This window comes from Podarcis melisellensis (genome assembly GCF_964234715.1).
Source record: "Podarcis melisellensis genome assembly, chromosome: 6".
NCBI classification, from domain to species: Eukaryota; Metazoa; Chordata; class Lepidosauria; order Squamata; family Lacertidae; genus Podarcis; species Podarcis melisellensis.
This window is the reverse complement of record NC_138538.1, coordinates 4,239,548-4,351,460: the sequence shown is the minus strand read 5'-3', so window position 1 is coordinate 4,351,460 and position 111,913 is coordinate 4,239,548. Positions and strand designations below refer to the sequence as shown.

Here is a 111,913-nt window from a genome sequence, read left to right as displayed (position 1 = left end):
CAGCCACAACAAGACCAAAGAACGCCCATTTTTAAAATCTCTCTAATAATAATAATAATAATAATAATAATAATAATAATAATAAAATATAATATAATAATAATAATAATAATAATAATAATAATAATAATAATAATAAACTTTATTTATACCCCGCCCTCCCCAGCCAAGACTGGGCTCAGGGCAGCTAACACCAAATATATAAACAATTGATTGAAATACAACTTAAAAAACAAGATTGAAACACAACATTAAAATGCAGCCTCATTTCAGTGGAAACTCAATCAAAAACTTTTGGGGGGACGAAAACGTCAAGTCTTCACCAAGGCCAACTATCCAGACTGGTCCTACGTGGGCCAGAAAAAAGCCAGGGAAGTCCCCAAATAGGAGTTCCATCACAGAAGGAGAAAGGAAAAAAGAAAGAGTGGCAAGATTGTCCAAAATCCTCTTGTTCTTGTTTTAAAAAATGTTTCCTATATTACAGCTGAGATAACTCAGTTGGGAGAGTTGAGATTTCAGAGTTTGGGGCTGGAGGCCCACATTGGGCAAATAGATTCCTGCATTTCAGGTTTTGGACTAGATGATTCTTGTGGTGTCTACAGTTCAATGATAATGACTGATTGGGGATCACTACCATCTCGCTTGCATCTGATTTGAAATTTCAATTCCGCTCCATATTATATTTCTGGCCTGCGGCGACCTCTAGTGGTGAGAGCTCTATTTGCCTGCTCGAGTTGGGGTTGACTTTCCAAATTGAGTTAATAATAATAATAATAATAATAATAATAATAATAATAATAATTTATTATTTGTACCCCGCCCATCTGGCTGGGTTTCCCCAGCCACTCTGGGCGGCTTCCATAGAAACCAAAAATACACTAAAATATCACAGATTAAAAACTTCCCTGAACAGGGCTGCCTTAAGATGTCTTCTGAATGTCAGGTAGTTATTTATCACTTTGACATCTGCTGGAAGGGCGTTCCACAGGGCGGTGGCCACAACCGAGAAGGCCCTCTGCCTGGTTCCCTGTAGCTTTGCTTCTCGCAGTGAGGGAACCGCCAGAAGGCCCTCGGCGATGGACCTCAGCGTCTGGGCAGAACGATGGGGGTGGAGACGCTCCTTCAGGTATACTGGGCCGAGGCCGTTTAGGGCTTTAAAGGTCAACACCAGCACTTTGAATTGTGCTCGGAAACGTACTGGGAGCCAATGTAGGTCTTTCAAGACCGGTGTTATGTTTAACTTGGATGATCCAGTGCCGGATTTACGTATAAGCTAAACAAGCTATAGCTTAGGCCACGTTCTCTTGGGGGTCCCCCCAAAAAAGTAAAGGGAAAAAAAGAATGTACATTTCCAAAATATAAGATACAAAACTACCAACATACAGCAACCGTGTTTTGTGTTGTGTAGGCTCCTTCCTATGATGTAAGTCATGGGCCCCACGTGCTAGCCTGGTCCCTAAAATATCACTGGTTTGCTCCTTTCTATATATAGGCTGTCTACATTCTGCATGGACTGGTTGCACGACAACATGTGCAAATGGCTTTAGATACCTATTAAAGGTAAAGGGACCCCTGACCATTAGTTCCAGTCGTGGCCAACTCTGGGATTGCGGCGCTCATCTCACTTTCTTGGCCGAGGGAGCTGGCGTACAGCCTCTGGGTCATGTGGCCAGCATGACTAAGCCGCTTCTGGCGAACCAGAGCAGCGCACGGAGACGCTGTTTACCTTCCCGCCAGAGCAGTACCTATTTATCTACTTGCACTTTGACGTGCTTTCAAACTGTTAGGTTGGCAGGAGCTGGGACCGAGCAACGGGAGCTCACCCCGTCGCGGGGATTTGAACTGCCGACCTTCTGATCGGCAAGCCCTAGGCTCTGTGGTTTAACCCACAGCGCCACCCGCATCCCAGATACCTATTAGGTCCATCAATTACCATCTAGCATATATTCAACACAAAAAATGACTATTTGTTGTTGACAAAGGATAGCTGGACATATAAGGAGCCCAATTACCTTCAATAGCTTAGGGCCTCATCAAACCTAAATCTGGCCCTGCTTGGATCTGTTCATTGTGAAAACATATTTCAGGGCGAGCAAATGAGCATGGCGGGGGAGTTAGAATCCTACATGTCGGGTTCAGTAAACAGCAGTACAATAGCTATGAATATAGGCATTAGGTGGAGGCAGGATCTACTGCAGGCATAGGCAAACTCGGCCCTCCAGATGTTTTGGGACTACAACTCCCATCATCCCTAGCTAACAGGACCAGTGGTCAGGGATGATGGGAGTTGTAGTCCCCAAAAATATTTGGAGGGTATGCAACAACAGCAGCAAGAATACTCATAGCGAAGTATTGGAAGACACAAGATTTACCCACCCGGGAAGAATGGCAGATGAAGTTGATGGACTATATGGAACTGGCGGAAATGACTGGCAGAATCCGAGACCAGGGAGAAGAGTCGGTGGAAGAAGACTGGAAAAAATTTAAAGATTATTTACAGAAATACTGTAAAATTAATGAATGTTAGGAAAATGTTGGAATGAAGTGATATGGCTTTAGCAGAAATGTTATAAGGAATTAAGTACAAATAGATTTTTAATGTATTAAAGGGGAAAATAAGGTTAGAATATGTTAAGATAAATTACAGGACAGAAAACAGAGGAAGATGGAAAGGAATTGCTGAAACAGTTAATTGAAGTGGAATACAAAAAGGGAGGTGTGAGGAGGTCCTGGAAACAAGTGAATGAAAGATAAGATGCTGAAGCTATTGGATGTGTTTTAAATTGTGTTTGTTTTGTGTTGTTAATTCAATGTTTTAGTGTTAGTGTAATGTAGTGTTTTTGTTTTTGTATTGTATTGTACTGTTTTGTTGAACTCTTTTTCTTTCTTTTATAGTCTTTAAACTGTTTTGTTGAAAAACGGCTCCTTCCTCTTTCTGTTCCCTATTAATACCATTTGCCCTAAGGTGGGTTTCAGCAATTAAAACACAACATTAAAAACAATTTTCTGGGAAATGATCTACAATGAATTGAAGAAAATGTTCAAGATAACTTTTAGTAAAAACCCCCCAAAACTAGAAGCTTTTCTCCTAGGGATAATAGATACAGAGATACCAAAAGACAATGATAAATAATAATAATAATAATAATAATAATAATAATAATAATAATAATAATAAAATAATTGTTTATGTATGCTACAACTGCAGCTAGAATGGTTTTTGCCCAGAGATGGAAAGAAGATGCAGTACAGTGGTACCTCGGGTTAAGAACTTAATTTGCTCCAGAGGTCCGTTCTTAACCTGACACTGTTCTTAACCAGTAGACCACTTTAGCTAATGGGGCCTCCTGCTGCCGCCGCGCCGCCAGAGCTTGATTTCTGTTCTCATCCTGAAGCAAAGTTCTTAACCCGAGGTACTATTTCTGGGTTAGTGGAGTCTGTAACCTGAAGTGTATGTAACCTGAAGCATATATAACCCGAGGTACCACCGTACTAACCAAGGAAGAGGGGCTGATTAAATTAATGGATTATGCTGAAATGGCAAGATTAACAGGTGTAATAAGAAACCAAGAAGAAGAAAACATTATCAAAATTTGTGGAATATTTGAAAAACTGTTGCATACAAATAAGTTCATTAGCAGGGTAAAACAGGGTAAAACAAGCAGTTAAACATATTATCAAGATACAGGTAGGTAGCCGTGTTGGTCTGCCATAGTCGGAACAAAATAAAAACATTCTTTCCCGGAGCACCTTAGAGACCAACTAAGTTTGTTATTGGTATGAGTTTTCATGTGCATGCGCACTTGGTATCCGAAGAAGTGTGCATGCACACAAAAGCTCATACCAATAACAAACTTAGTCGGTCTCTGAAATATACTCAGAGTCGCAAAGTGATTCCATGCTCTTTATTCAGCTCATAGTGGTGAGGAGGAATGAATGCAAGTCCCCTCAAAGTATCTGTTTTATATACATTATTTACACAATGGGCGGTGCTGCGGTGCTATGTGTGGCAGTCAGCTCAGCGGGATCCCATCCTCGTCGCCAGTGAAATATACTCAGAGTCGCAAAGTGATTCCATGCTCTTTATTCAGCTCATAGTGGTGAGGAGGAATGAATGCAAGTCCCCTCAAAGTATCTGCTTTACATACATTATTTACACAATGGGCTGCACATGATTGGCTAATTCCGGAATTCTACTGTAAGCCAATCAGGTTGTGGATTCACTTCTATCTGGAGCATGATTGGTTGGTTCCTGCCAACCAATCATACTGCTGCCTTGTTCTAGGACCAATCAGACTGCTGCCTTTTGGATCCTATTGTTCTAGGACCAATCGGACTGCTGCAGTTTGGATCCTATTCAACTCAGTACATGACAGTCTCTAAGGTGCTCCTGGAAGGAATTTTTTTAATACTATCAAGGGAAACTGAAAAGTAACTTAAAAATTGTTTAATGTGAAAATGCAGCATAAAACATTAAAATGATAAAGAAACCACAAAAGGTGGTGGAGGAGGAAGGCAAATATATGTGTGTATTGGAATTGTATGTGATTTGTGTGTTTGTGATTTGTATGTCTGTAAATTTTTGAACAATTGAAAAATAAAAAGAAACAAGAACATGTTACAGAATGCACCTCAATTAAACATCTGTTTCGTGGGCCACCTTGGGGGAAAACCCCCCAATTCAAAACAACTTGCAATCCCAGAAATAAGGTGGGAACTAAAAGTAAATATCTCAGGGGTCAAAACCCAGGATAAAGAGATCAGTTCTTACACTCCAATACCAAACTCTTGAGGTGCTTGTGTTAACCTGACCCATTAAAAACGTCCTCCTGTATTTCCTGTGGATTCTGACAGATGTTGTACAGAGGTTGAACGCAACTCAAAATACCTGAGAGAAAGTTCTTTATAAAAACTTAGTTTATTTCAAATTTTGAAAACTGTATTTACAAGATAACGAGATATAGCATGAGAGCGGAAAACAAAGAACGCAACAGTGGTAATTGTAATAAGTAAAAACGCATTTCGAAAGCTTTCCAAAGCTTCTTAAGGAGTTCGGCTTTTCTTCAAAAAATCTTATCTAAATGATCTCTCCATTCTTGTCCTGAAGGAGGTGGAGAAGTCAAGATAACTGAGAGGCTAAGGTGTCCAAAGTGTCCATCCCTCCCCAAGACTAGACTTTAATATTTATATGCTTGAACTCATATATATCAGCAATGATCTCTAATTTTTAAAATCTAATTCAAAATGTATTGGATTATCGCTCTTAAATAATGAACTGTCTGAATCCCAACTTTGTCATTTAAATGCCAACCTTTCCTAAATGACGACTTTCCATTGAGCTCAAAACAAAATGCTTTTTATTTTAGGTTTGTGTGTCTGCTGGTTACCTGTCGTAGAGCTCATTCGAAGTTTCAGAAAATATTCCCTCTTTGCGTTCATCTTGGTATATTCACCAACAACATTAACAATACTAACTTGACCAACATCATTCCCTCGATAGCCACTTTCCGAAGCCTTTCTTTGGTTTCCCAGGGATAAGAATAAAAGAAGGAGACATTTGAATGAACAAAGATCTCAAATACCATCAGATGGTAAAAGCAATTGAAGTCCTATAATATAAAAATGTAATTTTAAACTATCAATAAAGCTGGAGGAGGAAGGGGAGTTTGGCTGAAGTTTTCTGTTTGGGGTTTATTTTTCAGATACATAGTACAAATTAACATTACAGAGGCAAATGTGGAAGAATAAAAGCTGAACATTGACTATTGTACCACAACTGTATTATACAAAGCTAATTGCTGTATCATTTAAACTGTAGAATTGTCAAATACATCATTTCAGCAGCAAAAACAACAACAAAAAACCATTTAGGAAACACTTTGAAGTGGACGGGGTGAAAAAGACAAAGATGGGACTAGTGGTCAGCTACATAAAGCTTAATATGAGAGTGAATATAACTCCTTTCTTCTACTGAATCATTGACAACAACCCAATCACAAAACAAAGATGACTATTTACAAAGCTCATTTAATATTAAGCTAAATTGTGCATTAAGGAGAGGCTTCTGTGATCCCAATCGACCTATTTTTCACTAATATCCATGAAAAGGATACTACATTATTATTATTATTATTATTATTATTATTATTATTATTCTATTGTGTCCTTCCTCCCAAAGGATCCCAGGTGTCTGCTCTGACGTCTCTCGGACCAGGTACAAGGCAGAGAGACCAGAGTGTCACAATTGCCTCGGACTCTAAAGTCAACCAGAAATTATATCCGCACCAACCAGCCGACATCCCACGAATGGATTGCATGCAGTGGAAATGGGGATCATTCGTGGTATATAGACGGATCAGGCTCCCATTGATGTGCTTGTGTGCATCGATGGACATATGGAATCATGTGCTTCCTGGGTGAGAATTTGCCACCCCTGGACTCCAGGCCACCGTAGGAAGTGAAGTGCTTTGCTACATCAGAGGTGCAACAGAAAGAAAAATACTTCTTGTTTTATACTGTATTGGCCTGAATAGAAGCCTCACTCCACCTTCCCCCACCCAAATTCCGACCATGAAAAGTTAAAGTGTGGTATATATATGCAGCCAGGTGCACGGCACAAGCATTTCCCTTTTTTAAAGGGAAATTCCCTTATTCCGAATAGGATTCCTCACAAGAAAAGGGAAAAGTTGACAGCTGTGGTTCCCCGTCCCCTCCCCTCCCCCTGTCTAGTATGCAGCCAGGAGCTGCAAGGAATGGAGAAGCTTATATTCGGGTATATTTTTTCTCTCCTCCCTCCCTCCAATTTTAGAAGCGTGGCTTATACTGTATTCGGGTGCAGCTTATATTCGGGCCAATACGGTATATTGCAAGCGAAAAAATGGCCACTTCACTATCGGCAGAGTTGCTGCACGTCATGGAATGTTCACCAACATTATTTGCCAGGTAGCTGTCATGCTTTGGCCCTCAAGCAGGGCTTGTAGGGATAAATACAGGGCAGGTAGGAGGGGGAAATCTCAGCTTTCAAGGCTGGAGGGTTTGGGGTGTTGTGCCACCTTTTCTCCAGAGAAGCTGCTCCACAAGTAAATGGCAGACAGATGTCCTGAAGGTAGAGCACATCATTGCTGCACGCCGGGTAAAAGCTGCCCCCGTCACGTTCATGCCTTTTGCACAGTTGGCTCAAAATGTTTTGAAACAGAACTGCCAAGGCGAGGTGAGATTTTACTGAGCCTTTTGCAGGAGGGTTCGCTGGAGACTTGATTCCCCCTGCTGCCGAATAAGGGGAGGGGTCCTTTAGATTTTCCCATCTTGGGCTAGCCCTGCTGACTAGTTCAACGTGTAGAAAAGACCAGCTTATCCAGCCATCACTGAAGCAAGGGGTTGAAAATGGCCAGTTTGACTCTCACCCCCTTGACTATAGCAGAGATACCTCACAGTCCATTGCAAGGATGTTGCTACCCAGACTGTGCCAGCAGAGGGCAGCTTAGTCCATTCACGGCACCGAGGCTCCAAATTGTGGGGTCTCTGAGCCTATTTGTGTTTATGTGAAGCAAAAGAAGGGAACTCAGAGGTTCATCTTCAGAGCATGACTCTGTCCTATATAAATCAGGGATGGGGAAAACCTTTGGCAATCCAGATGTTTCTGAACTCCCAGCAATTTCTGCAGAACCAGTGTCCAACACTGGCAGGAACATGTGTGTCTTTACCCAAATAAAGTCTGAAGCATAATATAAATAAGATAAAGGCTGATCGCCGAAGAATGGATGCTTTTGAATTATGGTGCTGGAGGAGACTCTTGAGAGTCCCATGGACTGCAAGAAGATCAAACCGCTCCATTCTGAAGGAAATCAGCCCTGAGTGCTCACTGGAAGGACAGATCCTGAAGCTGAGACTCCAATGCTTTGGCCACCTCATGAGAAGAGAAGACTCCCTGGAAAAGACCCTGATGTTGGGAAAGATGGAGGGCACAAAGAGAAGGGGACGACAGAGGACGAGATGGTGGGACAGTGTTCTGGAAGCTACGAACATGAGTTTGACCAAACTGCGGGAGGCAGTGGAAAGCAGGAGGGCCTGGCGTGCTCTGGTCCAGGGGGTCACGAAGAGGCGGACACGACTAAACAACTAAACAACAACATAATATAACTCTGACCAGATTTTTCTGCATTTACCCAACAAGCTCACCCCTTGCCCCCAAACGAGCCGGATAGCGTGACCCACTTTTCACGGGCAGATTCAGCCTTTAACATACAGAATAGTTCTCCGTACATTTTCTTGGAAGTCCAAAAGCCCACAAAAGACAGCTTCCTGCGCCATCTGGGAGGGGAAAGAGAGAGCTGGTGCTGTTTGCATCCGACCGCAGCCATGAATTCCTAGCCGCAAGGGCCTCTTTCCCAGGGAGTCTCTCTGCACCTGCCACCTGTCCAAACCGGAAGGCAGTTCCTGTTACCTGTGCCAAGGTTGGCTCTCCCTGGCTCACAGAAACTGCAGCCCTGCCTGGCGTCTCTCCACTATGCTCCTTCAGGGCTGCCTGAAGGCCGGATCATCATCCTCGTGCCCTTGAGCGAGTAGCCTGGTCCCTGGAAGTAGTGCCATCGGATCCCATTCAGCTTCCGGATATTGTGCTTCGCCGGGTAGTAGATGCCGTTCAGATTCGAGAGTCCGCAGGCATCAAACCACCAACCTGAACGTGAATCAGGAGAAGCAAACCATAGATCAGTAGGTCCCAAAGTAGGTGCTACCACCCCCTGGCCGTGGTGGGATTCAGCTCCTAGGGGCTGAGGTCCCTTCGCCCCCCCATAAAATATTTGAGTGGGACACCCCCAAAAAGTGGATGGGCATTGCCATGTGTGTGGTACCACATCTTGTGATTATTTATGCAAGGCAGGGCTTACCTGCCACTCCCAATATTTTTTTTTCAAGTTGGCACCCCTGCTGGGGGGCACTAAGAGGCAAGTGGGGTGTCGCTGGAAGTGGAGATGACTATCCAGCTTCGAAAAGCTGGTATCGCTGGATCAAGCCCATCAGTTTTGTTGGAATAATTGAACTAAATAGTTTTAACTGGATTCTGAATAAATGTGCAATTAATTAATTAATTAGATTTTATTTATACCCCGCCCTCCCCAGCTGAAGCCGGGCTCAGAGCGGCTAACAAAAGTAAAAGTAAACACAGCATTCTAAAATCAATTCAGAATCAAATTAATGGCAACCATTGGGCTAGAGTTCTGTGAGGATTACCAAAGGAGGGGGTCAGGCTGTGCCTTGGTCAAAGGCCTGGTGGAACAGCTCCGTCTTGCAGGCCCTGCAGGAAGTTGTCAAGTCCCGCAGGGCCCTAGTCTCTTGTGACAGAGCATTCCACCAGATCGGGGCCACAGCCGAAAAGGCCCTGGCTCTGGTTGAGGCCAGCCTAACCTCCCTGTGGCCCAGGATCTCCTAGATATTTTTATTTGAAGACCATAATGTCCTCCATGGGACATACCAGGAGAGGTGGTCCCGTAGGCTACTGTTTTGAATTTTATTGTGTTATTGCCTTCCTCAGTGGCTCTTGCAAATCACTATTCATGCAAACCACGTTTTATAGGGGGGCACTGGGGATGAGTTTATAGAACCAAGGGAGCAGTGGCCTCCAAAAAGTTTGGGAAGCACTGCTGTCCAAATGCTTAAGCAGAAGACAAACATGTACAGAGTGCTTAAAAACTCAAACTGCTTTAAAATGCCAAAGCTCTAAGGCTTTTAGTGGAGCTTTAGTTTGAAGAGAAATTTACACTTTATGAAGCAATATGAGAATGGAAACGCAACCATCCTTAAAAAAATCTGCGCTTTCCCCAATTTTACAACATAGCTCTCTGGCCAAGCAATGTGTATAAAAATGGAGGAAAGTGTGTGTAAAATTGTATACATTAGCGAAAAAAACATGAAAAGGCATTCCATTAGGGGAAGCAGCTCTGCAAAAATGTGTATAGCAGGGGAAATTACATGCAAATGTTTATAGGATGAGAATTTTGCGCTGAAATGCTGGTGCCTTATATATGTGTGTATGCAAACTGATTTGGAAATGTGGAGTCTGGAAAAAGAGAAACTCAAGATTCAAAGCTCTTGGATTCTCACTTGACCCCTTGCTCTCTCCCCCCTTCCTTCCCAGTCAGGGAGCACAAAGGCCGACTCACCGCCAGAAAGCATCTGGGCGCACTTGCAGTTCCGGCAGTTGTCATTGTCAGCGTCTCGTGTGCTGAAGCCCGTCCCTTGGAGAGGCAAGCCGCTCTGCTGCCCAGCGCTGCCTTTGTAGCCTCTCAAGAAAAGCCTGTGGAACAGAAGGCATCATGATGAGAAAGAACATAATCCCCTACAAGTTGCAGCAGAGAGCAGGAAGGCAGAGGCTGGGACTCCAGGACGGCATTTCCTTGTGTGCAGGGCTGGGGATAGATATTTTTTGAAGGTGACCCAGAAACTGAAACTAATCCAGAATGCGGCAGCTAGACTGGTGACTGGGAGCGGCCGCCGAGACCATAAAACACCGTTCCTGAAAGACTTCATTGGCTCCCAGGACGTTTCCGAGCACAATTCAAAGTGTTGGTGCTGACCTTGAAAGCCCTAAACGGCTTCGGCCCAGTATATCTGAAGGAGCGTCTCCACCCCCATCGTTCTGCCTGGACACTGAGATAAAGCTCCGAGGCATTCTGGCGGTTCCCTCCCTGCGAGAAGCGAGGTTAAAGGGAACCAGGCAGAAGGCCTTCTTGGTAGTGGCGCCCACCCTGTGGAACACCCTCCCACCAGATGTCAAGGAAATAAACAACTATCTGATTTTTAGAAGACATCTGAAGGCAGCCCTGTCCTGTTTAGGGAAGTTTTTAATGTTTGATATTTTATTGTGCTTTTAATTCTGTTGGGAGCCGCCCAGAGTGGCTGGAGAAACCCAGTCAGATGGGTGGGGTATTAATAATAATAATAATAATAATAATAATAATAATAATAATAATAATAATAATAAAAATATATAGTAATAACAACCCCAGAGTCAGTCATGACTGGACCTAATGGTCAGATGTCCCTTTTCCATTTAAACTTGCTAAAATGTACCGGACAAGAACCAATGAGTGTTGGAAATGTAAAGAAAGGGAAGGGATCTTCTACCACAAGTGGTGCACTTGTAAAGAGGTAAAGGCTTTCTGGGAAAATGTATATAACACGTTAAAGAAAATATTTAAAAATAATTTTGTTAAAAAACCAGAAGCCTTTTTTATTGGGTGTAGTGGGCGAAGAGATACCAAGGGAAGATAAAAGGCTGTTTATGTACGCAACTGCGGCAAGAATTTTTTTAGCCCCCAAATGGAAACAACAAGAAGTACCAATGAAATAAGAGTGGCAGATGAAGATGATGGACTTTGCAGAACTGGCGAAACTGACAAGAAAAATCCGAAAGCAGCACAATTAAGTACAGTATTCCAAAAGGACTGGAGTAAATTTATACGATATCTGAAAGATTATTGTAAGCAATTAACATCACTATCAGAGATATCTGAAGACTTGTAATGAGAAGTCTTCTCCCTTTCTATATTTATTTAAAATTTGAGCTATTTTGTAATGAGTGTAATTGGAATTGGAAAATGTACAAAATGCAATGATATAAAGGCTAATTTTGAAAGCCATGAGGCAGGAGGGAAGGAAGTCGAGAGGCTCTAAAGAGCCAGGGAGGTAAAGTGGATAATGATGATGTGAATGTATATTATCAAATGGAGAATAAATAAAAATGAGAGAGAGAGAGAGAGAGAGAGATGATGATGATGTTTTTGGAAATCCACAAATACCTCAGCAGATCAAAAGCAGATGAAATGAGAAGTGTCCTTGCCTGGTGAGCAGAGGGCAAGGAGGACACCCTGAAAGAGCACCATGTTCTCTGAGAAACAGTTGCTCGCCAGAAACCCTTAGTCACATCCACAAATACCAGGAAGTTAAAGGAGGCTTGGCACACTCTGCTCTTGGATGGGCAGTTCCCAAGGAAAGCGGAGGTGAAGACACAAACAGAGCTGGAGATTTGCTAGGTGGCAAAGTTCTCTCACAGGAGGCCACCTGAGATGGGTTCAGATTCCCCATTAAACCCACAGGAGACGGTCCCTGCACCCAGGGCTGATGATTTGCTAAGTGGCTGACCTCCAGGGCAAAGCACTCTCAGAACAACTTGTCCAAGCCCCTTCGCCTTTATCAGAGTAGGTTCAAATCTCCTTCTAAGCTGGCCAGAACAAGCATTTTCATTCGGGTGACTTTGGCTGATTTGGTGCTTGAAGCACGTACGAAAAGCCCCCCGAGTGGAATCTCCATGGAGCTCAATGGTTTAGGAGGTGAGACCAGTTCTCTATCAGATTCCAGACAGGGATTAGCTCTAAAATGAAGGTGATCTCATAGCCTCCAAGCGTCCCAATTTTCCAGGGACAGTCCAGGAATTACAGAAGCCATCCTGGTTTCTGATTTGATCCCGGAATGTCCTGCTTTTCCTTTTTCCTCCCCTCCACGTCCCGGAAAACAATTAGAAGTGCTGTGTGTGTGTGTGTAGGTGCAAAAACAGACTCCTGTTTATCCTGGAAATAAAAGTCCTGCACTAAACGAAGGAGATGGTGAAGCTGGCATAAAAAGCCCATCCTATCATTTTAATAGGGACGCAGGTGGCGCTGTGGGTTAAACCACAGAGCCTAGGACTTGCTGATCAGAAGGTCGGCAGTTCAAATCCCCGCGACGGTGTGAGCTCCCGTCCCTGCCCCTGCCAACCTAGCAGTTCGAAAGCACGTCAAAGTACAAGTAGATAAATAGGTACCACTCCGGCGGGAAGGTAAACGGCATTTTCCTGCGCTGCTCTGGTTTGCCAGAAGCGGCTTAGTCATGCTGGCCACATGACCCGTAAGCTGTATACCGGCTCCCTCGGCCAATAAAGCGAGATGAGCGCCGCAACCCCAGAGTCAGCCACGACTGGACCTAATGGTCAGGGGTCCCTTTACCTTTACCTTTTATCATTTTGAAATACAATGTCACCAATCCACTTTAAATTCTTTCACTGCCATGCTTCTGCAGCCAGCCATTTATTAGAAAACACAGTGAGTGCTTATTCCTTTCTTGTAAATGGAGCCTTACACTGTTTACTCAGAAAGAAGTCCCACTGTATTCAGTGGAGTTTATTCCTATGTAACATGGTAAAAACTGGTCAGTCTTAAACACTCAGAACTAAGTCCCACTAAGTTGAATAGGATTCACTCTCTGGTATGTTCCTGACCATTCTCACAGTTTCTACAGCGGCTTTCAACCCACATAAAACCTGCAATAAAACATTAAAAAACGTCCCTATACAGTCATACCTAATGTTAAGTCTGCTTCATGTTACGTTTTTTTCAGGTTATGTCCTGCTGCGACCCGGAAGTACTGGAAAGGGTTACTTCCGGGTTTCACCGCTCGCGCATGCGCAGAAGCGCAAAATGGTGTCACGCACATGCACAGAAGCAGCGAATCACAACCCGCGCATGGGTTGCGCTCTTTTCATGTTGTGAATGGGCCTCTGGAACGGATCCCATTCGCAACCAGTAGTACCACTGTACAGGGCTGCCTTCAGATGGTTTAGGGGTTGCATAACTCCATACCCTCCAACATATCTCTGATAAAAATAGGGATGTCCTACCAAACTCTCCAGGGACGTGGGTGGCTCTGTGGGTTAAACCACAGAGCCTAGGACTTGCCGATCAAAAGATCAGCAGTTCGAATCCCCGCGATGGGGTGAGCTCCCGCTGCTCGGTCCCTGCTCCTGCCAACCTAGCTGTTTGAAAGTGCAAGTAGATAAATAGGTACCGCTCTGGCAGGAAGGTAAAGGGCATTTCCATGCACTGCTCTGGTTCGCCAGAAGCGGGTTAGTCATGCTGGCCACATGACTCGGAAGCTGGACGCCGGTTCCCTCGGCTAATAAAGTGAGATGAGCGCCGCAACCTCAGAGTCAGTCACGACTGGACCTAATGGTCAGGGGTCCCTTTACCTTTACCAAACTCTCCAACATTTCTCCAATGAAAATAGGAATGTCCTAAGAAAAAGTGGGACTTTTTGGGGTAAGATCAGAAAACCGGGATGGCTTCTGTAAATCCGGGACCGTCCCTGGAAAACAGGGACACTCGGAGGGTCTGAACTGTGGTGTGTGTGGTTCTCTCCCCCCCCCCCCATTTCACCCTCACAACAACCCTGTGAGGTAGATTAGGCTAAGAGATGGCGAATGGCCCAAGGTGAGCTCCATGGCTAAGTGGAGATTTGAACCCTGCCGATAAACACCTACCACGCTGTTTGCATACAGTTGGCAAAGACCGCATATTACCTATATCGCTGTCGCTCGCTTCCCAGCTGGAACTTTTCGTAGTGGGCGTAGGCGCGATTGCCTTCCCAGTCCAGGAGTTCGACCCTCAAAGAATAGGCTCCCTGGTTGGTCAGGAAGTGGATTGCCTCATTCCCCAGCCAGTATTCTCCTGCTGGATCCCCAAAGCCCTGGGAGAGGCAAAACACAAAGCACTAAGTGAGTTGCTCAATTAAGTTCTTCATATATCAGCTGAGAGGCTGTCCCTTCCTTGAATATTGAAATCAGCCGGTGAGGGCTGAAAGGAATGCGGTCGAAATGGGACCACAATGGGGAGAGAGAGAGAAGAAATGGGATCAGCATGGTCAGGAGAACTCCAAGGTCTGCAGATGCTATCAATAGGAGTATAGCATCTAGATCAAGGAAAGTAATAGTGCCACTGTATTCTGCTCTGGTCAGACCTCACCTGGAGTACTGTGTCCAGTTCTGGGCACCACAGTTCAAGAAGGACACTGACAAACTGGAACGTGTCCAGAGGAGGGCTACCAAAATGGTCAAAGGCCTGGAAACGATGCCTTATGAGGAACGGCTAAGGGAGCTGGGCATGTTTAGCCTGGAGAAGAGGAGGTTAAGGGGTGATATGATAGCCATGTTCAAATATATAAAAGGATGTCACATAGAGGAGGGAGAAAGGTTGTTTTCTGCTGCTCCAGAGAGGCGGACACGGAGCAATGGATCCAAACTACAAGAAAGAAGATTCCACCTAAACATTAGGAAGAACTTCCTGACAGTAAGAGCTGTTCAACAGTGAAATTTGCTGCCAAGGAGTGTGGTGGAGTCTCCTTCTTTGGAGGTCTTTAAGCAGAGGCTTGACAACCATATGTCAGGAGTGCTCTGATGGTGTTTCCTGCTTGGCAGGGGGTTGGACTCGATGGCCCTTGTGGTCTCTTCTAACTCTATGATTCTATGATGCACAAACATCATTTGCGGGGGGAAAATATTTAGGCAACCTTCCCCCAAAAAACTGACAAATGAAGAGCAACAGTGTGCTGAGTCTCTGGAAAAAGGGACAGAAAACTGGGAAGAGGAACAGAACGGAATGGAGTATTTTGCAAGAGGATCACAGCTGGCTGGCTGGAACCCTGACCAGGAGCACTCCACACCGCAATGTCTTGTAAAAATCAGATGACACATATTTTTCGAGGGGGGGGTCCATGGTAGGAAAGGTGAGATTAACTCTGTGGTCATTTCCAACACTATTGGTTGTATCCAATGTTAGTTCAGAGTAGACTCATTAATAGACATGAATGGTCCAAGTCCATTAATTTCACTAGGTCTACTCTGAGAGTAATTTAGTTGACTCCAAGCTTCTGATTCCCTCTTATTACTTTGTGTAACATGGAGAAGAAGAAGCTCCTGCTGTGTTATGTACTGACCGGCTTCAGATCAGCTGTCTCTCTCTCTCTCTTTTTTACGATTAAAGTAATTTATTCAGTAGAATGCACATTTGTCCCCTTCTTTGAATCCATCACTACTGAATAAATTTTTGGATGCTGAAACAGTGATTGGGGAGGGAGAGCAAAGTGGGTTGGTGACTTCACGCTGCCTGGCCAATCAGTGCTGTGCAGAACCCCGGTATATGGTTCCCCCCTGCTTGATTTGGGAGAGAAGATCGTGCAACTGATCAAACTGTGGCGAGCAAGTTTCCTCGGCATAAAATTATGCACATTGACCCATGGCCTCAGGAAGCCAGTGGGTCAGCAAAATAGGGGTCAGCAAAGCCGTGGGCTGCTATTGGCCCCATGGTGATTGCTATGTGGTCTCTGCTCTTTCTACTTTTGATCGAAAAGATCTGACGGAGTGAGGATGACAAGTCCAAGGCAAAATCAGACCTGTTTGTATTCTTTCCAGCTCTTTTGGAAGCTGACGCTGCCATTGACTCTGTATTGGATCACCGTCCAGCCGCCTCCGTCCATCTCCATATCGCAATAAGTCTGCAAAGGAAGAAAGCAGAGGATGCTCAGATGGAAGGAAGAAGAGGCAGAAACACAGCTGAGCCTATGGATATCAGAAGAATCTGATCTTTGCAGATGCCATAAGGACTTTTTAAAAATAAAAAATAAAATAAACAACGCTGGAAACTGTTGTGGAACTGTGGAGTACTGAACCTGGCTTGGAATGAACAATTTTCTTGTGCATAGTGCGGGTGGTGCTGTGGGTTAAGCCACAGAGCCATGGACTTGCTGATCGGAAGGTCGGCAGTTCGAATCCCCGCGACGGGGTGAGCTCCTGTTGCTCGGTCCCTGCTCCTGCGCTGCCCGTCAGTGTAGACAATACTGAACTATATAGGCCAATGGTCTATATAGAAGTTGTAAGGAAATTTCCTGTGTTCCAGAGCTCCTTCCAGGTCCTGCCAATTTTCCCCTTGAACCTATGAATGTTCCCCAGCCCAAAGCAAAATCTAGCCACCAGAACCAAGCACAGAAAGGCAATCCATTTGAATAAAATCTCCCTGCCCCTCTTTTGCTTAGCTGCCAATGTTTCTCAAACTTGGGTCTCCAGCTGCTTTTGGACTACAACTCCCATAATCCCTAGCTAGCTGGACCAGCGGTCAAGAATGATGGGATCTGTAGTCCAACAACAGCCGGAGACCCAAGTTTTGGAAACATTGGGCCTATGCAGAACCCGTTTCCAGACCAGGGTGTTTTCCAGACAGTCTTAGAGAGGGTCTGTTATGTACTGAAGTTCTCACCCTGGGCCAGCAAGGGGATACTGTAGATAGTTTTCACTCAGGTCCACAGATGCAAATAAGGGATTGAAAGTGACATGCAGTGATTGGATAGTTACAGAAAGTGGTTACTGTTGCGTTGTAGTGGAGCTCTATATAAGAAGGGTGGCTGAACCCTTCAGTTCAGTTCTGGCCTGTGAATAAACAAGAGCTGTTTGAAGAATCGCTGTTTCGTCTGATATGTTCACGCACAACTTAACAGGGTCAGATTCCTTTAGAAGCACCGACGGTAGGAGAACCAAGGTGCTTTTTTTTAGCTGTACAAATTGAACAATGATCCTTCTCCCTGCCTCCATTCATAGGCTCTTGTGGTTTCACTGACCTTCTTGGGTTCAGTCAGATTGTTGATATGGAGGGTGTAAACCCCACTGAGATTAACTCCAGATTGGCGGATATCTGCGCAGTCCTGGAACAGCCGGTCTTCTTTCTTTGGAGGAACTAGCAAGAGAAAGTCAAATGCTAAAGAGTTGGCCTCTCCAAATTAAATAAGCATTTTGGGGCATGGATACAGCAACAGTGAGCTCCCAGTCTCAAACAAATTTCCCTATTTAAATGTGAATAAAATTCCTATTTAAAATTTGCTTGGGGAAAACTGCGATTATATTTACTAACACCTGCCTTGTTCTTTCTTCATCAATCCAAGCTAAAGATGCAGTAAGACCAGAGTGGGGAATCTGTGAGTCTCCAGATGCAGCCAGCATGACCAATGGTTAGGGATGACGGGAGTTGTAGTTCAACAGCACCTGGAGGATCCTCATCCTTCCAGTAAGATTTTGGGCAGATCCACACCATGCATTTAACAAACACCTAATGCATATTTAAAGCACACAACTTCCCCCAAGGAGTTCTGTGAACCGTAGCTTATTAAGGGTGCTGTGAAGTGTTGCACTGTGCAGTGAAACTATAGTTCCCAGAATCCTTTGGGGGAAAGCCAGGTGCATTGGACGTCCATCAAAGGTATGTTGTGGATCTGACCTGAGTTTATTGCAGGTGGGGATGGGAAGACATGGTGTTAAAGCACTGAGATCGAAAAGTTGCTACAATAATAATAATAATAATAATAATAATAATAATAATAATAATAATAATAATTTATTTATACCCTGCCCATCTGGCTGGGCTTCCCCAGCCACTCTGGGCGGCTTCTAACAAAATATTGCTTTAATGTATAGAAAGCAACGTAGAATTTTAAGTTTTTCAAAAGCATCCCCCACGATGGAACACTTCCACTCTTTGCTGTAAGTTGCGCCAAATTGGCCTCGTGCGCTGTTCTCCTGCACACCTGAACTTTCAAACGACCCAGAGCATCGCTGGAGGTTTCCTCCCACCCCCTCTTCCCATTGGCTCGGCTGCTCTGATGTAAAGGAATGTTCACAAATCAAGCAGTCCAGAGGGGAAAGTCCTGATGATGGAACATTGGCAAAAAGGTGCGACTCTGCTAAGGAAAGGAAAGTTCATTTTGGAAGGGGAGACTAGGAAGGAGGAACAGGGAGAGAGGGTGCCGGCAGGTGGGACCTGTGTAAGCAGCCAGGAGAGTTCAGAAAAAGGCGTAAGAAGACTGCAAACTGTTGAGCTATCTCCGTCTGCGGTGGACCTCTGGCTAGTATGCACATCATCTGGAGCTCTGAAGCAGCAGGGGCTTGGAAGCTGCCTCATTTGAGATAAAGCGTGATTTATTCCGGTGGCTCTGAGCTCACCTTTGCCTTGGGAGACCAGCTGGACCAAATTCTGAACCGACTCCAAAAGCTGCAGCTGCTGTTGTTGGAGCAGACTGGTGTTGCCGCTGGCGGCGTGGAGAGACTTCTCCAAGACCTTGATGGTGTCGCTCTGGCGGATCACCAGCTGCTGCAGCTCCTCCTTCTCCGTCCGGATCCCTTCCAGTTCCATCAGGTGCTTTGTCTCCATCTGCAGGACTCGGGTCTCCAAAATACTGCCAAGGGAGGAAGGAGAGGGAATGAGGGCAACAGAACTGCAGGGCAGATGGCTGGTGGATTTGCAAAGAGCTGGCAAGAGACACTTTGAGGGCCGCACAGTCACATCCACAGAGCTCACCTGTGGGATTCACCAGGATGTGGGTCTTGTTTAAGGCGTAAAGATAGTAGGAAATTTAGTTGGGTTTCCTCACCCCAACCAAGCTGGCAAAAATGTACAGGATTAGAAGTAAAGAATGCTGGAAATGTTTAGATAAGGATAGAGATTTTTACCACATGTGGTGGCTGTGGGGGGAAAAAAGGCACTTTGGGACAGTATATAAAGGTAAAGGGGCCCCTGACCATTAGGTCCAGTTGTGGCTGACTCTGGGGTTGTGGCACTCATCTTGCTTTCTTGGCCGAGGGAGCCAGCATACAGCTTCCGGGTCATGTGGCCAGCGTGACTAAGCCGCTTCTGGCAAACCAGAGCAGCGCATGGAAATGCTGTTTACCTTCCCGCTGGAGTGGTACTTATTTATCTACTTGCACTTTGACATGCTTTCGAACTGCTAGGTTGGCAGGAGCAGGGACCGAGCAACGGGAGCTCACCCCGTCACGGGGATTCAAACCGCCGATCTTCTGATCGCCAAGTCCTAGGCTCTGTGGTTTAACCCACAGTGCCACCCGCGTCCCTTAACCCAAGGTACCACTGTATAAACAACAACAACTGGGAAACACTGGCCTGTGAGTGCTCCAGTTGGAGAACAGCCTTTACCAAAGGTGTCATGGACTTTGAAGATGCTCAAACTCAGAACGCAAGGGAGAAACATGCTAAGAGGAAGGCACGCTTGGCAAATCTTCACCATGATCAACTCCCACCCGGAAACCAATGTCGCCACTGTGGAAGGACATGTGGTTCCAGAATTGGCCTCCACAGTCACTTATGGACTCACTTTTAAGACCGTGTTCATGGAAGACAATCTTACTCAGCTACGAGGGATCACCAAAGAAGAAGACACAATCAACATGCAGACAGTTAAATGCTGATTGGGCACGTGGAGTTGGAAGGGCGCCAAGGGTCATCTAGTCCAACCCCCTGCGATGCAGGAATCACGGCTAACAGATGGTCATCCTGACAGAAGACCACCCAACCTCTGCTTAAAAACTTCCAATGAAGGAGAACCCACCACCTTCTGAAGGAGTCCGTTCCACTGTTGAACGCCTCTTATTGCCAGAAAGTTTTTATTGATGTTTAGTTGGAATCTCCTATCTTGTAACTCGCTCCCCCAGGGGGCAGTGATGGTCATCAACTTGGATGGCTTAAAAAAAAAAAGGATTAGGCAAAGCCACTTGCCCCATTTAGAGGAGGCGGATTTGGAGGCTTCACGGCCCCACCACGCGCAATTGGGGGGGGGATTCCCAGCCACGTCACCTCCTGGCCAGCCAATTAGCTGGCTCTGGGGGTGTGGCCTGCCCTATTTAAACCAGGACGCAGCAGGGGATCTCCCTCTTTGCAGCCTGCCAGCTGTTTCTGCCTTTCGTTCCTTGACCTTGCTATCGACCTCGGTTGGTCGCCATTGAGGGGCCTGGTAGGAATTTTTCCACTTGGCAAATTGGCACCAGCCACTTGGTTTCCGCCTACCTCATTGCAAATCGTCACAACCTTCTTGGTATTGGCGGTAAGGCATTGGTATTGCTCTGTAGATGGAAGAGGGGAGGTAGCAGCATCACCTGTGCCGCATATGGAAGGATAGTCCAGTAAAGGATTCCGGGGGGGCGTGGCCCTGTCTGAAGCCAATGGAGGTGAGGGCCCAAGGCACGCCCCCATCGGTGACCCCGGGGGGAGTTCCTAGTTGATGTCATCAGCAGGACTCCCCCTACCGTTGGTTAACCCTTGCCAGACTTCAAGCGGATGGGCTGAAGCTGGATATAGTCGGTTAGGACTAATGCCTAAGCCAATACCTGTAACCAATAAAGTTGTTGCCTTATCTAGCCCATTAACCTTAATAATTGCGTCATGTGTCATTATTTCCATGGGGAGGGGGTACTCGCCAAGCAAATCCATGGAGGAGGAGATGGCTATCGTTGGCTACTTGCCACGCCGACTTTGTTCTGCCTCCACAGTTGGAGGAAGAAATGTTTCTGAATCTCAGTTGGTGGAAACTGCAGGAGGAGAGAGGGCTCTTGTGCTCAAGCCCTGCTTGCAGATATCCTACAGGGATCTCAGTGGCCCCTGTGAGAACAGAATCCTGGACTAGATGGGCCTTTGGCTTCATCCAGCATCTAGCAGGGCTCTTTGTATGTTCTCATGCTTGCCATTTTTAGAGACCGTCCCCGAAGGAGAGAGTGCGTGCATGTGTTCTGGAGCAACGAAGGCTGGAACAAGCAACTTCTACGACTCTGTCACTGCCTCTGCTGCTGTCATCACCATGCACTTCATCAGTTTATTTTTGCAGCCATCAGGGATTTCATTTTTTAAAAAGAAAAAAAAAACATCTCTCGTGACGCTTCTGCGCCATATTGGTGCTGCACGATTGGCTTCTCTCCCCGCTGCCCCCATCACCTTTCTTTGGCCAGGCGAGATGGCCATAAATTGGCTTTTTGTAACAGTTTGGCACAGCAAACGCCTCTTGGGAACAATCCAAAAAGTGCTGCGGTTGCAAGAGAAATCATCCCCCCCCCCCAAACTTTGGGAAACCAGCTGGCTGGGATGCAACGAGCGAGCACTCATCTCAGCACAGTTTGGATCCTTCACAAGAATGGAGGGGAACTGAAGCATGGAAACCAAAGTCACTCCAAAGTGACTCCATATAGCTTTTAATTTTGATTTCTAGTTTAAGGAATATTTGAACCACTGACCTTCTGATCAGCAGATCCTAGGCTCTGTGGTTTAACCCACAGCACCACCGGCGACAGGGTAGACCCACTAAAATTAATGGACTGACCTTAGTCATGCCCATTATTTCTACAGGACGAATGCTGGATCCTGCACCACTTTGAGAACTTGCACACCCTCCATCCCCAGTCAATGGAACTCGCTTTATCCTTATCTTCTGGGAATCAAGCAGCTAAATCCACAGGAACGTATATTGGTCCTCGGCCAACAAATCCATTAGTGACCTAATGGAACGAGGTGCTTCTTTGGACAACACTGCTGGAATTAGAGAGAAACCAAGAGGTCCTCACATCTCAGCAGAGCCATGGACAGTGATGGCTGGGAAGAGAAACTCAGTCCTTGAGAAGCTGAGAACTGCAGACCAGGAAAGCAAGACTGAGATAAGGAAGTGAGCCAATTGCAGTTGGGGATAGATTTATTTCAAAGCCTCCTGAGTACATTTCTGGACAGGGAATCATCCAAGCCCTGCTGGGTTCTTGGCTCATAGGATTAGCAAACTGGAGATTCCTTTTACCCGAGAGAATGTGTTTGTAGCAACTAATGAAAGAGAGAATGATTTGCTTTATTAAATAATAATAAATTTTTATCTATACCCCGTCCTCCCCGGTTCAGAAAACCGGGCTCAGGGCAGCTAATAACAAATTTAAAACAATTGATGCAACAGAAAACAGCATAAAATACAGTATAAAATGTGAATAACAATATATTCAGAATTCAAAAGCAATTTAGGGGAAAATCCATCCAATAAACATTAGATGATCGCCAGGGCCAGCTGGCTAAATTAGTCCTATTTGGGCCAGCGAGGAGACCAGGGGAGAATTAGCCGTGGGATCCCAAAGCGGGTAATCTTCATAAAAAGCGGAGGGAATGAAGGGGAATAAAAGATCCGGCTGAATTCAAATTAAAGGCCAGGAGGAATAAATTCTGTCTTACAGGCCCTGTGGAAGGAAGCTAAATCCTGAAGGGCCCTGGTGTCATGGGACAGAGCATTCCACCATGTCGGAGCCACATGAGAAGGCCCTGGCCCTGGTGGAGGATAGTGTGACTTCCTTAGGGCCTGGGACCTCTAAACTATGATTATTCATGGACCTTAAGGTCCTCTGTGGGGCAGACCAGGAGAGGCGGTCCCGTAAATACAGTGATTCCCAAACTTTTTTGGACATCGATCGCTTGGTTCCATAAACTCATCCCCAGTGCCCCCTCTACCTTAGCCTATATAAAGTATTATTCAGAATAGTGGTTCAACCCACAAAGGAAGATAATAGCAGTAACAGTAACAGTAACACTAAATTACACATTTATTCACATTTATTCAACAGAGAACCCTCTGCCTGGTTCCCTGTAACTTGGCTTCTCATAATGAGGAAATCGCCAGAAGGCCCTCGGCGCTGGACCTCGGTGTCTGGGCTGAACGAGGGAGGTGGAGACGCACCTTCAGGTCTACTGGACCGAGGCCGTTTAGGGCTTTCAAGGTCAGCACCAACACTTTGAATTGTGCTCGGAAATGTACTGGGAGCCAGTGTAGGTCTTTCAAGACTGGTGTTATATGGTCTCTACGGCCGCCCCCAGTCCCCAGTCTAGCTGCCGCATTCTGGATTAGTTGTTGTTTCCAGGTCACCTTCAAAGGTAGCCCCACATAGAGCGCATTGCAGTAGTCCAAGTGGGAGATAACCAGAGCATGCACCACTCTGGCAAGACAGTCTGCGGGCAGGCAGGGTCTCATCCTGCGTACCAGATGGAGCTGGGAGACAGCTGCCCTGGACACAGAATTGACCTGCACCTCCATGGACAGCTGTGAGTCCAGAATGACTCCCAGGCTGCGCACCTGGTCCTTCTGGGGCACAGTTACCCCATTCAGGACCAGGGAATCCTCCACACCTGCCCGCCTCCTGTCTGCAGGAATCCAGGTATTACTCCACCTGCACAGCAACAACACCTACCTGTTTCGGTTCTGCAGCTTGTGGATCTCGTTCGTCTGCATCAGCAGCTGCTTCTCCAGCTTATTGGTGGACAGAGAGTTCTCCAGGAGCTGGATCTCAATGCGGGAGGTCTGGTTGAGTACCTGTGCAAGGCACAGAAGAAAACCTGAAGCTGGAATGAAGTATAAAGGTAAAGGGACCCCCGACCATTAGGTCCAGTCGTGGCCGTCTCTGGGGTTGCGGCGCTCATCTCGCTTTACTGGCCGAGGGAGCCGGCGTGCTGCTTCCGGGTCATGTAGCCAGCATGACTAAGCCGCTTCTGGCGAACCAGAGCAGCGAACGGAAACACTGTTTACCTTCCCACCGGAGCGGTACCTATTTATCTACTTGCACTTTGATGTGCTTTTGAACTGCTAGGTTGGCAGGAGCAGGGACCGAGTAATGGGAGCTCACCCCGTCATGGAGATTTGAACCGCCGACCTTCTGATCGGCAAGTCCTAGGTTCTGTGGTTTAACCCACAGCGCCACCCGTCTATAAATATATTTTATAAACGAATAATGCACTCTATCCTCACAACTACAGGATTGCGGATTTGGAAGGGACACCAGGGTATCATCTAGACTGACATAACAATTTTTCCGTATTTCTTCTCTTCTTCAACCCTCTTTCCCCATTAGAAGAAGAAGAGTTTGGATTTGATACCCCACTTTATCACTACCCAAAGGAGTCTCAAAGCGGCTAACATTCTCCTTTCCCTTCCTCCCCCACAACAAACACTCTGTGAGGTGAGTAGGGCTGAGAGACTTCAGAGAAGTGTGACTGGCCCAAGGTCACCCAGCAGCTGCATGTGGAGGAGCGGAGACGCGAACCTGGTTCCCCAGATTACGAGTCTATTGCTCTGAACCACTACACCCCACTGGCTCTCTAGAAAACCTCCACCAACCCACCTGAGCCTCCACGTCGGTCAGTTTCCTGGTCTGCTCCGCTGTTTGGTTCAAGAGGTTCGTCCCAATCTCCAGCATCGTGGCCGTCTGGTTCTGCACCACGTTCTGCTGGATCTGCACCATTTCCGACTTCATATTCATCTGGATATAGCTCTCCAGCTAAAGGGGAAGGAGTCAAAATGTTAAGGGCAAACTCCTCAAGACCTTTCCTCCCCCTCTCTCTTGCCTTCCTCCAGCCCATTTGACAAAAAGGTCCCTTTTCTCCCCCCCCCTCCCCATTTCCTCCTTCGGAAGAAATAACTGAGAAACTCATTCGGATGAAATAATTGCGGCGTTTGTCTCTAGAGAGGCACCTTGGATTCTCTTGGCTCCACAATGGTGCCAAATCTGGAGCAGTTCTTGAGAAATATAACCCAGGGCAATTTGACCAAGATGATGCTCAGGGATGCTTTTTGTGGTCAGGCAAAATCCTGAGCTATCTAGAGGTCACGACATGTTGTCAGCAAACCTGGAACGCTGCCTCCATGAGAGACTGGGGGTGGAATCTGCTTTTGGAAAAATTAATCTCTCTGAGAAATGTTGGCTAAGAAAAGCGCTGGATGTTTATGGTGTCCCTGAAATCCCTCTCGTTTTCTAGACTCCCATTTTCTCTTGCAAAAATCCTGCTTCCATCTAACATACAGGTTTCAATGCTGGAGCTGGATAGCTTCTTTGAGAAAATAGGGGCTCTTTTCAAAGATGAATTGGCGGAGAATCTGCAGGAAGGAAAGGTATTTGCTCTCCCCGAATTTTCCTCTCCAAAAAGGAGATCTGAGATACTAACAGTGAACTTGTCATCTCAGTGTGAATCATCATATACGGCCTCGGCCCAGTATACCTGAAGGAGCGTCTCCACCCCCATTGTTCAGCCCGGACACTGAGGTCCAGTGCCGAGGGCCTTCTGGCGGTTCCCTCATTGCAAGAAGCAAAGCTACAGGGAACCAGGCAGAGGGCCTTCACGGTAGTGGCACCCTCCCTGTGGAACACCCTCCCACAAGATGTCAAGGAGAACAACAACTACCAGACTTTTAGAAGACATCTGAAGGCAGCCCTGTTTAGGGAAGCTTTTAATGTTTAATAGGTTATTGTATTTTAGTGTTTTGTTGGAAGCCACCCAGAGTGGCTGGGGAGACCCAGACAGATGGGTGGGGTATAAATAAATTATTTTTATTTTTATTATTATTATTGACGGGAGGAACTCACAAAACTTCCCAAGGAAGACTGAGCATGCTCAGTGAGCACGGAATATCGAGTGTCTATTTGGGGCGGGGCATGGAATGGAGTATTAGGGAAATAGGCATGGCTGGCCAGCACCCTGAACAGGAGCACTCCACACGGGATTCCCTACAGCAACTGTGCATTTGTTGTGCGACACATGCAATCTTTGCCCCCAAGGCCCTGATATATTGGATGAAAAGAAGGCAAAAAGCACCGCCCCCCGGGCCCTTTCCTGCTTCTCCTCTTCCCCCTTCTCCAACTGGCCGGCAGCTGGGAAAGGTCTGTGTGCATCTCTCCCTTGGGATCCGCCAACACCATTCCGCATGGCTCGGGGCAGGGTAAGAATAAACATGTCATTTCCTCTAAAGCACTTCCTATTCCAAGCCTTTAGCTGAAAGAGCTTCAGGGGAGAGCCAGCCTTAATCAGATAATTGCTGTGATCAATCCGCTATAGTTTCAACTGCATTGTTTAAAAGGCTTGCTAACTGAGCAAATCACCCGCTTGATGGACTGCTCCCAGTTGCTGGCCTGGAGTCGAGGAATATGGAATCCCAGCCACATCGATTCCAGGATGAAGGATGCAGCACAAACAACAGCTCCAGTGGTGCAGTTGGCTAACGCACTGTATACAGGTCTGTGGTGACCACATAGGGTCCCCGGATGTTTAATGGTCTATTGATCCCTGTGCCACCACTGTGCTCACTTCCCTGCTGCCACCAACCCGTTGTTGTTGTTTAGTTGTGTCCGACTCTTTGTGACCCCCTGGACCAGAGCACGCCAGGCACTCCTGCCTTCCACTGCCTCCCGCAGTTTGGTCAAACTCATGGTGGTAGCTTCGAGAACACTATCCAACCATCTAGTCCTCTGTCATCCTCTTCTCCTTGTGCCCTCCATCTTTCCCAACATTAGGGTCTTTTAGGGGACTGCAAGTTCTGAAGGAAATCAGCCCTGAGTGCTCACTGGAAGGACAGATCGTGAAGCAGAGGCTCCATTACTTTGGCCACCTCATGAGAAGAGAAGACTCCCTGGAAAAGACCCTGATGTTGGGAAAGATGGAGGGCACAAGGAGAAGGGGACGACAGAGGACGAGATGGTGGGACAGTGTTCTCGAAGCTACCAGCATGAGTTTGACCAAACTGTGGGAGGCAGTGGAACACAGGAGTGCCTGGCATGCTCTGGTCCATGGGGCCACAAAGACTCGGACGCGACTAAACAACTAAACAACAACAACAAAACCCTTTCCTTATGAGCCCAGTATGATGTCACACACCTAGGAGGGCAAACGCCACAAGGTCCAATTCCTGTCATCAGTGCTTTTTGCTAGGGGTACGCAGGGGTACACATACCCCCTAAAGTTTTGTGAAACTTTGTACTTTTGTCCATTTGCTTTTCCCCCGATTTGAACTATAAAATGGTGATTTTCTTGAGTCAAAATGAGAATACCCCAAACATTTGTTTTTTAGAAAAAACAACACTGAGGTAAACTATGGAACTCCCTGCCACAGGAGGCAGTGATGGGTTTGAAAGAGGATTAGACAAATTCAGGGAGGAAAAGGTTGTCGATGGCTCCCACCCACGATAACTAAACGCTTCTGAATAGCAGTTGCTGGAAACCACAAGAAGTGAGAGAGCTCTTGTGCCCGGATCCTGCCTGCGGCATTTCCTTAAGGCATCTGATCGGCCACTGAGAGATCAGGATGCTGGAGGGCAAATTTTGCAAAAGGGCTGTGTTTTAGTTCCCATTTTGTTTCAGAAAGTGAGGTTTGCCTTGAAACGTGACATCTAAAAGCTGACCAGCGAAGTCCGGCTAAGCATCTGGGTCTGATCTGGCTGAGGGCAAAGAAGATGCAGCAGCAGAGAGGGGCACCCGTGAGTTGTCACTGAGAAAAACGGAAAGACGCCTCAAGCTTAGGACACAGATGAAAGTCAGATGTCCCTTCCTCTTTCTCAAGCCACCAGGGAGATGAGTTTCCCAAAACTGGCCTATTTTTAGGAGAGGTTGTTGTGAATCAAATGTTTGGTTAATTTGATACATCCCAGGTGCCCCCTGTTTTTGGAAGGGCTTGTGGGAGACAGGGAAATGGGGACTTCAGAATACATGCTGTTGAGGCCCCTGAAGCAAGAACGTAGCAGAAAGAGATTCCTACTGTGGAGGGACCAGGTCTTGAACTAGGAGTCTCTAGGTGTGAAGGACAAGTTTTCGTGCATCACAAGATGCAAGCAAGCCCCGATAAGAAGTAATGACTCTCCGGCAGTTTTATGTGCATTTATTTAAAACATCACATCCAGAGAACGGCTTCTTGCCTGCTCGCATTGGCGAGAGTTGGTCAGTCTCTGCCCCTTTCACAGCAGGAAGGATGCCAAATTCCTGCCCTTCCCCTCCTGCCCTTCTTTTGTCCTCTGACCTTATCTAGTCTCCTAAAACGGGGACTGAGAAGCTGGCCTTCCCCCTCCCTACTTCCACTTGACACACTCTCAGTCCTCTGCTTATCTGCTGGTTGCCTAGCAATGCTCTGGCTGCCTCCTAACTCTCCCGCTCCTTGAGAGCTAACAGTGTCATCTTCTGGAAGGGGGGGGGGGCAAATTACCCCTTCTTGGCTGTGTCAGCCAGTTTTCATCTGCAGAGTCGGTCTCTCTCTCACTTAGCTCAATTTCTGAGTCTGAATCTTCTCCTACACTCAGATGAGCCATGTTCCTGACAATGCCAAGACATATGCAGATGGCTTTCAAAGGACTAGGCCCTATCCATGAAGGGCAGGTCGAACTAAGCCCCATAATAAACCACAGCACCAAGTTTACCCTCTTCCCCTCCTTCTGCAACACACTTCTGGAAAGCAACTTTGTTAGACACGATTCTTCTGACGGTTAATTCCCCAGTTTAAGGACATAAGAAGAGCCTGAGGCATGGAGTACCATCGGTCCATAATAGCTGTCTGTCCTGAACATATGCCCTTCCCTGGAATATCCCAATAGAGAAGAGGAGAGTCAGTCTGAGCTGATGAACCAGGGGACAGATCAGTGGATAGAACAGATAAGGCAGGACCAAAGGTAAAGCAGAGCCAGGGGAGAAAGCAGAATAAAGGAAAAGCTTTGTGCCAGAGCAAGGTTCAGCTGGAAAAGGAAGCCCCTCCCTGTCTAGAAAGCACCATTGGTCAACCTGAATGGGCAGAGCGAGCTCATTTTCTCTAAAAAGGTTAACTCCTGCAATTCAGCCTCCCACCACAAGAGGCAGTCACACAAAGATGCCAGCAGTGCCAATAGCTTTCCATTCTCTATCATGGTGATTTAATAGGCTGGATTGCAGGAAGCAGACATCTGGATTCAGCCTCAGATGTTGCCTCTTAACACCACAATAAACCCCCTTGCAAATGGAATTAAATTTATAAATAAGAAAATGTACGATAAGGAAAGCTATGTAATATGATTAGGACTGTGATATGGTCTTTTGAAACTCTGATATTGGAAACTGCTACATATAATTACTAAGAAATTTGGATGGAAGAGATTTGAGGAAGTCAAACACTATGTTTATGAAGATGGATGGTACTTAATTTTAATTAATTAAGTGGTAATATGTTATATGTATCTTTTTTCTTTTTTCTCTTTTTCTCCTATTTTTTGTTTGTTTTTATTATTGTTAATCTTTTCTTACTATGTTTATCTACTGAAAATAATAAATATTATTGGGGGGGGGAATAAACTCCTTTGCAGCCACCTCCCTTGTGCAATGATGTGCAGAGATGTTCTCCTGCAGATTGTTGAAAGCTGAGGGCTTAGCAATAGCTTGGGGGTGGACTCTTCAAAAGGTGTTTGGAATGATGGAGAGAAATATTTCAATCCTTCAAATGTGTGGCATCACCTACATCATCTGCTTGGCACATTAGGAGTAGTTTGTCGAGCAGAGGGTAGTATCTGGAGAGAACATGTCAGTGTGAATACCCACAGCTCCTGGAGACTTTCCCTTAGTGTCACATTGTTAATCCTCCAATTTTGCCGGGCAAAAGTTTTGTTTATGAAAATGAACAAATCTGAGTACAGGAAACACAAGCAGAGGCTGGGGGAGGGGTGGTCACGGGTCGAGGCTGGGAGGAACACATTACCCAAAACAACATGCCCACCAACTGCAACTTGGCTTCTCATTTTCTTGTGGAAAGGGGCATGTCTAATGTTGTTTAAATGGAGCAAAAAATGGAGCAAGTAGAGGCAGCTGGCTTGAATTAATCAGGACTGAGTGTGAACTGCTTCTTGTTTGTCGCAAATATTTTCCAGAACGTTTGCTTGGTGTAAGAGCATAAGAAGGACCAGGCCAGTGGTCCATCTAGCCCAGCCTCCTGTCCTCACACTGGCAAACCAGATGTGGGGTTCTCTCCTGGTCAGGAAAGGAAATCTGTTACAGGAAGTTAACGTTATGCCAAGTGTGCTGGGCCCGGGGGTAACCCACGCAATGTGGTCCAGGACTGGTTCAGAATCTGAAGGTTCTGCTAGGAGTCAGTCCAATAGGGCCAAGGCAGGATACGAGGCAGGAAACCAGGCAAGGACAGGTACAGGATCTCAGGCAGGATCTAGCATGCAGCAATGTTGCTCCCGCAACCTGGGGCGGGATCCGACAGCCTTTTGTCTTTGTCAGGGTAACAGCTGGTCCTGATCCCCCGGTGACTCACCTCCCTGTTTTGCAAGGAGACATTCAACCAAACATACAGAAGAAAATTCCCTTGGAACTACAGAGCCAATCAGAACATGTGCTTCTTCAGTGAGGCCACTTTGTTTCGTTGCTAACCAACACCTCCACACACCTCCCTCTCAGCTAGTTGGCTTTCACATTAAGATGATTAGCCCTTAGGTTGCATGATCCTTGACTTCCAACAAATAGCTGATTTGCTCTTGCAAGCAGATTGCCATCAGATGTACACCGAAAAGAAAGGCGTGTCTGGATCTACACGCCGTTGTCACATACAGAGCACAATGATTCAGAAGTGAGAGCCTTGCGCCGTGTTTTAGAACGGGGAGCATGGTGTGCAATTAAGCCAACTGTAGATAATAAGAGGGATAAAATGTGTAATGACAGCTTGGATTGCTTTACAGGAAAGTGACCCAAATAAGTGAGGCCAGCATGAGGAAAGACAGAAATAGAGGGTCAGAAGTGAGTGTTTTGTTTGTTTTTTGTCCTTTTAATACATACCCCAGAAGGAACTCTGAGTTCCTTTTCTTGACAAACTTGCTAACTGGATTAGCCTGCTCAAGTCAAGTTTCATTCCAGTGCAACTCAACAGACTGTCCCGATGAATACAAAGAAACAGCCCATAAAGGGGACTAAGCTGTAGAAGTCTGCAGAAATTGTATTAATTTGATAGTTGGGCGTTGCTGTGATGCTGTCCTCACATCCCTGTACTTAGGGATGTAAGGAGATCGTGATTTCCATCGTGTCATCCGTTCATAAAAACATAAGATGAACCTGCTCTCACAGTGGCCAGCCAGAGGCCTGTGGGTAACATGCAAGGAGGATTCGAACACAAGGGCAACCCTCTCCCATCCTGTGGTTTCCAGCAACTTGCATTCATTGCTGCCTCTGACTGTGGTGGCAGAGCAGAGCCATTGCTGCTGTTGTTTAGTCATTTAGTCGTGTCCGACTCTTCGTGACCCCGTGGACCAGAGCACGCCAGGCACTCCTATCTTCCACTGCCTCCCACAGTTTGGTCAGACTCATGTTTGTGGCTTCAAGAACCCTGTCCAACCATCTCGTCCTCTGTCGTCCCCTTCACCTTGTGCCCTCAATCTTTCCCAACATCAGGGTCTTTCCCAGGGAGTCTTCTCTTCTCATGAGGTGGCCAAAGTCTTAGAGCCTCAGCTTCCAGTGAGCACTCAGGGCTGATTTCCTTCAGAATGGAGAGGTTTGATCTTCTTGCAGTCCATGGGACTCTCAAGAGTCTCCTCCAGAACCATAATTCAAAAGCATCCATTCTTCGGCGATCAGCCTTCTTTATGGTCCAGCTATCACTTTCATACATCACTACTGGGAAAACCATGGCTTTAACTATACGGACCTTTGTTGGCAAGGTCATGTCTCTGCTGCTAGTAGCCATCAATGGTTAGTCATCTTCTCCATGAATTCTCCATAAGGCCTTCTCCATAATCTTCTCCATAAGGCCTGGAAATGATGCCTTATGAGGAACGGCTAAGGGAGCTGGGCATGTTTAGCCTGGAGAAGAGGAGGTTAAGGAGTGATCTGATAGCCATGTTCAAATATATAAAAAGATGTCACATAGAGGAGGGAGAAAGGTTGTTTTCTGCTGCTCCAGAGAAGCAGACACGGAGCAATGGATCCAAACTACAAGAAAGAAGATTCCACCTAAACATTAGGAAGAACTTCCTGACAGTAAGAGCTGTTTGACAGTGGAATTTGCTGCCAAGGAGTGTGGTGGAGTCTCCTTCTTTGGAGGTCTTTAAGCAGAGGCTTGACAACCATATGTCAGGAGTGCTCTGATGGTGTTTCCTGCTTGGCAGGGGGTTGGACTCGATGGCCCTTGTGGTCTCTTCCAACTCTATGATTCTATGATTCTATGAATTTGTCTCATCCACATTGGTGACCCTCCCTGCCTCTTGTGGCAAGGGGTTCCATGGTTGAAGATTGCTCTCTGTGAAGACGTATTTTGTCTGTCCCGAGTCTTCCAATTCAGCCAATCTAAACCAAATGACGACATTTCTAAGTCTTTTTAGGGTCTTCAGAATCTGAAATATCAAGACCGGGGAGGTTTTCTGAGAGCAAATGACCACCGGCCAAAATTGCTGGCCATGCACGACAAGGCCTGCTCCAGCTCACATGGAAACTTTGCTCCTGCTGAACCCAGTGGGATATGATGTTTTCCCTGGGGGAAGGAGGAAGTTTCATTGAGAAATCCAAGGCTTTTTCCAAGATCCGCAGGATTAACACAGGAAATGGGGAAAGAGGAAGCATCCATAAATGAAAATCTGATCTTCCTGTGTGTGTGTGTGTGTGTGTGTGTGTGTGTGTATTATAAAAAGGCCCAGAAGATTTTTTAAAAATGGGAGAAAATTATGAACCACATTTGTGTTTTACATGGGAGTTACATTCTGTGGGGATTGTACGTAAAGGCAAAATTGCATATACTGTAGTCAGAATGACCCTGGAACCGCAACCCCATAACCATCCCTACCTTTTCAGAGATGGAGCTCCAAGTGGACCAATCCTGTTTTAAAGCCACACAGGTTGGTAGCCACCTTCCTCCAGTGGCAGGGAGTTCCACAGTATGACGCGTAAAGGGCATATGACGCGTAAATGTGCTGCTTTATATCATCTGTCTTAAATCTCCCCACATTCAGCTTAAGCCTCTTCCGCCCTGCAGAGGAGGTGGGATTGCGGGCATCACGGCCCAGCCCCCGCGCGATTGGGGGAATCCCCGGCCGCGTCACCCCCCCTGGCCAGCCAATCGGCTGGCTTTGGGGGCATGGCATGCCCGATTTAAATGCAAGTGCGGCCGGGGATCCCCCTCTTTTCCCGCATACCAGCTGTTCCTGTTTTTCCCGCCCTATAAGGTTTTCGTTCCTTGACCTTGCTATGGACCTCAGTTGGTTGCCGTTCAGGGGCCTGGTAGGAATTCTTCCACTTGGCAAATTGGCACCAGCCACTTGGTTTTTGCTTACCTCGTAGCAAATCATCACAACTTTCTTGGTATTGGCGGTTAGGCATTGGTATTGATCTTTAGATGCAAGAGGGGAGGTAGCGCCATCACCTGCCCCACATATTGAAGGGTAGCCTGATAAAGGATTCTGGGGGGCGTGGCCCTGTCCGAAGCCTATGGTGGTGATGGCCTAAGGCACGCCCCCAATCGGTGACCCCAGGGGAGTTCCTAGTTGATGTGCATCAGCAGGACTCCCCCTACCGGTGGTTAACACTTCCTGGACTTCAAGTGGACAGGCTGAAGCTGGGTAGTCTATTAGGACCAATGCCTAAGCCAATACCGCTCATCCCCTGTAACCATCAAATAAAGTTGTGGCCATATTTAGCCCATTAACCTTAAATAATTGTGTCATGTATCTTTATTTCCATGGGGGGGGGACCTCGCCACACAAATTGCACATCCACGAGCTCTACTATTGAGAAAAGGAGAAGAGCTTTTTTCCCTCACTTTTCTCCATGCTGTGCATAATTTTATCAGCTTCTATCACCTTGCCCTTTATGCACCTTTTCTCCAAACTATGAAGTCTCAAATGTTCCTGACCCCGAGCATTAGGAGCATGCAGAAAAGCAGCAAAGTTTATTCAGTTCCGAGAGGTGCAATGCAGTTATTTGCCCTGGATTTGAGCCAAATTGCTTTCCATCTCCCAGCCTGCTCCTCCTTCCATCAAGACTGATAGTAGCTGTTATGTACTAAGTTTGGATCCTAGAACAATAGGCAAGTAGGATCCTAGAATGCTTGGCTTGCAGGAAAAGGCCAATCAGGTTCCAGGAGGGAAGCAGAATCAGCCAATCAGACGGGACTCATTGTGTAAATAATGTACAGTGGTACCTCTGGTTGTGAATGGGATCCGTTCCAGAGGCCCATTTGCAACATGAGCAGAACGCAACCCGCGCCTGCGCGTGCATGGGTTGCGATTTGCCGCTTCTGCACATGCATGTGACATCATTTTGCGTGTCTGCGCATGCACGAGCGGCAAAACCCAGAAGTAACCCTTTCCGCTACTTCCGGGTCACCGCAGGACACAACCTGAAACGCTCAACCTGAAGCAAACGTAGCAAGAGGTATGACTGCATATAAAAGCCTGAGATTTGGGGGGCAATTCAATCGCTGTTTTACAAGCTGCAATAAAGAGCATGGAATCACTACAGGACTCTGAGTATGTTTCAGTAGCTCTGCAGGAACTGTGTTGTTGTTGTTTAGTCGTTTAGTTGTGTCCGACTCTTCGTGACCCCATGGACCAGAGCACGCCAGGCACTTCTGTCTTCCACTGCCTCCCGCAGTTTGGTCAGACTCATGTTTGTAGCTTCGAGAACACTGTCCCACCATCTCATCCTCTGTCGTCCCCTTCTCCTTGTGCCCTCCATCTTTCCCAACATCAGGGTCTTTTTCCAGGGAGTCTTCTCTTCTCATGAGGTGGCCAAAGTCTTGGAGCCTCAGCTTCATGATCTGTCCTTCCAGTGAGCACTCAGGGCTGATTTCCTTCAGAATGGAGAGGTTGGATCTTCTTGCAGTCCATGGGACTCTCAAGAGTCTCCTCCAGCACCAGAATTCAAAAGCATCAATTCTTCAGCGATCAGCCTTCTTTATGGTCCAGCTCTCACTTCCATACATCACTACTGGGAAAACCATAGCTTTAGCTATACAGACCTTTGTCAGCAAGGAACTGTAAAGGTAAAGGTAAAGGTACCCCTGCCCGTATGGGCCAGTCTTGACAGACTCTGGGGTTGTGCGCCCATCTCACTTAAGAGGCCAGGGGCCAGCGCTGTCCGGAGACACTTCCGGGTCACATGGCCAGTGTGACATCGCTGCTCTGGCGAGCCAGAGCTGCACACGGAAACGCCGTTTACCTTCCCGCTGGTAAGCGGTCCCTATTTATCTACTTGCACCTGGAGGTGCTTTCGAACTGCTAGGTTGGCAGGCGCTGGGACCGAGCAGCGGGAGCGCACCCCGCCGCAGGGATTCGAACCGCCGACCTTTCGATTGGCAAGTCCTAGGCGCTGAGGCTTTAACCCACAGCGCCACCTGTGTGTAGCTATCTCTTAAAAACCACTCCAGTGAGTTTGGGGGGAGCGTATGGACAACTTGCTAATTCACTTTCTCCGAAGCCTCTCATTAATCATGGCTGCCTATTGCCAAGCGCACAAGACCCTTTGCTCCCCCTCCTCCTTTTTCGCTTTCTCCCCCCTTCCCCATGTTTTCCTTTCAGCTAAACTGAATCTCTCCCGCAATGCAAAACATCGTGTTCAGAAAGGAACTCGAAGCCCAGGCCCTGTCGCCCTGATTTCTGACAAAGCCAGAATAACAAACTCAAAACCATCAAAAGTGCCAGCGAGGGAACAGGGACGGGGTCGCGGGCACATGCCTCGTTATTTTGGGAACGGCAGGACCGATCTGTGCTTTCCTTGTCCCTGGGAAGCTTCCAGAGAGGGAAGGATTTGCTTGAAATGTGCAGCGTAGCAGCAGTTTAAGGGAAGGAGGGAGAGAAATTCAGGGAGGGTGGAGACAAAGGAGAGATGGAGGATTCTCTCCTCCAAATACCGTTCTTTCTCTTCCCCTCTTCCACTGAAGCAAGGAATTTGCCACACCACTGCAAAGTTGGCTACCTTTGGTGGAGAAGGCTGGGGGAGTCCTATAGGGTCTTAATTTGCCGCCTGTTTATCTTCAAATTAAGAAGTTAGTGTGGCAATGGCAGGGACAAACAGATAGTTTAAGGCTGCCAGACTCCAACGAGCAAACATGATCCAGAATGTGTCCTCAGCCCAAGCCTCTTGCTTCTTATGACATCAATATTCATGGTGTACACACTCACTTTATGTGTGTGTGTGTCTGTGTGTTAGGGATGGGAGGAAATTCAGTTTTGTTCACATTTTAATGACAAAGTTGCCTAATTCGCACCCTCGAACCAGTACAGTGGTACCGTTCCGGAGCCCCATTTGCATCGAGAAGCAAATGCAACCCACGTCTACACGTGCACGGGTCACGATTTGCCGCTTTCGCACATGCGCACGACGTCATTTTGAGCGCCTGTGCATGCACGAGCAGCGAAACCCAGAAGTAACGTGTTCCGTTACTTCCAGGTCGCCGCGGAGCACAACCTGAAAGCCCTCAACCTGAGGCTAATTTAACCCAAGGTACGACTGTCCATGAATGGAGGTGCAACTATCCTCTGATTGCCAATGCAATTGCCAATGCAATTCTGGGCTGCATCAATAGGAGTATAGCATCTAGATCAAGGGAAGTAATAGTGCCACTGTATTCTGCTCTGGTCAGACCTCACCTGGAGTACTGTGTCCAGTTCTGGGCACCACAGTTCAAGAAGGACACAGACAAACTGGAACGTGTCCAGAGGAGGGCAACCAAAATGATCAAAGGCCTGGAAACGATGCCTTATGAGGAACGGCTAAGGGAGCTGGGCATGTTTAGCCTGGAGAAGAGGAGGTTAAGGGGTGATATGATAGCCATGTTCAAATATATAAAAGGATGTCACATAGAGGAGGGAGAAAGGTTGTTTTCTGCTGCTCCAGAGAAGCGGACACGGAGCAATGGATCCAAACTACAAGAAAGAAGATTCCACCTCAACATTAGGAAGAACTTCCTGACAGTAAGAGCTGTTTGACAGTGGAATTTGCTGCCAAGGAGTGTGGTGGAGTCTCCTTCTTTGGAGGTCTTTAAGCAGAGGCTTGACAACCATATGTCAGGAGTGCTCTGATGGTGTTTCCTGCTTGGCAGGGGGTTGGATTCGATGGCCCTTGTGGTCTCTTCCAACTCTATGATTCTATGATGATTCTATGATTCTGAAATTGGGATTCCTCTTGGAATTTGGCCATGCAGTTCTCCAACCAGCCAATGTGTACATAAACACAGATATTGGGCGGAAGCGTGCATACGAACGGATATATATGATTGAAGATCACATTATATTTGGAGGAATTGCTTGGGGGAAACGTGCCTATCAGTCAAAATGTGCCTATTAGTTATTTGAAGAAATTCTCACTAACTGCTGCTGGATTGACATGAGGATTAAAAGAAATTGAACTGAATTTAAGATTGGAAAAATGAGAAACCAGGAGAAATCACAAATGACAGATTTATCCATCCTGGGTGTGTGTGGAAGCACTCTGCATATGCACTAACAACAACAACATTTTAAATTGCATTTTAACCTGTATTTTAAATTGTTTTTTTGTTTGTTTTTCTTACTATGTTTTTACTGAAATTTTTATTGATGTTAGCCACCCTAAGCACAGCTCTGGCTGGAGCAGGTGGGGTATAAATAAAATTTATTATTATTATTAATTATTCTTATTATTAACAACAACACTGTCAATCTCCTTCATAATAACCCCTGGCCTCCACAGGCAGGCATCATGGCCTGAAGGCAGGCAGAACTTTCCCTTTAACTGCCTGGCCAATATTTTTCTTACATTTTCCAATTCTTTCACAACCCCCTCCTCCCCTCCGCTTGCCCCCCCCCCAATGCCTGCAACAGAGTTGTTTTTTCAGGACCTGAATCCAAAGAAAACAGGTCCCATTAAGTGCTTCCAGCTGGATTTATGAAAAACAGGCCTGCTTTGGAAGAGGAGCCTTGTGGCATGGGGGTCATGGGGACACGGGTCTTTTGGAGAGGCGGTCCGGGGGGGGGGAGAGAGAGAGCAGATGCTCCCCCTTCTCTGAGAAATCCTTCAGGTTCCCTGCAAAGCCACAATCAGGAAGCCCAGAGCCTCAGAGTTCAGCATGCATCGCTTCTCATTTTAAATGGACAGCGATGCAAACCTAGCCATAGCCAAAGACTTTCGGCACACTACAGATTTGTTCTCAGCTTGATAAAGAAGAGTTTGGATTTGATATCCCGCTTTATCACTACCCAAAGGAGTCTCAAAGCGGCTCACAATCTCCTTTCCCTTCCTCACCCACAACAAACACTCTGTGAGGCGAGTGGGGCTGAGAGACTTCAAAGAAGTGTGACTAGCCCAAGGTCACCCAGCAGCTGCATGTGGAGGAGCGGGGAATCGAACCCGGTTCCCCAGATCACGAGTCCACTGCTCTTAACCACTACACCACACTGGCTCTGATGCACCTCTTTAAGTGCCAAGCCTTCCCACAAAGAACCCTGGGAGCTGAAGTTTAGTGTGGTTTGCAGGATTCTCCGTTAGAGGTCCCAAGCCACCCACCAACACCAAATCTGCACACCGATTAACCTCTAAATCCTGGAGTCTTTAGGGGTGAAAATGGCTCTACCTGGTCAAATCACTGGGGGTGTGGTATGCCCATGTTTTCAGGACTTATAGATGGTAAAGGTAAAGGGACCCCTGACCCTTAGGTCCAGTCGTGGCCGACTCTGGGGTTGCGGCGCTCATCTTGCTTTATTGGCCGAGAGAGCTGGGGTACAGCTTCCGGGTCATGTGGCCAGCATGACTAAGCCGCTTCTGCCGAACCAGAGCAGCGCACAGAAACACCGTTTACCTTCCCGCCTGAGCGGTACCTATTTATCTGCTTGCACCTTGACGTGCTTTCGAACTGCTAGGTTGGCAGGAGCAGGGACCGAGCAACGGAAGCTCACCCCGTAACGGGGATTTGAACCGCCAACCTTCTGATTGGCAAGTCCTAGGCTCTGTGGTTTAACCCACAGCGCCATCCACGTCCCTACTTATAGATGGCCATCTTGCAAAACACAGGTGCAGGACACAACCCTTTTATCGAATCACACAATTGTAGAGTAGGAAGGGTCCTCAACAATCACAATGTCTAACCTCCTGCAGTGCAGGAATGTCAACTAAAAGCTAAAAAAGCTAAAGGACCCCCGGATGGTTAAGTCCAGTAAAGGAGACTCTGGGGTTACGGCGCTCATCTCGCTTTCAGGCCGAGAGAGCCAGCGTTTGTCCACAGATAGCTTTCACATGGCCAGCAGGATTAAACCGCATCTGGCGCAACGGGATACCATGATAGAGACCAGAGTGCATGGAAATGCCGTTTACCTTCCCTCCACAGTGGTACCTCTTTATCTACTTGCGCTGGTGTGCTTTTGAACTGCTAGGTTGGCAGGAGCTGGGACAGAGCAACGGGAGCTCACCCCGTCGCAGGGATTCGAACCGCCGACCTTCCGATCAGCAAACTCAAGAGGCTCAGTGGTTGAGACCACAGCGCCACCCGCGTCAACTAAAGCATCTATGACAAATGGCCATTGAATTTCTATTTAAAAACCTGTAATGAAGGAGATTCTGCCACCTTCCGAGGGAGTCGGTTCACTGCCAAACAGCTCTTACTATAATAAAAATAGTAACAGTCACCACAACAAATGTATAAATTTCTTGATATTTTAGTGTGGTCCTTTGGAACTCCCTGCCTATTGATTCCAGGCAGGCACCTTCCCTGAATTCCTTCCAGTGTTTAGACAAGCCCACCCAGATATTTAGAAAGTTGATGTGAGTTTTAATCTGTTTCCAGCCTAATGTTATTTTAAGTTTCCCAAAGTTTTAAATTTGTGTTCATAACTTTTCTTATTGTCTTATCTGTTTTGCAAACCTCCTTAAGTTGTTTTCTTTTAAAAGCCTTTCAAGAAGTGTAGGAACTTTGTGGAATAAATAAAATAATAAATAACAGCAGACACCCTCACCTTGGCATTTGCTGAAATTTGCAGCGCTGTGAAAATATTACAAATTTCGTTTCAGCGAACTCGGCATTCTTGCCATAGCTGTCAACGCTTCTCTTTTTTTAAGGGAAATTCCCTTATTCCGAATAGGATTCATTGCAAGAAAAGGGGAAAGCCGACAGCTATGATTCTCATGCTGCCTGGTTCTGTGCCAGACACGATTCTGTGATTGCGAATCTAATGCAAGGATTTGTGAAATGCACACAATCCTGACTCGGATCTGACAGTGCAAAGTGCGCTGAAATCTTTGCATGTCCTCTAGCGAAGAGTCTCAGCAGTGGGATTTGGCTCTTGAGGAAGAACGGAGTCATGGTCGTTGCTGGAGACTCAGGCAGTAGTTCCTTGCTATTCTACCCCTGTGCTCTGTGTACATTTCGTCCTGCAAAGCGTTGCTGGGTCAGCCAGACTTTCCCAGTAGCTGCCTCCGGTGCAGCTGTGTACACAGAAGAGAGCAGCCGGACGTCCAGTATCAAGAAGATACTCTTCCAGAGGAACGTGGAAAGAGTCCTCAGCTCAATGTGGCTACAGACCTTCTAAGAAGGGCTACTCTTTTCCATTGACAGACTTCTCAGAGCCAGCTCAGAGCGAAAACGATTCTGAGGCTCAGGGCATGGATGCATTTAATTTCTCTGTCTCTCCGCCCAGCTTACTAACAGCAACATCAAGTCCCAAGCCAAATTGGTAGGGGCAGTCTTGTGAACAGTGGATGCTCGGGTTGTGAACATGATCCGTGCAGGAGGCACATTCACAACCCGCAGTGGCGCGTCTGTGCACACGCGAGTTGCAATTTGGCACTTCTGCAGATGCACACAGCGCAATTTAGCGCTTCTGAGCATGCACGACCCCCGAAACCCGGAAGTAACCCATTCCGGTTCAGTGGTACCTTGGGTTACATACGCTTCAGGTTACAGACTCCGCTAACCCAGAAATAGTATCTCGGGTTAAGAACTTTGCTTCAGGATGAGAACAGAAATCGTGCTCCGGTGGTGTGGCAGCAGCAGGAGGCCCCATTAACTAAAGTGGTGCTTCAGGTTAAGAACAGTTTCAGGTTAAGAACAGACCTCCGGAATGAATTAAGTACTTAACCCAAGGTACCACTGTACTTCTGGGTTTCGGTGGGTCTGTAACCCCCCCAAAAAACCACAACCCGAAACGTCTGTAACCCGAGGTATGATTGTGCTCGTTAAGCTCACACAGCTTTATTTTATAAGTGAGATTTATTATTATTATTATTATTATTAATTCAATTTATGCACCACCCTATACCCAGAGGTCTCAGGGCGGTTCACAAACAAGACCGCAACATATAAAATCAAACCAAAAACAATAACCCAATTTAACCCCCCCCCCCAAAGAACCACATTCTAAAAGGGTGTTGGATGTCAAGAAGATCAACCAAAGGCCTGGTTAAAAAGAAACGTTTTTGCCTGGCACCTAAAAGTATATAATGAGGGCGCCAGGTCAACTTCCCTGGAGAGAGCATTCCACTGACAGGGAGCCACTGCAGAGAAGGCCCCGTTCTTGTGTTGTCACCCTCCGCACCTCTCGAGGAGGAGGCACACGAAGGAGGGCCTCAGAAGATGATCTCAGGGTCCGGGTAGGTTCATATGGAAAGAGGCGGTCCTTGAGGGATTGCGGTCCCGAGTCGCTTACAGCTTTATAGGTCAAACCCAGCACTTTGAATTGGGCCTGGAAACTTAATTGGTAGCCAGTGCAGTGGGACCAGGATCAGTGTAAAGTGCTCAAACCATCTTGCTCCGGTGAGCAACCTGCATCAGCTGAAGTTTCCGAACCATCTACAGAGGCAGCCCTATGCATAACCTGCTTTTTTTAAAAAAAGAAAAATAAATCACAAAGGTGAGCTTAATTAATTTGGCAGCTTTTTTTAAAGAGGTGTGTGTGAGTGTACAGGTGAAATGAGTTAAATTATTTTTAAGATGAGATCCAAACTGGCTGCTTTCAGAGGTGCTGTCTTATGGCCAAAACATGCAATGTCAGAACATTGTAAAAAGAGCCCGGCTAGTGGATCGGGCCCATGGCCCATCTGGCCCAGCCTCCTGTTCCTACAGTGGCCAATGAGATGCCCCCATGAGAAACCAGCAAGGAGGATTTGAACACAAGACCCCTCTGCCCTCCTGTGGTTTCCAGCAACTGATATTCAGAAGCATTGCTGCCTCCAGCTACTAGCCATTGATAGCCTCCTCCTCCTCCAGGAATTTGTCTAATCCTCTTTTAAAGCCATCTAGGTTGGGGGCCCTCACTGCCTCCTGTGGGAGGGAGTTCCATAGTTTAACTCTGGGTGTGATGGCCTGGGACTCAGGCTCGGACTCGGAGCCAGAGGAGTCTCAGTCTGCACTGGATCCTTTGCCTCAGGCATCAGCTGAGCCAAGTCTGGGGCCTGATCCTGAAGAGCCCCAGTCTGCACAGGTTCCCCTGCAACAAGCCCCAGCTGGGCCGAGTCAGGGGCCTGAGTCTGCCCTGGCTCCAGATGCGGGGATTACCTTGCTGCCTTCAGCTGGGCCATCACTTACAGCTGCTCCACTACCAGTTGGTTCAGGGGAGGCTGAGGCGGCCTCTGGGTCTAGTAACCCACCGACATCTCCCGAGCTGCAGAGACTAAGGTCTGAGAGAAGGAGAGACCTGAGTACTCGCAGGAGGAGTGCTTGCCTTCGGGAGAAACAGGGAGGTGAGTCGCCGGGGGATCAGGACTGGCCGCTACCCTGACAAAGATGAAAGGCTGTCGGACCCTGCCCCAGGTTGCGGGAGCAACATTGCTGTATGCTAGATCCTACCTGAGATCCTGTACCTGTCCTTGCATGGTTTTCTGCCTCGTGTCCTGCCTTGGCCCTGCCAGACTGACTCATCATGGTACCCTTGGGTTCGGAGCTGGACCTGGACCATGTTGCTCAGGTTACCCCCAGGCCCAGCACACTGGGCAGTGTAAGTAAGTGCTTTCTTTTACATGTTCAGAATCTTCCAACATTCGTCTCAATAGATGAATACTAGTGTTATGAGGGAGGAAAACTGTATCAAACATATGTCGCAACAGGAGCGGGAAACCTGATTTTAAGAAATTGTATTACATTAAAGTAATTTGGTTGGCTCTGTAATAATTTAGGGCAATTAATATAAATAATCGCAGAAAACTTTTCTCTGTCGATTTTCTCCATGCCACACATAATTTCATCAACGTCCATTTGATTTAATTTCCCCAGGGCGCTGATTAACCCCTGGCATAAAGAGGCAGAGTCGGTTCCCCTCTGAAAGTCAGCCTATATTTGCATCTTTGCATGTAAAACCAGCAAAACTTACGCAAATCCCTATGCCGGGACTGTACCCCGGGCCATTTAAGCAGCGCAACACATCCTGCTCAAAATCTCCATTTTAAGTGATCGTGGTGGAAAGCAGACCAAAGAGCGGGAGCTCGCAAGCATCACTCCCCCTGCAACCCCCCATTCCTTTTCTCACGAGAAGAAGGCCCAGAGATTCCTCCCCCTTTGCCGGGGAACTCAGATCCTTCCAGTTGTCCACCGGATGCTATGGGACGCTCTCTGGTCCCAACCCAATCAGGGATGGAGTTATTTGCAGGTCTGACGTAAGCAGCTGTAGCTTAGATGACAGACGAGAGGTCCAGCCGGTCCTCTAGAGGGAAGACGACTTTTCTCCTCGCCATGGCTGTCTCCTATTTCGGAGGGAGTCGGCTGCCAAGAAAATAGTGGGGAGGAGGGAGAGGAGAGCTGGGTCCCCCGATAGATATTCCTAGCTCCTTCTCTGAATCAATCAGCTTACCTCCCTCCAGTTTGTTACGGGGGGAAATCTAGGTGCGAGGCTGCTCAGTCACCCAGCTGGTCTGGCAGAGCCCTCGGGTCCCTGCGAAATAAAGGAGTCCAGCCACCAAATAGCTGTAGACCAAAGTTTATTGCGCAACAGGTTCAAAGAGGAATTTTGAACCCTGAGGATGGGGTGACAAGGACTTTTAAAACTTTCCCACCATATCCCAGAATACAGTTCGTACAGCATCTGTTATGTACTGAGTTGAATAGAATCCAAAAGGCAGCAGTCTGATTGTTCCTAGAACAATAGGATTCAGAATGCAGCAGTCTGATTGGTCCTAGAATAATAGGGTCCAGAATGCAGCAGTCTGATTGGTCCATAGGAGCCACCCAATCCAGCTCCAGGTGGAAGTGAATCCGCAACCTGATTGGCCTACAGGTGAATCCCAGAATTAGCCAATCACGTGGGGCCCATTGTGTAAATAGTGTATATAAAGCAGACATTCTGGGAGAACTTCCTCCTCACCACTATGAGCTGAATAAAGAGCATGAAATTCACTCTCGACTCCGAGCATATTTCAGCATCATTGATACATCATTGCTACATCACTGACATGTCACAAAAGGGGAGGGGTAAACGGGTCATACTAGTTTAAGCTGGGCAAATATGTACAGACAAGTCCTTGGTACAAGTTTAGCATAAGCAGACATGTCAGGGCAAGACTCAGGTATAAGATTAGCATAGGCAAACTCCTTCTGAAGTCCCACCACCCAAAGTACAATAGAACTTCTTTTGCATGTCTGGACCCCTTGGCAAGTCCGGTGTTTCCTTGGCCAACAATCAGCTCAGCAATTGTCCCCTCTGGGAACTTCCTGGAGTCCTTTTTCAAGGGGAAAATAGCTTTGGAATGGGGGAAAATGGCAAAGGAGTTAATTTTATATTATTTTTAAAGCTAGGTAACTTCCCTGAGCTGTCAAGTTGAAAGGATACATTCAGGCATAATATTTGTAACATTTAACAACTTTAAAAATGTGCCCCCTCCCCGTAATTTCCGTAACAACTTCTAATCTATCTTATCTATCTATCTATCTATCTATCTATCTATCTATCTATCTATCTATCTATCTATCTATCTATCTATATCTATATCTATCTATCTCTATCTATCATCTATCTATCTATCATCTATCTATCTATTAATGTCTTCCATCTGTAGAAACTCAGACCTGGCAGAGAACATTCAACTATTGGCTTCGTCTTAATCTAAATCCACCTGGTCTACTGCCTCTAGTAATGCAAGACCCTCACAAAAGCAAGTGGTTCAAAACTGTGCATCAAAAACTCCTTACATGCGGTCTGCATTCACAGTCCCTACTATCAATGGGCCTCATTAAAGCAAAGAGTCTAATAGGCCAGCGCCTGAAAGACATTGAACGACAAAACAACCTGATTATCTTAAAGAAACTGTGCCCATGGTATACCTACTTTCCCCCTTCTCATTTTGACTCTCCAGCTTCATATTTGTTTAAACTAACCATCCCAAAATACAGACGTGCCTTTACATTGGCTAGATGGGATGTTCTTCCCTCTGCTGTACTCGAAGGTCGTTACCAAAAGACTCCATTTGAAAAACGACTTTGCCCATGTGGAGATGGTAACACGGAAACAGTGTCCCACGTCCTTCTATCTTGCCCCCTTTACAAAGACCTAAGGAATGAGATTATTACTCCACTCATTCTCTCCAACCCCGGCCGTTCACCAGACATTACACTGTATTTTCTATTATCTGATACGGATAGTCAGATAACAGAGAAGGTCGCGAGGTACATTGAGAGAGCTGCGAAATTGAGGGCCACCATCTGAGTGACAGACTTGTTCATCTGACGGACCTCCTTTTGCTTGTTCTTTTCTTCCTTTTATCCCTATTTTCACTTTTAACTCTTGTATAGCTGTGGCCTGTTGGCTTTGCTAATAAAGTTTTGATTTGATTTGATTATCTATCTATCTATCTATCTATCTATCTATCTATCTATCTATATCTATATCTATCTCTATCTATCTATCATCTATCTATCATCTATCTATCTATTAATGTCAAGGTTGGGTCTCCTGTTCTTTACTTCCACTCTCATGAGAAAAAAAAATGTGCAGGCCAATTGCTGGGTGAGAAATCAATTTATCCCCACCTCCCAATGCTCTTCTGGCCAATGACTGCAAAGGGCCAGGCTGATGGACAGGCATCTAACACATCTTTTGTCAAAAATTGCCTTCACACTCCATGATTCAAGCACCTTTTTCTCTAGGCAACACTTTCAAGATAAAAATTTGCTCGTGCCACACCAAAAATTTTTCATTGATAAGAAATGTGTTGGGAAACAAAAATTAAAAAAACTCCTAGCATTCATGACACAGAACATGACTACTTTATAATACGATCACGGGACATGCAGAAAGTATAAAATGATGCAGCTACGTAAGAAAAAATGTATCACTCCCAAAATACAATCATAAGTACCTTAACTGTGTATAAAAACACAGTAAGAGGAATGAGCTCACTTTTGCAAATAAAAGAGATATTTTGATACTATGCCATACTGCACTGAAATGTTTAGATGTTTCTTTGATGGTCCTTGAATCTTCCTGCCACACTTGCCAGCCTCTTCTGCCACATCAGTGTGGCGCATCGCACACCCTTTGAGAACCACTGTCTTAAGACACACAGACACACACACACAAATTTGCTCTGTGATTCTTACATTGCAGTGGGTTGGACTACAGTCAAACCTCACATTACGTTTGCTTCATGTTACGTTCTTTCAGGATACGTCCCGCGGCGACCTGGAAGTACCGGAAAGGGTTACTTCCGGGTTTCGCCGCTTGCACATGCGCAGAAGCGCAAAATGACGCCACATGCATGCACAGAATCACAACCCATGCGTGAGCAGACGCGCCGCTGCGGGTTGCACTCTTTTTATGTTGCAAACGGGCCTCCGGTACAGATTCCATTTGCAACCAGAGGTACTACTGTAGATGATTTTTGGGGTTCCTACCAACTACATTTGGTACAAAGGAACTGGAGGCCCCTCGACTGTCCTCGGGTCCAGTATTGGATCACTTTGACCGGATATCCCCAGCCGATGTGGACAGACTCCTCCGAGCTGGAAAGCCCACCACCTGTCCTCTTGACCCGTGCCCGTCTTGGCTGATTAGAGCGTGTCCAGACGAGGTGCGGGCCCTCCTGGGGGATATCATCAATTTGTCCCTTGGCACGGGGACATTCCCAGGGGAACTGAAGGAGGCAGTGGTGCGCCCGCTCTTAAAGAAAACATCATTAGATCCTTTAGATCTATCCAATTACCGCCCGGTTTCGAATCTTCCGTTCCTGGGTAAGGTGATTGAGAGAGCGGTTGCTGAACAGCTTGGTGGGTTTCTGGATGAAACATCGGCTCTGGATCCATTCCAGTCCGGCTTCCGCGCTGGCCATGGGACCGAGACGGCTCTGGTTGCCCTAACAGATGATCTTCGTAGACAGCTGGATCGAGGCGGGTCGAGGCTGCTGATTCTTCTAGATTTGTCAGCAGCTTTTGACATGGTCGATCACGAACTTCTGGACCACCGCCTTGCCGACGTGGGGATCCAGGGCACAGTCCTTCAATGGCTGCGCTCGTTTCTCTCTGGTCGGGGACAGAGGGTGGCGCTTGGGGGGGAATTGTCATCGCGCCACTCCTTGGTGTGTGGAGTGCCTCAGGGTGCGATTCTCTCCCCGATGCTTTTTAACATCTTTATGCGCCCCCTCACCCAGCTTGTCCGGAGTTTTGGGCTGGGCTGCCATCAGTATGCTGATGACACCCAACTCTATCTATTGATGGATGGCCATCCTGACTCGGCCCCAGACACACTGATCAGATGCTTGGAAGCTGTGGCTGGATGGTTACGTGGGAGCCGGTTGAAGTTAAATCCTTCGAAGACAGAGGTCCTCTGGCTGGGACGGGATGATATGGGACTGAGGGGGCAGCTCCCATCTCTTGCGGGGGTGCAATTAGTGCCAGCACCGTCCGTTAAGAGTTTGGGTGTAATCTTCGATACCTCCCTCTCCATGGAGGCGCAGATTGCAGCTATTACAAAGGCGGCATTTTTTCATCTCCGCCAAGCTAAGCAGTTGGCTCCTTACCTCTCTCGCCCTGACCTAGCCACTGTGATCGACGCAACCGTCACCTTCAGACTGGATTATTGTAACTCACTCTACGTGGGGCTGCCCTTGAGACTGACCCAGAAACTCCAGCGGGTGCAGAATGCTGCAGCGAGACTCCTTACGGGGTCCTTGCTGTGGGATCACATTCACCCGGTGCTATACCAGCTGCACTGGCTCCCGGTGGAGTACAGGATCAGGTTTAAGGTGCTGGTTTTAACCTTCAAAGCCCTATACGGCCTAGGACCCTCGTACCTACGGGACCGCCTCTCCTGGTATGCCCCACAGAGGAACCTACGGTCTTCAAACAAAAACACCTTGAAGGTCCCAGGCCACAGAGAGGTTAGGCTGGCCTCAACTAGAGCCAGGGCCTTTTCGGCTGCGGCTCCAACCTGGTGGAATGCTCTGTCACAAGAGACAAGGGCCCTGCAGGACTTGACATCTTTCCGTAGGGCCTGCAAGACAGAGCTGTTCCGCCAGGCCTTTGGTTAGGGCGCAGCCTGACTCCCTCCTTTGGCAACCTTTACAAAACTTTATGGCTGCCATCAATCTTGATTTTAATTAATTTTTATAATGTTTTTATAATGTCGCACCATTTTGGTGTTGTTAGCCGCCCTGAGCCCGGCTTCGGCTGGGGAGGACGGGATATAAATAAAATTTATTATTATTATTACATTTCTATTACAGTGGTACCTCGGGTTACAGACGCTTCAGGTTACAGACGCTTCAGGTTACAGACGCTTCAGGTTACAGACTCTATAGCACCTCGGGTTAAGAACTTTGCTTCAGGATGAGAACAGAAATTGCATGGCGGCGGGAGCGGGAGGTACCTCAGGTTAAGAACAGTTTCAGGTTAAGAACAGACCTCCAGAACAAATCAAATTCTTAACCCGAGGTACCACTGTATTCTTTTATGTTGTGAACCGCCCTGAGGTCTACAGATGAAAGGTGGTATGCAAATGTAATAAATTAATAAATTAATAATTAATAGATATGATTCTATATTAGATCACTGGAATTTAAGTTTTCAGTTCTTTGGCATTGCCTGACATTGTCTGTGCAGAGTCCACCCCCTCACCCACCGCCCTTGCACATCAGCACACATAAATTGTTGCCTCCAAGCCTCCGAAAATCCCCCCAGGAGTTGAGTTTAGATGAGCCCCAGAAGCAAAGTTCCGGTAGCAAGATGAACCAGAGGACACTGGGAAACCACATCCTTCTGACCCTCCTCAACTCCCAGAGGTAGGATTAGTGATGGCCGGGGGGTGGTGTGGTGGAGAGGGACTGGTCATCGCGGGGGTGGGGGGAAGAATCATGCGACGTCCAATATTCACACACATCGTCTCCTTCAGGCCAGGCTATGAGTGAGTGCTCAGCTGGAGAGGAAGGCACTCTGCGCATGCTCAGTGGCTTCACTCCATCCAAGAGTAGAGATAAAAACTAGTTCTCTAGCCTCCTCCCTCGTAGACTCCAAATATTTCCAGATCTTTACTATTTGGCTCTAGCAAATTATATCTCTTCCGTCCTCTCCAAAATGACAGCAACAGCTTTCTCTCTCTCTCAATCCCCACACACCGCAGTTCCCAAATTTCAGTGTGACCAAGAAAGAGAACCAAGGGCGGGGCTATGCCTATCAGGAGGTGTGGCCATGCAAATAGGCGCATGCTTAATTCTTAACGCCTGGAGTGAGAAGCAGCAGGAGAAAACCAGTGTCCCTGGGTGCATTTCTCCCTCATATGAATGAAATTTCCATTCTCATGGGCACACCAGGCACTTCTGCATTTGGGAACACTGCTTTGGGGAAGAGAAAAACACACCCCTTGTCCCTGTCTCTGGAAAACCTCAGAGTAAAAGAGAACCTGAGAATTGTAGAGTTGGAAGCCATTTGGTCCAACCCCTTGCAATGCAGGAATTGTGGGAATGTTCAGGGATGCAGGAGAGGATATATTGTTTGATTATAGCCTTTCCAACTTGTGTTAACAAGTTCACAATTTAGCAGAGTAACGTTCCCCTTTTTAAACTCACAGCGGATGCGTTTGTTCAGGCTCGCTAAAGCCTCTATAATAACTGTTCTGGTGTTTCCCCCTTATTCCCTCATAAAAGATAAGACACGACACAGTCTTCTGTAAAAGTATAAAAAGAGTTTACTCACATTCTGTTCACAATGGGATCCCAGAAGGCAGACTTAGCTTAGAAAAGTAACATATACCTAGAAACTATCCCATAAGACAGTCCTTTGTCCTCTTTTGGCTGGAAGCCAAGAGAGCATCTTTGGCTACGCAGATGTTGGTTCTTTGATGCATGTAGTCAAAGAGAGAGAGATGGTTGCCCTGCCCTGTGATTTTGTCGTTACCTGCACAGGTGAGGCCACGCCCACCTCTAGTCACATGCAGAGGAAGTCTGTCCCAGCCCAGAAGGAAACAGGAAGTTTACCTGTTGGCTGGACAAACATTCCTCCCCATGTGTAAACATGTTCACTCTAGGAATGTTGTACTTGACTGCTCTTGTGTTTTACATCCCACAGGAATCTCAACTAAATCATCCATGACAGATGGCCACCCAACCTCTGCTTAAAAACCTGAAGGAAGGCCCGTCACTTTCCAAGGGAGTCTGACAGATCTCACTGCCAGAAAATTTCTCCTCCTGTTTAGTTGGAATCTCCTTCCATGCAGTTTGAATCCATTGGTTCGGACATGGCCCTGACTGGCCTGGATGCTGTGGAAATTGCATGTGGGGGTACAGTATGTGTTAGAAGCTGCCTTATACAGAGTCAGACCCTTGGTCCACCGAGTTCAGTATTGCCTACACGGACTGGCAGCAGCTCTTCAAGGCTTTGGATAAGGATCTCTCCAAGTCCTTTGGGGAGTGAACTTTGGAGCTTCTGTAGGTTGTGCAGATGGGACGCAGGTGGCACTGTGGGTTAAACCACAGAGCCTAGGACTTGCCGATCAGAAGGTCGCAAGTTTGAATCCCCGTGATGGGGTGAGCTCCTGTTGCTCGGTCCCTGCTCCTGCCCACCTAGCTCAGGGCTCCTTGCCTTTTGCCCCAGAAACTTTCATGCGATACTAGGCCTTGCTGTATAGTTAAAGCCATGGTTTTTCCAGTAGTGATGTATGGAAGTGAGAGCTGGACCATAAAGAAGGCTGATCGCCGAAGAATGGATGCTTTTGAATTCTGGTGTTGGAGGAGACTCTTGAGAGTCCCATGGACTGCAAGAAGATCAAACCTCTCCATTCTGAAGGAAATCAGCCCTGAGTGCTCACTGGAAGGACAGATCCTGAAGCTGAGGCTCCAAGACTCTGGCCACCTCATGAGAAGAGAAGACTCCCTGGAAAAGACCCTGATGATGGGAAAGATGGAGGGCACAAGGAGAAGGGGCGACAGAGGACGAGATGGTTGGACAGTGTTCTTGAAGCTACTAACACGAGTTTGACCAAACTGCGGGAGGCAGTGGAAGACAGGAGTGCCTGGCGTGCTCTGGTCCAGGGGGACACGAAGAGGCGGACACAACTAAACGCCTAAACCACAACAGGTCCCGCTGATCCCAAACAAGCTTCTGACCTATAACTGCAGGATGAGTGTGCAGTAGCTCCTGAGCACGTGTAGAGCATCTTTGGCCGTTGAGCCAAAGGCTGATGTCTAGGCTCAGGCAAGGGCAGGCTTGATCTACAGCATCTCTCCCCGTTTGTGGCTTCCACCCTCACCCCCCCGAAGACCCTTCCTTCCCCCTTACCTTCAGCAGCCATTGAGTGTTGTTTTCCAAGACCCTCTCCAACTGCTGGACCCGTTGGGTGGACTGGTCATCGCTCCACAGCAAAGGGCCGGCTGGCGAATCCCTCTGCAGCGTGTTGACGTTGAAGGTCTCCCCGGGGTGCTGGCAGGGTTGGGGGTCGGCCTCTGGCAAGACGAAGGTGTAACTGCAGCGCCCGTTCTGAACCCGGTGAGACCTCCTGCGGATGCCCCCCTCGGCCGCCCTCCGCTGGCTGCCCACTGCCCAGGAAGCCGCGACCACCAAGAGACCCAAGGCCCCGACCTTGAGATTTGCAACAGTCCACATGGCTGAGCACGGAGGGGGTGGGTCTCGCCGAGTCCCAGGCCACCCACTACCCCTTGCACCGATCCAGCACCCAGTTGGTATTCTCAGGGTGTAGAAGCTGCTAGTCAGAACTCCCTTGGGTGCTGGTTCCGGAGACCCGGCTGGAGTGAAGCCTCCAAAAGGCTCTGCCCGTTCCTCAACACACACTGAAATCCTGCAAAATCTCGACTTCCTCTCACCCTGCCCCTCCTCCTCCTCTTCTCATTTTAACATTCTCCACCCCCCTCCAAGACTCTTTCTTTTATCATTATGCTGGCTCCAGTAACAATATTGGCCGGACGGACATTTTTTTTTTTTTAAAAAAAAGAGAAGTTTGATGCATTTCCCCCCTCCTTCGTCTTCCTATCCCACTAACGGAGCTCAAGTTTCAGAAACGGGAGGTTTTTTTGCATACTCATAACCAAGCCGACGGCTCTCTCCAGGGCTTTGCGCAGATCTTAGCAATGCTCTGTGGTTTGATTTGCATCCTGTCTGCTCTCTATCATTTTGTAGTCGATAGGCCAAAGGGCAAGTGAGGGGCCACACCAGCAAGCCGTATTGCCATGGACCTGTCAGAGAAGGTGTGGCATTGTATCTGAAGATTGTCACAGATATGTTGCTCTGTTCTACCTCCCCTGTTGGAGGCAAGGACCTTGGGAAGTGCAAAGTTTAACTGTAGAACTCATTGCCACAAGAGGCAGTGACAGCCACCAACAGGACTAGGCAAATGCATGGAGGAAAAAAGGGCCATCACTGGGCACTAGCTACGATGGCTGTCCTCAGAGGCAGCAGGGCTTCTGAATGCCAGTTGCCGCAAACCACAGGAGTTGCTCTTGGGTTCGAATCCAGTATACATGAAGGAGCGTTTCCACCTCCATCGTTCTGCCCAGACTCTGAGGTCCAGCGCTGAGGGTCTTCTGGTGGTTCCCTCCCTGCGAGAAGTGATGTTACAGGGAACCAGGCAGAGGGCCTTCTTGGTGGTGGCACCTGCCCTGTGGAACGCCCTCCTATCAGATGCTAAGGAAATAAACAACTACCTGACTTTTAGAAGACATCTGAAGGCAGCCCTGTTTAGGGAAGCTTTTAATGTTTGATGCATTACTGTATTTTAATATTTTGTTGGAAGCCACCCAGAGTGGCTGGGGAGGCCCAGCCAGATGGGCAGGGTATAAATAATAAATTATTATTATTATTATTATTATTATCCTGCTTGCAGGTTACCCACAGGCATCTGGTTGGCCACTGTGAGAAAAAGATGCTAGATGGGCTGTTGGCCTGATCCAGCCAGCTTTTCTTATATTCTTACATCATCTAGCCAAAGAAGTGGGCCACTTCTTTGAGATCTGTCAGGGTGCCCTGCTTCCTGACTCTTGGTCGGAGCTCTTTGTCCAAAGTCTGATCCTGATACCTGCCAATACAAGTTGTTTGGAAAGAGAGAGGCATTGGAGAAGGTAAGGCACACCCAGACTCCTGTCGCTGTGGGTTGGTGTGCTGGGCCTGGGGGTAACCCGAGCAACGCAGTCCAGGTCTGGTCCCGAATACAAGGGTACCGCTAGGAGTCAGTCCGACAGGACCAAGGCAGGACACGAGGCAGGAGACCAGGCTAGGTCTGGCATAGGGTCTCAGGCAGGTTCTAGCAAACAGCAATGTTGCTCCCGCAACCTGGGATGGGGTCCGATAGCCTTTTATCTTTGTCTGGGTAATCTTTGTCCTGATCCCCCGGCGACTCACCTCCCTGTCTCACCCGAAGGTGAGCACTCCTCCTGCGAGTACTCAGGTCTCTCCTTCTCTCAGACCTTTGTCTCTGCAGCTCGGGAGACATCGGTGGGTTACTAGACCCAGAGGCCGCCTCAACCTCCCCTGAACCAACTGGTAGTGGAGCAGCTGTAAGTGATGGCCCAGCTGGAGGCAACAAGGTAATCCCCACATCTGGAGCCAGGGCAGGCTCAGGCCCCAGACTCGGCCAGTTGGTGCTTGTTGCAGGGGAACCTGTGCAGACTGGGGCTCTTCAGAATCAGACCCCAGAGTAGGTTCAGATGCCGCCTGAGGCAAAGGATCCGGTGCAGACTGAGACTCCTCTGGTTCCGAGTCGCAGGCCATTACAGTTGGCTTAAAGAAACAGTATTTTGTTGTTTGAAAGAGATAGGAGGCAGAGTGAATGGGCTGAAGGCACCACAGGAATGCAGGGGCCACAGCCTCTCTCTAGAAGGACACTGACAAACTGGAACGTGTCCAGAGGAGGGCAACCAAAATGGTCAAAGGCCTGGAAACGATGCCTTATGAGGAACGGCTAAAGGAGCTGGGCATGTTAAGCCTGGAGAAGAGGAGGTTAAGGGGCGATATGATAGCCATGTTCAAATATATAAAAGGATGTCACATAGAGGAGGGAGAAAGGTTGTTTTCTGCTGCTCCAGAGAAGCGGACACGGAGCAATGGATCCAAACTACAAGAAAGAAGATTCCACCTAAACATTAGGAAGAACTTCCTGACAGTAAGAGCTGTTCGACAGTGGAATTTGCTGCCAAGGAGTGTGGTGGAGTCTCCTTCTTTGGAGGTCTTTAAGCAGAGGCTTGACAACCATATGTCAGGAGTGCTCTGATGGTGTTTCCTGCTTGGCAGGGGGTTGGACTCGATGGCCCTTGTGGTCTCTTCCAACTCTAGGATTCTATGATATGGTACCCAACTTGGCCCAGGTGCCTCATACAAATGCCTTGCTCCATCAGAAGTGTGCAAACTCCCAAAGATGGCCCTGGTTTGGTTGTTCCAGAAAGTTCAGATCAGATAGGATCGTCTCTGAATGCAAACTGCCTTGAACCTCTCCCATTTCACCCTTTCACTGTTTTTTTCACCCCAGATTCTGCTTCAGTTGCACACCCTGCTCGTTCTTTCTGCCTCTTAGCCTTGCACCAGTTCTCTAGTCAGAGGCTCCTTGGTTGCAAGAGTTTGGCACCCTGGCCCCGTCCTAGGAGGCAAAGCAGACAGCAAGCCTCTGAAGCAAAGAGTGTTTCTTTCTTAGCACCCCTCTGCTCTTCATGCCATAACTCAGCAAATCTTTCTCTGATCAGGACCAGCTGTGACCTTGCTGGGTTCAGCTGAGCTGCATTCAGATTAGATTCAGGGCTTCCTCCTTCTCTGTGGTCTATTTATAACGTCCCAGGGAAATGAGTCAGGACTCGCCTGCAAACCTTTCTCACATCAAGGGATATTCTCTCTCAAACCAGAAAGGATTTGGAGTCCTTGAGAGGACTTCTGAGACTTCTTGAATAGGATGGGAGAGTCCGTTTGATTTGCATTTAAAGGCAAACCTGCCTGAGTCCCACTTTCTGAAAAGAGACGCAGACCAAAACACAGCTGTCTGTTGAAATTTGCACATTCCCGAATTTTGCAGTTCTCTGGCTCATTGAAATATACTCAGAGTCGAGAGTGAATTTCATGCTCTTTATTCAGCTCATAGTGGTGAGGAGGAATGGAAGTTCTCCCAGAATGTCTGCTTTATATACATTATTTACACAATGGGCCCAACGTGATTGGTTAATTCCTGGATTCATCTGTAGGCCAATCAGGTTGCAGATTCACTTCCACCTGGAGCTGGATTGGGTGGCTCCTGTGGACCAATCAGACCGCTGCATTCTGGACCCTATTGTTCTAGGACCAATCAGACTGCTGCCTTTTGGATCCTATTCAGCTCAGTACATAACACTCATAAACACAGATACTAGGATAAATGTGCATATATATGCATGCATTAGTGAAAACAACACAGAAAAATGCATTGCATTGGGCCAAATTGCTTTGCAAACATTTGTGCATAAGACAACTTAGCACTAAGGAACATACCGGTGAGAAACATTTGCTTTGGTGCCATTTTAATTTTGGGTGTGGATTATTCTCGTGCATTGAACACCAGCCTGTTATTATATGAATGTATCTGTCATTTCAAATTATATCCTGTCCTTCCTCTCAAAAGAGACATGTTTTGTTGGATACAAACCCATGACTAGGGGGCATCTGGAAACCTAATGGAGAAGCGAGATCTGTTGGGGGTGTTAATGCTGCGAGCCCCTCCATCCTATGCTCAGGTTGTATATGTGTGTAAATCATAGAATCATAGAGTTGGAAGAGACCACAAGGGCCATCGAGTCCAACCCCCTGCCAAGCAGGAAACACCATCAGAGCACTCCTGACATATAGTTGTCAAGCCTCTGCTTAAAGACCTCCAAAGAAGGACACCCCACCACACTCGTTTCCAGGCCTTTGACCATTTTGGTTGCCCTCCTCTGGACACGTTCCAGTTTGTCAGTGTCCTTCTTGAACTGTGGTGCCCAGAACTGGACACAGTACTCCAGGTGAGGTCTGACCAGAGCAGAATACAGTGGCACTATTACTTCCCTTGATCTAGATGCTATACTCCTATTGATGCAGCCCAGAATTGCATTGGCTTTTTTAGCTGCCGCGTCACACTGTTGGCTCATGTCAAGTTTGTGGTCAACCAAGACTCCTAGATCCTTTTCACATGTACTGCTCTCAAGCCAGGTGTCACCCATCTTGTATTTGTGCCTCTCATTTTTTTTGCCCAAGTGCAATACTTTACATTTCTCCCTGTTAAAATTCATCTTGTTTGTTTTGGCCCAGTTCTCTAATCTGTCAAATGAAACCATATATCCGAAAGACACGACAGTCTCCACATACTTTCATTCCAAGGAAACAGAACCTGGACAGAACAGACGAGAAAGAGCTGTGAAGCAGCTTGGTCTCAATAATTCACACACACACAAAAACAAAGCGAGATGATCTCAGGAATTGCAACCTTCCTCCTGAGCCTTAGATCCTGAATCTCAGGGGTGGAATCTTGGTGATAATGGGTAGATCCTACTTGATTTTTAAAAAGAGTCAGTTGTTTACGAGAAAGATAAATCAATAAAATCATCAGTAAGAATTAGAAGCAATAATTTAAGACTTCTGTTAAAATAAAGTTCAAGGGACCCCTGACCATTAGGTCCAGTCGTGGCCGTCTCTGGGGTTGCGGTGCTCATCTCGCTTTATTGGCCGAGGGAGCCGGCGTTTGTCTGCAGACAGCTTCCGGGTCATGTGGCCAGCATGACTAAGCCGCTACTGGCGAACCAGAGCAGCGCATGGAAACGCCGTTTACCTTCCCGCTGGAGCGGTACCTATTTATCTACTTGCACTTTGAGGTGATTTAACCCACAGCGCCACCCACGTCCCTTCTGTTAAAATAACTGTAGATCTTGTGATGCACACTCCTTCCAGTTAAAATAATTCCATAATCCCAGAGATGGAAAGGCTTTTGTTTTGAGAGATTTTGCTCTGTTGTCAGTCAACAAATGAAAAATGGTTCTACTATAGCTGGCTTTCAAACTTAGTTGATTACTCTCGAAGGAATTGGTAACCGGTTTTTCCATCCACCCCTCTTCTACAGACTTCAGGCCTGGCCACCAAGCCCGGGACATGATTAACGGCAGTCGCAGTTCTCAGTGCCAGGCCAAGCTTGTTTTCGAGAGCCTCCCCAGGGAAGTTGAAGAGGCCCTCTTTGCACAACAGTGTGTTGCCAACCATAACACCAGAGAGAGAGAGAGAGAGAGAGAGAGAGAGAGAGAGAGAGAGAGAGAGAGAGAGAGAGAGAACCAGTGGTCTCCCATTTCTGGGGACCCCAAACTCTTCTTGTGCCTTGTCTCAAGACTACCTGTTTATTGAGCATTCATCATCACTTGCTAGTGCAAAGTTAGATTATATCTAGTCTTGAAAGACCTACACTGGCTCCCAGTACATTTCCAAGCACAATTCAAAGTGTTGGTGCTGACCTTGAAAGCCCTAAACGGCCTCGGTCCAGTATATCTGAAGGAGTGTCTCCACCCCCATTGTTCAGCCCGGACACTGAGGTCCAGTGCCAAGGGTCTTCTGGTGGTTTCCTCTCTGTGAGAAGCCAAATTACAGGGAATCAGGCAGAGGGCCTTCTCGGTAGTGGCGCCCTCCCTGTGGAACACCCTCCCACCAGATGTCAAAGAGAAAAACAACTACCAGACTTTTAGAAGACATCTGAAGGCAGCACTGTTTAGGGAAGCTTTTAATGTTTAATAGACTACAGTGGTACCTTGGGTTAAGTACTTAATCTTGGAACTTTGAAGTGTCAGGCATAGCCCTATTGGCTTTAGCCCAAACGTAGCAGAGTTTTCCTGCACAGCGAAGAAGCTAGTTGCGGCAGTAATGACTAGTCAGCTAGACTCAGAATAACTATTTACAGGATTTATTAAAAAGGAGAAAATAAAACCAGCAGAGTTTCTGCATACAAATAAAAGCAAAATAAATCCTCTCTTTCTCTCTCTCTCAAAACCATACACAGCACTTCTACTCCTAACACACCTCACATCAAACTGAGCTAGCAATCCCTAGTTAAGAGTTGAATGCTGGTCGTTAACCAATCAGAGTAAGCAGTTTCTAGGTCAAGCTGACCTGGGCTTTCTGCCAAGAGTAAATTGACACTGCCTTGAGTTAATTGTTTGAAGCCAGAATCTGCAAGTTTCCCATGAGAATCAATTAACAGAAACTGAACACCCCCTCACAGATTCTGCTGGACAATTAACATCAAATACACCTATGTAGAAGATCATTTTTCCAGCAAACCTAAACCCTTGCACATTCGCTTGTTCTTTACCTTTGCCAATGGTTTAGTTAACACATCTGCTACATTTTCTTCACTTGATACATAAGTACAGGTGATTATATTGTCTTGTACACAGCAACGCACATTTTGGTATTTTACAGAGATATGTTTAGAACGTGATTTGAAACCCTCTGTTTTACTTAAAGTTATACAAGCTTGATTATCAATGTAAACTTGTATTGGTTCTCCACAATTTACATTTAAATCTGCTAACAAATGCTTGAAATAAATCACCTCGTTGCACAATTCACTCAATGCGGCGTACTCTGATTCCGTTGATGACACACTTACAACGTCTTGCTTGCGTGACCGCCAGCTGATTAAAGCTCCACCGACCATTATGACCAGTCCTGTGACAGATTTTCTATCCGGCAAATTTCCCCAGTCACTATCACAGAAGCAACTCAGCATTTCATCCTCTGAAGAATTTAATTGTAACATATAGCCAATTGTCTGTTTGAGATACCTCAGAACTTGTTTTACCTCTTTCCAGGCATTTAGTGTGGGTTTTGAGACCAACCTACTTAATATGCCTACTGCATAACTAATATCAGGTCTGGACCACTGTGCTAGATACAATAAACTTCCAATTACAGAGTGATATACATCAGGATGTTCAAATTCAGGACTCTCATCTGTATGAAGTGTTTTTATGAAACCTGGATCCATAGGCACCACTGCCCCTTTGCAATCCTGCATTCTGTATGTAGTCAGTAGTTGTTTAATTTTGTTCTGCTGACTAATTAGGCAGCTGCCATCTTGGGCCCAGCACACTTCCAACCCTAGATATGTCCTAACCGGGCCTAAGTCTTTCACTTTGAACTTACTGGACAATTGTTTGGCAAACCTCTTAGTTTGTTTATCTGTTTTGCAGGCATACAATACATCATCTACATAGATCAGACAAAACTCTTGATCACTGCCTGTACCACGTACATAAACACAATTGTCAGCTGTACTCTGCTTGAAACCAAATGACACTAAGGCCTCATGGAAACATTTGTTCCAAGATCTTGCAGCCTGTTTGAGACCATATAGAGCTTTGTTTAATTTTAACACTCTATTGGAACCTGTCTCATAACCAGGCGGTTCGGCTAGATACAGGTCTTCTGATATTGATGCATGTAAATATGCAGTCTGGATATCAAAATGGTTTAACAGGAGTTTTCTCTTTGCTCCAAGCGTTAGAATCAGCCTTACACTGTCCCCCTTAGCAGTAGGGGAAAAAGTCTCGTCATAATCTTTTCCAGGCCTCTGAGAGTATCCTTGAGCCACTAAACGAGCTTTGTATTTGTACTTTCCTGTCACCAGAGGTTTAAGTTTGTACACCCACCTGCAGCCTACAATCTTTGCCCCCTCAGGCGCTGCTACTGGTGTAAAAACCTTGTGCTCATTCAGAGAGGACATCTCTTCCTCCATTGCCTGTTTCCAGCGCTCTGCCTCCTCTTTTGGTAACTTTAACACCTCTTGAAAACTCTTGGGCTCTGCAATTACACTAAACACGTTTGCAGTATCTGGAGAAAAACGCACTGGAGGCACTCCTTTGTTTTGTCTTTTAGATCTTCTGGGAGAAAATTTTTCTTCTGACCCACTTTCCTCTTCAGAACTACGACCTCTCTTTTGTTGCTTAGCAACTGGTCTCTGGCTAATTCCACTTTCTTGAGAGCTCTTATCTGAACTTTCCTCCCCCTCAGACTCTGACTCCCTGTGTCTACCTTCAGAGTCATGAAGCTCCTGGGAAGGTTCAAACCAAACCTCAGTATTGGCATGTAGTCTCTCCCAGCCACTATGTTCACAAAAACTGGCATTCCTGGAGATCACAATGCCATTTGTCCCTTCAGCAAAGCGGAAACCTTTTCCCAGCTCCTGGTAACCCACAAACACTAACTGTTTGGTCTTAGGATCTCCCTTCTTTCTCATTTGTTTTGGAATTAATACCCAGGCTTTTGATCCAAACACATGCAAATGGTCAATTTTGGGTTTTTTCTGAAACAATTTAAAGTACGGAGTTGTACCTATTGTTTGATGAAAGAGCCTATTTTGGAGATAACACGCGGTGAGCATGCTCTCCCCCCAATAAGACATGGGCAAATCAGCATCATCAAGCATGGCAAACATCATATTTTGTAAAGATCTGTTTTTTCGCTCTGCAACGCCATTCTCCTCTGGGGAAAAAGCGTTCGTTTTTCTATGCCCAATGCCACGCTTTTGTAACCAATCTCTAAAAGCATTTGACATAAATTCACCACCTCTGTCCGTCTGAATCCTTCTGAGTTTAATGGACAGAAATCTTTCCACAGATGCCACCCAGCCTTTAAACTTAGTGAACACGTCACCCTTATTCTTCATGGGGAAAACCCAAGAGTAACGCGTGGCGTCATCCACAATTGTTAGTGAAAAACGCGATCCACCCCTGCTTACAGCAAATGGACCAATTACGTCCATGTGAACCAGCTGTAGTGGTGACTCACTAACTCTGTCACTTCTGGGGTAAGAGACTCTGTGGGTTTTAACCTTTTTACAAACATTACAATCAAGGTACTTGTTACAACTCTTTAAATCACCCCCATCAGCCAATTCAGACATTTTTAGTACACTTTTCCAGCAAGCATGCCCCAATTTCCTATGCAATAAGTGCACACAGTTGTCATGTATAGCTTTGTTGTTCACTGCAGGCTGAGATTTACTGACTACTGCTGCAACTTGAGATCCTGCTTTAAGCCAAAACAAGCCTCCCTCTGACTTAGCAGTGCCTAAAATCTCACCAGCCTTCTTAATAATGCAACTGTCTCCTTCAAAATACACTTTAAACCCAGCTTTTAGCAAACAATCTACAGACATCAGATTGCTCCTTAATGAAGGCACACACAGTACATTTTGCAGACATTCACGAAGACAAGGAACAAAAACTGCACCCCCTGAAATCACTTCGGAAGTACTTCCGTCTGCTAGAGCCACCTGGCTGCGCTGTGCTGAGTTCTTGGAAACAAACAATTCATCTGAGTTTACGATGTGGCGAGATGCTCCCGAATCGACCACCCAGACCGCTTGTTTCTCATCAGCAATCTTGACCTCGCCGGTCACCAGCTGAGCCGACTGTTTTCGTTTGAAGAATTTCTTTTTCCACTGCTGCTGCTGATCTCGTCTCTGCTCCTGCACCGGCAACTGAGACTTGACCAACTCCGGACATTGTCGTTTTAGATGCGCTGAGGACCCACATCGGAAACAACGCCTAACAGCAAACGCTGACTCCTCACCGGTACGCTGCTTTTGCTTCACCTCTGGCACGGCATGAGAACTCCCTCCAAACCGCCCGCCTGTAGAAGCCTCTGCAGCCAACGACCTTTCTTGCCTCTTCTGCCATTCTTCAATCAAACGCCCAGTAACATAACTGACGGATAAATCACGCTCCTGCATGCCTTCTAGAGACAAAACTAAGTTATCCCAGCTTTCCGGGAGAGAACTCAAAATAATAGCCACCTTCTCCTGCTGGTCTAACGCACAGTCTCTTTCCTGTAGCGCTGCAAACTTTAACTGTAAACTGTGTAGGTGTTCCTGCATTGTAACCCCAGGCTGTAACATTGCCTTGTACAATGCCTTGCGAATGAACAGCTTGGAAACCACTGTCTCACGCACATGGAGTTCTTTAAGTGCTTGCCACACACCTCTAGCTGTCTTGATTCCCCTCACATACGGCAACTGGGAATCTTCCAGCCCCAAGACAATTGTGGCCCTTGCTCTTTGGTCTTTATCGAGGTCTTCATCATCAGGCTTCGCAGGAAACTTACTCACCACTTCCCAGAGACGATCCCTCTGCAGCACTGCCTGCATGCGTTCCGACCACAGCAAGTAATTGGAGTCATTCAGACGCTCAAAAGCCATCTGAACTGGTTGTGAGGCCATCTTGAGAGCGATGTCCCTGGAACCCGGAACCAGCTACTCACGACCACCGAGAGAGAAAACAGGAACCACAGCACCCAGCACTCACACGCTGCAACTGTTGTCCTTGTGTCCACTGCGTCACCAGCTCACAGCAGTCAGGAACCAGCCAGTGTCCATCTGCTGCACCAACAGGAACAACGACTTCTGGAACTACTGGAACCAACACCGTTGATGCTGACACCACCACAACTCAGGCTGGCAGCACAATACCCATAACCTCTTGGAACTTTGAAGTGTCAGGCATAGCCCTATTGGCTTTAGCCCAAACGTAGCAGAGTTTTCCTGCACAGCGAAGAAGCTAGTTGCGGCAGTAATGACTAGTCAGCTAGACTCAGAATAACTATTTACAGGATTTATTAAAAAGGAGAAAATAAAACCAGCAGAGTTTCTGCATACAAATAAAAGCAAAATAAATCCTCTCTTTCTCTCTCTCTCAAAACCATACACAGCACTTCTACTCCTAACACACCTCACATCAAACTGAGCTAGCAATCCCTAGTTAAGAGTTGAATGCTGGTCGTTAACCAATCAGAGTAAGCAGTTTCTAGGTCAAGCTGACCTGGGCTTTCTGCCAAGAGTAAATTGACACTGCCTTGAGTTAATTGTTTGAAGCCAGAATCTGCAAGTTTCCCATGAGAATCAATTAACAGAAACTGAACACTTAATTCGTTCCAGAGGTCCGTTCATAACCTGAAACTGTTCTTAACCTGAAGCACCACTGAAGAAGAAGAAGAAGAAGAAGAAGAAGAAGAAGAAGAAGAAGAAGAAGAAGGGGAGTTTGGATTTGATATCCCACCTTTCACTCCCTTTAAGGAGTCTCAAAGCGGCTAACATTCTCCTTTTCCTTCCTCCCCCACAACAAACACTCTGTGAGGTGAGTGGGGCTGAGAGACTTCAGAGAAGTGTGACTGGCCCAAGGTCACCCAGCAGCTGCATGTGGAGGAGCGGGGAAGCGAACCCGGTTCCCCAGATTATGAGGCTACCGCTCTTAACCACTACACCACACTGGCTAATGGGGCCTCCCACTGCCACTGCGCAGCTGGAGCACAATTTCTGTTCTCATCCTGAAGCAAAGTTCTTAACCTGAAGCACTCTTTCTGGGTTAGTGGAGTCTGTAACCTGAAGCCTATGTAACCTGAGGTACCACTGTATTGTATTTTAATATTCTGTTGTAAGCCGCCCAGAGTGGCTGGAGGAATGAAATGTCCCTATTTTCATTGCAGAAATGTTGATGAAGATTGCAGAGCCCAGGCAGGTTCATATGGGAGAATTCGGTCCTTCAGATAGCCTGGGCCAAACCTTCTTATGAATAGAGAAAATTCTGCCTTGTCTTGCAGTACAGCTAAGGTTCTACAACGTGGTTTCTTGCCTTCTTCTCACTCTTCAAACCCAAGGGAAGGCATTGCTCAGGTCCGAACAACGCAAGAGAGACTCTTCGCATTCCTAGTCCTTGTCAGAGATGTCGCAAGAGAAACTAGGAGGAATTCTCCCTTTCGCCCTGCCAGGCACCCTGGGCCCGTGCCAGCTGGGCAAATAAACATCCCAGCCGGTTCTGTTTACATGTTGAGCGGGATCGCTCCTTTGAGATGCTGCCCTTTGGCCTGCAGTTAGGATGGGAACTAGCCCAGCTTTTCCTGTGTCCTAATGGAAACGGGAACGCTTGATGCAAACCCAGCCCACGTTAGGCCGATGGGGCAGGCTTGCAAAGCCCCACTTTGCCCCTCCTGGGAAGCAACTGTGATGCTGCTGCCACTTCTGGGAGGCTATTGCTGCAGCCCCACAGAATCGTAATGGGTCCCAATGAGTTATCTAGTCTAACCCCCTGCAATGCTGGAATCACAGCTAAAGAATCCCACTGTTTTTCTTCAAGCCTGCAAGAAATACTTGGTTTTATACTGGATCCCACAGGTCAAATAACCAGACCGGGTGCAAAACAAGGGGCTGGAACCCTGGAAACCCCCAGGATGGAGAAAACGAGGCATTTCCACCACATATGTAGGGATGCCAGTTCAGTAGCATCCCAGATGCTGAAATTTCAGGACACAAAGCTGAGACCTGGGGCGGGGGGGGGGCATGGCATTGTCACTAGTGGAGGCCATTGGTAATGTTGTTGTGATGATCCCCTGATGACGTCATTGGCTGGGCCTTGGAGACGGAGGTTAATTGGGAGAGGGGAGCGGACAGAGTGTCTATGCCAGGGGTTAGCAAACTTTTCCAGACCTTGTGGGGTGGGGGGCGGACTATATTTTGAAAAGAAAAAAACCCAGAGATGCATTTGAAATAAAAGCACACATTCTGCTCATGTAAAAACCGCCACAAATAACCCAGAGATGCATTTTAAAGAAAAGAACACTTTCTACTCGTGTAAAAACAGGCTGATTTCTGGACCGTCCATGGGCCAGATTTAGAAGGTGATTGGGCTGGATCAGGCCCCTGGGCCTTAGTTTGCCTACCCATGGTCTATATCGGTGGTTCTCAACCTGTGGGTCCCCAGATGTTGTTGGACTACAACTCCCATCATCCCTGAGCTCTGGCCTTGCTAGCTAGGGATGATGGGAGTTGTAGTCCAACAACATCTGGGGACCCACAGGTTGAGAAAGGCTGGTCTATATGCCATACTTTGCAGGCATCTCCTGCTGAGCTGAAGCTTGCAAGGAGCAGGCACGGCCCTGTTATCATCATAGTTATTGCTGTTAGTGTTATTATTATGACTAAAGGCCATATTGTTCACCTGGACATCCATACTCTCCAACCTGCCACCTTGAGAGAGCCAGGTGAACCTGGAGGTCTGGCAACCCAACACACCAGCGCATCTTTTTGCCTTCCCTCCTCTGACGTGCCCACCAATTGAAAGGGATGGTTCTGAGAGCTTGTATTCTGCCCTAATCGAGCCACACCTGGAGAATCACATCTGGTTCTGAGCACTGCAGTGCTATAAAGGAGGAGAATCGTGCCAAAGGCTAAAGCCACGATCATTTTGTTTCCTCTGTCCAGTTCTCGGCACCACAATTTAAGAAGGATATTGACAAGCTGGAATGTGTGCAGAGGAGGGCAACCAAGATGATGAAGGGGGCTGAAACCAAGCCTTATGAGTAAATGGTTGAGGGAGCTGGGTATGTTTAGCCTGGGAAAGAGGAGTCCAAGAGGTGATATGAGTTGGCGCATGCTCTGGTTATCTCTCGCTTGGACTACTGCAATGTGCTCTATGTGGGGCTGCCTTTGAAGGTGACCCGGAAACTACACTAATCCAAAATGCGGCAGCTAGACTGGTGACTGGGAAAGGCCACTGAGACCATATAACACTGGTCCTGAAAGACCTGCATTGGCTCCCAGTATGTTTCCAAGCACAATTGAAAGTGTTGGTGCTGACCTTTAAAGCCCTAAACGGCCTCAGCCCAGTATACCTGAAGGAGCGTCTCCACCCCCCATCATTCTGCCCGGACACTGAGGTCCAGCGCCGAGGCCCAGTGCTGACTTTTAGAAGACATCTGAAAGCAGCCCTGTTTAGGGAAGCTTTTAATGTTTGACGGACTACTGTATTTTAATATAGCTGCCCAGCTTCCCAGCGTGGCTGGGGAAACCCAGCCAGATGGGCAGGGTAGAAATAATTTATTATTATTATTATTATTATTATTATTATTATTATTATTATTGAGAGCCATATTGTAATGGTTATATGGGTTTGCTGCTGCGTAAGTTGCCACCACTCCTGGCTAGGTAGCCTGGTTAAACCTTTCCTGGCTGGACAGCCCTTCACTTCGTGGCTGTTCAGTCGCTAGCAGAATCCGTCAGTGGGCGTTTCTTGAACTTCTTCCAGCAAAGAAGTTCTTTGACGCCAAGTCTCCGCCTACTCTCCCTGTGTGGAAGTCTTCTGCGCAGGGTGGGTGTGGGTAGCGGAGGACCTGTGCTCTCCCCGCTGGTCTCCGGCGAGGAGTCCTGGAGCCCTCTCTCCGATTCCTCCATCCGCCCCCCTTTATCCCTGGTGTTACGCTGATTTCCTTCCCCAGCTGATGAGTCCCCTCTCTCCCTGCTCGGCCCTTCTCCGGCATCGCTTGGGAGCCCTGCCTCCACTTCTGGCTCCGATGTCAGTTCCCTGACACATATGTAAATGGCTGTCACATGGAATGTGGAGCAGGCTTGTTTTCTCCTGCTCTGGAGGCTAGGACCCAAATCAATGGATTCAAGTTGCAAGGAAGGAGATTCCGACTAAATATTAGGAAGAACTTAAGACAGTAAGAGATGTTTGACAGTGGAGCGGTCTCCTTCAGGAGGTGGTGAACTTTCCTTCCTTGGTGGGTTTTAAGCAGAGGTTGAATGGCCATCTCTTGTGGATGCCTTAGCTGAGATTCCTGCCTTGCAGGGGGTTGAACCAGATGTGACTTGGGGTCCCTTCGAACTCTACAATTCTACGATTCCATGATTCTACGAATGTCGGTGTTGGGGGTTATGGATGGGAGAAGGCTTTTGCATCCCTGTTGGTTCCTTTGTCAGTCTCCTGCAACCTGGTGCCTCCAGATGTTTCGGGCTACAACCAGCATCCATCAAAATGTGGTCAATAGACAGGGATGATGGGAGTTGTAGTCCAACTGCACCAGGAGGGCCACATGTTCCCTATCCCTGGCTTAATCCTCCTCTAAATAGGCACAACCTTGATGGCAGAAAGTGAGGAGGATTAAAGAACCTTTTAATGAGGGTGAAAGAGGAGAGCGCAAAATATGGTCTGAAGCTCAACATCAAAAAAACGAAGATCATGGCCACTGGGCCCATCACCTCCTGGCAAATAGAAGGGGAAGAAATGGAGGCAGTGAGAGATTTTACTTTCTTGGGCTCCATGATCACTGCAGATGGTGACAGCAGTCACGAAATTAGAAGACGCCTGCTTCTTGGGAGAAAAGCAATGACAAACCTAGACAGCATCTGAAAAAGCAGAGACATCACCTTGCCAACAAAGGTCCATATAGTTAAAGCTATGGTTTTCCCAGTAGTGATGTATGGAAATGAGAGCTGGACCATAAAGAAGGTTGATGGCTGAAGAATTGATGCTTTTGAATTATCGTGCTAGAGGAGACTCTTGAGAGTCCCATGGACTGCAAGAAGATCAAACCTATCCATTCTGAAGGAAATCAGCCCTGAGTGCTCACTGGAAGGACAGATCCTGAAGCTGAGACTCCAATGCTTTGGCCACCTCATGAGAAGAGAAGACTCCCTGGAAAAGACCCTGATGCTGGGAAAGATGGAGGGCACAAGGAGAAGGGGAGACAGAGGACGAGATGGTTGGATAGTGTTCTTGAAGCTACCAGCATGAGTTTGACCAAACTGCGGGAGGCAGTGGAAGACAGGAGTGCCTGGCGTGCTCTGGTCCAGGGGGTCACGAAGAGTCAGACACGAATAAACAACTAAACAACAACAGCAACATATAATGTACACATTCAGAAGTTTTGGTGTTTTTTTTTAAAAAAAGAACGTTTTTATTGGAAAGCAAACAAGTCAGACAGCTGCCCTGCTTTTGAAAGTGATACAAGCAATATACAAAACCGTAGCAGTTGCGGATTTTGCGTTTCACTTGCATTCACTAGAAGGCAACAGCCGAAATTGTATTAAATGCAAGAACGGAGTACCAGCCATCCTCTACTCTGTAGCGCCCCCAAGTGGTAGCTGCAAAAAATGTGTATGTAAAAACAAAAAAACAACAACAAAAATATCCCTTTCCTTGGAAAACTTTTCTTTTAAGATGTGGTTGTGTCCATCTTCCATGCAATCACATTTGTTTTTTTCAGCCTAAGTCTCGACAAGGTTTCAAACGGAGGTTGCTATTTACAATGCATCTTTTTTAAAAAAAACAAAAAACCAAAAACAAAAATACATTTAAAACAAAATTGAAGAAATAAATCTATATGACGAAGAGCATTTTAAATACATTGACATTCTACAAATAAATTCTCTATATTATATATATATATATTTATTTATTATTCGTAGCAACAATAAAATGTAATTTGCTTTCATCCAGAATCACAGGAACCTATCCAAAAATCTGCATCTTGCTGAAGAAATGTACCTATGTAGGCTTACAGTGCAAGTTTTCTCAAAGGCAAGTAACTAAAATAAAGTAAAGGGAGTAAATTGTTGGGGTTTTGGACCCTCCACCAACCCTCAGTTGGACAATATAAAGTGGGAAGGGGGAGAGGATTTACTTATTAAGTATAAAAATTAAGCTGATACTTAGCCACGAGGTCACTATGTAGACTTAGTTCCAAGATGCAGATCGGGGGCTGAATGTGGTGCTATTTTGTACTTTCCCCCTTTTCCCATTCACCCCCCTCACTTCCTGCAGTTTGTGTAACCTCTAGGCTGATGAAGAGTTCTGTGGAACTCAAAAGCTCGCGCCACTTTTGTGACGTATTGCTCAGTTATCCCAGTAAAGGTCTTGCTCAGCTGTGGGTTTCGAAGGTCATTCTCCTTTGCCACTTATAGAGCAATGTTGCTTCCTTCGTTTTTCCTGTAGGACTAACAGGAGTTCTCCACTGGGAAGTTCCTCCCTGTTTGGGCCTCGTGGGAAACCATCGCTGCTATAGGTTTTGGTCATGCAGGAGAGCTTCCTGTGTGTTGTGTTCACTATATTTTCAGGGAAATGCAACCCTAGGGCCCTGGTTAATTTTCAAATCTGAGGTTTTGAGGCAGGAAGAATTACAGCTATCGGACTGATTTAGCAAATGCGCTTTCTCTCTCACTCGCTCTCTCTCCAAAATTTTGACTTGGAAACTCTGCCACGCCATTGTAGCAGATGGTAGACAGAGGCACAGCTCAGCTCCAACTACAGGATAAATCCTCATGACCTGTCTGCACAAACTGGGTTGGGTTATTTCTCTTCTGGGCCCTGTCCTGTGGTATTTCAGGAGCTGGAGTCACTTCCAGGAGTTCTCTGGCAAGAGAGTTGTACTTTCTTGACTCTCCACACTTGTTGAATCCAAAGTGAGCCCCTATCATAGCTGTCAAACTTCCCTTTTTTTGAGGGAAATTCCCTTATTCCAGCACCATTTCCTGCTGCTATCCCAGATTGTTAGATATCCTGTAGACTGTCGCCAGGACAGGTGAGGCTGCTGATTCCTTATTTTTGAGGCTGCTGATCCCTTATTTTCAAATTTGAGAGTTGACAGCTATGGCACCAATGGCTCGGCTCCAGGTGAAGTTAGTTGCCCTTAATTCCCACTGAAATTGATGAGACGTAAGTCATTCAGCGGCGGAGCAAGCCGATTGGGCGCCTGGGGCTGTGTGCATGCCCTGTGCCCAGGGGCAGGGCCAGCTACCCTGTGCCCTGTGCCAAGTCGTTCAGCGGCGGAGCAAGCCGATTGGGCGCCTGGGGCTGTGTGCATGCCCTGTGCCCAGGGGCAGGGCCAGCTACCTGTGGGGTGGGGCTAGTTGCCCGCAGGGTCTCAGAGTCGTCTGCCTGCCTCCTCCCACTCAGCTGCCCCACAGGAGGCTGAGTAGGAGGCCACAGGTGGAGAGTTTGGGACAGCACAGAGCCTGCGGGCACCCAAGCCACCGCGTCACTCCCAGGAAAGATGTGTGGCTTGGGCGCGCTGCAGGCCCCGCGGTGAGTGCCGCCGGCGTTTTGTCACCCCCCTCAGTGGTGACACCTGGGGCAGTCCACCCCCACCGCACCGTCCTTCCTCCGCCCCTGAAGTCGTTATGGGCAACTTGTCCCATTGATTTCAATGAGCCCTAACTTCAGCCAATCTAGCCTGCATCCAGCCCATTGAATTTTGCCGTTCGGGCTGTAGCCTTAGAGCACCACTTGCTCAGACCCCAAATCGTTCCCCGTCCTCCCCCCGTACAGCGGTATGCATTCATTCCGTAACAAATTTTAAAATGCACCAAAATTAAGCCAATAGCTCGCAAATGCCAATAGGGTTGGGTAAAACTAGGTTCATGACTGATATCCCATATGCACTCGTTTCTCATGTGTCATTCAGGATTATGTGGAAAGTTCCTGCAGTACAAGTGGAAACAGGAGACATTTTGTTCTCCCAGAATGCCCTGGGTGTTGCATCGTTCCAGGTAGTCTAATGGCAGCTGGCACTCCTCTCCCCGTGCTCCAGAATGACACGACAACCAGGGGCATTCTGGGAAAATAAAGCAAGGGTTGCTGGGAAGATGCAGCCAATGAAATCAAGCTCTGCTGCCACTGCTCCAAATTTGGGGGCCGAGCCACAATAAACGAGGAAAGGAAGGAAAGCCTACAGAAGAAAGGAGCTTTTTTGCAAGTGAATAACGAGAACAACTGCCATTTCAATAAACAACGAAAGGAGTGGCGTTATTAAGGCCAAACAAATGGAAGAACAATATGGGAGGATATTCATGCACCCCTCATGGTCGCCTGAATGGAGAGAAACCACTGGAGGCCTTTCAAAGACTTCTTTGACACGGAGCCATCCTGTGTCCTGGCTGCAGCAAGAGACTCTCCAACGAAAGTGCGCTGGAGAAGCAGTGGAGGTGACCTGGAGGTCTCAACAGGTCTAGGGGTTGGCTTGCTGGACTCTCCACATGCATCAGTGAGCCCCTGTCAACTGCCCAGCCATCACAACTCCTCCTGTGTGAGGAAGGTGGGGATCAAGAGACACTCTGGGCAAACCGCTTTGGCATCTGTGCAGAGAGGATTCTGCCTTTATGGGTTCCAAGTGGGGAAGGGAGGCAGGAGAGAGAGAAGGCAAGCATTGCGTGGCGGCCTAGCAAACGCATTGAAAGACTTCCCGGCCTCTTCTTAGGAGGAAAGATACGCTGGGGGGCTGCTAGATCCCAGCCAGCTTCTTCCGTTCATCAGTTCTGCTAGGTGAGCTCACCTGCTCTCAGGCAAAGGGTGCAAGGCAGTTTGGGTTGGCCCATTTGGGAAAGCCAGGAGAGCTGGATATCCACCCAGCTGTGAACACCTGTGGTATATTTGCATTGCTTTGGAAGGAGATAAACACAAGCCTCTTGGGAGAAAAGCAATGGCAAACCTAGACAGCATCTTAAAAAGCAGAGACATCACCTTGCCGACAAAGGTCCGTATAGTTAAAGCTATGGTTTTCCCAGTAGTGATGTATGGAAGTGAGAGCTGGACCATAGACAAGGCTGAAGAATTGATACTTTTAAATTCTGGTGCTGGAGAAGACTCTTGAGAGTCCCATGGACGGCAAGAAGAACAAACGTATCCATTCTGAAGGAAATCAGCCCCGAGTGCTCGCTGGAATGACAGATCATGAAGCTGAGGCTCCAAGACTTTGGCCACCTCATGAGAAGAGAAGACTCCCTGGAAAAGACCCTGATGTTGGGAAAGATGGAGGGCTCAAGGAGAAGGGGACGACAGAGGATGAGATGGCTAGACAGTGTTCTCGAAGCTATGAACATGAGTTTTACCAAACTGCAGGAGGCAGTGGAAGACAGGAGTGCCTGGCATGCTCTGGTCCATGGGGTCACGAAGAGTCAGACACGAGTAAACGACAACAACAACAAACACAAGCCTACAAGCCACCAAGTCAGGGTGACTTGCCACCTCTGGAACATAGAAGAATCTGCCTCGTAACAAGTCAGGTCATTGGTCCATCTAGCTCAGCTTGCCTACACTGGCCGGCAACAGCTCTCCAGGGGTTCAGAGAGGCCTTTTCCAGCCCCAAACAGGTGCTCCACCTTTGAATTACAGGTTCTTTCCGTCCTTTGGGAGACGTCCTCCTTCTTCGCTCTTCTCTGAGTCCCTCTGGGGTGCCTTTCCAACGAAGGCTGTGCAGGGAGCGTAAGCGACACAACGCCGTACGGCCCCCGGCGTCCTTTTCCGTACTGTTCTGTCTGTGCCGGCAATCTGGGGGTGAGGAGGGAGATGCGTGTGTGGCAACAAATTAGGACCTCTAAAGGGGAAACATCTGACAGGCCGCAAACGCTTCCTTTTCGCTCTTGCTGGAAAGAAGGATTGTGCAACGTGATCTGGATGGAAAAGATGGAAAAACAACAATGCAAAAATAGCTGAGGAAGGAACCTCGCAGAGGCAGAGAAAGAAGGTCTTTTTTTTTTCATCCACTAGGATGCCCCCTGCTGGACTGCCTCATGAACTGCTCCCCTCCCTGACATTTGCACTTGCTCTGACGGCGATTAAATAACCATGAGAGATTCCAGCTTTTTCTTCCTCCTCTGCTTCCTCTCCCTTTTTGCGTTCTTTTTCTTTTCCTTGTTCTCTGAAAGGCAAAACCAGAACCACGTTTAGTTCAGGGGGTTGCTTCGTGCCACATGCAAAAAACAGAAGCCCTTGGGATACGCATTTCTATTAGCACTGAATATATCATTTCTAGGCTCCGTGGAAATAATTTAGTTTCAGATGTGGATTTAGAGGTAGTAGCAAACCTCCTCACTGCTGCAAAAATGTGTGTAGGAAATAACTGCGGGGGGGGGGGGCAGGGAGGAAAGTAGCGAATTCCCCATGAGAATGAGATGGTTTGATGACTCTAGTATCCCACAATACTATCTAAATTAGCATTTTATAGGAGATCAGGTAATGAACAGCCCTACAAGTCCTTATGGTGCTTCCAGACACCCTATTTGCTGAGCATTCGCCCTGATCTGTTTGCAAGCAGATTAGATGATGCTGGCAATTTAGCAAGCATTTGCTTTAGTTGGTTAGCAGGGAGGTTAGACGACAGTTGCATCAAAGGACTTCATTTATTGCAAGAAGTCCCAATCAACTGCGATTCTGCAACCTGAACATGCCAGTATGTAACTGAATCTCACCGGAAAAGAGCAAGAACCTGGAAGCACTCTGAGAGTGCTGGTCTTAAAACAATAAAACACTTACACCATTCTGAGGACACCATTTAACCCATCTAAAAGCAGTTTCAGTTAACAACATTATTACATCCAGAGATCTTGAGAATGCCAGCCTTAGAGGCATCCTGCTCGCAGGAGTGGAAGTATTATGGGATGGGAAATAGGTTGCTTAGGCTCCTTGCCCACCCCTTGGCCACCAACCCGCATCTTGTTCTGTTTCCTGTTAGTGATGGTCTGCTGCCATCCTTTATTGTTTCGCAATTGCCATTTGGTGAGTCTTGGGGGATGCTGGTGTTATTTAAAACATCCTTGCCTTGCGTTGTAGTGTATTCTCTATTTATTTAATGAATTGTAGGAATCTCAATGCCACTCAGCTTCTACAACACTATTCCTTTCACACAAGTGTCCCGACTGGACAAAATTCGGAGCAGTGTGAACTTTCGGTCCACAGGGCATTCGAGGAAGTGGGAAGTGGGGAGGTTCGCCTTTCAGTGCAAACGGAGACAAATTTCACAGCACCTTGCGAGGAACTGCCCTGCGCAGCCAATGCAGAACTGCAGTCCATGCACCTGCCGACCCAGTGACATCACCAGTTGATTGGCAGTTGATTGGCAGGTGGGCAGGGCCAGATTTAAGTTTGATGAGGCCCTCAGCTACTGAAGGTAATGGGGCCCTTTATATGTCCAGCTGTCCTTTGTCAACAACAAATTGTTGCTGATTTTTGTGTTGAATATATGCTAGATAGGCATTTATGGACCTAATAGGTATCTAATGCCATTTGCACATGTGGCCGTGCAACCAGTCCATGCAGAATGTAGGCACCCTATATACAGAAATGAGCAAACCAGTGATATTTTAGGGAGCAGGCTAGCAGGTGGGGCCCATTACTTACATCATAGGAGCCTACACAACACAAAACACTGTTGCTGTATGTAGGTTTTATTTTATGTGGTTTTTTTATCCTATATTTTGGAAATCCAGTTTTTTCCTTTAATTTTTTTTTGGGGGGGACCCAAGAGAGCGGGGCCCTAAGCTATAGCTTGTTTAGCTTATACAGTGGTACCTCAGGTTAAGTACTTAATTCGTTCCGGAGGTCCGTTCTTAACCTGAAACTGTTCTTAACTTGAAGCACCACTTTAGCTAATGGGGCCTCCTGCTGCCACCACGCCGCCAGATTTCTGTTTTCATCCTGAAGCAAAGTTCTTAACCTGAAGCACTGTTTCTGGGTTAACGGAGTCTGTAACCTGAAGCGTATGTAACCTGAAGCCTATGTAACCCGAGGTACCACTGTACATAAATCTGGCACTGCAGGTGGGTGTAGTTTGGGGGGAATTTCCTCATGGGCTGAACTGGATCTCTTGGCGAGATAAACTTCCCCTGTGGACCAGAGAGGTTTCCCAACCCTGTCTGGGATTCAGAAACACTGGCAAGTGCCAATCTCTTTTCCCCCTCCTCACAGCAGGGCTACCCCTCCCTCCCTCCCTCTGCACCTCACCTCCCGGACAGATCTTCTTCAATCGGCACTTCCTGGACTCGGAGAGCGTCTGGCACGCAGCTGCCTCATCTTTGCTGGGCCTCAGGACCTCGCGGACCCGGGTCGTCGAGCCCCACTTGGAGCCGCACGTCCGTCCTTGGTTGTTGCAGGGGCTCCAGCTGCCCCAGGGACCCACCTCACATTTTTCTGGCGGGGGTGAGATAGGAAGAAAAACCCACAACCACCATGTCAGAAAAGAGGAAGTCGGCTTGGTTTGAGCTTTCTCCATCTAAGTCAGTGGTTCTCAGATGTTGTTGGACTACACCTCCCATCATCCCTGAGCTCTGGCCTTGCTAGCTAGCGGTGATGGGAGTTGTAGTTCAACAACATCCGGGGACCCACAGGTTGAGAAAGGCTGATCTAAGTCCAAGATTGTTTCAGGGACAGGGAACCCAGGGGCCAGATTTCTTTCCATGGTCTGGAGACACTCCATGGGCCAGTTAAGAAGATCCTGGGGATTGCATGTGGACCGTGCACCTGACGTTCACCACCTGTCAGGGTCTGGTTGGACGTGGAGGAACCAGCTGGGGAAACCCCATGGGAAGAAGGCTTAGAGTCTGGGGATTGGTGGTGGGCCAGGTTGCTCGCCGGAGCAAGACGGTTTGAGCATATTACACCGATCCTGGTCCCACCTCACTGGCTACCAATGAGTTTCAGGGCCCAATTCAAAGTGCTGGTTTCGACCTATAAAGCCTTAAGCGACTTAGGACCACAATACCTCAAGGACTGCCTCTTTGCATATGAACCTACCAGGACCCTCAGATCATCTTCTGAGGCCCTCCTTCATGTGCCTCCTCCTTGAGAGGTGCGGAGGGTGGCGACACGAGAGCGGGGCCTTCTCTGCAGTGGCTCCCCATCTGTGGAATGCTCTCCCCAGGGAAGTTTGCCTGGTGCCTTCATTATACACCTTTAGGCGCCTTTAAAACACCTCGGAAACTGAATTTCATTTTTGGAGATTTTGCCAAAAAGGCTCAACAACTTTTCCCCAACTTTGTGCCCAGGTATTCGCTTTCTGAAATACGGCAACCCTAATGTATGTGTAAACATTTTTATTTAATGGAGGTCACTTGGAGACCTTTGAGTGACAAGTGACTGATAAGCATCCCTAATAGGGCCTGGGGTGGGTTCTTTGTGATTCCTTGCTTGGCTTACCTTGGCATTCCCGGGTGCTGTGCTGGGCCACAGTGTCCTGTGGACACGAGCTAAAGCATTTGCCTTTGTGCAGGTAGAATTGCTCTTTGCATTTCATGCAAAAGTCTTTGCTGAAGCAGCTGTCGCAGCTGGGAGACCTGCACTCTGCACGGGGCAACAGAGAATAAAGTGGGAGGGAGGGAGGGAGGTCAGCAACACCTTGCCATATATTTATTTCTTCCTTCATATCTCCAACCCACTTCCCACGGCAACAGGACTCTCCCAACTCTACAGTTCTGTGATTCTATTATCCTAACTAGTGATGGAGGAAGCTGCCAATTTCATTTTCTTCCGGGTTTGCATTTTCAGCCTGTAAGTTCAGTTCAGCTTATTTATCAGTTTGCTATTACATCATCATCATCATCATCATCATTATTATTATTATTATTTAAAAATTCATACGCTTTTCCACACATTTTTCATGAAATATACACAGTTTTGCAAACAATTCTGCCCATTATAATGCACTCTTGTATGGTGTTTAAACAACATGTGCATTTTTCTATATAAGATAAAGGTAAAGGGACCCCCGACCATTAGGTCCAGTCGTGGCTGACTCTGGCGTTGCAGCGCTCATCTCGCTTTATTGGACGAGGGAGCCAGCGTACAGCTTCCAGGTCATGTGGCCAGCATGACTAAGCCGGTTCTGGTGAACCAGAGCAGCGCACGGAAATGCCGTTTACCTTCCCGCCGGAGCGGTACCTATTTATCGACTTGCACTTTGATGTGCTTTCGAACTGCTAGGTTGGCAGGAGCAGGGACCGAGCAACAGGAGCTCACCCTGTTGCAGGGATTCGAACCGCCGACCTTCTGATCGGCAAACCCTAGGCTCTGTGGTTTAACCCACAGCGCCACCCGCTGTATACTTTCCCCTATTAAACACGTTTTTTGCAATACTATTTGTTCGGGGAACTGCCGAGCAAAATTCAGAGGAGTGCAGGTTCTGAAAGAGAGCTGCATTTGGGGAAATGAAAATGAGGTAGTTTGGCTTTGAAACCCCCCTCCCTAGCTGCAGCCTCCAGAGAACAGAGAGGCCAGACCTCTGAATGAACCAAGGGCCAGTGATAAGGAGCCCCACTGGGATAGGAGAGACCCGCTTGCGTAATCAGCCACCTACTAATGCAACGGTTGACCTCTTGGCCTCGCACCCCAAAGTATCCCGGTGGACAGGCGTGGACGCAGGCCCCGTACTGCCGGATCCCGTCCCTCCAGATGAGCAGGAAGAGCCTCTGCTGGCAGGAGATGCAGCCGTTGTCCTCCGAACACATGACGCACCCGGTGCAGTTCTCAAACAACGTGGTGCTTACTGGTAGGGAGAGAGAGAAATCAGAGATGGGAAAGAGGCAGTGAGGAGGGACTACTGACAGCATGAGCAGTGCCGGATTTACATAAACAAGCTCTAGCTTAGGGCCCCACTCTCTTTCCCCAAAACATTTCCAAAATATAAGACAAAAAAACCAAATAAAATAAAATAAAACCTACATACAGCAACAGTGTTTTGTGTTGTGTTGTGTAGGCTCCTATGATGTAAGTCATGGGTAGGCAACCTAAGGCCCGGGGGGCGGATCCAACCCAATCGCCTTCTCAATCCGGCCTGTGGACGGTCTGGGAATCAGTGTGTTTTTACATGAGTAGAATGTGTGCTTTTATTTGAAATGCATCTCTGGGTTATTTGTGGGGCATAGAAATCTGTTCATTCCCCCCCCCCAAATAGGTCTGTTCATTCCCCCCCCCCAAAGGTCTGAGGGACAGTGGACCGGCCCCCTGCTGAAAAAGTTTGCTGACCCCTGTGTAAGTAATGGGTCCCGCCTGCTAGCCTGCTCCCTAAAATATCACTGGTTTGCTCATTTCTATATATAGGGTGCCTACATTCTGCATGGACTGGTTGCATGGCAACATGTGCAAATGGCTTCAGATACCTATTCGGTCCATAAATTACGGTATAGCATATATTCAACAAGAAAAACAGTGACAATTTGATGTTGACAATTTGTTGTTAAAGGGCCCCATTAACTTCAGTAGCTTAGGGCCTATTTGATATGTAGCTTAGGGCCGCATCAAACCTAAATCCGGCCCTGAGCATGAGGCAAACCCTCCAAGTGTCCCTATTTCCCAGGGACAGTCCTGGAATTACGGAAGCCATCCCGGCTTCTGATTTAGTCCTGGACGCAGAATGTCTCCATTTCCCCTGCCAGGATGAGCTTGTCGTAAGTGGCAGCTGTGGCTGCAGTGGCTATGAGAGAGCATCCTGTGGCCTCTCTGTGGCCTCTCCATGGCTGGGTAGCTCATAGCAGCTGCTGGAGAGCAAGTGAGGAGGATGGGAGTCTGCCGCCATCACGGACCACCTCCCCTGAATCTGCGGGGCAGGTAGAGGTCAGGGCCACCCTGGGCAGGAAGAAAGGGGGAGCAAAACAGAGCACAAGGGGTATTGGTTGTTGTTGTTTTAATGCTTTGTGCATCTGCGTCTAACCTTTCCCCTCTCTAAAATTTATTTATTGGCGTGTGTTTTTCCTTTTGTAAATCTACAAAAGGGCATGTGTGGCTGTGTCCCATTGGCGAAGTGGTGAAGGCACTCACCCTTCTTCCGATAGGAAAGGCTCTGCAATCATTGTTTATTTCAACTCACTTGTGGGAACAACTCAGAGGTCGTGAAAGAAGGAAGGTTAACAACAGGAAGATTTAAAGGAACTATTGGAAATGCCTATTAAAAGCATCAGAGATATGAGATGATCAAAGAGCGCCCCGAACTTGAAGCATGGGAAGTCCCAATAAAAAAATTATAATTCGGCAGAATATTTGGATTATTTGATATGTATATGTATAATTTGGAATATTTAATGTGATTGGATTGGATTGTTAAAATGGAAAACCTAATAAAAATGATTTTTTAAAAAAGGAAAGGCTCTGCAAATTCCACAAACGTTAAAATATTAACCTCAAGTGTCAAAATGCACAAGCCCAGTAAAACATTGACATTATAAGCATCCACAATGAAAACGTGCAATAAAACTATCTCATTAAAAACTGCGCAGCAGATGGAACAGGCTGAGAGATTGTAAAGCTCAGGGATTTCTGAGTGTAAACCCTTTGGGGTCAGGGACTTGTCCCTTCGTTTTTGTAAAGCATCCTGTGCATGGATGGTATACTATAAAGAACAAAGTTTGGGCCAAAGATGTGGCTTTGAAATGGTGTTCCAGGAAAACCCGAGGTTGCTTGGAAGCAGGTCTCCATGTGAAAGTCAATAATGGCAGACTAAAGGTAAAGGGACCCCTGACCATTAGGTCCAGTCGTGGCCGATTCTGGGGTTGCGGCGCTCATCTCGCTTTATTGGCCGAGGGAGCCGGCGTACAGCTTCCGGGTCATGTGGCCAGCATGACTAAGCCGCTTCTAGCGAACCAGAGCAGCGCACGGAAACGTGGTTTACCTTCCCGCCAGAGCGGTACCTATTTATCTACTTGCACTTTGATGTGCTTTCGAACTGCTAGGTTGGCAGGAGCAGGGACCGAGCAACGGGAGCTCACCCCGTCATGGGGATTTGAACCGCCGACCTTCTGATCGGCAAGCCCTAGGCTCTGTGGTTTAACCCACAGCGCCACCTGTGTCCCTAATGACAGACTAGCTTCCCTGAAAAACAGGATATCAGCACTGCAGATCTTCCCCTGCAATGCACAGACCCAGACAGTGTCCATTTTTATTTACAAGGCAACAGGGAGACCCACACAACAGACCTCGCCAATGCTCTCTGGTAACGGACATGGGGATATAGGAAACCAGCCGTGGTATTGAGTAAGTAAACAAGACACAGTGGCCAGGATCACCTACAGCCATCTGGGGGAATGAGCATAGCTGAGTTGCAGGACATCTGTCTTGCATGCAGAAGGCTCCATATGGGAAGCGGGGGAAGGAAGTGGGATAATCAGCTTTACACACACGAAGCAAACTCCACATCCTCCAACCTGGTGCCCTCCAGATGTTTTTGATGACACCTGTCACCATGCTTCCTCCAGGCACCGAGTCTCATCCCTGTACTCTCTGACAGAAGCCACTAGCAAGTTATCAAGATGAGCTACTACTCCACCAGTTACGGTGTATCTGAAGAAGTGTGCATGCACACGAAAGCTCATACCAAGAACTAACTTAGTTGGTCTTTAAGGTGCTACTGGAAGGAATTTTTTTGTTTTGTTTTTACTACTCCACCAGCGATGGATGAATCTTGGCTTCTCTCAATTTCTCATTCTCCACATCTATGATTTCTGTTCGTCCCACTTCCACATCTGTCTTCAAGAAGAGTCTAACACATTTTTGCTAGCAATTTTTTCCTAATACGATGCATTTTTAAAAGTTACTTTCACTAACATAGGCATTTTTGTGAACACTTTCCCCAGGGGGAACTCACCAGAACTCGGTTCTGACACCTCTCAGGTGGGTGCCATTGCCATTCTAAGAGCAAGAGGGAGGCATTCATGGTGAGTTCTGGCACCACTTTTTCTAGAAAAATAGCTCTGACTTTTCCTGATATTCATCCTAGCTAGTAGTCACTGATAGCCCTCTCCCCCATGCATTTGTCCAATCCTCTTTTAAAGTCATTCAAGCTTATGTCAGCGCTACCTCTTGTGGGAGTGAGTTCCATAGGTCAACATGCACTATTTGAGAAATTTTGTCTGTTCTGAATCTTCCGAAATGCATCACAAAATTCAGAAAACTGCAAATTTCAAAGGGAGCCATTTTTTTTATCTGCTTCCTAGTTCCAGAAGAGCAAGTCAGGCAGTTTCACATTAGAATGTAAAGGCAATGCATTTCCTAGTGGTTTGAGCAGTAATGCTTCATGTGGTGAAAGCCACCAAGGAGTCTTTTGTTCCAGCAGGTCTTTGTATCTCTTCCATGCTCTCATTAATGATTTCCTAATTATATGGTTATAAAAACTTCTGTGAACCTTCCTTTCCCATACCATAAATATGCATGCCAGCCAAATCTGTTATCGTGTCCTTCTAATTCTAATGCCTCTTGCTTTTCCAACCTCATCCAGTCCCTGATCCATAGCAAACGGGCAGATTCATAATACAATTTAAGGTCTGGGAGGGCAAACCCGCCTCTATCTTTCGCGTCTGTAAGTATTTTATATTTTATCCTTGGCCTTTATCCCTACCCAACAGTATGCAGTCCTTTAAAGGAAGCTAGAATTGTGCCCATTCCCCTGTCTGGCCAAGAGAGGCAATTAAGGTGATGCAATGCACCTGTACCCACTTCCAGTTCCAAGATTTGGATAAGACAAGCATCTTTCAGAGCAGGGTTTGGGAACCCCCACGAATCCAGTTTGACAGGAGGGAGGGGCTTCCCAGCTGTCATTCACCCGGCCCAATGTGGTTTGAAATCAGACTATGCCACTGAAGGCAAAGCGCTTTGCAAATGCTCCCTGTCAGCTGATTCTTGGCACTTGCAAAGCCCAGTCCACATATATTACACCAGGGGTAGGCGAAGGTGGGTGGGACTTGGCCAAAATGCCCCCGCAAGACCAATGGGGAGACTTGGTGGTCCCCACACAGCACTGTCCCAGCTGTCTGGTGTTGATGGGGAATAGGCATCTAGATTTTGCATGGGCCAAAGGGGTCCTTTCTCAGAGTGAGGCACAGAATGCAGAGGGCCTGTACTGCTACCAAGGGGGGAAGATATAGAGGAGGGGGCAGCGGTTTTTGTGATTTGGGGACTATCATCTCACCATCTGAGGGATTAAGAAGGACCGAGAATGGTTTTCATCCTGCTCAGATGCTCATCTTCAAAACCTGCGTTTCTTCAGTCACCCTGACCAGTCCCCCAAATAGTGCAATTGTGAAACTGAAATTTGCATTTAAGCTTACTAACAAAAAAATTAATAGTGATGGCAATTGTTCCATCCTGACATCCATTGTTTCTGACTTGAATTTGAGCGGAGGAGAACCGACAGAGAGCCAGGATCCCAGAACAATTATGGAATGGAACCGTTCCATTCCACTCATCCCTAATTCCAAGACATTTTGGCGCCTGGAACAGAACATGCAAATCGTGCTCCCCGTGCCCACAGCCAATGTGGTTAAAAGAAGAATACTACAACAAACAAAATATCTAGATGCTTCCCCCAAATCTGCAGCTTTCGTTTCTGCATGGAGATGTCTCACACCCTGTCCTCATTGGGCTGGTCTTACTAACTCCACCATCATCACCACCACTGTGCTTCTGGAATAATAGAACTGTAGAAGGGATCCCAAGGATCATTTAGTCCCTGAAGTGCAGGAATCGCAACTACAGAATCCCTGACCATCCAACTTCTGCTTAAAAACTTCCAAGGAATGGACTACGCAGAACTAGATAAATTAACAGGAAGGGTCCGAAACCGGCGAGATCACAAGTTTACCGAGGACTGGAGTAAATTTGTGGACTATATGAAAAGCATATGTGATGCACAAATAACGTTGGTGGGTTTACAGGAAGCTTTGTGAAGAAACAACATTAGAAACACTGTAAAAAAAGGGAACAAGGGAATAGGTTTAAATCAAATCAAAAGGCAATGTTGAATTTAGAATTGCGGGTAGAAGATTAGAAAACGGAAGATTCGCGGATGAGCTGAAGGAAATCAAAATTATGTATCTGTGACAATATTGAAAATGTATGTTTAAATCTTGTATGGAAATTGAATAAAAAATAAAATAAAAACTTCCAAGGAAGGAGAGTCTTCTGAGGGAGACAGTTCCCCTGCTGAACAGTTTTTACTGTCAAAATGTTCCTCCTAATGTTTCCTGGTGTTTTCTAATGCCAGCATCTCCCACACATTCCAGCCTCCCTCATTTCAGTGGTCTTTCCCCCCTCCAGATCGATCAGTCCAGCAAACGTCAGTGTGTCAACAAGAAGCCCAGCTTTAAGTAGATGCAATAAGAATTGAGCAGTAGTTCTCAAAGGGTGCGATGAGAGGATGGCGAGTGTGGCAGGAAGATTCAGGGACCATCAAAGAAACATCTAAACCTTTCAGTGTAGTACGGCATCAAAATAAATCTTTTTTGGACACGCAACTACGAACAGTATCTGCGCCTCTCTCTTCAAGAGAGAGCTATTCTGCAGTTCACCACAAACTTGTTGGGAACAGGGATTTTCAACTGTGGCGAATATGAAAGATCGGAAAAGGGAAAGGCTTCTTTGTGCCGATGAGGAGACGAGAATTTGTTTGTCTCAAATCAGACCTCATCTAAATGAGATGGCCCAACAAAAGCAAGCTCACACCTCTTGTGGAATCGTAGAATTGGAGAGCTGGAAGGGACCTTGAGGGCAGAGAGCAAAATAAGGCAATATCTCTCCGATCTGAAGATGAATCAATAGAACCTGAAGGTTGGAGGGGACCTTGCGAGCCATATAGTGTGCTACCCCCCTGCTCAGTGAAGAAAATCTAGACTTTGAGCATCTCCCACAGACGCTCCTCTGGATTCTGCTTGAAGAGCCCACCAGGAAATTGGTTCCATTGTCAGGACGTTTCCACTAAGACTCAACCGAACTCTATTCTCCTGCAATGTAAGCACCTTCGATCTAGTCCTGTCCCCTGGGAGGCAGCGGAGAGCAGCCTTTCCCCCCCTTCAGTGGGTCAGCCCTTCAGGTATGTGGAGAGAGACGGAAAGTGATATTATTGCCACCTCTCAATCTTCCCTCCTCTAGGCTAAACATACCCACTTCCTCCCACCTTTCCCTATATGATTCCTCGTGAGATTCATAAGCAGGGCATTTCCTACCATCATAGAATCATAGAATTGTAGAGCTGGAAGGGATCTCGAGGGTCATCTAGTCCAACCCCCAGCAAGGCAGGATTTTACCCAATACAGGACTCGAACCCACTGTTAGAATTCCTGCTCCGTGATTGCAGTCATGGCATTGTTGTCTATCACATGACGGTGTATATTTTGACTCCACAAAGAGGGAAGTGACGGAGACAGGATATTTGTGTTACTGTGTTCCGTGAAGTGGGACTCTTGTCCTTTGTTCTTTGTCTTTGCTGTCTGATGCTAGAAAGAGAGGGAGCCATGTTGCAGTGCTCCGTGTGTGTTTATATGTAAATAAAGTAGATTAGCCAACATGCTGAGTTGCTGAGGTCTGTCACGCATGATGCACAAACTCTGCAGGTCCCTAAGTGTGCTGATGTCTGTTGGCATCGGTTGCTGTGATGTTCAGGCTGAAGAAAGCTTTTGAAGCTCCCGAACGATCGACCAGAAGGGAGAGAACATGCCAGTTGGGCATGTGTCTCTGCCAGGGTCCTACTCAAGTGTAGGCTGAGCTCCTGACACCCACAACCTTGAGTTTAAGAGTCTTGTGCTCCCGGAGGAAGAAGAAGAAGAAGAAGAAGAAGAAGAAGAAGAAGAAGAAGAAGAAGAAGAAGAAGAAGAAGAAGAATAGTAGTTTGGATTTGATACCCCGCTTTATCACTACCCGAAGGAGTCTCAAAGTGGCTAACAATCTCCTTTTCCCTTCCTCCCCCACAACAAACACTTTGTGAGGTGAGTGAGACTTCAGAGAAGTGTGACTAGCCCAAGGTCACCCAGCAGCTGCATGTGGAGGAGCGGGGAATCAAACACGATTCACCAGATTACGAGTCCACCACTCTTAACCACTACACCACACTGGCTCTCTCTTTGCCCTGTGTCAATAATGGATTGCCTAGTTTTGTGGGCACTGGGTTGGAGGAAGTGGGGGTTAGCGATTCCAGAAGGAAAGCTATCCCACGAACAGAGGAAGTTGTTCTGTACCCAGTCAGACCACAAATGCACCTAGTCCAGAACTGTCTACTTTGCCGGTGCATCTTCAAGTTCTCAAGGTGAGGAGTTTCCCTGTCTTGCTACTAGAGACCCCTTTTAACTGGAGGTTTCAGAAATAACCTGGGATCATCCATATGTGGCCAGGCATTCTCTTGCTAAGCTGTGGCCCAAGGCATGCTGGACTAGACAGCAACTTTTAAATGTCCTTTGCAAAAGCAGCCCAGCTTTGACAATGGCTGCACCCCGACCCTGACAAGCTCCTTTGTGACATGGGTATTATTTGACATGGGATGCGGGTGGCGCTGTGGGTTAAACCACAGAGCCTAGGACTTGCCGATCAGAAGGTCGGCTGTTCAAATCCCCGCGACGGGGTGAGCTCCCATTGCTCTGTCCCAGCTCCTGCCAACCTAGCAGTTCGAAAGCACGTCAAAAGTGCAAGTAGATAAATAGGTACCTCTCTGGCGGGAAGGTAAACGGCGTTTCCGTTCACTGCTCTGGTTCGCCAGAAGCGGCTTAGTCATGCTGGCCACATGACCCGGAAGCTGTATGCCGGCTCCCTTGGCCAATAAAGCGAGATGAGCGCCACAACCCCAGAGTCGTCCGCGACTGGACCTAATGGTCAGGGGTCCCTTTACCTTTTATTATTTGACATGGCTGCTGCTACCAAGAGAGGTCAGAACCGTCTCCTCCCGTTACTAATGCACCTGGGAGTCATAAGACATTATGGTTTGCATTTGTCAAATGCTGGCTGCGTCACTTTTTCAGGCTCCTTCTCAAAGGATCTCCCTGTGACATCATGTCATGTTTGATTTGATCTAGTTTTCTTTCAGCTTCTCTTTTAAAAACATACCTCCATTTCCTTTGTTTCTGGGCCCTTAGTGTGAAAAGAAAAAGAAAAAAGTAGTTTTACAGGAATTACCAATGTTGCAATGTATTTCCCTTCATGAAGCTGAAACTGAGTTTTTGGTGGAAATAAAATGTCTGGGCCTAGTTCAGATCAAATATGAAACTATACTTTCCCTGTACATCAATGAACTTAATGTTTGACTCTGCCCCCATCCTTTCTCTTCCTTTTTTGCACACTGGAGGAGGGAACTGCAAGCACCCACTTCCTGTTTTAAACAAACCACAGTTCCCCATAACGTCCAAACCCAGGAAACTGTGGCTTGATATAACTGTAGTTTCAGCATGCTTTGTCCTCACTGTAGATTGATCCCAGGTCTCTGAGTTCAGGTGTCGCAGGGAACTGTGGCTTTTTAAAGATTGAGAACAAAAGTCTACTGGCTTCTCTTTGTGGCATGAAATTGGCACATAGAAGAGAAGGAGTGTGTGAGTCCATTTCCTGCTGTTTCTTAACCAGTCTGTGCCTTCGCCTTTGAGGTGCAATTCATACCATGACTGTCCATACACTTCACTGCTACCGCTCCTTTGATGGAGGGCTTGATCTAATAAAATGACTCACCCCTTTGGCCAGCCTGATGAATCACGTAAGCAGAGCACACACAAAGCCTTTTCCGGTTAGATTAAAAAGCCAGGGCCCATATTTAGACAAATGAAGGCAGATATCCACCTCTGAAGCTCAGAGCCCACAAGAATGCAAGGCTCTGGTCCACATGGCTTGCTATAGTGGAATATACCATATTTTTCCTGTGTATAACACACCCCTGTGTATAAGACGCCTCCGATTTTGTGGGATGCAAAATTAATAAAATGAGACATAAGATCACCAGATTGATGGACTGGATGTTATAGGTCGAAGGGACTGACATAATCCGTGACCAGGAAAAAGGGATGTTGGATTAGAAAAGTTTATAATAAGAATTTTTTTTTTTCATCCTTTGGAATTTTTATAACATTAATGGAATATTAGGAATATGCTGAAAAGGAACCAATTGGCTTTAGTAGAAAGGATTTAATGAGTAATGTATAAATATGGTTTAAACTTTGAAATTTTAAGGTATTTATGTGTAAAAGATGGAAAGGATATGTGGATCTAATTAATAAGATTGTTAAATAGTTGTTAAGTTAAATCACTTAAAATAAAATTGAAAAATATGGGAAGAATTTGCTGGAATAACAAATTAAAGTGGAATAGAAAAAGGGAGGTGTGAGGAGGTCCAAGAAATAAGTAATTGAAAAGAAGTAATTTGAGATTTGTATTTTTTTCTTTTTTCTTTTTGTCTTTTCTTTTTTTGTAATGTGTTTTTTATGAAACTCTGAATAAATATTATTTTTTAAAAAAATTAAGAAAATGGGGGGGATTGCCCTGAGTTGTTGAGCTGCCACTCACACACATCACAAAGGCCACCTATCGTCTGTCCCAGCGCCAGCAGCCCCCAATCGCCCGCCCTAGTGCCGCAGCGACAGCAAATCAACACCAGCCTTTGCCTCAGCCACCAATAACACACCAAATAGCCACTGACAATCTCCGGCTCGCTGCAGCAACCATTCCCATATCACCCTTATACACTACCCATCTACAGTGGTACCTCGGGTTAAGTACTTAATTTGTTCCAGAAGTCCTTTCTTAACCTGAAACTGTTCTTAACCCGAGGTACCACTTTAGCTAATGGGGCCTCCCGAGGTACCAATTTTTAACATATTTTTTTAACAAAGAAGCCTTGTCTTATACACGGAGAAGCACAGTATTTCAGGAGCCTCCGTATGTTTCTCTGTTTCAATTCCTTAATAAAACGAATCCCCGCAAGTTAGTTGGTGTCGCCTTGTCTCTCTCTGATCTGTGCCACGTGCCAGCTCCCTTGGCACAGGGCATCTGCAAACTAAGAGTTGGCAGACACTTTCCTGGCATTAAGAGGAGTCGTCTGGAAGCTGTTCAGTGACTCCCCGGACACTTAGTGCTGCCTACGATCAGAAGTGGTCACTGAGGTGATGGCTCCGACCTGGTGGGATGCTCTGTCCCTTGAGACTAGGGCCCTTCAGGATTTAACCTCCTTCCATCGGGCCTGTAAGACAGAGCTGTTCCACCTGGCCTTTAATTTGAATTCTGCCTGATCTTTTATTTCCCTTCTCTTCCCTCCCCCTCCCCTTTTATGAAGATCACCCGCTCTGAGACACCACAGCTAATTCTCCCCTGGCCTCCTCGCTGGCCCAAGTAGGACCAATTCAGCCAGCTAGCCCTGCTTATTTCCCCTAAATTGATTTTTGAATTTTATTGTTATTCAAGTTTTTATACTGTATTTTATGCTGCTTTTATAATTGTTTTAAAGTGTTTTGAATTTGTTGTTAGCCGCCCTGAGTCCGGTTTTTGAACTGGGAAGCGCAGGGTATAAATAAAAAAATATTGTTGTTATTATTATTGGTGGGGCAAGGGGTGATGCTGGTTCCTGAGATGGGGCGTAGGGTAAGGCATGGTGCAAGCATGGCAGCAGAACCAATCCTGCTGCTGCACCTACCTCGCCCCCTCCCTCTCTCCAAAACCAGAACTGATGCTCACTGTTCAAAAGGAGAGTGAGTGGCATCATTTCACTTGTGCCCCCGGCCAACTGCTTTTGGCTATGATGGGTTGAGAATCCCCCTGGTTTGGCTTTCGATAATCTAGCCCTGTGATTCCCAAAGTGGATGGGGGCGCCCCCTGGGGGTTGTGGGATTACCTGGGGGGCACCAAGAGGCAAAGGTGCGGCAGGGGGGCTGTGGAAGTGTAAACGACTATCAGACTTTGAAAAGCTGGCATCAAGTGTTTTGTTGAATCATTAAATTGTTTTCATTGGATTCTGAACAAAGATGCAATTGACCGTTACTGTTTTGAATTTTGAATTGGGTTATCATCTTCCTTAGTGGGTCGTGCAAATTGCTGTTTTTTAATAGGGGTGAGTTTATGGAATCCAGGGGGTGGTGGAACGACTGCTCTAGCTACTTGTAGATTTCAAAATAGCTGCAAGATTGCACCAGAACCTGCAGGATGGCAGCACATCTTAACCATGTCTACTCAGAAGCAAGGCCTATCAACCCCAGGTGAACTTGCATTCTGGGGGGAACAGAATGTGCTTTCCCACTCAAAACTTGATCTCATGACAGTTGTCTCTTTTGACACAGCATATGAACTGCTGCCCCTGTCTAACATCCTGGAGGATTCTGACCAAGCAGTAAGAATTTCAGAACACGTCTGTCCTGGTAGATATTTATTCAATTCAAAGCCTCGTTTGCAATCAATAAAAGATTGTTTCCAACAAGGCAGAGCTAGAGTACAGCAATTCAAATTAAATCTTCAGAAATGCAGAAGTTGGCTGCATTTGCTGACACCTTTACCTTTCTGTGTTGATTATAGAAAATCACAAAAGTTCATTTTTATCCATTCATTCCATTTATTCATTTTCTACATTTATATCCCACCGTTTCCTTCAAGGACCTCTAGGTGGTCAACACAGTTTTCCTTCTCCCCATTAAATCCTCACAACAGCCTTTTGAGGTAGGCTACACAGAGACTGAGTGGCCCAAGGGGACCCGCTGAATTTCATGGCTGTGGGGATTTGAACCCTGGTCTTTTCCATGTGCTAGTCCAGTGCTCTAACCAGTATACCACACTGCCTCTCCATATTCTCAAGCACCTAGCTTGCTATTGGGAGGGACAGGGGCTCTCCAGCTTTCCAGGGAGGGGACATTTCCAGCCTACCAGTAGATGACAGGGACTGAACCTGGAACCTTCTGCTCCTGGGGTGCAAACTTGAATAATTTTTGGGGGGACCCAGGTAAGCCCCACCTGCATAATTGATCACATGACACAGTGCACACACACACAAACCAGTTGAATGGGAATGCCCATAAACTTTGGGGGGCCCAGCCCCTCCAATATTTTATTTTGGGGGCTGAAGCCCACACAGCCCCTAGGACTTGGCTCCTAAGTTCTTAAGGTCCCCAAATGACCTTAAGGTCCCCAAATGACAACATTTTGGAGGTCCCAGGTTGCAAGGTGGTTAGAATGGTTTCAACTAAGACCAGGGCCTTTTCAGCACTGGCCCCAACTTGGTGGAACACTCTGTCACAAGAGACCAGGGCCCTGCGGGACTCGACATCTTTCCGCAGGGCCTGCAAGACAGAGCTGTTCCGCCTGGCCTTTGGCTTGGACTCAGTCTGACCCTTATGTTTCCCTCCCCTTACAGTTTTGATCCTTGGGCTACTTTTAAAATAAGGCTGCATTTTAAATTGCATTTTTTTCTGTATTTTAAATTGGGTTCCCCCCCCTCTTTCCCCCCCTATTATGTTTTTACTGTGATTTTATTGGTGTTAGCCACCCTGAGCCCGGCTATGGCCGGGGAGGGCGGGGTATAAATAAAAATTATTATTATTACTACTAATACTAATACTAATACTACTACACTGCGTGGAGCCACGAACCTACATGAGGTCTAAACTCTTTAAGTAATTCCTCTAAAAGTGACCCCACTTCTTTGAAGAAAAGAGAGTGAACGACTTGGATGAAGGAATTGAGGGGATTCAGATGACACCAAACTGGCAGGGGTAGCCAATGTCGCAGAAGACAGAATCGGGATTCAAAATGACCTTAACAAAATGAATTTCAAATTTAAAATTCTGCACTTAGGCAAGAAGAACTGGATGCACAAATATAAGATGGGGAACACCTGGCTTACTAGCAGTACATGTGGAAAGGATCTAGGGGTCTCGGTGGACCGCAAGCTGAACATGAGTCAACAGTGTGATGCAGCGGCGAAAAAGGCTAATGCTATTCTAGGCTGCATCAACAGAAGTCTAGGGTCCAGATCAAGGGAAGTCATAAAGGTAAAGGGACCCCTGACCATTAAGTCCAGTCGTGGCTGACTCTGGGGTTGCGGCGCTCATCTCGCTTTACTGGCCAAGGAAGCCGGCTTACAGCTTCTGGGTCATGTGGCCAGCATGACTAAGCCGCTTCTGGTGAAACCAGAGCAGCGCACGGAAATGCCATTTACCTTCCCGCCGGAGCGGTACCTATTTATCTACTTGCATTTTGACATGCTTTCGAACTGCTAGGTTGGCAGGAGCAGGGACTGAGCAACGGGAGCTCACCCTGTCGCGGGGATTCGAACCGCTGACCTTCTGATCGGCAAGTCCTAGGCTCAGTGGTTTAACCCACAGCACCAGCATCCCTTAAGGGAGGTCATAGTCCCACTCTATTCTGTCTTGATCACCTGGAATACTGTGGCCAGTTCTGGGCGCCATAATTTAAGAAGGATGTTGACAAACTGGAATGTGTGCAGAGGAGGGCAACCAAGATGATCAAGGGTCTGGAGTCCAAGCCTGATGAGGAATGGTTGAGGGAGTTGGCCGTGTTTAGCCTGGCAAAGAGAAGACTGAAGGGAGCTAGGATAGCCATTGATAGCATCTTCCCCCTCCATGAATTTGCTCAATCCTTTTCAAAGCCAGTAGTTGGAATCCATCACTGCTTCAAGTGGGAAGGAGTTCCATAGTTTAACTGTGCTGCTGCGGATTTTGGTGACTGAGCCAGGAATCTTCTGCACGCCAAAGTGTTGCTGTACAACTGAGCTACGGAAGAACATAGGCGTTCAGAAAGGGCTCACATCTACGCATTGAAAGTACACATGTTAAGGGAGCTCCACCTGCAATGTCTCTCAGACTGACGCATGAGCCTGGCGCACCTTCCCACCCCAGCCCAAGGCCCAGGCATCACAGGTGTGGCTGCTGCATTCGTTACCATGTCCTTCAGCCTCAAAATTATCCTTCTACCAGAACCATTTGAAATCTCCCTCTTGCAATCAGCTGCAGATGGCCCGTCTCATATCCTCATGAGAAAGTGTGACTTGAGGGCAGCAAACCCATCATAGTTTGTTTCCAGACAAAGAAAGGGATATCAGTGAGTATGGGTAAAAATGCAAATTTGTGTTTTAAAGGTATAATAACTAATTCACACTTCTCAAACCAGCCATGAGCTGAAACACCCTGCAGAATTTAAATTTTTCTGAATTTTACAACGCCCTTCCCCAACCTAACGATGTGTACGGAAATGCCGACGTTATTGGGAAGTCTGCACAAAAGGCATTGATTAGAGAAAATAACATTGCTTGCTTTTTAAAAAATTGATTTTCTTGAAGAAGAATTGCGCATTGCTGCAGATATGGGGAGAACTAAATCCAGGATTAGAAAGCGAGAGAAAGTGAAATAAGCAGATTTGTCCATGCACATTCGTGTGCATGCCTAGTTCTACAAACACAAGGAGAACCATACAGAATCAGGTCAGGAGTCCTTATAGGCCCAGTATCCTATTTCCAAGAGTGGACAGCTGCAAAGTAGGAAGTGAGTAGGCAACAAAATACTGCTGGATTTTATAGGTTTGATGTTCTGGAGTTTCCATGTGGTTATCATGGCTAATTTAGCCATGGAGAGAAATCTCCTCTTCCCTGAAATAATCTCATTCCACTTCTAAAGCCAGCAAAGCCACATCTTGTGTCAGTGAGTTCCACAGGTTAACTCAGTATTAACTTCTTTCTTGTGTCCAATCCTCAGTCTATGGGGTGAAGGATGCACTGTCTGCATGTGCCCCCCCCATGCACACACCAAACCCCTCAGAATCATTGCATGTAGAAATGTAGCATGTCAGAGAAAAAGCTGCAGCTTTGTGATTTGACTGCCTGCTCCCAAACAAGAAAAGTACAGCTGGATCAGGCCCATTTAGCTCAGCTGATTCCTGTTCTCACAGTGGCCCACCAGGTGCAAGCAGGATCTAAGTGCAGCAGCTCTCCCGTCTGAAGGGATGTTCCAAGATCTACAGTGGAATTAGTGGCACATCTCCATTGTAGCTAGTAGTCCCCTTGAGGCCTTATCCTCCATGCAAGTGAACGAATCTCTATTTGATGCTATTTTAGGTTGCATCAACCAGGTCAAGGGAAGTCATAGTCCCACTCTATTCTGCCTTGTTCAGACCCCACCTGGAATACGGTGTCCAGTTCTGGGTGCCACAATTTAAGAAGGATGTTGGAAGGTGTGCAGAAGAGGGCAACCAAGACGATCGAGGGTCTGGAAGCCAAGCCTTATGAGGAACGGTTGAGGGAGCTGGGTGTGTTTAGCCTAAAAAAGAGGAGATTTAGAGGAGATATGGGATGCCCCCCAGAGGACCTTAAGGTCCACAAATGACAACATTTTGGAGGTCCCAGTTTGCAAGGTGGTTAGATTGGTCTCAACTAGGGCCAGGGCCTTCTCAGTACTGGCCCCGACTTGGTGGAATGCTCTGTCACAAGAGACCAGGGCCCTGCAGGACTTGACATCTTTCCGCAGGGCCTACAAGACAGAGCTGTTCTGCCTGGTCTTTGGTTTAGACTCAGTCTAACCCTTGTGTTTCCCTGCCCTTATGGTTTTGATCTATGGGCTACCTTTAAAATGTGGCTGCGTTTTAAATTGCATTTTAACCTGTATTTTAAATTTGTTTTTTTCCTATTAGGTTTTTACTGTAATTTTACTGGTGCTAGCCGCCCTGAGCCCAGCTCTGGCCGGGGAGGGCGGGGTATAAATAAAATTTATTATTATTATTATTATTATTATTATTATTATTATTATTATTATAGCCATCTTCAAATATCTCAAGAGCTGTCACATGGAGGATGGAGCAAGCTTGTTTTCCCCTGCTCTGGAGGGTAGGACTCGAACTAATGGCTTCAAGTTACAAGAGAGGAGGTTGCAACTAAACATCATGATTCTAGCTGATTAACGGGGCTCAAAATTAATTTGGGGAATGATGGGGAAATTTCAACATATTTGGTTTTTTCTCTTCCTCTCTTTCCACTACAAGGGCAGGCTACAGACCAGAGACGGAGCAAGGTGGGTGCTGTGGGTGTGGCTGCCCCAGGTGTCACCTCCGAGGTGGGTCCAGAACTCTGGGCAACCCTTTGCTAAAATAAAGCATGAACCCCCCCCCAAAAAAAAGTGTCCCCGGATTCCTTGAAAAAAAATCTGGTAACCATATAATAACAAGGTCTATCATCCTTCTTTGTCCTTCCCTCATAGTTTCTTTGCAAACACAGCCTTCAGATTCCAGCCTGCACTTGCTCAGCCCTTCTCACACGTATTTCAATTTTCACTCTATAGTTCTGATAGTTTCAGTAATTTCTCTGACGGAAGGAAAGCAAATCAAGCCACAGAGTCCAGATGAGAAGCTGGATCTGAGCCTTCATGCTATCCCTTTTTCATACCAAATCTTGCTCAAAGTCCAAGTTCAGATTGTAACAATTTGTTGCTCTGGTGATGGACATACTTTCCGCACTTCAGCAGATCACAGAATTTATATATAAGTTACGAAAAATCAGCTCCCTGATCCAGCTCTAAAGATAAAGGTAAAGGGACCCCCTGACCATTAGGTCCAGTCGTGGCCGTCTCTGGGGTTGCGGCGCTCATCTCGCTTTATTGGCCGAGGGAGCCGGCGTACAGCTTCTGGGTCATGTGGCCAGCATGACTAAGCCGCTTCTGGCGAACCAGAGCAGCGCACTGAAATGCCCTTTACCTTCCCTCTGGAGCGGTACCTATTGATCTAATTGCACTTTGATGTGCTTTCAAACTGCTAGGTTGGCAGGAGCAGGGACCGAGCAACGGGAGCTCACCCCATCACGGGGATCTGAACCCCATGCCACTGCTACAGACCACCAAAAATTATTTGAGACTACTAATACTTAACTCACTGGAAGGACAGATCATGAAGCTGAGGCTCCAATACTTTGGCCATGAGAAGAGAAGACTCCCTGGAAAAGACCCTGATGTTGGGAAAGACGGAGGACACGAGGAGAAGGGGAGGACAGAGGACAAGATGGTGGGACAGTGTTCTCGAAGCTACCAGCATGAGTTTGACCAAACTGCGAGAGGCAGTGGAAGACAGGAGTGCCTGGCGTGCTCTGGTCCATGGGGTCACGAAGAGTCGGACACGACTAGATGACTAAACAACAACAAAAATACCTAATATTTCCAATAATCCCCAGCCTGCAGGGAGAGAGTTCAGAATCCCTTGCGCACACACAAAGACAGTTTCTGCTACGATCTGACATTCATTCAGCACTGATAGTCCGATGTTCGTGGCTTCAGTGAACCCTGGTCTCCCAGGTCTTAATGAAATGCTCTAGCCACTAGACTGCCCAGGCTCCTTCTCCGCTTATGTCCCTGGATGCATTCCTTCTCCTCCCTTCATCCAGTCCCCTCCAGCTCCTGGAAGCGTCTGTTTCGCAAACAGGTGTCTTTGTTTTGTAACCGGAGCTGAGCCAGAGGTTTCTGACCCACAGCCTCCACTCCGGCCCCCAAACCAGCCTGCCTGCCACCTCTTTCATCCCTCACATGCAGGAATTCTGAGAAAGCCGGGGTTTTACTGAAAGTATTTTGCGTCTGGAATTGTCGCCACTCGAATTCGAGGCCTGCATTTTTTCGGCTTAAGTGCCTGGCCTGGAGCCTGCTCTGGTTCAAGCATCTAGCGCTTGGCCGCACCCACCCAGAGGTGCAGAACAGAAACTGAGAAGAAAGACCACGCAGATAATAGCAGGGGAATCTCAGGTTCAGATGCCAGTTAAGTCATCAGCAGGCTTGAGTGGTTTGGCTCTCCATCTGTGAAATGGGTAGATTAAGGGCCAACTTTCAACAGCTACTTTGAGGATGGACAGAATGTGATCAGAAATGTAGAATGAGCTGCTCCCAGTGTACTTTCATCCCCAAAATTCCAGGCTACCACCCAGCCAGGATTCTTTAACTCTGGGCTAACCATCAGGATGGGGAGGGGCAGGAGAAATTTGACCCTGTTTGCGTTTAATTTGCACTTTTGAAAGCAATGTGCAAACCCAAACATAGCTGCACATAAAAATCCGTCCTTGTCTGTATTGTCTAATGCGTGCTCAAAAATGCACAAACCAGGGTAAAGCGTGCAGAGAAACACATATAATAGGGAAGATACCATGCAAAACTGCTTGGGATTAGGGAACGTTGGTTTGCAAGCATGGGTCCCTTAGGCAACAGCGCATAGAAAAATGTGCGTTATCAGCAGCACTAAAAAGCTGCTAAATTTCCATGCAGACTTCTTTTTAAAAAGAAAAAAATTGCAGGCTGATGTTGGAAAGAGGAGGACTGAATGGAGGACTGGAGAAATGAGAGACTGAAGGAAACTGAAAATGGACCACTTTGCTTTGCCCTCACTGCCATGGATGTGCCTGCGTTCTAGTAGATTGACGAACAAGCCTCTCCTTCCCTTTCGGAATGGCGTGTGTGGGCGGCACTAGGCACCAAAGCATCCCATAACTGTCCACCCTCGGCCCTGTGCGCCACTTGCCAGGCCTCACTGCATTGCACCAGAGCCACAAGGCATTTTTTATCTTTGGCACAGCCAGGGGTGGACCGGGGTCCAGAGCTCCAAGTCTTTCCTGCCCTGCCCCAGATCTCCTATTACTTCCCTACTCTTTAAAAACTTAATAATAATAATAATAATAATAATAATAATAATAATAATAATAATAAAGTTTGCTTACAGAATGGGTTGGAGGAATCGCTTGTCTTCAGTTTCTCTCACTTTCTCATTATTCCACCCCTAAGTTGACGTTTTCACAACAGTTCGCCATCTGGGTATTTATTCTGAAAGTCCTCACAAAAATTCAGCAGCCTTTTAGTGCACTGCTCTTCCTAACGTACACATTTTCCCATGCAGTTTCTCCCATATAATGCATGTTTATATCCAGTCTTATTAATATAGTAATTGTGGTTGGTCTTGATTATATGCATTTTTAGAAATGCTTTTTCCTAGTGTACCCAGTTTTTTGGGGGGTTGGAAATGTACATTTCAAAGGATAGCCGTGTGTTGGTCCACATACGGTTTTGAAAACTGTCTATTAGGTAGGTTTGCATCAGAATGTGACCTAAAGTAAATTTCTTCCTCCAGCCCATGCCTGGAGGTCCTGTATACATTTAGGCACCTTCGCGCTGCAGATCCAAACCTTGAGCTACCCAAGAATGCCCCTGGCTCCTGCACACCTAGCTGCTTACACACAATACATTTAAAGCACACACCCCCTCAGGAATCCTAGGATCTGTAGTTTGTTTAAGGATGCTGGGAGTTCTAGTTCTGTGGGGCACAAACTACAGTTCCCAAAGTTCTTTGGGGAGTGAAATGTCCTTTAAACATATGGCATGTACACAGTCACAGGGAATTATAAAACCAGTGCATCTGGCTAGGTCCCCATGTTTCAAAGATCCCACAAACAACTTCATCCTCACATTATAAGCCATAACTTTTACAAAACTTTTAGAAGACATCTGAAGGCAGCCCTGTTTAGGGAAGCTTTGAATGTTTAATAGGTTATTGTAGTTTGGTGTTTTGTTGGAAGTTGCCCAGAGTGGCTGGGGAAACCCAGCCAGATGGGTGGGGTATAAATAATAAATTATTAGTAGTAGTATTATCACATGGAAAGCTGCATTGTCAATAACAATATCCTGACCTGAATCGTCTGGGAATCTCCGCATCACTGACAAACTGAGGCCTTTGCAATATTTCTGCAGACGCTTTTTCGAATGAGATGATTTCCAACAGGGAAACCTGTCCTTTTTTGCTACTGGGGAGGGGGAATATGGGGCAAAAGGACTTAGCTCCCGGACCGGACAATGCCATTCAGACCTGGACAGCTTTTGCCCAGCAGTGGGCCAGCCAAAGCCTTGCATGTCCCGTGCTGTGAGCATGACAGCGCCTAAGCAGCTCTAATGAGAGGATGGTTTTTTCCGTATGCTGAATGCCAAGTATTGCTCAAACCTTTCAGACGGCACAAAACCCATCCGGTTCTTATAAAACCCACCAAATCCGTCCAGTTCTCCAGTATCTCATATGCTCTGCTGTATCCCTTTTGTTTTCCGTCTGTTTACTTTTCCATGGACAACCAGCTCTCTCCACCTGCTCCTCTCCAAAAGCCATGTTTGCCACCATCATGAAGTCTGGCTTGCAGTGGAATGGAGGGGGCCTAACTGAACTTGCCCCCCCCTCTCAGAGGTCATTTAAGGGGGCTCAACTCACAGATCAGAAGAACGCGATTGCGGCTGCGGGAAGGAGAGGAGATAGGTTAGAGGGTTTGCAAAGGGGAAAAGGAAGGAAGAAAAGGTGATGAAACCCGCATCCTTGTGTGGTGGCCAAACCCGCTTGCCTTGTGCCAAATAAGAGAGGGTTCTGCACTTCCTCACAGCTGGGCTCAGCAAACAGTTTAAAGGCTGAACACACATTTCCAAGCCGCAACTGGTAGAGATGATAGCCTTACTCTCTATGTGCCCACCCCACCACTTTGATCTGTGCTCTTTTCCAAATGTGGATCGGGCATTAGGTACCACCTTTCCACGGTTGGAAAAAAGCAACATTTTTGTGCCGCAACACCTAGGAACTCCCTGCCGATGGACTCCTTCACTGAACTCTTTTTGTTGCCTGCAAAAACCGTTTTTGTTCAGGAAAGTCTCCCCAGATATTTAGAGTGTTTGCATGTGTTTTAATCGTACCACGGATTGTAGTTATTATTTGAATGCTTTAAATAGCCATTTTAACCGTTTTTAGGGATAAAAACAGTTATCTGTTTGTAAACTATTTGAGGTTTATTGGGTTTTTTCATAATCAAATGAAATGTAATTTTTGTATTTTTAAGTTTTATGTATTTTTAAGCTTTTGTTGGAAGCCACCCAGAGTGGCTGGGGAAACCCAGCCAGTTGGGTGGGGTAGAAATAATAAATTATTATCACCATCATCATCAAATAAAATAATGCAACCTGTCCTCTGACCCCAATTGATCGCTTCACACTCTCTGATATCCATGAAAACTCAGTGGAGTTTTTAAGATATATTTGCAATATTTATTTCATTTATAGCCCAACCTTTCTTCTCCAAAGGAGCTCACAGTGCCATACACACTTCTCCTCCTTCTCCCCTTTTTATGCTCACAAGAACCCTGTGAGGTAGGTTAGGCTGAGAGGAAGGGAGCTTCCATGGCTCAGTGGGGATTCAAACCCTGGTCTCCTGAGTGATAGCCCAGCACTCTAACCACTACACCACACTGCCTCTCCAGCATATTTTCTGAATGTCTCTTTGTCCCCCATGAATGGGGTTCTTCTTGTTTTGGGTGTTGGTTGACTGTGTCTGCTGTGGGTGCAATTCTACCTTCAGAACATGCAGCTCATTGCAAACTGATGTACTTTGGCAGTACAGGCAGCAACTGCAGTTGGAGGAAAATCCCGACGCAAATTTCACTGTCCATTCAGCCTATCTACGGGACTGCCTCTCCTGGTATGCCCCGCGAAGGACCTTAAGGTCCACAAATGACAACACTTCGGAGGTCCCAAGCCGCAAGGTGGTTAGATTGGTCTTGACTAGGGCCAGGGCCTTTTCAGTACTGGCCCCGACTTGGTGGAACACTCTGTCACAAGAGACCAGGGCCCTGCGGGACTTGACATCTTTCCGCAGGGCCTGGAAGACAGAGCTGTTCCGCCTGGCCTTTGGTTTGGACTCGGTCTGACCCTTATGTTTCCCTCCTCTTATGGTTTTGATCTATCAGCTACTTTTTACAATGAGGCTGCATTTTAAATTGCATTTTAACCTGTATTTTAAATTGGGTTTTTTTCCTTCTTCCCCCTATTATGTTTTTACTGTGATTTTATTGGTGTTAGCCGCCCTGAGTCCAGCTCTGGCGGGGTATAAATAAAATGAATAATAAATAAAATGAAAAAAATAAAAAAATAAAATTGTATTATTATTATTATCATCATCATCTTCATCATCATCATCATTATCTCTTCTGCTCCGCTCAGCTTGAAGAGGCAAAAAATTTCCCTGGGGCAGAATAATACAGTGCTACCTCGGGTTACATATGCTTCAGGTTACATACGCTTCAGGTTACAGACTCCACTAACCCCGAAACAGTGCTTCAGGTTAAGAACTTTGCTTCAGGATGAGAACAGAAATCGTGCTCGGACCCCCAGAACGAATTAAGTACTTAACCCGAGGTACCACTGTATTACAGAAGGTCATGACGATTGCTATCTGAAACCATCAGTGGCATAGCGTGGCTTGCTGGTGCCCGGGGCAGGACAAGTGTTGCACCTCCCTTGTGGACTGGGCAGCTGGGCTGGGGCACATGCTGGGTGGGGCGTGTGGAGCCCATGCAGAAGGTGAAAGGATTCCACCTCCAACAGGCTCCTTGCCTGCTGCCTCCTAAACCTGCCCACTAAACCAACCTGCCTGCTGCTGCTCCTCAGCTGCCAGGGCTCCATGCCTAACATGATCGTGCCCCCTCAAAAATGTGCCCTGCCCCCTGGTCCCACCATGCTATGCCTCTGGAAACAATATTCACATTGGGCTGTATCTGACCAAATCGGAGTAGACCCATTGAGTTCCACCAGCTTGACTTAAATCCATTGGTTTCAGTGGACTTAAGTATGACTTAACCAGATCCCCCATCGGAAACCCAGCCTCTCAGGTGACAAGGGCATCTCAAACCACCTGGCAGCCATAGGAGAGCATCTCTCCCAGTCCCTACCTGATTCACTACATGCATCTATGATTCCATGAATTTGATAAATGTACCTGCACTTTAGAGATCCAGTGGTGGTGTACTGAGTGTCGAACTCAGACCTGGGAGAGGAGAACCGGGGTTCAAATTCCCAGTCAGCCAAGCAAAGTTCATTGGGCTGTTGACTGCCTCTCAGGCCTCTCAGCCTGTCCTACCTCACAAGGTTGTTGTGAGGCTGAAACGGGGAGGAGGAGAACTACGCAAGGCCACCTTGAGTTCCTTGCAGGAAAGGAAGGGAATAAATGTAATGAATTTAAATGAACAAATAACACACACACACCCCTTGCAATTACTTCTGGTATACTAATTTCTTTTAGCATTTGGCATCTGTTTCCTTCTATGATTCCTCCTAATATCATCAGTCTCTCATCATCAATAGGCATTGCATTACTTTTTCCTTCCCTTTATGCTCAAGATGCTTCCATTGCACCATTTTGCAGTGTATGGAAAGAGATCACACACCATACAGATGTCCTCTATGCCAATCTTTCTGTCCAGGGAGACAGCAATGCTTATCCCAAACTATTCACAGTATCCCTTTAACACCTGGCCATTGTCTGTATTTTCCAGGAGCACCTCAGGTGTCTGAGTTAACACCAAAGTACCTCAGCAGGAACATAAATCTTCCATCGAGGAAGCTATCCCCTCTGACATCTACAGAGTCTAACATTGGGTATCATTTCCTTCAGGATATTTCCATAGGATTCTGTGGGAACCAATGAAAGCAAGCCCTGCTGAATCAGACCGAGGCTGGTCCATCTCACCCAGTATCCAGTTTCCAACAGAGGACAGACAGGAACCTCTACAAAGCTCACAAGTGGGGCAACTGGTCTTACTGGAGAGCCCTACCCTTCACAAGCGGAGCCAATCCTTTTTTCGAACCACCTGAGTAGGTGGCTCGCATCACCACTTCTTGTGGCAGCGAGTTCCATAAGCTAACTGTGCGTTTTCATGAAGTTCTTTCTTTGTTCTGTTTGAGCCACCTGCCGGTGAATTTCTTTTAGCAAGTGGCCACAAGAACAAATTATATTACCAAAGAAAGAAAGGCAACTGTGTGCTTTCTCAACACCCTGATCATATCCTCTCTCAATTAAAAAGCCCCATGTGATTTTATCTCTCCTCGGGTCTAGGTCCCCAACTCTCTTAGCTGTGATTGCAAGGGGTTGGACTAGATGACCCTTTGAGTTCCTTCCAACAATTCTATGATTCTGAAATCACCCTTTTCTGCGTCCTTTTCAACCCTCTGTTTTTAGGTTCGCCACCCACCATTTGCCATTTGCTTTTCACTTCCATCCTGTGCGATATCTGATTTTGCCCACCTGTTCACACACACACACTCTAGATAACTTCATCGTTTGGGAACGAGAGATACCCAGTTACACAAGTATGGTTTTTCAGCTGATGCACCTGGTCTGGGAGAACGCAAGCTGATTTATTTATTTTTACAGCACCTTTTCCAGAGCAGAATATACCCTGCAAATGCTTCAGATGGAGCAATGCTCAGCTCATAATGGGCAACATTCAGATTTGAGCCCAGGAGCTGGGATTTTACATCTCTGGGGAGCCCTCGGGAGACGGAGGAAGGCGAGACTACGCCATGCCTCATCCCCGTCAGCTAGGCCTGGCTGGTGTGCCCACCTATCCCACGATCAGTTCCACTAACAGGTTCTTTAGGATTTCGGAGTGCCTGCCAACCTGCACGACCTATTTGATTGCAGATGAAAGCAGGGCACAAAAGATGGGTGAGGACAAGTGATGATGAACCATCAGTGAGGCCACTATTGTAACACCTTGAAAGAAAATGTCTCTGACCTCTTAATGCCTCACCTCGCTCCCTGCCCTGATTCGCTTACTGGGTCTCGGGGTGACACTCATGTCCTCTCCTTCCCACTCTATCCTATCCAGAGCTATCTGGATAGGGGGCAAGAACTGGGATGGGTGTGATAGGGGGATTTCTGTCTTGTCTGGTCTTTTGAATCAAACACAGGACCAGTTCATACCTAAAGCCTTGTGCCTGACTTAATCTTGAACATGCATCCCGAACAATTCTTGCCCTGCCTTGAAAAAATATTTCCAGACTAGCATTATTGACAATATCTCAAGGTGAGGGCATTGACCTTCTAAGAAATTGATCATTTCCCTATAAGTAGCAGCTTATCGCCACAACCTGGAAGAGTTGTGAATAAATGCAGATCTCCTTGTGGCAATAAGAAAGCACGGACAATAGCTTTGTCTGAAAAACTGAGCAAAAAAGTGAAAGCCTCAGCTTTCTCGACTGAGAGTTCCACGAAGTGGCGTCCTCTGGACTCCCACTTACAGCTCTGGAGAAATGTTTTCCCATAAACGCTCTGCTCCTGGGGAGAGCATGGATAGGGGATAGTGGGGGGTATCTGTGTATTTACTTGTTCTTATAAAATTTAAAATTAAATAAAAAAAAGAGAGATTTTTCCAGAGCATTTTGGGATCGAGCACAACGGAGGGCAAATTGCAAACACCTGTCGCAGCATTCGCAAGACCGGCTCGGCACCGAAATCGACCTGTGTTGGCACCGTGTGGTGAGAATAAGCGCAGAGCCCTGGAGGCGAAACTGAATGACCGAGCGGACGCGACCCCTACCTCGTTTCTTCCTCCTGGCTTGAGCGAGCATTTCCATGGAGTTTACGAATAACAGCAACAGGAACAGAATCCACTGCATCTGGCCAGGAATAAATTGGCGCAAGGGAAGAATCAGATCATTCAGGCGGCTGACAGTTCTCCTGCTGCCAAGCGCAGATTGAGCAAAAGGAGGGAAAACAGCTCTCTCTCTCCCTTTCTCTTTTTGGAGGGGAGTGGGATAAAAAAAAAAAGTGGGAGGAAGAGAAAATGATGGGGACAAAAGCACGGTTCACAGCATCCCCTGTGAGGTGGGTCGTGGCATCAGCTGGTCACCAAATGTGGGCTCTCTATGGTGGCATCAGGGAAGATGGCAGGAGTTCAGCGGCCGGTCCCAAGAACCATGGCGCAGAAGAAGCTTTGGTGGCAGATCCAGGGCACTCTTAGAAGTGGCAGTTCTCCTCCTCACCTGTCTCACGGGCAGCACTCCCAGGCCAAAGAGAGCAAAACCCTGCAAAGTTCCTTCTCTGGAGAGCTCCAGACTTCACCTCTGCGGAGAACTGCTGGTCTGCCTTGCGCCGCTCAAGCTGAACTTCTGCCATGACTTGGAAATCAGGTTCAATGTAAAGCCCTTCCAAATTATCGGGGTGGAGTCAGGGAATTAACCGTGTCCCTGCCGGCGAGCCGCTCGTTCACCCTTGCCCCCGTGTCGCTGTGGGGCCCCCCCCACCCCGTTAAAAAAAGACAGACTTCGACAGACTTTCTGGATTAGTCAGACACAAATGCTGGTCTCTCCCCCAGACTTTATTTCAGAAAGGGGAAATTTAATCACTTCAATTTACTCAGCCGCATTCCATATGACAAAGTCGGTGTCTTTTGGCAGGGGGTATGAACAGCCAAAAAACGAGAGAGAGAGAGAGAGAGAGAGAGAGAGAGAAATGAAAATCAAAGGAACTCCCTCTTTGCATTTTTACAGCCACTGTTTATTACAGCAACTAATAAATTTTCATTTGATAGCTACTGACCTGGGACGTTTGTTTCCCAACGTTATCTCTGCATCGCGGGAGATTTGCTTGTTCATTCCCCTCCTGTGAGCAAAACAACAGCAGATTTCTTCTGTATATCTTGAGTGTTCGTTAGCTGCAGTGCTGCTCTTTGAATTTTCCACACATTTTCGGCCAAAAATGAACGTTCTCCTGGAAAGGAAAATCCAGATTGATTTTTAAGGGGCGAAACAACAAAGGTCAGAAAACAAGAGGCAGCTGCTTTTTAAAAAATGGAATAATTTCCCTGTCACAACTGAGCTTCTAATCATTCACATTATCTACATTTGGACGGAACACCATTGCACAGTAATATTAAGGAGGGGGGCAGCTTGGAAAACTTCTTTAAATAGTGAAACTGCCGATTTAATTTCCCCCCAAAATAGCAGCTTAATCCTCCTGGTGACGGAGCGTATTGAACATAAACTTCAATCTTCTTTGCTTTTTAAGATTTGGAAATCTTTGAAATGAAGAATGTTAGTGTGTCAACATTTATGTATTCATTTAGCAATATTTATATGCCACTTAATCAAACATATCTCTGAAACCATTAAAGGTAAAGGGTAAAGAGACCCCTGACCATTAGGTCCAGTCTTGACCAACTCTGGGGTTGCGGTGCTCATCTCGCTTTATTGGCCAAGGGAGCCGGCTTACAGCTTCTGGGTCATGTGGCCAGCATGACTAAGCTGCTTCTAGCGAACCAGAGCAGCGCATGGAAACTCCGTTTACCTTCCCGCCAGAGTGGTACCTATTGATCTACTTGCACTTTGACGTGCTTTCGAACTGCTAGGTGGGCAGAAGCAGGGACCGAGCAACGGGAGCTCACCCCATTGCAGGGATTCAAACCACCGACCTGATCGGCAAGCCCTAGGCTCTGTGGTTTAACCCACAGCGCCACCCGCGTCCATTATGCATCTCTAAAAAGGGCATGAAATATGCCTGCAAAATGATGGTTAAAAACTTTCACAATTAAATGAAAAGATGGCTGCGTATTAATTTATTATTTCTTCTCTCCCCCTCCCCCATCTGCATCCTGCAGTTAAAAGTAGTATCACACCACTTTAAACATTCATGGCTTCCCCCAGAGAATCATGGGAAGTGTAGTTTGTTAAGGGTGCTGAGAATTGTTAGGAGACCCCGCCCCCTATTTCCCTCACAGAACTACAATACCCAGAGTTCCCTGGGAGGACTAACTGGCTGTTAAACACTTCTGAGAATTGTCATTTTCTTGTGGACAGTCATCAGCATTTCCATGCAAATTTATCCTAATATGCACATGTTTGCATGTAATTGTGCCTAATTACGCACCTTTTTGCAAAGCAATTTCCCTTAACGTAATGCATTTTTGTACGCTGTTTTTTACTGATACGCGCCTTATTTATGCACTTTTCATACCCCAGTATATGCATTTTGGTAAACATTGCTAGGCTGGAGAAAATGCATCGCAAAATTCACCTATAAATGCAAACCGGATCAAATTTCTGCCCCATCCCTAGTGGGAAGGAAAATTGCTGGGGGAGGTGATTTGTAGCAGGATCATACCTTATTGACATTAAGAATTTGGGACTTTTTGTCCTTTCCACCTTAGTTCTGGGTCTCCAGAACCGTGGAAATATTTCAATTTTTGTCCTTTAGCCTTCCACACTCAGCGGGAGCTGAGAATATCGGATTTCTCCACCTCCTGTGATATTAAAGAAAGGTTTTCCCCTAACGTTCGACCTCAGCAAAGGCTTCTTGCTTCTTGCCATCTTTTTAAAGATTCTCCTTCTTGCTATCTGAGAACAGCATGTTCACGGCTAGAGGTGGATGAGGCTCAGGAAGAAAGCCACAGATACCTACAAATTTAATGCTGGCGTGCAAAATGAGTTTGGCACCTCGGGATCGGCAAATATGTTCCAGTCCCAAACATCTCCCCTTTAATCTTCTGTTCTCGAGCATCAGGAAGTGGTGTTCCTTCATCTCTTCCGCCTACAATTTTTCTTCTAGATCTTTGATCAGCTCTATAACTCTGGAGAAATCCTCTCCAACTTTCCAGTGCTTTGCCAGGGCTGCAGTTGCCTAGAAAAGACTCTTTGTACTGGAGACTTCGAAGGGCCAAGATGCATGTTACCTGGGGCTGGATTCAACCCGTCAGACTAGTGAGAGCCAGAACAATGGGCGCTGCTAGTGCAGTAGGCTTTCTCCCCCACCAGCCCACACTTCCCTGCTGCCCCCCCAAAAAATATTGGCTTGGGGGTGGCCTTGAAAAGTCCTCAGAACAGCACAATTGGGGAAGAGAGAGGAGATAATTTCAGCCGAAAAGCAGAAAAGTTTCTGCTTAACATATGAACTTAACAACTGTGCCCCTATCTGGACAAGGATAACTGTTATGTACTAAGTTGAATAGGATCCAAAATGCAGCAGTCTGATTGGTCCTAGAACAATAGGATCCAAAATGCAGCAGTCTGATTGGTCCTAGAACAATAGGATCCAAAATGCAGCAGTCTGATTGGTCCTAGAACAATAGGATTCAGAATGCAGCCGTCTGATTGGTCTTAGAACAATGCAGCAGTCTGATTAGTCCACAGAAGCCACCCAATCCAGGTCCAGGTAGAAGTGAATCCGCAACCTGATTGGCCTACAGGAGAATCCTGGAATTAGCCAATCACATGCGTCCCATTGTGAAAATAATGTATATAAGGCAGATATTTTGGGGGAACTTCCATTCCTCCTGACCACTATGAGCTGAATAAAGAGCATGAAGTCCACTCTCGACTCCAAGTATATTTCAATAACCTACCTACTTCTGCCATCTGTGCTCTGGTAACTGCTAGGTTTGATTACTGCAATGTGTTTTCCGTGGGACTAACGCTGAAGACGGTTTCGAAAATTCAGCTGATGCCGAATTCAGTGGCCGGGTTGCTCACCGGGGCAAGATGGTTTGAGTGTATCACAGCAATCCTGACCCAACTGCACCGGCTGCCATTCAGTTTCTGGTCCCAATTCGAAATGCTGGTTTTGACCTTAAACAGCTCAGGACTGCAATACCTCAAAGACCGCCTCTCTCCATATGAACCTACCTGGACCCTGAGATCACCATCTGAGGCCCTTCTTTGTGTGCCTCCTCCTCAAGAGGTCCAGAGGGTGGCCGCATGAGAACGGGGCCTTCTCTGTGGTGGCTCCCCATCTGTGGAACACTCTCCCCAGGGAGGCTCGCCTGGCACCTTCAATATATATTTTTAGGCACCTGGTGAAAATGTTCCTCTTCAACCAGGCCTTTTTGGGTTATCAGCATTCTGTTGTCTTTCAAACATGCTTGAGGGAGTGGGGGTGTTACTGTTGTTGTTGTTGCTGTTGTTGTTTAGTCGTTTAGTCATGTCCGACTGTGATGGGACGATGAGCTGCTTGTGCGTAAAATGCAAGTCCCTCAGAGTTTGATCAGGTTTTCAAACCTCTGCCTGTGACGGAGCCCCTCCAGCATGGCTGCGTCAATCACTAGTAGAATCCGAAAGTGGCTGCTTTCGGAAACGTTTCCAACATAAAAGCTCCTTAACGGAAACACGTCGTCTGGCCTCTCGGCGTGACAGTTTCCGTCGAGGTGTGGGTGTCCCTATAGGAGGTCCTGAGACCTCCCCACTGGTTTCGCTTGAAGCGTCTCTGAGCCATCCCTCCGACTCACTTTCCCTTGGAGTTCTTGCTCGCCCTCTACTGGTTCCCTCTTCCGCTGCTACTGCTCTCTCAACCTCAGGGAGCCTTTGCACCTGCGGCGCTTTAGATGTCAGTTCCCTGACATCCACCTCCCCTCCAGGGCCCCCTTCACCCCCTCCCGTCTCCTCTCCTACTGGCGGTGAGGAGGTAAAACCCCTGAAAGAACCTCCCTCATCTTCCGACGTCGCGAACACTTCCTTCCACTTGTTGCTGTTCCTACTCTCTAGGTACTCTTCGTCATCAGAGTCCACTCCATCTTCCAACTCCGACTCCGTGAACCCTTCCATTTCCTCTTCCTCATCGGTGGTGCCGAAATACTCCCTTCTAAACCTTGCTATAGGCTGAGGTTTCCTCGGGAACCTTTGGTGGAACGTTTCTGTTAAAACCTCGTCATTGACTTCCTCTGCACTTACCCAGGTGTTTTCTGACTCCGGTTCCCCTTCCCACGCCACCAAATACTCCACCTGATTACCCTTCCACCTGGAATCGAGGATTTCCGCTACATGGTTGCGGCGTTCCCTCTCTTCCAAGGCTGGTCCCCTGACGTGCTCCCCTTCACGTCCCCCCCTGTATGGTGACAGTAACGACCTGTGGAACACTGGGTGCAATTTCATGTGGTTGGGTAATCGGAGTTTGAAAGCTACCGGGTTGACCTGCTGAATCACCTCAAAGGGTCCCAATCTTCTGGGCCTCAGTTTCTTACAACCCCCTTTGAACGGCAACCCTTGGGTTGACAACCACACTTGATCCCCCACCCTTATGGTTTCACCTTCCCTTCTGTTCTTGTCTGCCTGCTTCTTATATTGTGCCTTGGCCCTTTCTAAGTTGAGCTGGAGCTGCTGATGGATGGCTTCCATCTCTTCTACAAAATGTTCAGCCGCTGGAACGCTCCATCTCTCCCCTCCTTCCCCTGGAAATGCCCTGGGGTGACACCCGTAATTAGCCAAAAAGGGACTCATCCCTGTGGACACATTCTCCGCATTATTGTAGGCAAATTCTGCCAACGCCAACTTTTCGACCCAATCGTTCTCTCTGTCATTGACATAACACCTAAGATATTGTTGAAGAATGCCATTTGCCCTTTCCGCCTGCCCGTTGGTTTCAGGGTGCCGGGCAGTTGAAAAATTAACTTCCACGTGTAGCAAGCTCATGAGCTTCCTCCAGAACCTGGAAGTAAATTGTTTGCCTCGATCTGAGATCACCCTCGAGGGAGCCCCGTGCAACCTAAAGATATGTTCCACAAACAACTTCGCCGTTTCTTCCGCTGTGACTGCATGTGAGCATGCTACAAAATGGCACATCTTAGTTAACAGGTCTACTACTACCATGATGGCTGTTTTCCCCTTGGACCTTGGCAGATCCGTCATAAAATCTATTGATATCGCTTCCCAAGGCCGTTCTGGTGTGGGTAAAGGTTCTAATAACCCTGCCGGCGCCCTTCTTTCCCCTTTGGCTCGCTGACATTGGTCACACCCTCTTACATACTCCCTTACATCTTCCCTCACCTTAGGCCACCAAAATTCCCTGGTAACCAACCACATGGTTTTGTGTTGCCCAAAATGTCCCGCCGTGGGGCTATCATGCAACTGCTTGAGTACTCTCCCCCTCAATTCACCTTCGGGTATATACAGTGCCCCTTTGTAATACAATGCCCCATTTCTTTCCTCAAAACCTCCGGGGCTCTCGCCCTCCCCCCTGAGACCTCTGAGCTTATCCTGGGCATATTCATCATTTTCCGTTTCCTCCACCAGTTCCCGTTGCCCCACCAGCGCCGCCCCACACACCCAGCGGTCCTCCGGGATGACATGTCTCTCTTCGATCACCTCCTCCCCTTCCCAATATTCTGGTTTGCGTGAGAGCGCATCCGCCCTGACGTTTTCTGGGCCTGGCACATAACAAATCTCAAAGTTAAATTTGGAGAATTCCTGTGCCCATCTCACTTGTCGTTGGTTGAGCACTCGAGCTGTTCTCCAATACTCTAAATTTTTGTGGTCGGTGCACACTTGCACCTTGTGTTGTGCCCCAATTAATAAATGTCTCCACCTCCGGAATGCTTCGTGAATGGCAAGTAGTTCCCTGTCATACACCGTGTAATTTCTCTCGGACTTATTCAGTTTCCGCGAGAAGAATGCACACGGTCTCCACTCCGACGCACTCCTCCCCGGTTGAAGAAGGACCGCCCCTATAGCCCGGTCGGATGCATCTGTTTCCACTCTCATGGGTTTTTGTAAATCCACATGCAGAAGTTGTTCTTCCGAGGCGAAAGCCCTTTTCAGTTCTTCAAAGGCTCGATCCGCCTCCACCGTCCAAACAAATTTCTTCTTGCTGCTGAGGCAGTCGGTGATGGGCGCCGTCAAGTGGGCAAAGTTCTTGATGAACTTCCGATAAAAGTTCCCAAACCCCAAGAATCTTTGCACGTCCTTCTTGGTCTTCGGTGTCTTCCATTCCAGTACCGCTTGAACCTTGCCTGGATCCATGGCCAATCCCTTGTCTGACAAGCGGTACCCCAGGAATTCCACCTCCTTGGTATGAAACTGGCACTTCTCCAGTTTCACCCACAGCTGGTTGGCTTGCAGCCTGCCCAACACTTCTCGAACGTCCCTCACATGCTGTTCCTCATCTTCCGAATACACCAACACGTCGTCTAAAAAGGCCACACAGTTCTTGTAGAGCAAAGGTCCCAGAACGTGGTTTATAAAAGCTTGAAAACAGGCGGAGCCCCCTTGTAGACCGAAGGGCATAACGAGGTATTCAAAGGCTCCCAAAGGGGTAAACATGGTGGTCTTCCATTCATCTCCCTTCCTTATGCGTATCAGATTGTACGCCCCCCGCAGGTCCAGTTTTGTAAAAATCTTTCCCTTCCTTACTCTGGTCAAAATGTCGTCAATTCGGGGCATAGGGAAAGCCAGGGGCTCCGACACGGCATTGAGGCCCCTAAAGTCACACACCAGTCTCGGTTTGTCTGTGTTCTTTTTGTCCACAAAAAACACTGGGCTGCCCCCCACCGCTCGGGACTCTCTGATGAAACCTCGCTTCAAGTTTTTGTCAATGAACTCCCTCAGCTCCTGCATCTCCCTGTCTGACATGGCGTACAGCTTGCCTACTGGGAGTTGGGCCCCTGGGAGTAGGTTGATTTGACAGTCAAAGGGTCTATGCGGTGGCAGTTTGTCTGCTTCCCTTTCGCTGAATACGTTGCTCAGATCTGCGTATTGCGGGGGCACCTTCCCTTTGCCCATCACTTCCATCCCCGCTAGGGTGACTCTGTCTCCTCCCGAGACCTTCCCCTCCTTGCAGTGTTCTAGGCAATGCGCTGACCCAAAGGAGACCACCCTCTGATGCCAGCCCACTAGCGGATTGTGTAGCGCCAGCCAGCTCATCCCCAAAATGATGGGCGCTCCTCCCAGGATGGCCACATTAAACGCTATCTGTTCGGTGTGCCTTGCCACTCTCATTATCATCGGGACAGTCTGTTGGCTAACTTCTCCCCCCAACAGCTCTCTGCCGTCAATCGTAGTCACCTGCAAGGGGTTACTTAAAGGGATGGTCTGTATCTGGTGCTCAGCTGCAAACTCCTTACTCATGAAATTACAGGAGCTGCCTGAATCCAAAAGCGCCTTGACCTTTAGTGGGTGTCCGTTTGGCAGTTCTAGTAACACCTCTATCACTAAAGCAGGTCTGGGAGGTTCTGGCATGGGCACTTTCATTGCTCTTTGGCCTGGCTGCTGTGCCCCGACGGTGGCAGCCAGGCGTTGGCTTTTACTTGCTCCTTGCTT

The 111,913-nt window shown here is 47.1% G+C and overlaps 2 protein-coding genes and 1 long non-coding RNA gene across 4 annotated transcripts; 1 reads left to right on the top strand and 2 right to left on the bottom strand.

The window, feature by feature from the left end:
• Positions 1 to 8,119: 8,119 nt before the first annotated feature.
• On the bottom strand, positions 8,120 to 52,599 carry ANGPT4 (angiopoietin 4). Its single transcript, XM_081917167.1, has 9 exons — positions 52,063 to 52,599; positions 24,767 to 24,922; positions 23,840 to 23,961; positions 18,791 to 19,023; positions 17,416 to 17,531; positions 16,198 to 16,299; positions 14,330 to 14,496; positions 10,161 to 10,294; positions 8,120 to 8,677 (listed from the first exon to the last, which is right to left on the bottom strand). Exons 1-9 carry the CDS (start codon positions 52,384 to 52,386, stop codon positions 8,505 to 8,507), a joined length of 1,527 nt encoding a protein of 508 aa, XP_081773293.1. The 5' UTR covers positions 52,387 to 52,599; the 3' UTR covers positions 8,120 to 8,504.
• Positions 52,600 to 72,278: 19,679 nt separating this feature from the next.
• RSPO4 (R-spondin 4) lies at positions 72,279 to 104,454 on the bottom strand. Of its 2 annotated transcripts, none has more exons than XM_081917333.1 (6): positions 104,436 to 104,454; positions 103,435 to 103,513; positions 77,659 to 77,847; positions 76,503 to 76,646; positions 75,312 to 75,497; positions 72,279 to 73,230 (listed from the first exon to the last, which is right to left on the bottom strand). In XM_081917333.1, the coding sequence occupies exons 2-6, from the start codon at positions 103,511 to 103,513 to the stop codon at positions 73,148 to 73,150; spliced, it is 681 nt and encodes a 226-aa protein (XP_081773459.1). In that variant the 5' UTR covers positions 104,436 to 104,454; the 3' UTR covers positions 72,279 to 73,147. The 2 variants fall into 2 exon arrangements, with proteins under 2 accessions (XP_081773459.1, XP_081773458.1); XM_081917332.1 differs by lacking the exon at positions 104,436 to 104,454 and adding an exon at positions 103,880 to 103,996.
• Positions 90,512 to 93,801, top strand: LOC309373308. Its single transcript, XR_014169966.1, has 2 exons — positions 90,512 to 90,546; positions 93,749 to 93,801. It is a non-coding gene; the product is annotated as an uncharacterized lncRNA (long non-coding RNA).
• Positions 104,455 to 111,913: the final 7,459 nt, after the last annotated feature.

Excerpts from the sequence above, each read along its gene's own strand:
- ANGPT4 (XM_081917167.1), bottom strand. The coding sequence starts at position 52,386 with ATGTGGACTGTTGCAAATCTCAAGGTCGGGGCCTTGGGTCTCTTGGTG. Across the intron at positions 24,923-52,062 it reads ACACTCAATGGCTGCTGAAG|CTGGAGAGCTATATCCAGAT; the intron begins GTAAGGGGGAAG and ends CTTCCCCTTTAG. Across the intron at positions 14,497-16,197 it reads GCTGGAAAGAATACAAACAG|GGCTTTGGGGATCCAGCAGG; the intron begins GTCTGATTTTGC and ends TGCCTCTCCCAG.
- RSPO4 (XM_081917333.1), bottom strand. The coding sequence starts at position 103,513 with ATGCAGTGGATTCTGTTCCTGTTGCTGTTATTCGTAAACTCCATGGAA. Across the intron at positions 76,647-77,658 it reads AGAGGTCAACCGTTGCATTA|AGTGCAGGTCTCCCAGCTGC; the intron begins GTAGGTGGCTGA and ends TGCCCCGTGCAG. Across the intron at positions 73,231-75,311 it reads GAAGAAGATCTGTCCGGGAG|AGAACAAGGAAAAGAAAAAG; the intron begins GTGAGGTGCAGA and ends TTTGCCTTTCAG.